The 110,748-nt window shown below is 43.3% G+C and overlaps 8 protein-coding genes across 12 annotated transcripts; 5 read left to right on the top strand and 3 right to left on the bottom strand.

Annotated features, from left to right (window-relative positions):
• Positions 1-9,190: 9,190 nt before the first annotated feature.
• Positions 9,191-16,263, top strand: wnt7ba (wingless-type MMTV integration site family, member 7Ba; the record flags this gene model as incomplete). Its single annotated transcript, XM_080518623.1, has 4 exons — positions 9,191-9,282; positions 10,480-10,706; positions 14,503-14,774; positions 15,784-16,263. The coding sequence occupies exons 1-4, from the start codon at positions 9,200-9,202 to the stop codon at positions 16,261-16,263; spliced, it is 1,062 nt and encodes a 353-aa protein (XP_080374749.1). The 5' UTR covers positions 9,191-9,199.
• Positions 16,264-16,354: 91 nt separating this feature from the next.
• On the bottom strand, positions 16,355-28,072 carry atxn10 (ataxin 10). 2 transcript variants are annotated; one of them, XR_013937107.1, is made up of 12 exons: positions 27,941-28,072; positions 26,883-27,074; positions 26,622-26,704; positions 26,424-26,520; positions 26,012-26,176; positions 25,834-25,914; positions 25,250-25,406; positions 25,032-25,149; positions 24,671-24,843; positions 22,638-22,701; positions 19,903-20,184; positions 16,355-16,494 (listed from the first exon to the last, which is right to left on the bottom strand). XR_013937107.1 is itself a non-coding variant. In XM_080518146.1 (11 exons), the coding sequence occupies exons 1-11, from the start codon at positions 28,069-28,071 to the stop codon at positions 20,000-20,002; spliced, it is 1,446 nt and encodes a 481-aa protein (XP_080374272.1). In that variant the 5' UTR covers position 28,072; the 3' UTR covers positions 17,225-19,999. The 2 variants fall into 2 exon arrangements, 1 of the variants encoding a protein (XP_080374272.1); XM_080518146.1 differs by lacking the exon at positions 16,355-16,494 and having other exon boundaries at positions 17,225-20,184.
• A 2,408-nt stretch (positions 28,073-30,480) lies between these two features.
• LOC308146682 (fibulin-1-like) lies at positions 30,481-40,709 on the bottom strand (the record flags this gene model as incomplete). Its single annotated transcript, XM_080518585.1, has 14 exons — positions 30,481-30,620; positions 30,705-30,842; positions 31,492-31,634; positions 33,331-33,454; positions 33,618-33,749; positions 34,485-34,604; positions 34,949-35,065; positions 35,162-35,305; positions 35,450-35,587; positions 35,768-35,902; positions 37,638-37,767; positions 37,848-37,983; positions 38,235-38,340; positions 40,697-40,709. 14 exons carry the CDS (start codon positions 40,707-40,709, stop codon positions 30,481-30,483), a joined length of 1,716 nt encoding a protein of 571 aa, XP_080374711.1.
• On the bottom strand, positions 40,305-54,106 carry trim24 (tripartite motif containing 24). The gene is made up of 19 exons (XM_080517964.1): positions 53,459-54,106; positions 51,926-52,044; positions 51,694-51,841; positions 51,358-51,490; positions 50,523-50,639; positions 50,187-50,301; positions 49,956-50,102; positions 49,754-49,868; positions 47,420-47,559; positions 45,962-46,222; positions 45,478-45,600; positions 45,225-45,372; positions 45,063-45,120; positions 44,227-44,353; positions 43,084-43,397; positions 42,771-42,882; positions 42,528-42,602; positions 42,190-42,354; positions 40,305-42,066 (listed from the first exon to the last, which is right to left on the bottom strand). The coding sequence occupies exons 1-19, from the start codon at positions 53,718-53,720 to the stop codon at positions 41,434-41,436; spliced, it is 3,312 nt and encodes a 1,103-aa protein (XP_080374090.1). The 5' UTR covers positions 53,721-54,106; the 3' UTR covers positions 40,305-41,433.
• Positions 54,107-54,874: 768 nt separating this feature from the next.
• On the top strand, positions 54,875-58,388 carry LOC308146449 (aldo-keto reductase family 1 member D1-like). The gene is made up of 9 exons (XM_080518262.1): positions 54,875-55,005; positions 55,119-55,286; positions 55,718-55,834; positions 55,972-56,049; positions 57,141-57,263; positions 57,426-57,535; positions 57,656-57,821; positions 57,919-58,001; positions 58,104-58,388. The coding sequence occupies exons 1-9, from the start codon at positions 54,913-54,915 to the stop codon at positions 58,144-58,146; spliced, it is 981 nt and encodes a 326-aa protein (XP_080374388.1). The 5' UTR covers positions 54,875-54,912; the 3' UTR covers positions 58,147-58,388.
• Positions 58,389-59,529: 1,141 nt separating this feature from the next.
• kdm5a (lysine demethylase 5A) lies at positions 59,530-74,446 on the top strand. 4 transcript variants are annotated; one of them, XM_080518433.1, is made up of 28 exons: positions 59,530-60,733; positions 61,406-61,483; positions 62,104-62,226; positions 62,438-62,608; positions 62,776-62,961; positions 63,273-63,351; positions 63,444-63,535; positions 63,643-63,801; positions 64,209-64,328; positions 64,432-64,590; positions 64,763-64,944; positions 65,045-65,207; positions 65,299-65,418; positions 65,520-65,714; positions 65,831-66,012; positions 66,108-66,232; positions 66,355-66,505; positions 66,715-66,832; positions 66,918-67,094; positions 67,444-67,622; positions 67,742-68,060; positions 68,142-68,702; positions 68,815-68,973; positions 69,801-69,929; positions 70,184-70,331; positions 70,475-70,695; positions 70,833-71,306; positions 73,534-74,446. In XM_080518433.1, the coding sequence occupies exons 1-28, from the start codon at positions 60,587-60,589 to the stop codon at positions 73,867-73,869; spliced, it is 5,253 nt and encodes a 1,750-aa protein (XP_080374559.1). In that variant the 5' UTR covers positions 59,530-60,586; the 3' UTR covers positions 73,870-74,446. The 4 variants fall into 4 exon arrangements, with proteins under 4 accessions (XP_080374559.1, XP_080374558.1, XP_080374557.1 ...); XM_080518432.1 differs by having other exon boundaries at positions 66,712-66,832; XM_080518431.1 differs by having other exon boundaries at positions 64,209-64,346.
• Positions 74,447-77,054: 2,608 nt separating this feature from the next.
• On the top strand, positions 77,055-83,885 carry LOC308146763 (sodium- and chloride-dependent GABA transporter 2-like; the record flags this gene model as incomplete). Its single annotated transcript, XM_080518680.1, has 14 exons — positions 77,055-77,184; positions 78,483-78,617; positions 78,713-78,853; positions 78,935-79,022; positions 79,103-79,235; positions 80,248-80,382; positions 81,047-81,150; positions 81,306-81,430; positions 81,548-81,660; positions 81,779-81,916; positions 83,042-83,144; positions 83,274-83,374; positions 83,460-83,630; positions 83,736-83,885. The coding sequence occupies exons 1-14, from the start codon at positions 77,067-77,069 to the stop codon at positions 83,883-83,885; spliced, it is 1,755 nt and encodes a 584-aa protein (XP_080374806.1). The 5' UTR covers positions 77,055-77,066.
• A 1,746-nt stretch (positions 83,886-85,631) lies between these two features.
• Positions 85,632-103,494, top strand: usp15 (ubiquitin specific peptidase 15; the record flags this gene model as incomplete). The annotated part of the gene is made up of 22 exons (XM_080518194.1): positions 85,632-85,720; positions 86,345-86,472; positions 86,753-86,883; positions 88,635-88,761; positions 89,564-89,709; positions 90,631-90,692; positions 91,169-91,258; positions 95,150-95,297; positions 95,739-95,912; positions 96,392-96,550; positions 96,677-96,901; positions 96,989-97,072; positions 97,391-97,485; positions 97,958-98,146; positions 98,236-98,354; positions 98,450-98,731; positions 98,895-98,965; positions 99,291-99,406; positions 99,519-99,668; positions 100,221-100,324; positions 101,245-101,333; positions 102,044-103,494. The coding sequence occupies 22 exons, from the start codon at positions 85,632-85,634 to the stop codon at positions 102,419-102,421; spliced, it is 3,156 nt and encodes a 1,051-aa protein (XP_080374320.1). The 3' UTR covers positions 102,422-103,494.
• Positions 103,495-110,748: the final 7,254 nt, after the last annotated feature.

Here is a 110,748-nt window from a genome sequence, read left to right as displayed (position 1 = left end):
GCCTGAATGGGTGCAGGTGGGAGGGAAGAAGAAGAGGCTGGGAAGCAGCGGTTGGGAAAATCGTGTCCTTGACTGGATCTCGGCCGGGGCCCAGCGGTCGCTCTGACCCCTCCGGCCTCCCACCGCCACTGAACTTGACCCCTGGCTATATCTTTAGCAGTGAACAGTACAAATTACTGGATCATATGGCTCTGCTCTCTCTCCTTCCTCAATCCGGTCCTCGTTCTCACTTTCTTTTTTCCCTGCGGATGACCACAAACAGCCATTGTCACTGCAGCCCATGAGAACAATTGGGTTCTTATGTTGTGGCCGGTCATGGGAGGGGAGGGTAAACTTCAGCAATGACTGCACTAAGTAAATTATAGCTCCAATGGCCTGTGCGGTTTGGAGAGGCTGCGCTTTGTGAGAAGTCTTGCAGCTCAAACCGCCAGTTAAGCACATTTGTTGCCTCTGCAGTGTGAAACGACATTAAACAAAAGTCGCTTTTCCCAAGCGGTCGTGTAAAACTTCCCGAGTGGGCAGAGGAAACAGAGGAGAGTTAAAAGAAGGAGGAAATGTGAGATTTTCTAAACTTTAAAACGTTACATTTTAAGAAAACGGAATAATTGCGTGACTGCGGAGCAACGGCACAGTCGGGAACCTTCTCTCCCTCCTTTCTTGCGCCCCCCCCCCCCCCCCCTTTTTCCTCCTCTCTCGGTCCCGAGACTCCGCCTGTCCACTGTCCTCCCGCGCTCCGATTGCTCCGCCCTCCCGCCCTATCCCCTTTCTACATGACATCATCTGCACATCTGTCGTCCCAACAGGGTGCTGGTGACACAGACAGGCCACAAAATTAGTCGAGCTCTTATGCTCTTGCCTTTGTCACCATCTCTTTCTTCCACTTTTGGCTCTTGGCTTCTTCGCTGTTGAAGTTCCTCCTCCTCCTCCTCCTCTTCTTAAATGCTCTAGTTTCTTTCTTTCTTTCTTTCTCGACAAACCATTTTCCCCATTGTCTTTCCCTGCAGCATTATGTCCTGTAAGTAATATGCCTTCCATTCTACATTACATCCTCCTGTTTCCTACAATGTGGCACGTACATTGGAGCAGGCAGGAAACAGCCATTAAGCTAAATGATCCATGGGCCTGACCCCAGCCTTGACCCATGTGATTGTGAGCAAACTCAATCAGCAATGTCAGCGGTAACACGGTCCGACTCTCACAAAAGATGTTTTTTTTTTCTCTCTCTCTCTCTCTTTTCCCCCTCGACTCTCTGATTTGAGCCATTAGGACCTGCTAAAACTGGTTAAGAGGTTGTGGTCGTATCAGTTTGTGTTGTGTGTGTTTCGCAGAGAGGAAGAGAAAGCGGGTGGGAGTCATCTTTAGTGGGTTTCGACAGCGAGAAAAAAAAAAAAAAAAAAGCCCCGGCCCATTAAGGGCCAAACCTTTTCAAGGGAATAGTAAACGTACAGAAGTGTAACACATGTTCGATCCCCAAAGCCTAACACCATAATTCTTCATATATGTATTGCAAACAGATCAAAATCAAGTTGTACAATATCACACCAGCTGCAGAGGAATGACAAAACTGGTATTTTAAAGGAAAAAATGTTTTATGAAATCTACAACTCACCAGTTTCCGAAGAAAATATTTTCATTTCTTAAGCTTTTTTTCTTTATACAGACAGGAAACATATGTTGTTGTTTTCCAGAATGCATAAGCACTATAAAAAAAAAAAAGTAAAGAAGAAGAAATAAAACTTTTTCAAAAATGTATATTTCCTCCCAATAGGTGTCATTAGGTTAGGAGGGGTATTCAGCATTCAGAAAAAAAATACCTTGATGTTTAAGTCGGTTCTTATCAACACCAGATCTGAATCTGACCAGTTAACCATACATTTGTTTCGAGTTGAATAAAATAAGCTTAGTTTTTTGTTTTGTTTTTTATCATTCAGACAACACAATGTTCAATTTTCTATTTGTGATACATCAGTGGTATTTTGAAAATTTTAAAATAAATTAATAAATAAAAGCTTTAGCTTTTAAAATTAAAAGCTATTGGTGGAATAATATGTACATATATTTCGTATATGTGAATTATTTATGTGTAAAAACAAAATACCACCACAGTAAACAGAACGAAAAAAACCAAAACAATTCACAGTTAATTTGATGTTTGCTGCCACGTCCCGGGATCCTTCAAAAAGTGACACGTGTCCTGCGTTCAAACAAACAAGGGCCCGACGGTTACATTTTGAAATTCCGATGGTAGGAACCAAGATGGTGGAACTAGAGAGGGCTGGTGGAGGCGTCCGGCACTCGTACAGCACTGCCTCCTGTACTTTGAAACACAGGAGTAAAGAGCCCCCTTGAGGATGTCGGAACTAAACACTCTAGGTGTTACGAGTGCCTCCAAACTGCATGTTCGGCACCGACTTGTTTACCACGCAAGAAAACTAAACCTACACGTTCAGAGAAAGGGGGGGTTTCGCATTCCCGTTACCTTCGATATGCAATTGAATAGTTGTTTCAATAATAGTACAAAAATAGTAACTCTTTAGTGGAATTTAACGTTGTGGTCTGTTTGTATGAAAGCTGCTTTTATCATGCTTACAAAGGAGCAAAGGGTTTGTGTGAAGAGGACACGCTTGACCCAAAACCAGCCGTGTGACCTGAGCTTTAGCCTTCTCTGGTGTTTTGTCTCCCCCTGCCGGTAAAACAAAGGAAAGACATGTGGGAGAGCAGGGAGCAAAGAAAGGAGCAGTTGGGTCACACGTGGAAGTGAGACTAAAAAAAAAAAGCCTTCTTTAAGTCTTTTTGGTGAAATTGGCGATGGTAGAATCTCCTAAATAACTTTACAAATATTACATAAGCTTTAAAACCTATATCGTCTTTTTGGAAGAGTTTCCTTTTGGCCGCCGTCGCTCCTCGTGGTATTGTATCCGTGTTTGTTTTATCCCCTCCACATCTGCAACATGTTTACAACTCCGAATCTGTATTTCTACACCCAATACATAAATCCCGTTCACATAAAAGCAAGTCAATTCTGGAGACATTTATGTGTCTCGTGGCATTGTTTAAAATATGGCACTGTGCTCAAAAAGGTTCAAGATGCTTCAAAAACAACAACAGTTCCAAAGCAGGATTGGTGCTTTTCTCAACATGGAAACAGTTTCCTCTTTCATCCGCTCCGTCGGGCTTTGGGGATACTTACAACTGTGAAAATTAGACTTGATTACAAAGTGGTTTCATTTAGTTTTGTCATGAATATTTTCTTTCCACTTTTGTTGTTTATATCTGTAATTTTCCCTCAGCTCATGGGGGTGATTTTCATTTCACAAGACACACTCTGTTCGTGCATTCCGGTTTGTCTTGCGGTATTAGAGTCTAAACAATGCCACTGACATTGCGGATCGGCTTAAAGCCACTCCACTTGTGCCAAATTGGCCCACATGCATTTAGTTTGACCTAAACAAATTAAACCCATCAGGGTGTCGCCGTGGATTGGGGACACACACACACGACATACTAAGCCAAGGCCTTTGATGCCTCAATGTCATCCTTAAATGATGATTCAAGCGCTATTGTATACATTCCCTATTGTGTAAGGACTGCTATAAAAACAGACCATGCTCAATGATGTGGTGGTTTGTCTTGGTGTCGGCTGTGGCATTCCAGACTGAATCACATTATATATACAAATACTTGTCTTTGAGTCATTCCAGAGCGAGTGATGATCAAACAGGATGGGAAAGGATTTAAGTTGCACAATAAAGACTGGGTCTTCTCATTATTCTTGGACAATTCAAGTCACTCATGGCACACGGAAATAAAGATGCTTTAGGGACTGATGCAAGAAACACCAAATAAACCAATAGAATCCTGTGATGCTGCTTTACCAACCAAAGGTCGATCCAGTCCAGAGGCTTCAGTGCCACTATGAAGAGACATGGCATGGTCATTTATTGGCTTTAAAAGAATGCTGTGAAAACAGTATTCCTTTTTTTAATATTAACCTAGATTTTTTATTTTATTTGTGTGTTCCATACTCCGTTTTGATTAAATGTGATCTCATATTTGATTTATAACAGCTGTGCATGACATTTGTTAGTGCAACTTTAATATCAGTCATTATGCTATTTGCTGATGATTACATCCCTGAAATAACTATTTAGATTCATTGTAAAGGTAAACAAATCTGCTCAATTTGTTTTGAAGTGAATTTACAATATATAGAACCTAAACTATGCGATATACAACAATGCATACAGTGGAAGTTCCAGCTGAGTAAAACAAAAACAAAAACAAACAAACCAAAAAGACTAAACAGAAAGTAAAATATTTTTTGTCAATATTGACATTACTCAAATATAGTTTGTGGGTTAGCTTAGCATTTAGCTTACGGGCTACGTTTAGACAACTATCACGCTTCTGCTTCTCAAAACGTCAACAGTGAAATTGTGAAAATTCAAATCTCTGAATATGAGCAAATACGGTTTTGTTTTTTTTGAAAGAGTAGTTTATTAGACATACCTGAATCCAGAATTCTGCTTATTATCGTTTCTTTTCGCTGTGCCATTTTAGGGGCGGGACACCATGGCGATGCCGACGATTATGATTGGACATTGGTTCTTGACAGCAGCCAATCAAATCCCTCCATTCAAATGATTGGCATTAGCAGTGTAGAAGGTGGACGACATGGCCTTGAAGTTACTGTCAACATCAGAAATACGTTTTGAATTTATCACATAACTTCATCAGCTACTAATGATCGTATCAAGGGCCGCTTACTAAATGTGGTTTAAATGCTGTTAATGTGGTTGAAGTAGTTATTTCCTTAAATTCATTTATGACTCTGCTCTTCCCTGTGCAGCAACGAAGCTCTGATTAACTTAAACAGGCCATAAATAGTATCATACTGCCATTTAAGTTGACCCGGACCTCATCTTTCATTGTGGTCTTGTTGGGGTTCTTTCAATTTAAACTTTCCCTGGTTTTCATTTTTGTCTTCAGGGAACATCTTAGGGGTTAGACAGTTGTTCATGTCAGTTATTTTGTCTATTTGTTCGCTTAAAGGCAAACTGAGTTGAAAGACCACAAATGTGACATGGGTTTTAATTAAACAAATGAACACTGAGCACAGGATGGCATCAGTAAAATTGAGGAATCAGCTGAAATGAGCCACTTCCAGAGAGAGAGAGAGAGAGAGAGAGAGAGGAAGGAAGGATGAGACATGAGTCGAAGCACGAAAACGCACAAGAAGAGAGAGGAGGAGAAAGGAAGAGAAAGGGGAAAACAGATGTTCAAGCGAAAACAGAAGTGGAAAATACAATTTGTGGTTAGAGGAGAGGTTGCAATGAGCAAAAAAGAAAAAAAAAGAAGAGTACATGGAGTGACTTGAAGGCAGAATGAAATCAGGGGGTGCAGTTACTCTCCAGGTCGTTAAGTCTTCCAACGGGTCATGCTACAAATGACTCTGACCCCGCTTCAGGAGGGGGCGTTATTAAAGTCTCCCTGCCTTTGCACTGTGGCTGCGCACAATGTTTTCATTGTTGATGGATTTATTGAATTTCAGGCTGATTGGATTGTTCAATAAGATATTGATCTGTTTTGCAGGTTGAGTCGCTCATTTTGGCAGATGAGTGGATGTTTCTCACAATCGCTGCAAATCTCAGTAATGTTGTCAAAGCACAACAAAAAATTACATTTACTTTAACAACAATGTCCATTATGAACATTCTTTGTTTGGCTGGTGGCAGTTCTGTCTCGTGTATTGCTTCTTTCCTATTTGTGAATATTTACCATCTCCTGTAAACAAAGCAGCAGACAATTAGTTTCTTAAAATGTCAAGTCGTTTGTTATAAAATGTTAAGTAACCCTGGATAGTCTATATAATATCCTGACCTCTCTTCTCAGTTGGTATCCTGAACTGAGAAATTCTGTGGTTTTGATTATTACACTGCTCGTGTATTCCAAACGTTCTTCAATCACTGCAAAATGGATAATAAAATCAGTCCACAGAAGACTTCTGTAATTACATTTCAGTGTTTGGAGCTGTCCCTGATTGTTTATTGGTCAAAAAAGATCATGCTGTCCAGAACAATTATTCAACAAGAAACATATATATAGTATGCAGGTATGCCAGCAAACTATCATGTCAAATGTCAAATGTTATATATAACAGATTTTAACAAAAAAGAAATGTTTTGGGGTTTTTTTACAATTTCAAAAACTCAAGACAACATAGTTTTACAATCTTGTTTACATGAGCTGAGCAGCAATTTGAAATTAAGTTACGTTCGCATCAAACACATTGTACCGACAGGTGATTTAAACGTTGTTTATTTTTGGAGTGGTTTTTGTGTTTTGAGTCATACAGCATTTAAATGCCACAACTCATGGAGGAATTTATAGGAGAGAGACTTACCAGGACTGCAGACTCAGACTCAGGCCACCAAATGGAGCCACAAGATATGAATTCAGTTTGGTTTGCATGCTTTATTACTCATAATTCACTGTCAATCTTGGGAAAAGGACGCAGAGCTAGAGTCTTGACAGGTTGCTAATCCAATTACAGGCTGATTACACAACTAAGCACGTTATCCAAGGTACTGAAGAGGATTTAATGTGATTGTTAATTTGATACAAGTGGTTTTAGGGCAAAGTGTGTTCCTGATTCGAGCTCATTGGATGAGATCATTTAAGGAGTAGAAGATTTTGATATCTTAAGGTGAAAAACAAACCTTATTGTTCAATTGGGTTACGTGGAGGTGAGGTCCCATTGGGTTTGGCGGCATCGACCATTTATTTCAGTGAGCCTCAGGGTATCATTTAAGTTGATGTTGAGCATAGAGTGTGAATGTGACCAACAATGAAATACACTTTGAGAGAAGCAGTGGAAAAAAAAGCCAAAAATGTATTGTCCATAATTGCTCATACTGTACTCAGTTACAAGTAAGAACACTACAAGTTGGACATGAAAAAGCATCAGTAAAACTCCATGTAGTAGATTTCTTCTGCATGTGATTTCATCTAGTCTTACTGCATGTATGTCACACATGATGCTTTTTCAGGTGTTGACAAATATGTCCAACTTTGACAGTAAAAAATTCTGGGCCCGCGGACAAGATGTCCCGCAGAGCTGTGAGGAAAACCACCATGAATCTGCCTCCAGCTTTATCCCTCGATTCCTCACCGCTTCGGATTCCCTCCGCCCGCCGCCACACCCGTCACTCGTCGTCGTAATGAGGCTGATAAAAAACCAAAAACAAATCCATTTGTATGAACTCTGACGGCCGTCAAACAAACGAGGAAAAAAAAGAACCTGAGATTGCTGTTTTACACCCACTGACATCACTGATTTGACATCCTCTGGTGCTTCCCCCTGTCTGCCCATTCACCTTGTCTGCACACACAAAATAAATATGAGGAGAAACAGATATCATAGTGTGAGAGCCAGGACAGTGAGTGCACGCTGCTTAAGTGCTATCTTGGCTTTGGAAATTGTGGTTTAGGAGGATTATTTGGACGAGAGGGAAAGGGAGTGTGCTCGAGGGGCAGAGAGTTAAAGGCAATTAAAAAGAAGAAGAAAAAAAAGACATACACGCAAATGTATACACAATAGGTTCTTCCCTGAAACATGATCTGTGAGTTGTTTACTGACAGGCCTGCAGGAAAGCAGAAAAGCTAAAGTTTCCACTGCCGCTTTATCCTCGTCTATTCCAAATCTCTGCCATCTCTCATTTTAAAGCAAATGGTGTTATGATCATCTTCTTATGGTTATTTGTTTCATGCAAGTAAGGATTGCAGCTTCCTGGTATCTGCCTCCAGAACGGAAACCAGCACTTTGGCATATAGGAACAGTCCCATCCTTTAAAACATCACAATTCCTCAAAATGCTTAAAAAAAAGAGACATATTTTTTATTTTCTGAATTCTGTTATACTTCACTACAAATATAACTTCAGCACTCTGGCTTCAGTAGTTTCATTTTCTTCATGCTGCCACATGAGGGCGTATTGTTGGGAAAGCACATGCAGAGAAAATCCTGCATTTAAATCACAAGACTTGTTAAACTGGAGGAAATTAAAAAAAAATCGGCAGAAGTACAACAGTGATCTTTACAACGACATGCAATGATTATTATTATTAAGTTTGTGAGCACGTACTCAGTCATGCAACAAAAATAGAATTAGTTTACAAAGCTTTACACATATACTTTGGTGTTTTTTTGCTTACAAAATGACAGATTTTTCAATTATTTATTGTTATTTGTGGTTAATAATCACTGTCTTTTGGGGACTTCCCTGTATCTTAAAGATTTAGCAAGCTTTATCGATTTTGACACTGGGCTTACGAGTATTTTCCTGAGGAAAATCTGTCAGAGACTTGATTCATCATCGCTTAGCAAATCCATCAGTTCATGCAGGATCTTTTTGCTTCTTCTGCACCCATCATTTCTGCCTGCTTTGACTATTGTAGTGCACAATGCGTTTAATCCTGGAGTAATTTGCAGTGTCCATGCATAGTGTCCCATAGAGGAGTGTGGTTTAGCTCGTTGTCCTCTTTTTGACCATGTTGGGAGGTTATAACTAACTGCAAGGTGTGCCATTCTGCCTAATGGAACTTTTATTTACCTTTTCTGGAGGTCTGCAACCTGCGGCTCAGGAGCTCTGGCTCTTCAGACCCCTCTGTAGTGGCCCCCTGAAGCTTTCACAAAATGATAAGTGAATATACATTTAACTTGGTGCAGCAGCCAGATGCGGGGTGTGTGTGGACTCATCCCGGGGTCCGGTGCGCCAGGAGAGGCCACTGTCTCTCTCGCTTCCAATGCCACTCTCGGCGTTTATCGGAACATCCGGAGCGCCATCTGCCCCCACCCTCTCTCTCTCTCTCTCTCTCCCTCTCCCTCTTTCTCTCTTCACTCCCTCTCCTCTTCCCTCTCTGTCCTTCCCACATGGTCCTCTTTCAGACCAGGTGGCAGAGCGCACATCGGCCGAGGGATGCAGCGTCTCATCTCCAACACATGGACAGCGGAGCTTGGAGCTGCCGCAGAGCGCTTAAAATAAAAATACAAATCTGGCCACCATCAAGAAAGGGACACGCCTGCTTTTAACTCCTGGATTGCAAGAGAAAGAGGATCTATTTGTTCATACATTATTTTATCTTTTTTTTTTTTTTTTTCAACCCAAGAGACCAAATCAAGTTGTGTTCAATGCGCAACCATGCTTATCATCTCGTCTCGCAGTGCGCTGCTGTCCGTCTACTACCCGCAGATCTTCCTCATCCTCACCAGCGGTAGCTACCTGTAGGTTTCTCTTAAAAAAGAAAAAAAAGAAAAAAAAGAAATGCACGTGCTCGTTTTTTGTTTTTTTTTTCATTTCAGTGGGCTTTATTTTCCATCAGCAGTGCGCAAAGTTACCCAATTACGCACGGGGGAAAATTGGATGGGCACATTAGGAGCGCATGGAGAAATTATACAGGTTTGGTGCCGATGATTGCTCCAAAGAAAACACATACTTAGCATTTAATTTGAAGGCCAGACTTTTTGAATTTGCTTGAATAAAGAACTGATGTTTCTGTGGTTTATATTTTATCCAGTGTGGTCGTGAGATTATTTTTGAAATGGAGAAAAATGCGACTTGTAATAAGTTCTCAGACAGAATTTGAGACACATGGGATAGGAAATGATTTAGTGACTTAAGTCATTTAATCAGTGTCGTTTTATTCCACAATGAAATCAGACCCAGCGTGGAACAAGTGCTGCAGCTTTTTCCGCCCATTTCTCAGTTTCATTCAAATAATGAGTCATAAATCGGCCAGTTATAAGGAGTGAATGACGACTTGAGTGAATGAAGCCAGTGTTTAATCTACATTTTTCTTCCCCCTTGCATGTTCTTTGTGCGCAGCTGATGAGATAACCTGCTCTTTTGGATTTACACATTACACCAGAACCACTTTGTCATAGGAGCACCTCCTCAAACAAGGCCCATAACCGGATGGCAGCATATGGAAAAGAGTCATATTGGAAGACTTGCTCTGCGTGTAGGCGCGGGCCGCTGTAATGACTTCTTTCTTATGGCTTTAAAAGACCCAGGCGCTCATGAAGAGAATGATTGCTGCACCATACATGCCGCTCTCATTCATAACAAGATCCTGAGACCTAAAATAGCTGCAGGCGGTTCATGTTTTCTGGGAGACAGGAATGAAGTTAATCTGAGGCCGATTGCACAATTAAGCGCGGGATTAAACAAACCCATCTCATGAAAATGTAATCCCAGACAATAATCTCTTTCTATTGTCACCCTGCACAATCTTTTCACGTACTCAATTTGAGATTTTCAGATGTGCAACTTTCATGCCACAAAGTGGAAAATTGGATAAATTAAGATAAAATCTAGTTTAAACACAGCATCTTCGTCTTGATCGCCGTTCCTCTTGATCCATCTTAGTTCATCACTCCTATTTATCCCCGTTTTTGTTTTGGGTTTTTGTCTTTTCCCAGGGCTTTGTCCTCCGTCGTGGCTCTTGGCGCGAACATCATCTGCAACAAGATCCCGGGACTGGCGCCCCGTCAGAGAGCGCTCTGTCAGAGTCGTCCCGACGCCATCATTGTCATCGGCGAGGGCGCCCAGCTCGGCATCAATGAGTGTCAGTATCAGTTCCGTTACGGCCGGTGGAACTGCTCAGCCCTGGGAGAGAGGACCGTCTTTGGACAAGAGCTGAGAGTAGGTCAGTCTGTTTGAAACTCGGCTTCTTCTGTTTTATTGGAGGAATTTTAACTGCTTTTATTTAAAAAAAAAAAAAAAAAAAAAAAGATGGAAGTGAATCAGAGACTTAGGCTTTTTCTTTTTTTACTCTTACTTGGAGGGGAGAAATGAGAGTATCGGAGAAAAATGAAAGTGCAACAAATGTTCATGATCAGCCCTTTAAAAACCCAGAGGTCACATAAGACCAGACCTGTTTTTTACCTTTAATAAGAACATTCTTGGACAACAGATGCTGAGACGAGAGTCCCATCAAACTTAATTAAAGCAAACAATTGGAAACTCTATCCCCGACATTTAAGCGTAGACTGATGCATGTCAACAGGTGGATGGTCCAAACCAAACTGAGCCGTGGCTCCATTTCTCTCTCCATACCGACGAGGAAACCAAGTGCCATTGAGCATCTTTCATCTTTCCTCGAGTTTTGGAAGGACGGCCGTCGGAGGAGCGGGAAAAAAAGGCTTTTCCTCACACTTTGCCCTGAAAAGCAGGGACTTTGGGAACAATAGAACAACTTTGATGAAAGATTCTGTTACAGCCTCAATGAATGGCTAGAATCTAGGACAAAAGTATTTCTTAACGGCCCCCCCCTATTTGATTTGCAGATATGACTTCACTTCCTCTAACTATCATACCTGTGCCATCTGCAGATGCAGACACGAGCACATCCTCCTGGCTTCACTACACATTCCCGGCCGTTTTATTTCCCTCGAAAGCCTGTGAGCTCCTAACGTGAACCTCTTATATAAATTGTGTTTCGGTCCGAAATGTTTTGTTGCGGTCTTGCTGTGGGTTTGGATCCATGTTTAATCTAGCAGCCCTGGGAGCAATCACTTGCTTTTACACGGGAGACGGGCAGACAAGATGTCTGGATCCCTTTATTTCTTTTGTCAGAGGAAATGTATCGTTTCTCTTGCGGTGCGTAAACGAGCACAGAGAAACACCGCGGATCCAACTTCGCTCCTCATATCCGCTCCGCGAAGGAACTTTCTGTCAGATTATTCTCATCAGATCTGTGTATAAAAAAATAAAAAAAAATTCAAAACAAATTTTCAATCGAGGAGAGGGATTTAAAGTAATTATGTAAAACGTGTCAAATTTCCTTTCAATCCGAGCAAATTCCTCATAAAGTGGTTCGCCTTTCTCCAATTCCTTTTGATTCAGCTGTATGTGAAAAATGCTAATCCAAGCCAGAAGAATAGCCCCCTCTTGCGTGGAGAATGTACCGTCCGCCCATTTCATTTGATTGACCTGCTGGGCTTGTGAACTCATTAAAGCGTTGAGAAAGACCAGAGAGATTCATGCAAACCACTAATTGAAGTCAGCTCCAGCAGCTGGATGGCAACAATGGAACGCTGCATGCGCTGCTGTACAATCAAAACAAATCACAGCGCGAAGAGATGGCTGTTTGGCTATTGCCTGCGTCTGATGCCTTGAGAAAGCGCTCGGCGGACAACATATCCGAGCGGAGTCGCGGATTCAGCCTTGATGAGAGAAGACTTCAGAGTTTGTTTTGAGTTATGGGCCCGGGGAACCGCAGGCCTGATGGCTTCTGCGAGCGAGTTTGTCAGGTTGGAGGGGCGCCATTAACATCGCCTTCGGCGGAGACGCCATGCATTAATACTTTGGGTTGTTTGAGATGAGCGAAGGCTCGACATTATCCTGATTGGGGAGGGAGCGTATCGGATTACCAGCTGTGGCGCCAATAGATTCATTTCCAAACCCCCCCCCCCCCCCATTTCCTCCGCCCCATAAATATAAATGTGTTTATTCTGAAGATGAAATGGTGGCACACCAGAGCTTGGAAATAGGGCACATCTCATTCAAGTCTGGCCACAGATAAGTGAAATGTGCAACGCATTTGCCATAATAACGCGGAGCGCCTAAAAACAGACGCGGAATGACACTTAAGCTGCGTGGGAAATCCCATCGGGGAAGAACATAAAGACACAGCGGCCCGGCGAGTGTTGATCCAGAAAATAGCTCCTTTAGTCAGCCAGTAGATGTCACTTGAGTTTTCTTCATTATGGCGAATATTGCTTTACCAGCCACAGACGAAGACGAGCGACTCTGAACGAAGAAGTCTTTAAACTGACGGAAGACTTTGATGAAGAGGAGGCCGAGTACTTTCCCTCGGAAAACAGAGAGGATTCTGGACTATAAAGCTGCATTTGCAACAAAAAATAATTCCCCACCAGATCCCTCCAAAACTTAATGAAGCACTCTCAAGTCGTGGTTTTGTGTTGTGTTTTTTTTGTGTTGTTTTTTTTTTCTTAAAATCAAAAGTCCCACAATTTGAAGCGAGGCATTGTAATAACATTAGAGACTCGCACAGGGCAGCGAAGGCATTCGGCCTCTTGCTGAAAACGAAGGAAAAGAGGAAATGCCATGAACCCAAACAAAGGTCGGTAACCATTAACCATTTGGCTTTTGGTTCTGCATTTTAAACGCACTGCACATCTACTGTCCACCCACGCGGATACTTTCACTTGTTTTTGCCTCATTGTGAGTCTGAGAACTGCGCGGGCGTGTCCAGACTTTGGTTGATTGACAATCTCTGACTTTTTTTTTTTTTTTTTTTTCACGCATGCATTAATTTGAGAAATGAAAGCTTCCAGGCTCACTTTGTTCACCTCATGTGATTAAAGCACAAAATCCACCTGAACAAATGACACACATCACGCGAGTTGTGAGCGTTTAGGTGGAGGGGAATAAAAAGACGATCCAAATCAGTGCAGAAGAAGCTTAACGTTCAATATTTTACTTAAATTGGATCCTACACTCCCTCTAATGCAACATTCGACCCCTCCGACCTCGCAAATGCCCATTTAATGCCCATCCCACACAACATTTTTCACAAGCTGCCTGTTCAAACTCAGGCTTTCTGCAGAAGCGGCAATAAATTGACGGTTTCAACACAAAGCTATTAAAAAACTTGCTGCTCTTATAGAAATCCCATTAGATTTCATGGTTTTTAATAATTAAATCAGAATCCTGATGTATATTGTGACATGCAACAGGCCTGCTGATGTAATAATTTGTTGTTGAGGGTTGTTGAGTCACACATTCTACATAATAACCTATAAATAACAATTACAAACGTTTCTCTTTGTTGTAATGCAATGAGGACAGAGTGAAAGTCAATGAATGACATATCTTTTTTTTACAAAACATGAACCAGTTGTTTTAAATTTAAAGCAAAATATGTTTAAAAAACATTTGTCAACCGATCTTTATGATGGATAATGCAGTGAAATGTCCAAAACCATGTCAGCTGTTTGTATTTTCTCAACAAATGGCCGTGTTTTATTTGACAAATCTACTGGAAGTGTGGTTCATGAGGCTAAAAGCGCATCACTTTTCAGGCTGTACAATATTTCCAACCTTTGTTTTCCACCAATTTTCCTTCCAGTAATCATTTGTAGGTTTTTGCTACTCGCTATCAATACGGTACGGTAGCGACCACTGCAACCTCACTGATCTTGGTGGCCTGAGTTTGGACCCTGGACGCCATGTTTGATAACATTGGTTTGGAAACTGTAAAATCCATGATTTCATTCACAGTTCGTTGGGTTTGGCAGAACAATGAATTTCAATGTGCATAACACGCTCCTTTAATGTAAGATGCCCACGAAGTTATGCTGGTCATATTGTGAATGACGCAATTTAACACACACCTGCAAGGTATTCCCTGAATGAACTTCACTCTGGGATGTTTCGATTCCAATTTGGACTAATTGTTTTTTTTCCCCCTCATCCAGGGAGCAGGGAGGCAGCGTTCACCTACGCCATCACCGCAGCCGGGGTTGCCCACGCAGTGACCGCCGCCTGCAGCCAAGGTAACTTGAGCCAGTGTGGCTGCGACCGGGAGAAGCAGGGCTACCACGACCAGGAGGAGGGCTGGAAGTGGGGGGGCTGCTCGGCTGACGTCAAGTACGGAGTGGAGTTTTCGCGACGCTTCGTAGACGCCCGCGAGATCAAGAAAAATGCCCGGAGGCTCATGAACCTGCACAACAACGAGGCGGGGCGAAAGGTAACGCGTTGAATATCCAATCCCTTAAAGTCGGACTGTACGTTTGATGATTACTTCCAAAGTAATACCAACTCAGGTAATCCGACACGAGCTGGAGCAAAGTGAGTGCCTGATATCCGAGCGCCGCTTTTTTTTTTTTTCAGTGCAAGTGTGCCAACACGCATGGAGACACAGAGATGCGCGTGAATGTGTGACATTTAACGCAAGCCCCGGCGGCTGTGGCTGCCAAGTGGGAGTCGTGCCACGGCCGCACAGTCCATTCACTGAAGCACGAAGCATTAAGTCAGAACAGAGGATATCATTGCAAGTCTCTCTCACTCTTGCGTTCTCAGCAGCGCCACCAAAGACCACACTTCTGCACCACTGCACACATTCAGCCGACCAGAGACGAGCCTAAACGGCCCGGATCCTGAAAACCCGCGAGGGGAGACGTAGGGTTGATGATCTGAAAAGCACCGTGGACACAAGTTACAAATATTCTGCAATCCGGAGGCAAATCGGTCAAGAATCTTAAATTTTTTTTTAAAAAGGGCTTTGGCAACAAAAGGGTCATTACTCTCTGATCGATATCAAGCTTGGTCACAAAAGCAAACAGTCACCTGTCAATTCAGAACATGTGAAAACATTTAGATGACATTATAATGTAAATCTGGCTCACGCTGCGATGAAATCCGAGACGTGTGTGGCTGCACTACGGCTCTGGTCAGTTTTCTCGGGCTGTCACGCCACTCTGTGGTCTGAAGAAAGGTGAAGTTAATTAGAGACTACAGTTTGGGGGTATGAGTTACTTTCCCCATGTTCTTGACATAAAGTTGGCATCCTGGTAGTTTGTGCTGAAAGTCGAAGTGCCCACAGAAAGCCCAGCTTACCGAAGGAGACAGACTTGAAGGCCAATGCAGTAGCTCTTAAGTGTTTCGAGCGTGAGCTTAAGGGGGCTCGTGAATTTAAAATGATTCGCGCACGAAATCCACCGTCTTAATTTGCAATCTCGTTTTTTGTGTGCGCACAGATCCTGGAGGAGAGGATGAAGCTGGAGTGCAAGTGTCACGGCGTGTCCGGCTCCTGCACCACCAAGACCTGCTGGATCACCCTGCCCAAGTTCAGAGAGATCGGCTATCTGCTGAAGGAGCGCTACAGCGAGGCGGTGCAGGTGGAGCCCGTGAGGGCCTCGCGCCTCCGCCAGCCCTCCTTCCTGCGTCTCAAAGAGGCCCGGGGCTACCAGAAGCCCACGGACACGGACCTGGTGTACCTGGAGCGCTCGCCCAACTACTGCGAGGAGGACACGGCCACGGGGAGCACGGGGACGAGGGGCCGCCTGTGCAACGGCACGTCGGCGCACACGGACGGTTGCAACGTGATGTGCTGCGGCCGGGGCCACAACACGCACCACTACACCCGCGTGTGGCAGTGCAACTGCAAGTTCCACTGGTGCTGCGTGGTCAAGTGCAACACGTGCAGCGAGAAGTCGGAGGTTTTCACTTGCAAGTAGGAGCGGGGGGCAGAGGGATGATGGTGGAGGATGGGTAAAACGGACGGGGGAGGGGGGGGGGGGATAAGAGAGGGGACGCGACAAAGTGGAATCCGAAGCGAAGGACTCGGGACGTATTTATTACATTTTGCACATTTTGACATCTTATTTGGAACTCTTTAAAGACAAGGTGAATTAAACGGAATATGAGGTTTGGAGAAGACAAGAACGTTTCCCACGTTGGCTCGCATACTGGCGAAAAAAAGAAGAAAAAAAAAAGTGACAAGACGCAAAAGGAAGGATTTTTGATGTTCTCATTTTTTTTTTTGTCGTCGTCGTCGTTGCTGCCAACGAGACAGTACTGCAAAGACCCAGATCTTGCAGGTATTCTGCACAAGAGGAAAAAGCCAAGGGTTGGATCTTGAGAAACGCGTTCTGCAATACCACAACTGGAAATGGGGGTTGCGGTATTTACTTTGGAGCAGAGCACTCGAGACTGCCGCGAAGGAGGACGGGCTCCCAATGAGGCCTGAAAGATGGCAGCAGAATAACTGTATGCTCACACTGTATTCTGTTTGAACACTGAAAATTAAACTTATTTATGTAAAAAAAAAAAAAGAAGAAGATATATATATATATATATATATATATCTTTTACACATCAGAAGACTTACAGGTTGGATAGCAAAATCAACTGCTCTAACATATTCCCTCTTTTATAATGTTCAGTTGCTACTGATTCATTTAAAGCAGGCGCCTTTTTTTTTGTTTGTTTTTCACAGTCAAAGCAACAACAAAAAAAGAAATCGCATTTTATCAGTTCCACATCTTGATTATTAATTTCCTTTTGCACTCTCACAAATTTGCTTTTTTAAAATTTAATTTCAGTTATTTAGTCAGTGCTGTAGGGTGCTGCGCCGCCGAACTCCCCCCCCCCCCCCCCCACCACCACCACTACTACTACTCGAGGCCAGACCTCTTTGTTAAGCCAAGAACCCAAAGAGGCAGAAAACACACACACACACACACGCAGTATTTTAAGCATCCAGCTTGTCGGCTTGAGCGGCACTTCATCCAGACTGCCGCTCGCTGTTTTGTTTGTGGAGGGCTCTTGGCTTCTGAGAAAAACCGTGTCGGCCTCGTTGGAACTCTATAGAGGCGCAATCAGGTTCAGATACATCCAGCGTTCCCATGAGCGGCGGAGACGTGGAATTCCACGGCGCGGCCTCTTGCTTACACAAGGCCTTCCAGCGCGGTTTTTAGGCCTGCTTGGGTGGATGGCATGCGCCCTAACCACATAGAGGGGGTACCGGAGGATCAAAGGCCCCCCCCCCCCCCCTCCGAGAGCTATTTTTGGACAGCACCCTTAATGTATTCAGAATTGTTTATTTAGGCGTTATATAACTTACAAAACAATTTGAAGAGTATATTTTTATATGAGGAACGTGGCACTTTATGTCATTTATAGCTGGAAAGAGAGTCACTATTTACAAGTGTTTTCTGTTGTCATCGTATTCAGATTTGAAAGCTATAAATTATTTGGAACTTGTGTCTTTGATCAGAAAATGTAAATATTCCACGTTTTATCGAATATAGCTCCGACTGTCCACCTTGGTACGATTCTTCACTATTAGCAGTAGCGCGGACTAGTTGAGTCATTGAGCAGAGTAATGGAAAGTCTAGAAAAGTCAATGGAAACCACTATTATATACAAACGACTAAATGTGCAGATTTCGATTGAAGGTTCTATGTTTCTGTTTTCTTAATAGTGCTTTTAGCCAAGGAGGGGGCAACACATTTGTTTCTTGCATAGCTATAGCCTAATATACAGTTTGTATGTGTTCTGTGGCAAGATCAAAGTCTGCATCACTTACAAACATAGACAGCTGTATTTTCTTTCCTTTTTTTTTTTTTTTTTTTTTACCAATAAAAATTGAGTATCTTTTTAATGCTTCTTGAGTTTTCTGTCACTTCCTCGGCCTCGCGGGTCGAAATCAAACGAATACAAAAAAAAGCTGTTAGTCACACACAAAACTTTATTAGGCGTTGAATAAGCTCATCGACGGATCCACACATTAAGTCTCGGAACCCTGACGAGGTGGCGTTTTTACGTATCAAACCAGAAAGGCACAAGTACGTACTCGTCGAGGCCTGGGGTCGGGGGGAAAAAAAAAAAAATGCTGATATGGGAAACGAGAAATTTTGGCCTCGACTGATGTGGCGCTGATGCGTTAGGAGGTGAACGCGCGGCCGCGGGCCGTGCCACCTCATTCAGCGCCGGCTGACTTGCACAGCCTCTTTCCTGTGGGGCTGAAAAGCATTGCAGCCAGCCAGTCGAGCGCGAGTAAACTGCCTGTTTTGTTAGCCGTCTGAAATCCTGGCGACCGGAACCGCATAAGCTCCCTCCACTATGCCGGCGGATTGAGGGGAGAGTCCAGCCAATTGTTTCAATACATTTTGTCATTAAAAATCAGATGGCAGAGCAAACAGGGTGGAGCAGGGTGTGGGCCGGCCCGCAAAGCGCTGCATTGTTGAGTTGTCAGGACTGTTCAGCTTATCCAGCAGCGGGAGGAGCAGAGAAGGGGATGTCACTCTGCAAACTAATTCTCTCGCTACCGGGGTCGCGCGGATGCGAGCCCTCGGGACCGCTCTCATCCGCTGTCTGCCCATTCCAAACACCGTCCGTCCCCCCCCCCCCCCCCCGCAAAACCGAAGTAAAAAGGGGTTTCATAAACGAGCAGCTCCGGTGGAAACGGGGAGCAAAAAGAAGCTGCGCAAAGCGTGAAACATGAGTCCGATGCTGGGCGCTTTCATAGCAGATTTAGCAACACCACGGTGCAGCAGGTTAGAAGAAGAAAAAAGAGATGGAGGATAGCATGAATTCACAAAGCTATGCCGACTCTAATAGTCCTTATTGTTAAATACTTAACGCATATCGTACAGTGAGCCTTAATGCTTAAAACATGCATAGTATCAGATTTCTTTCGTTTATTATTGCTTTTTTTTTTTTTTTTCTTTTTCTGAGCTTGACAAGCAGGTATTCGAAGCATTTCAATAAGGAAGCCTTCTTAGCGGAGCCGGGATGCCACTGTTTAATTAGGTGACGCGGCGAGGGGGTCGACTACATCATGTTTTGGTCATTCTCCGTTTCATGGTTACTGCCGAAGCCACTATGAGCCTGGGATTAAACTCCCCAACCCCTGCTGGTAACATCACTGTCCCTGAAAGGCGAAAAGCCCCAACGCCGCGGCGCTCTTTGTCTTTGGATTACACCGACAAAGCATCGGCCTGGTAAAAAGGTACCAGCATGTGCTCGCCGCTCCCCAACTCTTCATTTCCCAGACTCGGGTCAAGACAAAGCAAGAGCTCCTGACATCCTGACCTCTGCTTCTATACCCCCCGCGGGGCTTTTTGTGTGTCAATAATACCTTGTGCCTCATGTGGACATGAGTGCTGAGGTAGAAAAACAAGTTATATACGCGCCTCTGATGGAGGATCATATTCGAAAGCTGACGGCAGTCGGGTTTTTTATTTTCTGGACAGGCACGTGACTGGAGCGAAGGGAACATTAATCAGGCTCGCAAAACACAAAAAAGCAAAACGTGTTGGCGCAGGAATATATGTGTAAATGTGCGTGTGTGTGCCCATGTACTGCATTACCTTCTAAAACAACGCTCCGCATGAAAGCCTGCCTGCGGGACGGGAGCCTTCCTCTCTCTCCCTTCACTGCCTCTCTCACACCTTTTGTTGTTTTTTTTTACGAGTCTTTGCTCACAGGTTTGAGCACCAGGTTCCCGTCGCGCTCCTCCACCAGGAAGCCCAGCTCCCTGAGCGCCGAGTAGTCAGCTTTGCCGCGGCGCTCCAAGGAGGCGACCAGCTCCTGGTTCGCCATGTTGTTTTCCAAGAGGTTCCTGATGGCGAAGATCGCCCACTGGCTTATAACTGGCGGCGTCTGGTTAAGGAGAGTCACTTCAACAAGTTTTTTTTTTTTTTGAAAAGACACTTAATGGAAACCATCAGGAGAAAATCATAGTGTATAATAGATTAGCGGTGGCAACCATTTAAATTAAGCAATATTATTAAAAACAGTAATGTCGCTTAAATTGAAGTTAGGAATATAAAACTGAGCAAAGTTTTTTTTTTTATTATTTGTAAACAACATGGAATAGTAGAATTCAAAAAATTAGGTATGTAATCCTCAAGGAAGAGCAGTTTAACACCAACTCCACTGGTATCTTTATAATGTCCTTCAGCTCTTGAATTGGCGTTAAAAACACACATTTGATTAATACATCTTGGCATGCTACTGCTAGAGCACGCCGTTTCTGCTTGTTGGCTGAAATTGCGCCGCCTCACTAACAAAACCAACAATCCCACAGTCAGCCTGTCGTTAAAAAATAAGAACTAATGCTGAGCGTAGTTTTTCGCGAGATATGAGCCTCCACATAACCGCTTCCTGAAGCCAAAGGGTAAAACTGTGTCCTTAATTTGTGGAACAAACAAATTGCTGTGTTGAAAGATGACAATTTGAACCGGAGTGTTGCAGACAGAGCAAGAACATTAACGTGCTGCTTTTCAATGGAAAATATGTGATGCAGTACAAATTGTGGTTCAGCCCTCCAAAGAAGTCCCAATTTTTATAAAAAAAATTTTGTGGCCCCATGCTAGGAAAAGATATTTGCCTATTCCCATTATAACGCAAAATGCACTATTAATCTGACTCCATTTATCTTATTTTTCGCATAATTATACTAAACATGCTTTGAAATGCAACATGAATGTCAAAACTACTGCTTACTTGATCAAAGTCCGAATTTTCCCTTTTTTTTTTTTTTTTAAATGAAAATTATTATTTACTTGTTTCATAACAGTAAATTACCGGTAGATAGTATTTATAAATTAGTTGAAAAACTGATAAAATAATGGTTATTATAGAGTTCTAGCTCTTTCATTTGAAATCATCTTCCCACTATTTTCAACTTATCTGAAAAACAAAATAGGAAAAACAAAAATCAAACAAATCGAAAATCTGACTTTGAAAGATACTTAAAATCTCTAATTAATAAGAACCAGACAAAACCATCGACTTCAAATAAACGTCCACGGCACTTCCCCCACAAAAACTAATATTAACTTGATATTGATTCAAACATGTTTGTATGAAAGCAGTTCAAGCCCGTGATTTGGTTACAAAATCCATTTTAGTTGGCGACGATTGAAAGTAATATTATTACCGAGGCTAAACGAGGGGCCGAGGCCAAATGCTCTCCGGGTCCAACTCGGGATGTCAAGCCGGCGAGTGGCTGCGTCTGCCTCGGGTCAGCGGGTGTGCAGCCAGCTGCGCAACAAACAGATGAGTTTTGCAGGCAGGTCACGTTTGGCCTCCGACACAAAACATTTCGCCGCTCTCAAGTTTCCCGCACGAATCTGTGAACTTCACGTTCTATTTTATGGTCATTTTTCAGTCGCAGTTACGCGAAAAAGGTCGATGAAGGTTAATACAATTTTCCCACGTTTAATTACAGGTCTTTATTAATAATCGGCAGCCTTCATAGTTTTTCCACGCAATTTGATTCTATAACTCTAATTCTATGCTCCTCACGATTACAACAAATGCGGTAAAAGGTCCCATATGAGGTATTTTATTTTTCCTAAAAATTTCACATGTGTCAGAGGTCAGAGAAAAAAATGGCAGGGGGAGAAAAATGGTGCCCACTCTGAATCGCCTGTGTGAGCACACGTTCGCCAAAACGGTGGCGGAAGCAAGCGAGGGAGGGAGACGACAGACTTTCGTCACTGGCGGGACCTCATTACTGTTAGAAAAGCATGATAAAGTGAATTTTGTATATTTGATGTTCACTATGAATGTGTATATTAAAATATAGCGTGTTACCCACCAAATGATGTATATATCTCCTGTTGGGGAGAAGACATCCCCGTGAAGCTGACATTTTTCATGCAGCTGTGCCCTTTGCTGCCCCCCCCCCCCCCCCCTCCCCGGAGGAAGATTTGAAGATAAGTGTGGGAGGGGTGCACCAGGACAAAAGCTCAGCTCAGACTAGTGACCTTGTGAAAAGGCAGCCTGGCACGATGCCCCCGACTCAGCCAATATGTACTGGTGGCAGGAAGCCCCAGCTGGGTGTGGAGATGAGAGTGACTCAGGAGTTACAGCTCAGTGACCTGCGGTGAGCAAGAAAACAGCCTGGCCTGGGAAGCGGGAAATAAAAGCAAATTGCAGAGCATCTGCACTCCGACGCGTCGAAAGAAGGCGAGCGAGTGAACGTTTGTTCTGCAGTGGCCAAAAAACAAAACTACAACATCAAGCTGAAGAGGACAACATGAACATAATTCAGCTCTCGAGATGATCGTCTGTGTAAAAAGAAAAAAAAGGATACAGGGATTGTTGCTGTCTATGTTGCAGTTATCCAGGATGAGGGGGATTCCTTCCAGTTCTCTCACCTGTGGAAACAAGAGAGCAGATATCAAACATGTATACGTGTATCTAGTTTCAGCACCAATGGGACACATTATTTTAATCGTAGTGATATATGCATCGCTTTTTTTTATCCACCAAATCAACCCCAACAGTGAAAACAGTGGGCAAAGCACTCAAACATAGTCGTTCAATCCTAATGAGATGCTTCAGTTATAAGGCTCTTAACATTGGTAAAGGTTTTTTTTTTTTTTTTTACCACATGAAGAAGAATATAAAAGGCACTGTTTCATGCTATGAATTTTCCACATTTGCCTACAATCTCGTGTGACTTGGATCCTGCCATGTTTGGTCCACGGCAGTGTTCCGAAGCTAATTTGTTCAGGAAAAGAAAATGTCAAAGTGAAAAGAGATAAAAGTAAAGTGCTGCCAGCAGTACTTTGGTTTACGCCGTGTGGGATTTCTGGGATTCCTAATAAATAACATCTCAATACAGGCGTTTCTGTGGAGCGTTTGCATGATCTCCCTGTGCATGTTTGGGTTTTTTGTTGAGGCTCTGGTGCGTTAGAGTCTCCGTGGAGACGCTAAAAGGATCTACGGTTGAATGGAAACCAACGACACTAACAAAATTCATCCATCCGTCACCAATTGTGGAATCAAGGTTAAAAAATTAAATGGTAGCGTGAAGTCAAAGGAGGTTGACGCATCACACTTTGAAAGTTGCATTGAGTCTGATTGCTTCAAGCCGTTATCCAGGTACTATGAAGGTCAAGGAACGCGCGAAAGAGAAACAATGTTAACTGTTCCCAGCAGAGCCTGGCGGTGTGGTCGCGTGTTGGTCTGACACCACCACAGCACGGTGATCTGCTCTTCATCATCTGTCTGATTCTATAGGCTCAATTACCGTCTTCGCTTCACGTTTTCTTTCTTTCTTTCTTTTTTTCACTTCTTGGTTTCACTCCAAAAGAAACTGATAGAAGCACCAGAAAGGACAAATGGCTGAGTTCCAGAAAATAGAGATGTCGTCTAAACTTGTAAGCGACACGGATCAGAATGAAAACCCGGGCCCGCTTGTTTTTTGCGTTTTTTTTTGGGTTCCGCTTCAACTGTGATTGTCTGAAGTTGCTTACGATACGTCCAAACCCCATAAAGAAGTGAATAACAAGTGACCGGACGCCGAATTCAGCAAGATACGAGCGGCTCGGCGCTTCGCGTGCACATCTTAAATTACAATTTCTCCCCAAAGGTGAACCAAATGACATTTGGCTTACTGGAAGGGATCTTGGTGAAAACAGATACGGGGTGATTTCTGACCACCGGCAGACCACAGATCAGCATCCATAAATATTATAGAGAGGCCAACTGAGGGTGGCCATCCCACAAGCATTCCACAAATCTGTTTCTATTAGGAATAACTGCGTCTGTACCGTGCAATAGATACGGCCCCCGGACTGGCTCCTCCTACAATTGCTTTACTACCCATCTGTGTTTTCTGTTGATAGCGAGATGCCGACAGACGGCGATGGAGGGAAGAAAAAGAAGAAAAAAAACACCCGATAAGATCGCTTGACCAAGTGAGGGAGGGGAGTGGCTCGCTTTTAAGTGGAAAAGCATGTTGCGTTGAAAGCACATAAAGCAACTTATGCAATTTAGCGTCGAGGTCTACGGGGCCTCGCAGTCCACTGAATCGCCTCTCGACCTTTGACCCCCCCCCATTGTGTTTGACTGCCTAAAAAGTATTCAGAAAATGCAGGGCGATCGCCAGATCTCGTGGGTAAAAACATGAAGAATATCTAACCCGTAGAAGTGAGAAAGCGACAACAAGGTGAGTTTCCCAGTTCTACATCATCTTTGTAAAATTATAGGGGAGTGCTTTTCCAGATGATAACGGCGTCTAAATCTGTACACCACTGCAATGGATCAACGAATAGAATAGAATAGAAATACGTGAATGAAACCACAGGGACATGCTGTGCAAACCGGGGTCGTACGGACCTTGTTCTGGTTGTTTGTATTGCCGTGGCAGAGGTTTCCTATAAACCTGATGAGGTGAGCCTTAAAGCTGATGACAGGAGATTCTCCATCGGCACTCAGGGAGGAGAAATTCTGCGCGGCACTGAAGATATTCTTACTGGCCTTCCCGATGGCGTGCACCTGCTGCAGGAGCCCTGCGGAGGGAGAAGAGAAGAAAGACGTTTTTTTGTTAAATAGAAAAAAGAAAAACCTCAACACAGACCGGTAAATCCAATTAAAGATATTTTGGTTATTAACTCTCTTATCGGCAATGTCGTCAGTAGATTCAAATAGAGTGGGGATCTTTGGATGGGTCAGTGTGGAAGTCTGTTCGTTCATTTACCAACAGTGGTCATGAGAAGGTCGGGATGGTCCTGCAGAAACATGAACTGCTTGACATCCGAGGTCATCTCGCACAGCACGTCCAGGAGACTGATCACAGTCAGCGCCTCCTGCAGGACCTGCAGGGCATTGCAACCAGTCACTCGCCAACAAACTTTACATGATTGTTAAACTTTTTTTTTTTTGGGGGGACAGTAAAACAAAGTTGATCATTTCTACCTCGTCGCTGGAGGCAGAACCGGTCGCGAGCGTGAGCACGGCTCCGCAGCTCTTCTGGAAGGAACTGGCCAGGAAGCGAGCCACGTCGGGAGGGACGCCGCACTCGTCCGACTCCTCCTCCCTCAGCTGGGCGAAGAGTAACTCTAATAAAGTACCTCTGAAAAACACGGACACGGCTGTTGAAGATTCGCCTGCTTTGGTCGCTTTTAATACACGCTCCCGTTCTGGACTCACTTTGCAAGAAAGAACATATTTATACATATATACTGACATATAATGTCAGTATATAAAAAAGATTTAAAGCACAGGTGTCAAGTGTTGTCAGTTTTTATCCCAGAAATTCACACATTTTTGACACAAGGATTAATAATAATGTGTCACGGAACATTTTATGTTGTCTATAATAATCCTGATTATGGATGCTGCTAAACGCTTGTGTGAAAAACTACAGTGAATCTTTGGAAGAAGAGGGAAAACAACAGTGAGTAGACGCAATTAACTTCATGAGTTACTTATGTACTTATGCTTTACCCAACCTTTTTTTTTTTTATTACTGGAGTGGTGGTGAAGCAGACTGATGTTACCTTTCGTGGTGGGACATGCCGGAGTACATGCTCTCCACGAGAGCTGCAGACCCGAGGAAGTGCTGTGTTGCAATGAGCACCCTGAAAGTCAACGAACACCAGAGGAAAACATTATGCAGAGACGCAGACCTCGTGGCTCAGGTCGCGGGATGGCTACTTATGAAGAACCCAGGCTTACGTCCAGTCCAGCTCAGGCTGGGTCCTGCAGAGTTCCATCACTCTGAGTGCCAGCTGGATGTTCTCCGGGTCGGACAAAGCTCCCACTTTGCTCTCGTCCAGACACGTGTGGAGAACCATGGAGGTGTAGTTCACCACCTTCTCGTCGTCGACGCTGATCAGCTTCCTGTGCACGAACACACATTTGCTTAATTAGGAGATCTCCGTACCATGTTCTTGACTTTACATTGAACCTTTAGAATAACAATAGGGAACCAAATACAGGCATGCTCTGGATCATGTGCTCTCAATTGTTAAACTATTATTTATAAAGCTGTTAACAGCGACTGAGGTACTGTACAAGACAAATCCAATTGTGTTTTCAGTGTGAAAGTGTTGAGAGAAACGGGGAGGACAAGCTCCGGTCCACTTACAAGAGTAGATCCGGGAAGCTCAGCTGCCAAATGTCATCTTTACACGTCTGGTTTCCAACGGCTAAGTTACCAAGGAACTGGACCCCACAGCGAAGAGCTGAGCCCCAAGGGGAGATGTAAAATACATCAGTTATAATAACAACACCAACAACAACAACAACAGCCTTCTGAATATTTGCATCAGTAGTCAAGACTTACGTTCAAACAGTGCATCTGAGCTTCCCAAAGCAGTCTGAAGGAATTTCAGGAGTTTAACAGACACATCAATAAATCCAAGTTCCCTAAAAGGGAAAAAAAAAAAAAAAAAAGATCATAAAGTCAACATACTAAATATCAAGCAATTGGAATAAACAGCTCCCACAAAAAGTAGACGTTCTGTTAAATAATGTTTTTTTGCCAAATTTCAAGGTTGATTTTTTTTTTTTTTTATCTTCTCCAAACCATTAGAACTGCAGAAACCTGAGCAGACTTTGGTTGCGTGTACTCTGGACACAGGCGTTCCTCTGGGCCCTGAAGCACTCAGCAATCAACTGAAGCTGCAGGGAAAAGGAGTGCAGATCCTCGCCGTCTGCGCTGGCAGTTTGTAGTTCCTCGCAAAGGTTGGTCAGCACCTTCAGAAGACTGGAAAACACCTCCTCGTCCACAGTGTCTCTGAAAACATTTTGAGAAAAAGAAAATAAAAAGGATCTAATATAAAGTATATTGCTGTCATTTTGGAATGTCTTGTTTTTGCCCATTAGCAAGAGTCTGCTAATCCATTAGTGTTAGGCTTCAGTCTGGATTTGAAAGTTTAGAGTCCACAAGAGGATTCACAGAAACACTGATCTAGATGATAATTAAAAAATATTTATCTTGCTTATTTTACGCAAATATAAAACTGATGATTTAATTTATCTTTAGCCCTCATCAGAGTCTGCTGCCCACATTCAATTGAAATATAGTAAATAACATGATGCAGTCAGACTTCTGAAATCTAACTTTGAAAAACAATCTAATCTAGAAACAATGGCTCTATGTCAACGTTGATCTTGATTGGAAAAATGTGCTTTTAAGCAATTTCCAAATTATGGCAACACTAAGATCAGACTGGGTCTTTCAATCGTTTGGATTGTGAAGTAGCTCCAAAACTGCCGATGACGCATTTACCTGTAAAACAATTTATCTGAAGGTTTTGCAGAAAACCGTGGGACGATTACATGCGCAGTTCATCACAGTTAGCATTAGCTGTCTAAATATCTGAAAACCAGTCAAAGCTTCTTAGTGCTTGTTATCTCTGTTTTTAACAGGAGACAACACCGAATGAATACAGATCACTACAATTTAAGTCAAACTGAAGTTAGGCAGCTGAGTAGTCTTGAAAACGTACAGTCTGTGGATAGTTTATGAGAACAATTGGGCCTGAATTACAACAAAGCAGTGTAACGGAGCTGACAGCAGGATGACTTCGCTTAGCTTAGCCACATGAGCTAATCCCCTCCGTTTCCTGTTCTAAAAGTATCAACTGACTTTTGCCATACCTGCACTCCTCTTCCCGCAAGGCACTCGTAAATGTTTTGATAGCCTGCAAGTGTTGAGGGTTGTGTGTTTCATTCATAATTGCAGTGATAGACGCTGAGATGTCCAAAGTGCTGTCAGTGGAAGCTGCCATGTTTGTCTGTTGATCGCGTATAAGGCGGGACTTCCGGGGGAGTTCCTGACCTGCCATTGGTTCAATCCAGGAGGGGGGCGGAGTCTAAACATGTGCTGCTGTTTTCATACAAACAGCTGGAGAGCCAAACAAGGCTCCAGTCACAAAACCATTATACGTACGTGAATGAATCAGGAAGGCATCAGCCAGAAAACAGGGGACATTTTTAATTTTAAATAACTATAGTTGAGAATATAAGTAGACAATAAAATATCCATCCTTTTAAAAAGAGCTACAGCCATAGCAAGAAAAGACGATTTTATAGTGTTTCCCACACCTGTGTGTGTGTGTGTGTGTGTGTGTGTGTGTGTGTGTGTGTGTGTAAAGAGAAAGGGCCACAAAACCCAGATTCCACATGACAAATTAAAACTTAGACATGCTTTAAAAAAAAAACACTATCATTTTCACTATTGCCAAATATTTAATATCTCATATAGAATTATATACATCTTTTTTATTTAGAGCAGCCAAATATCACTGACTTTCCCATGTTCAAACAAGGATTATGTGTTGATGACACATGAAGCATGCAAGATAGAGTCTAGAAAATACATTGTTAATCAACTGAAATCATCCACCTCTGTCATTAGTGAGATGGATCACGATAAACCTTCTCATAAGTACATTTTCCTTCCCTTTGTTGGACATTTAACCTCATTCCAACCTTCATTTTAGAAAAACTTTTCTATAATTAATGGGGCAAGCGGGCAGCTTCCATCATATTCTGTATATTTTATCAACTCAAATCCAACATATAGCTATTTGTACAATAAAATCCCAAAATTGCTGCTCTGAACCGCAGCCGCATTCACATATGTAATCCAGTTATTTAAAGCAAGAGGTCCGAAGATCAATTATGCCAGTCCTAATGAGCTGCGGGACGACCGTTGCAGCTGCACCAACAAAGTTGCATAACAAGCTGTTGTGATATCCATTTTTTGTACGGCAAATTTGAGATCACAGATCTGCTCGGTGCGTTTTCACCGGACTGGAACAGCACAGCGGCCATGTGTTGCGGGAAGTTGATTATGGATGGTAAGAAGGGTCCACCTCAAGCAATTTGTCAACCTGGAGTTGTTAAAAGAGGCAAGCATTCCCATTATAGAATCTCATTATTCATTCCTCAAGTTGGATGACTGGAAATATCCTCACCAACAGAAAGTGGTTGGGTACCATGAGGGAATCTGAAGAGTAGAGTTACAGGATAAACAGGACATTTTTATTAGACTTTAATTACTTTGGAAACCTGAGATATGATAACTAGAAAACAGCTGGTTTAGTGTGTTGAAGTGGACTATCATGCTCCTTTCACGACAAAAAAAAAAAGAACAAGCCAGAAGAAAACATAATTGACCACAGAAATGTTTAATATTCATATTCACACAGACTGTCAGAATAATACACAGTCAACACTGTGAATGAAGTGTTTCACTATTAAATGAGGTGTGCTGCATTTAGCTCGCCACAATACTGGCAATAAATACAGGATCAAGCTTTAACACAACCAAGTCATAATGATGCAAAATTGACCATTTTCACCCTGGAAATCTATAACATATTTAAATTTCACTGTTCAAGAGATAGATCAGATGAGACAAATACTCAGATATTTCATGACAGTTCTTTTAAGCAATTAAATCCAATTATCATTTAGTTTGAATGACAACTATTAAGTGGCTGATCATTTAATTCAGTCTGCATATTATTGTATCTTTATCATGGATTTCATGATATCATATTAACAATAATCATATTTAAATCTATGCAGTAGTTCAGTATTAAAAATTATGAAATCTCAAATTGAAAAACTACATGTTCAAATTCAGTTTATAGAGACAGATAGACATCAACCTAACATTTATCTTCATTGAGTTGAAACTAGCGAGTAAACACAACATCATACTGAACGTTGATTTTGTCAGCGTCGTCACAGATAATAACATTTCCTGACAGTGTCACAGATGCTGCAGGTTCTTTTAAAATTTTTTCTGCATATTATTTTTAGAATCTCAAAAAACTATTGTGAATGAATGACCTTGGTGTATTGCAACTGGAGCGAGATTCAATCAAACAGTGTGCTAATTAACATGTCAAAATATAAAACAATCAAAGACATATATTTCATTCAATGGGGTTAAAAATGTTACTTGCTTCCCTTGATCCAATCTTGTGAGACTCATTTGTAGCAGTAGCCTCTGTTGTTAGTAATTCTAAACCCAAGTCTACCTTTTAGTCCTGAAAGTGGAAGATTGAAGAATAAATATAATGGCTAAAAATAGTTCCTAATGTGTTATGAATAGATATTCCAAACTACATTTGTTTGGGGACTTGTACTGTTAGTGCACATTCTCCTTCCCTTTTTATTAAGAGTTAGAACCAGAATTCGCATATGAAGATGTGGATCACGACAATATTGCGATGAGTGATGACCCCGGAGCTGATGTAGTTGATAGCCACCTCCAGCACAATGTTCCTGGGACCAATGATCGGCTTCACCTGCCGGACCACACCTGAGAGAGGACACGGACCAGGGTCAGTTGAGATTGGGAACCACCATGAGTGGCGGCTACAAACTCAAGTCTTTTCTGGCTCACCTATTATCCTGCCAAATTTGGAGCGTTTCACAACGTCAAAGGAGAAGTGGTCGTCCATCGTGAGGAGAGCAAAGAACACGTCGGTGCTCTTGGGGTCATCAGGTTTCACCACGGTAGTGGTCCGCAGCAAAGCTATTTCTGTTGGAAGAGTTGGCGAGAGCTTTCAGACAGTTGTATGAACACAGAGTGCACGCATGGATCTTGTTCTGTCGGTTAAAGTATGTTGAGGGATGGAGCTGCAGCAGATTTGAATGTGCAGAATACAATCAAAGAGGATATATAGATTTCAATTTTTTTTTTAACATAACAGGTGTAAGAAAACACAACATGCTTATTCTAGTAACAAGTGACTCCTCCAGCAAAAGGCTATAGTATTTAAATTGTACCAAGAAAGCCTGTAATCCGTTCAATTAAGCCAGCTTTGAGTGAGATATGGCGCGACAGTGTGTAAAATATAGCTCAAGGTGTGAAAACTACAATAAAAATATCTACTCGTTTTCTGACTCTTCCTGTTCCACTGTGCTCACTGGGGATTGATCACAACAACAGACCAAAGCTGAACTTTAGTTAAGCTGCAGTAAAAGTCAGATTTATTATCAAACATATTGTATGCACTATGGAACAGACTTTTTCCAACATCAGTCTGTAGTTAAAGTGTGTCTCTCAGATGGCATCTGACAATCAGGTCAGTTCAAGAGAATTAGTGTTTTCGCTGGCTCTGGACTAAAACTAGACATTGAAAGGTTCTGTGGCTCCTCGAAGTGGGTTCCCCGCCACGTCACCTTACCCTCTGGCTTTGAGCAATCTTTGAAGGTTGGCAGAGAAAGAACGCTGTGGGTGATGAGGTGGATGGGGTTGAGGAGGCAATCGGCGTCTTGTGGCAGGCAGTCCTTAATGCATCGCATCGTGGGAGAAGTGTCTGGTCGGGGTCTACAAACGACGGCAAAAAAAAACCAGGGAAGACGGAAGGAGAAAAGTAGATTGATCAACGTCCGAAGGGAAGCAGCGCTTAACGGTAATCTCGAAAATGCCCTTTGCCCAAAGCGCCGCTGGTGAATTGAATAAAAACCTGGCAACACCTGAATAGTCCCATTGATCTGTACGGTTAGCCGAGCAATCGGTAGCTGGAAAAGAGGCCAAACCCTGGATCCAATCCCCCGGATTGTGTGCGAGGGATCCTCCACAGTGAAGACAGTGGAGCTTTCAGCGCAACCTCAAAATCTGAAAGAGGGAGCTGAGCCGTGTAATCTGTAGCGAGCAGGTGAGTCCAAGATGTTCGGCGAGCTCGAGGCCAAGCCACAGAGATGATTATGTGGTATTCCTCAACAGTGCAATGCCACCAAAGAAAAACAGGCTGGTTTAAAAAAAAAAAAAAAAAAAAACACAGCAGTGGAACTGAAAGAATGTTTTTTGGATTCAACCCCAACCCCCAAAAGAAACATCAGGATTGGGGTTTATTTAATACATGCAAAAAATGTATGTATTATCATTGCCATTATCCCTGTGTTACCAACTTACGGTGAACAAATGGACTATTTAGAAATGAGAGGGTCGTATAGTTCATGGACCTGCAGGAATCACATCAATGTATATATCATGTAGCTTTATGTGGTACAAAACCATCAAAACCACCAGGAGTGGTGGAAAATGTGTCTGTTTACATTAATCCGGTGAATCAACACAGTCGCTTGCCTTTCGGTATCATTTACAGCAAATTGACTGATAACCACCCAATACCAACACTATAAACACCATCCATCACATGAGCAAATGCACTGCTGCACCACTAATTGAGCCCCCATCTCGGCCCGGGTCCCAGGTGCCCGTAAAGCAGGAGCCACACTTGTTTTTCTTGCGATCCGCCTGGAGGAAAAGGCCTGCTTGATCCTTTTGGTATGGCTGCTTGGAACGGATCGTAGGAAAAATTGGTTTCTGCATTAGAAATGACCACAGTAAAGGAAGCATGGGAAGTGCCCGTGGAAACCATCACTGGTGTGTGTGCGTGTGCGTGCGTGTGAGTCAGCATTGCAGAGAAAATGAATGTGAGTTCTATCTGATTTGTTTTTAATTCAGCAAAATGAAAAGTACCTATAAAGGGAAGCTTCCCACATGGAGACGAGGAAGATTAATCTGCCATCGTTAATGTCTACAAACAACACAGAGTTGAAGTGAATCTCGGCGACTCACTAGCACCATCTAGTGGTACACAAGGTCATCTTTTCACAACAGTCCTTAGAATCATTAACAACAACGTTTTTTACATCACTCGCTTAAAATCTTGACCTTATATTTTTATATTTATTGTATTTTGTTTATACAAACAGATTCGTTATGAGGTGAAATCTCGCATTAAGACGATTTGTTGAATTACCATCCTCCCAGTGTCTCGGATATTCACCTCATAGCAAGAAAGAAGACCGTGAGTTCAAGTCTGGGGCTTGGCCTTTCTGCCCAACAAATATATCCACAAACACACTCTTTTTTTATGCTAAGTTTTGCACAGACCACAAATTAATACAAGAAAATCCAACCTGTGAAGAAATTAAATACTAGACAAAGACAATCTGTGAAAGAAGATTCCCAATGGTAGAGGGAAACATGGGCCATGAGCCTCGTCACGTCTTACCCTTTCAATGCTTGCCGGAAGCTTCCGGGACATGTGAAGGTCAGACAGCGAAATCCTCCCTGCACATTGAAGCAGTACTCAGACAGAGAACAGGTATGCGTTCCAGTCGCACATTCGTCAATGTCTAAACACACAACAGGAAGCAAAAAATTAGACTTTGAATTGAAACAAAGTACCACATCACAAAGAACTATTCTGGCAGACGACATCAGATCCCAAATATGCTCCTTTAGCGTCACTGTTATAGTCGTCTTGACATGTTCTTGGAACCTTCATTGAGCCCTGACCTTGACACGTGTGTCCGTTTGCAGATGGTATGAAGCCCTTTGATGGACAGGTGCAGTTGAAACCCCCTGGAGAGTTGATGCATCGGTAGGGACAAACCTTTCTTTGTCCAGAAAGGGCACACTCATCAATATCTGAGGGGGAAATGATTGAGATCAATCAAGTGTACAGGTTGACCTGATCAAATATTGTATTGACTTAATAAAACACACAAACAAAATGCATTTCCTGTTTTTTTTGGTTGGTTTTTTTGTGTTTGACACTTTCATCCTAATAATAAAAAAAAAAAATTCCTCTCTTCTTGTAAAATGGTATCAACTATTTTAATTCGCTCTATAGTATTTCTAAGTTCCGATTCAAACGGTAATGTGTAATGTAATGTAGTAATGTAGTAATGTCCGGGACGTGTGTGGAGCTCTATGTGACTGACCACCAAACTTTCAAGCACATTTTAAACTGTGTCTAATAATATTTAACAGGGTCTGTAGAGATACAGTATGTATTGTTTTAATGTAAAAAACAAAACAAAAACAACCCCAACAACAACATCAAATCGTTGCAGAGGAATCTCCACAGTGAAAAAGAACCAGTCATAATCAGTCTTGCAATACCACTCCGTACCACAAGATGGTGCAATGAGTCACTCTATCTCTCTTCCTGCACTCAATCCAAGAACAAAAGAAGCATCCAATACAGTATGAAGGGCAAACACATCAAGCTATCGGCAAAAACGAATAGAAAAAAGATGGAACTCTGAGGAGCACCGACTCACTGCTGCCATCTAAGTGACATTAATTTACAAACTGTAATCTTCCCAGTTTTGTAGCATTGCATAGGACCAGGATCACGCATCACAGCCACGAGAATACCTTCACATGTTAACCCATCAGCGCCACTGAGCCGGAAGCCCTGTCGACACTGGCACTGGAACGAGCCAAAAACATTGGTGCACTCCTGGCTGCAGGGTTTGGCTTCACACTCATCAATGTCTGGGCAGAAACAAACAGAGTCAAGCAGTGTTTATGGGCACTTCAGATCAAATATCACAAAACTTTTTCTTCAATACGAGTTTACCTTCACAGTTTCTGCTATCATTGGCCAGTTTGAAGCCGACATTGCAGCTGCACTTGTACGTCCCCAGTACGTTCTCACACTTTTGGGTGCATGGTGCATTAGTATAATACCCACACTCATTAATATCTAAAAAAGTAAAAAAAAAAAAAAAAAAAACAACAACAACACACAAGGAATGATCATTAGTTAGAATTATCATCCGTTCACGAGATGTGGAACCTATCCTGCCAACGAGAAAGAATAAACACTGGACCTTCACAAAGGTGGGTGATGCTGTTCAAGGTGAATCCAGGAAGGCACTCGCACCTGTACGAACCCAACTGGTTGACGCAGTGGTGGATCCCACACACGTCGCCTTTCTGACACTCGTCCACGTCTGTGGGACGACGAAACAAGGAGTCGGGAGAAGGCGGCGATTAGTAAAGGGAAAGGAAAGACTGGAGGAGGAGCAGATCTCGGGGTGGAATCGGACCTTCACAGTGTGTGCCGTCGCCGACCAGGTTGTAGCCGGGTCCGCAAACCACTGCGTCACTGCGACAGATGCAGGAACCGATGGTGTTGATGCAGGTCTGTCCCTTCTGGCAGGGATTGGATCCTTCCACACACTCATTCACATCTATTGAGAAAGAAGAATAAGTAAAAACAAAGTACAGGAGAAAAGTATTTGGTTTTAACTTCTAGTACACGTTTACTACTTCAGTAAAGAACGTGAGTACATGTGCCACCTCCGTAAGACATGAAACGGGGGGTGAAATTGTACCGATGCAGGTGCCGATATCGTCCACAGTGTAACCGGGTGCACACTTGTCCTTGAGGAGGCAGCTGAAGGACCCTTCGATGTTGACACAAACAAAGCTCGGTCCACAGTGGTGGGTCCCCAACTTACACTCATCAATGTCTGGAACGGGACAGAATTAAACAATAGTTACAATAAGTAATATAGTAGGAGTTGTTGTTATCAGACACTACTATTGGGAGGACTGAACTCGTAATAAATAGAACATTTTCGTACTCTTTAATGGTAATTGCACCCACTGATATTACGATTTAGGCTGTGTTGGACATGTGGAACTTTTACCTTTGCAGATGTTTTCAATGAGTGCAAATCCTGGGCGACAGTCAGGTTTCTTCTGACAGCGGAAGGAGCCTTCGGTATTAATGCAAGTGTAGCCAGAGTTGCAAATATGACTGTCAATCTGACACTCATCGATATCTGTTGACAAAGGGATTCATTAAAGGGGTCATATTATCCAACTTTTCAACACTTTCACATGGATCTCATAGATTGATAGGAGCTGCATTCAGAATCTGCTGTATCTATGTAAGCTGGACTGGCTCCGCCCACACATGCCCATCTTGGGAAGAGAGGAGGAAGTAGTTCCTCTCGTGGTGCCATGTGCCAGAGCAGAGCTGTGGGAGGGCCTACCTTGACTGTGATTGGCTGAACTCCCATGACACTATATTGGGTTTGATTTCTGATTGGCTCGTTGGAGCAACACACTTTTTAAAAATGTAAACCCTTGGAAAACCATTAGAAAGGGAACTTTGCATAATATGACTTGCTTTAAAAACGACAAATACAGCCTATCCAGAAAACTTAAGATACATACATATATATTAGGAAATATAATTTTAAAGTATCACAACAGGGGTACAAATAGAATTCACCCCTCAGCTGCTGAAAGAGTCAAAGCTGAATCAATTCTCCATCTTAAATGGAGGCAAACCTCCAGTATTACTTGGCATCACTCACCCTCACAAGTTAGGCCATCATCTTGCAGTGCAAAGCCATCATAGCAGGTACACACACCATCGTCTACACACAGTTGGGAGCAAAGAGATTCTGAAGACGGCACACAAACAACAGAAACAAACACAGTACATTATCAATTCTTCACCTCAGGGGACAAAGATTGCAGGATAGAATTGCGGTCACTACTAATTTGAAAGAATTTAGAAAAGCTCCTTGGGAACGCATTGGATCAGTTTGTTTATAAGCAATGAAATGAAGCGTATAATCACAAAAAGCTCATTACAAAAAAAGAAAAAGAAAAGAAAAATCCAAAACAAACATGCCAAACCTGTACAGCGATGGACGTCCACTGGGCTTACGGTGGACACTGTACCAGGCAATTCTGTTGTGGGAGAAGTAAAAGGAAAAGTCTCATGACAAGACATCGGACCATTTGTTTTATCGGTGCAAATTTGTTGTTAATAATCGTAAAAGGTCACCAATTGGTCTGCAGTCAACACTTTAACTTTAACCTGAATAATAGCAGCACGTCTGTTCCACAGCTGTCACACCAAGGCCATCTATTGCACTTTGCTTAAGGACTACTTACTACAAAATGACACTTGCTTAGATGCAATGCCCCTTTTTTGTGTGTAAACTGCTGTTACATTCCTCAACTTGTACTAAACTACAAGAAAAAAGTATCGTTTTTCAAAGAAAAACTGAAAGAAAGTGAGATAAAAAGGACCTCTTTTTTGCAGCATTTGATTTAATTTACAGGTATGAAATATATTATTAATAATAATAAATCATAAGAAATAATGCAGGAAAGTTTTTAATATAATTTCCAATTGTGTGTACCTATGTTGTAGTTAGTTGTGGTTTTAAAAGCGAAGATTACATGTTGCAAAGTGTATTTAGGTGTGAGGAAAATGACATTTAAAAAAAACAAAACTATTTATTCACATGTCCTGGAAATCTGAATGAAATCTCTGTATTTCTCAGATTTTAACAATAAAACTAGAGATTCGACTCGGCAACTCGTGCATTTCATTATCTTTAAATATATTACTGGAATATAGGGGAACGTTGTTGCGATTGCTGTAATATGCATAATATTGTAGGATTTTGTATATCAGCATCATCATCGTCTATTTCCAATAAGGTAATGCATATTTAATTATTAAATTTTTTTAAATTTGCTTAACTCTTTTACCTTTACTAGAGTTTTTGCAGCAGCTTTGAGCTACGAACATGCAAACTCTTCCCAGGTACAGTTCGCTGAAATGACATCCGAGGCCCTTGCTCGACGACGTCATGCCGAGTGAGCAGCAGTCGCAGCACATCTAAACAGGAGAGACGCATTGACACGGGCCTCGTGAAATGAGAGTGTGCGACGCCGACGTCAGGGGAGGAGAAGAACAACCTTTGAGGTGAGCGTTTCGTGGCCGCCCTCTTCAAAGAACGGCCTCTCGCAGGCCCCTTGACGACGGGCCATGGTGACGCCTTTCTCGCAGAGGAGGCTTCTTTCGGTGCTGAGGCAGCACTGCTCGAAAACAATGCTGCAAGTTGCAATTTTTTGGTTAAATGAGGGACTTTATGATTTTCACATTATAAGATATGGAGAGAGAAAGAACGACTCTCGAAATAGTATTGATCTGGTAATATCTGGAAAGTCTTTAAATATAACAACTCTCATAATACGTGTGGTTTTGGCAGTAAATGTTATTGCTTTGTTTATTTTAACTGTGATTTCTTCTGAATTGAAGGGACGAAGACACACAAAGCAAATCCTTCTAAGGTGTTTTCTTACGTGCACATGTGGGAGGAGATCAGTGGGTGGATGGTGCAGTCCTGCTCATCCTCGCCTCTGTGCTTCCCAAGCTCACAGCACTCCAGCAAGGTGGGAGGTTCGGTCCCTGCAGGTGGGATGAAGACAGATTTAAATGAAATCGTCTGAAATAAAAGTGTGTGAAATAAGGCAACATTATGGGCTTTATCACTTGGAAAAGGGTAAATATGATGGCATTATTAGCAGGTTTTACATTATTGATTGGTACCTTTATAAGGTGAGAGGCAAAAAGTTTGAAAAAATATAAATATTGATTTATTTCTTGATTTTCATGTGAAGAAAATCAAATTAAAGACAATCCCAGGTTTAAAATGATCAAATCACATGTTAAGATCAACAAACATGCAAACTCCACACTGCAGTGCTAATGATGTGTTTGATTTAATGATTAATTGTACTTGATCACTGTTAAGTGTTGTGGGTCAAGAGATTAAAAAAAAAAAAGGTTTCCCTGGAGCCTTGCAGGTGACGAGAAGTATTTTCAAATTCAATTAAAATGTCTAGATTTTTTTTTATTATGGTGACAAACATATACTTTTAAGTGTCATAAAATGATTTGACACTGCTAATGAAAGGAAAATAATCACAATTTAGTCTTAACAGTGCACTTTAACACTAATAAAGAGTTAAAACCTTTAACTCAAAATCTGGACAAATTATATAATTTCATGAAAAATTTAGATTTTTTTAACAGAACACACAACGATTTTGCTGTGCATGCAGTGGTAAACTAATAAACAATAGTAGTGCAGTCTATATTCCCAAATGAAACAAGAAAACCAATTTTAAAGCATAAACTGTTGCTGTGTTCTTACCGTATCCATGGAGAGCTGTGTATAAGGAGCAGAGGAGAGTTATCCACAGTGCTGATTGCTCCATCCTGAGCTGGAAAGTGAGGAGGAGGCGACGGCGTGAGGAGAGCTTCATCCAGCGAGAGCTCCTCCTGTCACCGCCGAGGCGTGTGGCTCCGCCCGGGAGGATGGAGGCTGGCTCTGCGAGATTACTTCACATGTAGTGTTAAAAACATATGAATAAAAACAAAAACAAAACAAAAAAAAAGTCACTAAATCTAATTGAATCTTGTGCATGTGGCTTCAACTTTTTAAAATTTTTTTTATTTAATTGAACTTTAAAAGAACTTTATTGGTGCAGGTTTGACTGTGTATTCAAACTGTTTACTCAGTCTGGTTAAGTGATGTAGTGGTTTAACATCCTAACCTCACAGTGAGAAGGTCTTGGGTTCAAATCCCGGTTGGAGCTTTTCTGTGGGAGTTTGCATGTTTTCCCTGTGTGTGAATGGGTTTCCTCCCACAGTCCCCCAACAAATGGTGACCCTATTGCCCATATAGTTCAGGGGTCTGCAGCACGTGACTCATTACCCCCCCCCCTTCAGAAAATGTGTCCAAAATATACATTTAATCTTGTTTTTAGCTTATTTACACACCAGTCATATTAAAACAGGCTCATAACTCTTTGCTAAAAAAGGCTTTTTTAAGAAGTTTGCCTCACTTTAGAGGTAAACGTGTTTTGCGGCTCCAGTTGCTAAAACGTGACAAATGTCTCTTTTGGTCTTGGAGGCTGCAGACCCCTGCCCTCGGTGTAAATGTGATCGTTTATTTGCCCTGCTTTTCTGCAGGTTCCCTCAAGAAAATCGAGACATAATGCATTTTTACTGGTTTCTCTGCGTAGCGGGTTAATACTCATAGCAAGACTGTTGGAGGTTCAAATCGGTGTGGAGTTTGTACGTTACCTGCATGTGTGGGTTTTCTCCAGGTACTCTGTCAACAAAACCTGTGTTTGAGGTCAAGCGGTGACCCTAATTTACCCCCAAATTCATTTTAGACGACAGTAAATCTAAGATTGACGTCGTACATTGCCACAATCTTGATCTATTTCATACATCTTTGAGCATCACAATTTGTTTTATTGATAATCCTTTATTATTCTCGACGGGTGATGGGTGAAAATCAAGTGTCACATCCAGCCTTTATTAAAGTTCAACTTGAAAGGGTTCAATCCTAAATTGCATAATCAATATAAAATGGTATTTTAAAAAAAAAAATCAACTTCATGAGGTATAATAGTATGGACAAATTAAAAGAAACAACTCTTTATATTGCAGGTAAAGGACTATAGCGACAGCAAAGCACAAGTCGGACATATTTAAATTTATTAGAAACATTGGAAACTCGGGCATTTTCAAGTTCAGCAACATTTCTGGAGTTTATTTACACTCACCGATTGGTTAAAAGGTGACGGTAGTACTGCTTTTAAATCTTACTTTTCATCCAAAGTAAACTTGTGAGTTCATTCAAGACTTTCAAATTAATAACAACAACAAAAAAAAAGGTTCTGGAAACTTTTCAAAATGTGTGTGTAATCTGCGGAGTCATTCTCATGTGAAAATCAGACTGCCGCATTACGGAAGAAAGTCATCACGATGTTGAAGGACACGCGTCGATTATAGTGTCTCTGAATTATCAAGGCCAGATTGCAGTAAAGTCAATAAATTATGAAGGTTGCTCGGTGATAAAACACTGTCGGGATTAGGGGGAGGAGTACTGAAAACGGTCAATAAATAAAAACAACCGTTGCGCCGATTATATGCGGCGCTTCCTTCTGTACAGACTACAGCACATAGCCATACAGGGTGCATACAAAGCATTAACAGCATACTAAAATAATGAAAAATATACTATTGGAACAAAACATCCTCTGCATATGAGCAAAAAGGCTCATAAAATTGAATTAAAGTCTAGAACCACAAACTGGAGCCATTATCGCTGTTTATGTAAAGACATGCACTACTAATCCAAAGTCCCTTTCCACTGGTTTTCGACTGCAGCATGTTTGTTCTCAGTTCATGACAGGAGAGGTGAGGAGAACTGAAGCAGGGACAACCAATATAGTTTGTGTGCTTTTCGAGGAAGTCACGGGAAATAACCGTCGGTGTAGGGCGTCTGTCCAGAAAAGAGAGCGGATTCTCTGCCTTTCTTGTGCATCTACAGCATAACTGCCACTAACATCTATTTAGTTACAGCAGCAAGCTTCATTTCCTATTGCGAATAACGGTACAAAATTCATCTGATTGCAGCGAATCCAGGTCCGGAAGACTCATTAAGACTAATTCTCGTCTCCAGTTTTTCTCCCTCTGGTCTATCTATGCCTCCTGCTCCTCTTTGGCTGTCTCTCCTGCAGGCGACTTGTCCTTCTCGGTTTCGGGTGGACTTTCGGTCTCGTCTTGAGGCGGCTGAGGATTCTCCTCTTTCGGAGACTTGGGCGCTTCGGCGTCGTTCGTCTCGCTGGCATCGGGATCGGCGGGATTTTCCACCGGCTTCGCAGCAGCGGCCTCCTCCTCTTCCTTTGCCTCTCCTGCAGGAGGACCGTCTCCACACACAGCTGGTGATACATTATCCGTGTCCTTCTCACTCGACTCAATCTCTTTCTTCTCCGTTTCTAAATTTTCCTCCATTGCTGGTTCCGTTGCTTCCTCCGTCGCTTCCTCTGTCGCTTCCTTTGCTGCTTCCTCTGTCGTTTCCTCACCCGCTTCCTTCACCGAAGGCAAATCGTCTTCCATCGGAGGGATTCCTTTCTCCGCGGGGCTTTCCGGCTTCTCGACAGCAGGAGCTGTGCCTTCCTCCATCATCTCTTCTTCGTCGATCTCGTCTTCCAAAGGAGGGATCATCTGTTCCTGCCTTCCTCCGGGGAAGAAGCGCTGTGGGTAGATGAGCACTAGCTGCTCCTCAAAATAGTCCTCCAGGTACAATCCGGCACTCCCCACTTCTGAGGTTGACTGGGAAAAAGAGAAAAAGAAACTTTAAATTTCAAACCCTAAATTTAAGTCTATTTTAATTCAATTCATCAATAGATGCAGAGCAGACTACTTAACATGAGACAAAGTAAATGTCATCCCCACCTTGTAGTACTTTGCACAGTTGGAAAATATCAGCCGGACGTCTGCAACAAATTCCTCAGTGTTGCTGAAAAAATCACCAGCTGACTCCATCTTTGACTCCAGCTTCTTCTTCACCATCGATAAATCCATCGGCGTCCTGATCAGCTCTTTGTACCTTTTGGTCTCCTATATTTGGAAAAACAGAAGATATCACATCACATGTGTCAAAACAATAAACATTGATGACTAATAGTTGAAAACAAATACAAAACTCAACATGGCACTATAGATATAAATTCACAGAACCACAACATCTACAGGTCATCTACGTCAACTTGAAATTCTATCCTTTGCCTTACCAGTGGAGCAGGAGCCTGCTGGAATTCCGTGCTGAAGTCATTACAGAAGAGACGCAACAGCAGCCTCTCGCACTTCTATAGAAAAAGAAAAATGGAAAGGACTTATCTGATGAGTCGGAGTAGTATTTTCGGAATGATTTAAAGTGTTGGTGAAGAAAACAAGCCAATCTACTCAGTGAACAAACAGCAGAGGCGGGTGACTGAGAGGACTTTGTGAACGTAAACGATGCTCAGAGACGATACCCTTTGATCGGCAGCGGAGAACGTCTCCGAGACTTGGGCGTCCCTGTTGTTGCAGTTGTACTCCATCTCTGGAGATTCCAGGTCGCGGCAGAAGGAACAGAACCACTCGCCGCTGCAGAAAAACAGGAACGTCGGATCATGAGCTGCAATAAACTTTCTGGACGGTTCACTACTGCATTATTTTTCCGTCACTATTTTATATATAAATTGCACCTCAGCCAATCATTGCAACTTTTCCCTCGACTATCTCGACACTCAATAAGTGTCTCTACATTACGTCATTAGTGGAAGTGTGAGGGAGACGGATGCTGACCTGGGGGACTCGTTGAGGGTGGGAATGTGACAGGCCAGGTGGAACACTTTGGGACACTTGTCGCAGCAGAGCAGCTCTCCTCCGTTCTGGCACACGGCGCACCAGTCCTCGTTGGGATCCTCCTCTGGCTCCACTCTCTTCTCGGCCTCCGGCTGCGACGGGGGCTCAGGCTGCGCCGGGTCTTTGGGCTCGGGCGCGGGCGCGGGCGCGGGCTCGGGGGCCGGGTCGGGGGCGGGACTCTTGTGCTGCTGCCGGGGTTTTGACTGTGTGCCGGTGCTGCTGTCTGGCAAGCTGGACCCGACGCTGGACTGCACCTGTGGGCCACGGACGAGGGACAAGTGGGAAATTAGGTACAAAAATTCCCCAAATGGGTGAAGTGTATTCATTCGAACATCACTAAACTTTTTTTTATTTGAAATGTACATATTACAGATGCTATCCAAGAGGTTTCTGTGCGAGTCAAGCTTCACAATTTATGGCTCAAAATGACATAGCATTGGTATATTAGAGATTTCAGGACTCGTTACAAGTGTTCCTGACTTTAGTGCCCTTGGCGCTGCAACATTTGACAGGGCAACAACGAAAAAAAAAAAAAAATGTTGAGAATTGGCAAAAATGTGTGTCCTTGGCTGTCTGGCGAGCTTTTTAACTCAGTATTTATCAAACATATTCACACGCAGGCGTGAATGAAAGCCAAGAGGATTCCCTTTTATTTTCCCCACCTTTATCCGCTTTGGGTGTATTAACGAGGGGCTCAAGTTTTAGAGTGAGTGTGGCCTCGCACACCGACCAGAGCTCAATTGAATGAAGCGTTAACGCCATTGTTTGAATATGAAACTGTGTGAGATGAAACATTTCAAATGTCCCATTGACAAAATGCCGCCGGTGTCGTAAAATCCAGAGACCACGTTGGCAGGTTAAACAGACATTAGTCATGAAGGGCTTATCGGCTCGACCCACTTTGTTGTGGAATTTCTACGTCAAAAAGAAAAACGAAACAAACTTCTACATGTCTGGGAATTCAGTGAACAACTCAGAAATGTGATAGCATTTATCAAACAACTTGGTGCGGTACATGCTATCACCACAACACACGAGCGCCACATGAAACGCGGACCGATATCATCTGAATGTCTCGCTTACAAAGCGAACTTCGTCTTCGTCCTCCGGCTCGTCTTTGATAACGATAATGGGGCCTGGCGATGCCCTTCGTCGTCGCTTGGCAGCGGGGGCTGGTGACGGCTCTGTGATCTGCTTCCAGGAAGTCGTCCTTCAACACAAAGATGAGAGCAGATGACTGAGAATTATTGAACATACGAGTCTGGCTGAGTGGGTTTGGGCTCAACCGCAGATCAAGTTCTTCACCCATCGACTTTAGATTTGAGGTGAAATGTTGAAAACGCAGCACTGAAATAACCTTCAATATACAACAGACTATGAAGAGAAACAATTACTGTACTGACTTCATAGGCTTCTTTGTCTTGAAATGTGAATACATTCACAGTTGAAATGGACTGGTTAACTTCTCAGAGGTGGATTTATGGCAAATGTTTTTATTACAAGACGGTGTTGTGATTGTATTTATTCAGTGACAGTAAAGGCAGGGCCTTGTGCATAGATTAGGATTAGAATGTGAATTATATTTAAGCAGACGTAACGTGTAGAAAAATATATAAACTTGATACAGATCAGCTGCTTTAATGCACTACACAGCTTTTAATGAGGAACTATAAATACTGAGCAGAAATCCAGAAATCCACTCCTGCTTGAGCATCAAGTCCAACAAGAAGTAGTAACAGCTGCCAACTTTGGCACATGGGATGGATTCTGGACAATAAGTTACAGGTAATCTGAAGACACACTGGATGCTAGAGTAACTGTGCCCCAACACGCAAAGGGGACGTTACTTATACCGATCACATTGCACCTTGACGTTATACTCTCACAACAGCAGCATTTACAATGTGGTCCTTTCTCACCCTGTGCTCCGGTCTGTGGAAGACGGTTTGGCCATCGGCGAGTTCTGCCTTCCTTGGACTTGAGAAGAGAGAAGAGGAGACAAAAAAAGAAAAAAGAACAGTAAAAGTCAATTGAACAACTCCCTTCTGAAGTGAATATTCACACAGATTTGGAGCACAGACCCGTCACGTGATTGAGCGAGCTGGTTTTGTTTGCGGTCATGGCGGCGGAGCTGGAGGCGAAGCTGGGTTTGGGGATGGAGATGGTGATGGAAGGGACGGACGTACCAGCTTCACTCCTCTTCAGGAACGACGGCTCCGGCATGCATCTCTGTGTGGAACGAGAACAAAGCAGAACATGATGAAGTGTATGTGTGTGCGTGTGTGTGCAGCGGACACGCATCCACCTGCTGGACTGACCTCCGCTCCCACTCACCTGCTGTAGCGACGCTTGAGCAGCGGCGCTGGCGCTCAGCGGCTGGGGGAAGCGGGAGGCACCTTGGGACACGTCGATGGGTTTGAGGGGGAAGCTGGCCGTATTGATCAAATCCCTCAAAGTCTAGATGGAGGAGAAGTAAGACGACCAATTAATTAAGTTACAACACAGAAGTAAATCCAAGTCAAGAGTAATTTGACACTTTTGCTGCGAGTCAGTGAAACACAATAAACCCACTGTTCTTCGTTTGATGTTGTTGTACTGAATGTGGTTCGTTTACGTGTGAAATGGTTTCGCTGAATGTTGGACACAACATAAAACAAAAGCGTGACGTCGTGGGTGCGAACCAGATTCTCCTCATTCTCTCTTCTTTTATCAAACCTCCAAGTACTATCTCAAGCAAGTGACGCCACCGCGGAATGATTTGCCATTCTATGCAGCGACGGTGATAAAAACATTCCAACTGGAATCTGCATCAGCTTACGTGATTGGATGGGAGGCCGCTGCTGTGGAGCATGGACGAGGGACTGCGGGGGTTATGGTGGGAACTCCCGAACCGTCTTCCGGGCTGGCCCAGGCCATGGGGGCCTTGCGACGGGGAAGATCCTCCGTGGATGGGTCTGGTTGGGGGCGGAGGTCCGGGTGGTACGGGTGGGCCGGGAGGTCCGGGAAGCCTGACGTTCTGGTACCAGGACCAGTGGTTGGGGTGCGGCTGCCTGTGGGGATGCTGAGAAATCTTGTCAACCTTAAACAGAGAAGTGGATGCATTAAATATTTATTGAACTGTTGTCTGTCTATGGGATTATTGTTTTTAAGGAAACTTTAACTATTTCTATTTTTTTTTATTTTATTTTGTTTCTATACATCCACTTCTGTAATGAAACTGAAATAACTTTTGACCTAAAATAATGTTTGGGATAAATAAAAAAGGGGTATCATATAAAATTCTATGCGTGTATCTGCATCCTCTCTCAGCTTTACCGTCTCTCCGGCCTGCATGACCACCGTGGGGTCCCGAGCCTTCAGCCGCTCGGCCCCCCACCTCTGGAACGCCCTCCCACGCAACATGAGAAACATTTAATTCCTGGAGTCCATTAAATCTCACCTTTTTCAGCCAAGCATATTCATCTTAAAACTATGACAGTTCAATGCAAATTGAAGTTGAATTTTTACTGCTACTAAGCTGTTGTAATTCGTTTTTAAATGCATTTTTAACAAGTAATGTAAAATGACTCGGGTGTTTGAAAGGCGCTGATGAATAAAATGCATTATTATTATTATTATTATAGTTATTTACCATATAGATTACACTACTGTTCATCATGCAGTATAGCGTGAAATCTGTGGTGCTGCAAGTCATTTGAGGGGCTGCAAGTCAATAATGTGATCACCAACTACATTGCGGCAAGAAAATTTAATTAAAAAACTACCTGAGGAGATGGGCTGTGACCAAAGTTGTTCTATTTAGATTTTTGTTTTTTCAAACCTTTTCTTTCATTAAGAGCACTGCTTGTGTGTTTTAAAAACCCTTTTTGCGCAAAGGGAGAATTTTTAGAGTATATCTTGAAAGCGGTGAGTGTTAAATATCACATTGCAACAATTAAAAGTCATGCTGCCTTTTCAATCATTTAACTATTGTTTTGTTTTTAATTTACTTAATTTGATCCAATACAATTATTATTACTTTAGCAGTTTGTATTTCGATCATGTATTTAAAGAGAATGTAAAAATGAGTGTGTGTATGTCTGGATGATGACCGTGGTAATGTTGGTATTTAAAAGAGATATAATTAGTGTGAACCACTCTTCATCTCAGTGCGACTGAAAACACCGTCTTGTGGTGCAAATGTGTATTCTTTTTGTACTCAACAGGCCAATTTGGAGGATCATTTATGCCAGACTAAACAATTTCATATTGTGTTTTTAAAAAATAGTCTATTTACCTGCATCTGCAGCTGAGCCAGAGTGCTCTGTCGTTGCTGAGCAGACATGGAGAGACCCCCAGAGGACAAATCTGCTCTGGGACCGGGCTGATGGTTGGTGATGGGGGGCCTTCCTGGTCCTCGTTCCACAACCAGAGACCCTGCGGGGAACAAACCGCCAATCAAAGAGAAACGAACAGCTCCAGGCAAAACAAAAAACAACAAAAAAGAACAAATATTACATTTTTGCATTTTGTGCAAAGTGGATTTGTGGGTGACTGAAGCACATCAGCTACTATGCCTTTTAAATATTTGCAATCAGTTTGTTTTTGATGACCGCCTCTGGAAATGATACAGTGTCAAGAGAGCTGATGTATTTATACTTCAATGTGACGACATATTAGGGAAAATAAACCAAAAAAAATTGTATAAATGGGCAATCAGATGTGTGTATTCCTCGCATTTCTTCTTCCCACCACAATAAAATTTTCATATTTGTATATGAATATTTTATATATTACATATACATTTGTGCATGTCTTTTTAAAGAGATACTGTTTCATCTTCTAAAAATACTCTTTAACCAAGTATATGAAAATCCTCCAACGAAATTATTACAGTTTACAAAAAATTGATGAATTTAAAATATTGAATCTATGATGTTTTAATGGCTCCATATGCTTTATACACTGCGAAGGTTCTAAACAAGGAATTTTATGAAACTACAGATACATTATTATATAAAGACAATTAGTGCTGTCAAAAATTAAACGGATGTCTAAATGTATTAAACTTGAAATAGTCAAGAGCATAGGGAAGAAAGGGAGGTTAAAAAATAAAAAAAATAATAATAAAGTGCTGTACATCACACATGAATCACAGTGGGAATCAAAGATGAAAGGTACATTTCTTTAAAAGCATTCAACCATATATAAAGAAACAAAACAAAGCAAGCGCAAGGGCTTTAGTTAAAACGTCTTCAAAAGTGATTACGTAGAAACAAGATAATTGTAATATCCTCATCGTGATGATCGGACAAGGAGAAATTTCTGCGATAGAGTGACTCCTGATTCTTTATAGAGAACAGGATGTCAAACCTGTCAGACCTGTGAGACGAGACAGTGAGCGCAGCTCGGGGCAAAGATACACAGCGATTAAGTTAAATGTAAGCGGCGCCGTATTCCAAACCAAGTCTGGTCTACTTGGATAAGCTAAAGGGAGTGAAACTCCTCCTTTAAATTCCCGTGGTTCTGCTACGCCCGTCTCATGGCTCACCTGACGCGGCAGCGAGCTGAAATCAGACTGATTGCAATTATCTGCCATGAGCGCAATTAATTTGCATAATGAGTCAAATTGTTTCCATTCAACTGTGCAAAAAGTGTTTCAGGTTTTCATATGGACTCAATAACAGAACTTGGTTGCAAAATTAGTGGAGTATTAGCACCACCAACTGTTCATTTGAAGGTATTCACCTTCTACTATTTCAATGAGCACGATTTTTATAGCGATACCCCACTTGCTCTAATACGTCTTTAGACGATGGGAGAAAACCCCGCCACAATAAACAATTCATCCATCTTCTCGACCGCTTCGTGCATTGTGCTGCAGCTGATCCCAGCCAGCTGCACGTGGAGAAAGGTTACACCAGGTATCGCTTGTCCTTCCAAAGACAGACAAGGACATCTCCCGGCAGGAGAAACACGAGTCCATTGAGCAAAGCCTGGAATGCAAACTCAACACAGACGGTTCCACCACCTACAGTAGATTGTTCACACATTTACAGTGTAATCATGAATATTTATAACGCGAATCATAATTAACTCCACAAGATAAGGAAACCCCCCCCCCCCCTTACCCACAACCTTCTTTGTGATGCGAATAAGAAGCTCAGTTATATTAATATTAAGCAAATGTCCCCTGAATGTTTTAAAATTAAATGCATTTTCAGATGGAGAGGATCAAATGCAAACAGTTCGATTCAATAGGTTCAATTTACAGAAATTAATTTAACTATTTGTGACAAATTAGTAGATAACATTCTCCAACAGTGTTGATCTGATTGGGGCAGTGCTGGATTAGAGGTAAAAGAAGCGAGCAGGTTTGTTTTGCAGTCGCAGGCTCAATGTCCCCTGCCGACGGATTACCGGCGGGGGCCCGGGACTTCGCCTCGGGACCCCCGGCGACTCTCCAGGTGCTGCGCTGCGGCAGCCCACTACTCCAGGGACGTGGCATTTACGCTTAACCGGGAATAGGATGGCTTGAATGCAAAGAAATGATTTTCCACCAGAGTGTCAGGGAGGGTTTTATCCCTGGTTTGTAAGACGCACAACATGTCCGTTTGTCCTCGCCACTTACCCAGGTCGACGTTCGAGGCCCAGAAGCCCGAGCGGCACTGAAAGCGAACGGAGCTCTGCGGCACGATGGAGGGATTGCAGCTCGCTCTCATCAGGTAGTGGATCTGGTAAAGAATCTTAAAAGAGGAACACAAAGTTCACCATTTCTCTTCAAATGGCCGCCACGGAATCTGTCTGAAGGTCCGACGCTGAAAGTCACCCACCAGCCTCTTGCAGTACAGGAGAGCCGTCCCACTCTGGCTCGCCGTGGCCCACTTGGTGAAGCTGATGACGTGATCCAGGTGCCTGCTCAGAGTGTTGACGTCCTCCTGCTGCTTTTTCAAACCCAACTCGTGGTCCTTCGTCAGAGCCTGGACGTAAAATAGGTACACACTTGCAGCAAATAGACGCCGACTGTCTATTTGGCGGATGTCACCGTTTGAGAGCAGACGTACCTCCAGCTGGTTGACCAGAATCTTTCCCTTCCTGTTGATCTCCATGATCAAGTTACAGATGGATTTCTTTATCTCGTTAGTTACGCCTTTACGATTTTCTTCAACTTGCTGCAGTCTGTAAAAGGCGGTGATATCAAACAGATTCCATAAACTCCCCTCCGCGCACATATTGTGAGGCATTATGAAAATTTTAACTAAAGTTGTTGAGAGTTAAAAAACAAACAAACAAAAAAATGTAACATAAAACAGACAGATCTGCATTTTCATGCTATAAACTCTACGTTCCTGTAATTCAGACTTCTCGTCATACCGGGAGTATGAAATAAGCAGCTTTACCCGGAGTTGATACAGCCAGAAACATCCTCAATGGCTTTTCTTTTCTCCTGCAGCTGCTGCGTCATGGACTCCAGATACTGCCTGTGGTTTCTGTATGCATCCTCCAGAAACTGGTAGCTACACACACACACACACACAAAAAAAATGGATTAACATATTAACCAAGTCTCAAAGCATCTTTTTCAGCCATGTTTGGAATAATTCTCTCCTGTTCTTGACTGGCGACACCAACTTGAATTCATTTACTGTGCATATATCTTCATTTGCCTTTGACCCTCACCTCATCGATACCTGTACAAGACCCAGACCAAACCAAGAAAAGAGCATACAAATTCAGCTGAATACTGAAAGCTAATCAATGCTACAATCTACAATATCTGGCTGTAAGAAAAATAAAATGAAGTTGAAACTGAGTTTGAAAAAAAAAAAAAATGTTCAAAACAGTCATATCCAACTTGGAGTTGTTGTATTTTAAATATGCATTGTGTTTATGTTGGGATAATTACTTATACTGAGTCTAAGGTTTTGTTTTTAATCACAAAATGTATCTCCCAGATTCTCCAAATGTTGTATTTTTAACGGCACAATAAGAAACAAAAATGACATTCTGACTATTTTTAGTTATTCGTCAACATATTTCATATCTGTGACACTACAATCGAGATGGCTGAGTTGTATTTGGTGCTACATAAATATAATTGAGTCATCACACAAGTTAAATATTGACCAAATGAGCAGTTTGGTGAATTTAAGGGGGGAAAAAAAAGAGTCTTGGGTCGATCGAAGAATACCCAAATAAAATCTGCTATTTCACATTAAAAAGACCCAGACATACTTGTGATCCTTGTGCTTGAGGAGCTGACAGTCTCGACAGGTGAGCCGGTCGCACGTCTCGCAGAAGAGCTTCAGCGGCTCTTGCTTGTGGACGTCACAGAAGACGGGCTTCTGTGTGGATATGCCTAATGCCTCTGGTGTGAACGAAGCCAGGGAGTGGGGGAAACACAAAGAAGCGCATGACGGGCTTGTGTCAACTGAAGTTTTAGAGCGTGCTATTAAATATTGTGAATGTCGTATTTATTATGCAAATTGTAATTGACAAGTCAGAGACAGTTGGAGGCGCCAATGAATAAGAGCTGATGACGTCGCCAGGGTTTGGTTTTTGTGGGCCTACCTGGAGACATCTCCTCCTTCTGACGTATGGTGTGATCCCTGGTGAATTTGACTCTTTGGTGCGCCTCAATGCACGTCACGCACAGGAACTCCACGCACTCCACGCAGTAACCCGTCGCTTCTGTATTGTCCTCGCAGCTCATACACACCTACAGAACAAAGTCAGACGGGGGGGTAAGACGTGGCTGCAGGACATTTTTTGTGAGAACGTCACACGTGGAGTGTCGACCGACCTGGCTGGTTTTCTCCACAGTGCTGCTCGGCATCTCCGCCGAGTCTTTCACAAAGAAATTGTCCAACACGTCCATCTCGCAGCAATCTTGTCTGCATTCGGGACATCGAATCGTCCCCACTGCAGCGGGGAAATGAGAACGTCAAACACTGAAAGCATCACATTATCACCACTAATATAAAGAAATTAAATAAAAATACAATACAAAAACCGTCTGTACACAATTTATTGTTAGATTCATGCTAATGTAATACAAAGAATTTCTAGTGACTTCAGCAGCAAAGTAATCGATGCTATAATTCTTCAACATCTATAAGATCATACTTGCACACCGAGTGTATTTCGCTCACACACTTGTTTGAGGAGATGCAGACCTTTGAAGATGCAAAACTGAAAAGTTTTAACTACAGCAAAAACTTGTTTCTTGTAGTTGTTTTAACATTACATTCTTTTTATTGACAATAAAATGTAGTATTCACAGAAACCAGAGGTCAGTGTGTTCGTTTCTCATCTGAAAAGGTTGTAAATACATTTTTTAATTTCAGCTAGTGTTCTGCAAATATTGACAGTTTCTTCAACAATCTGACAGGCACAACAACCGTTTCAACAGACTAATCTCCAACAGTCGCTTTTGCCTCTTTTGTCATTTCCACCACATTGCTAATGACATGCAGACATTGGAACAAACTCATGACACTTGTCAAGGTACCAAAATCAAAAGCGCATTTATTCAAGCACGAACATCTGTGAGCATCTGCAGCAATCAATCGTCCAGCAGGAATACAAATACCTTCAACCCACATTCAAATTCAAGCAATTTGAATGTGCAATTCTGCAAGAGTAGTTTCGAGACTTTGCTCCCATTTCTATTAATATTGTTTGATTGCTTGCATAATGCGGTTTTCCGTTCCTATGCCTATTTATTCTAAGTTGCTTTAATTTGCCACATAAATAAATGTGAATTGACTTGACGAGTGGCATCTACTCATTATATGATCATTACGTTTGACAATTTGTGCCTTGATTATCAATTTCATCATTCAACACATTTCATTGAGGAAATTAAGAAGTAGCTTGACCAGCCAGGTGCTTTAATTGAGGAGGATATAGTTTATTTTCATTTTGACAATAAATATAAACAAAACAATGAAAACAAGCAGGAAAGAAATGACTCAGAAGAAGCATATGCTTATTAAATCTCTTCTTGAGTCCACCTGTTTGCATTCTGTGGATTTATTTCCTCAATCACATACCCATGGCTTAAACAACCACAAAATAATGCAACCAAGTAAATAAATGATGTGAAAACAAAAACACCCAGTGCATGTTCCACTCTTCTTCTTCCTTGTACAGAGTTCCCACTATGTGATTGTATCTCTGAACTCGCTTCATGCTTTTGTGGTATGGGGAAGAAGAAAACCTCAATAACAACATTTTATTCTATTTCCAGTCTTTCAATCTGACACCGACACTTCAGCCCGGGGTGTGTTTCATTGGCGAGGCTCCTTCTAAGCTCGTGTAAAGCTTTACTCACGGAGCTTGTTGTCCCCTGGGACTTGGGGATCACGTCTGGGATCGCCACTTCTGAAGGGGGCAGGGAGACATCTCTTGCAAAAGGAGTGCAGACACGGCAGCAGCTTGGGCTCTCTGTTGTGGAAGCTCAATTTGCAGATCGGACAGGTGTCCATGAGGCCAAAGGTGCCTTGCTGCTTCAGTCTCTCGTCTCCTGCGGGCAAACTTTCTGCCTCATTCTCCACGATGATGACGACGTCGTCCTTCTCTGCACTTTCATCCATTTCTCCCCAAGCTGCTCCCACTCAAGCAATCAATACAGGCAGCGTCCCGGCGGCCAACAAAGGACAGGATGGATGCGACCTACCTTATGGTAGATGAGGACGGTTGTTATGCATCACCGCATTAAAAACACCCGTCCCGCAATGTGTTTGAAGTGGCTGAACAACAACGTTTACAGAAGCCCTTTCTTTCCGTTCGTGAAGCTAAGTTAGCATCGTAGCCTATTCGGATTGCACAACCCGAAAAGACAATAAATCACACTTTTTCCTCGTCGTGGTGGGTTTTATCAACACAAGCGAAGCAATAACCGCACACAGACACGTATGGGTTAGAAGTAGGCGGCGCACTTAGTGTCTTTACGCCCTTTTTTCCAGGAGAAAAGCGACTGTCTGAGCCCAAAACACCGACCATGTATCGCCCACAATGCAGTGCGATTTTTCACAGCTACGAATGCAGGCGAGGGACAAAATGCATGCTGTCGGTGAGAACCATACAGACACAAGTTTAGAATAAAATAGAATAGAATAGAGATACGTTATTAATCCTAGTGAAATTATTTCAAAGCGGTTTCCCACACAGAATTAATAGAAAATAAAGTCAAATATCAAATAAGACAGAAAAGTAAATAAATAAATATATATATATATATATATATATATATATATATATATATATATATATATATATATATATATATATATATATATATATATATATATATATATATGGTGTGTATATATGGTGTGGTGTGTATATATATATATACACACCACTTGGTATTGGCAATACCAAGAGATGGTAACATCAGAAAGAAGGAACATGAGAAACTTGAGAAATACCAAGGGCTCAGAGAGGAGCTGGAGAGGACTTGGAAGGTAAAGGTGACAGAAGTGCCCGTGGTAATCGGAGCACTCGGGGCAGTAACCCCCAAACTGGAGGAGTGGCTACAGCAGATCCCTGGAACAACCCCGGACATCTCAGTCCAGGAAAGTGCAGTACTTGGAACAGCAAAGATATTGCGCAGGACCCTCAAGCTCCCAGGCCTCTGGTAGAAGACCCGAGGGAGGGGCCAGCCTCCGTTATCCGTGATCAAAGGGCGTCGTGATTTACCTGGACTGTGACGAGCCGCTGCTCCGCACACTCTTTAACTGCTGTGGAAAGGAACTCCAGTATAAAGTGGACACCTTTGTGAGCATGGAGCTGACGGTAGATAAACACTCTGTGGGTCTGAGTGATGGCAACAGCATACCTCTGATAGGACTGGGCACTTATTCTAACCCCCGTGAGGTAAGACGCACCTGACTGGAAAAAAAAAAAGACTTTAATTCAGGGTGTAAATTCAAAGCAGGCTGAGATGTCCTTGTTTTCTTTCGCTGTCATGGAAATAATTGCGTTGACAGACTCCCAAAGGAACTGCATATGAGTCCGTCAGATTGGCCATCGAAACAGGATACAGGCACATTGACGGAGCGTTGGTCTACTTCAACGAGCATGAGGTGGGAAACGCCATCAGAGATAAAATCGCAGACGGAACTGTGAAGAGAGAAGACCTCTTCTACTGTGGAAAGGTAATCGAATCATATTAGAAGGCGAGTGTGCTCTGCAGTGACAACAAAAAGGAGTAGATGTAATATACAGCAGCATGTCAAAATGCATGTACAACAAATACTTTATACCAAATAAGTAAAGGAAAAGCTAAAGAATGCAATTAAAAGTATGTGGAATAAATAAATGTGAGGAGTGCATGGTTTAATCCACTTCAGGAGGTAAATAATTAAGAAAAGCAGGCAACATTAATGGTTTGAAAAGCTCTCATTTGTATGGCTGAAGTTGTTTTTGCGAAAGATATTGATTTTTTTTTTTTCCTTTCACGTTTTTTAGTACCAGGATAAGACCAAAGTGCAGTTTGAGTCTCTTTGTATAGTTAAACTTTGAGCTTATTAACTGACACACCTTTCAATGAAAGATCACCATATTCATTTTGTGTTCATTTTGGCAGTTGTGGAACACCTTTCACCCCCCAGAGTTAGTACGACCTGCTTTGGAGAAAACCCTGGAGACACTACAGCTGGATTATGTCGACCTCTATATTGTAGAGATGCCCACAGCTTTCCAGGTATACTATTCTTAACTGTGATCATGTATAAAGAAGCATTTAAACCTGTGCAACAAATGTAATTGTAAAAAAAAAAAAAAGCCTGAAATGTCACTTATTTCGCCCACTAAATATTCTGAAAATGTTCTATTTTAAAGCCAGGAGACACTTTCTACCCCAAGGATGCGAGTGGGAAATCAATTTATTATAAAACGGACCTCTGTGCTACTTGGGAGGTGAGATTTGATGACTTTCTTACATAAGAAGTAAAGTTTCTAGTAATTTAATTGCTGGTGAGACATGTAAAGACACATTGTAAATGTATGAACACTTCCATTCAGAGCCATTGAAAATTAATTTAAGACATGGTAGAGCCCATAAATCAAGGTCAATGCCATTTTTCATTGATTTTGAGGAAAGGCTTTTGACGTGTTGGGGAAGGAGAGCTCCTCGCAGAGCTTGAACCATTTTAAATCCCACAGTCGCTACGAGTTTGACTTTAAGGAGGAATTTTTGGTTGAATGCTTGACTTTGTGCAATTTTTCTCTATTTAGGATCATGAAAAACTTTATTCTTCGTGTTTTGGTCAGAAATTAAGAAGAAAAAAAAACCTAGGAGTTTTGCATGAAAGTTTTTTTTTTTTTTTAAACTTTACTTTGATTATCTCAATTACATTCCAATAAATTCAGTTCTGAAAATGTGCACTTTAGTGAAAACGGTAGAGCGTTCTATCAACTGAGGGAGTTTACAGCCGTTTATGTCACTCTGAGCTTCAACAACACGAGTGCGAGTATCAACACATCAGTGACCAACGACATTTTAAGGATGCTTTTCTTTTGTTTGCTGGAGATTGCAACCATGTAGACCCTAGATGAGTGTTTCCAGAGCATTTCTGCCCTCACCACCTAAATGCCCCGGGACTGTGCTAATGGAATGTTTATGCCACAATCTAATCACCGGGTAAAGCCACCAAACCAGTTCAGAATGCGGGTGTGAGTGAGATCCTCAGATAGATCAGAAACGGAATTATTGCCAGGTATGGTTTTCACAATACAAGCGGGGGGGGTTCTTTTCCCGGCAGGATTGGTGCAAAAATAGTTACAATAATCGATCATGGCGGTGTGGAAGTGCAGCATCATCTTCACTGGTGGGCTGAACTTCAAGTGTGGCCTTTTAATCAGTTCCTCTGGTGTCACCATGCTGTCAGTGGTGGCTGGTATTTTCTCCTGTGTCAGAGCCTCTGGAAGAGGGTAGAAAATCTTGCTGTTCAAATCGGCTACCTCCAAACCAGATTTAGAGTCACTAAACATATACATTTGTTTCACAGGCATTGGAAGCCTGCAAAGATGCTGGACTTGTGAAGTCTCTTGGAGTTTCCAACTTCAACAAGCGACAACTGGAGTTGATACTGAACAAACCAGGGCTCAAACATAAACCTGTGTCCAATCAGGTACAGACACATTGCTGATTCTTTTTCACACATTAAAGAAATGGGAAGAAACAAATTGCAGAATAATACAGAGGTGAAATTGTTTTCATTTGTCGCTAGAATTGTGTGGATGTATTTGGCTATCATAGTATCCATCTGTTAATCAAATACATTTCAACACAGGTGGAGTGCCACCCTTATTTCACCCAGCCAAAGTTGCTTGATTACTGCAAGCAGCAGGACATCGTCATTGTTGGTTACAGCCCCCTGGGAACATCGAGAGATCCATCCTGGTAATGATTTGTAAAAGTTTTCTCACTTATCACAGTGTTGTGCTTTGAGGGAAAAAACAAAACAAAAAAAGGGATGTCGTGCCTTGCTGTGCCAGAGGTAAACCTCTATCATTCAAACAGGGTTAATTTAAAATCCCCACCACTGTTGGAGGATGAGATGCTGACATCAATTGCAAAAAAGCACAAGAAGACGGCAGCCCAGGTGTCCTTGAGATTTAATGTCCAGAAAGGAGTGGTGGTCATCCCAAAGAGCTTCAACCCGCAACGCATAAAGGAGAACTTTGATGTATGTTTACAGTGACTTCAATAAGGGAGCCACTTTTAATGTGCACAAATATGTCTTTACAACTACACAGACAAATTGTGTTGCCACTGATTCGCAGATATTTGACTTCTCCCTGTCTGAGGCTGAAATGAAGGACATTGAAGGGCTGAACAAGAATATTCGTTTTGTGGAGCTCCTCATGTGAGTAAAGTATTGTCTGTGAGTCTGTGAGTACAGACAGCTGTCTGTTGCAATGTCTGACTTTCCCCATGAAGCAAATGACAATTTCCCTTAATTCAACAGGTGGTCCGATCATCCTGAGTATCCGTTCCATGATGAGTATTAGACGAAGACACTTGGACCTAGTGTGAATCACCCCCCCCCCCAAAAAAAAATAATAATAATAATAATTTCTTGAGATTTTTATTAGATTTTATTACAGATACTTAAATTGACTCTTTGAGAATTTTTAACAACTATTTCTTTGGATGCACTGTAAATGGATTCATATGTAATCAAAGTGTGCTGTTATTATCCACAATATGAATGCTCCATATACTTGTCACTTTTTAAAAACATGTTTTTGATTTCAATGAGTACTTATTATTTTCCTGGCATTCATTCTTATACTATTGAAAAGTGTTTATTTCTCTAGACAAATTTCTGTACTTTTATGTGTAGTTTACCAGCATCCTCAATTTACTACAATGTTCCTCTTTTATCGCAAATTGTATGAATTGTTGCATACACAAGATCTTTTAATGAAACTGCATTTAAATAAAATGAGATTTAAAGACAAATGGTGAATAAAGTTGTCATTTATTTCTTATTTTTACAAGCAGCCAGTTAAGTGACTGCCTAATTTAAATTTTACATAAATGCATACATAAACCATTTTTGTTTTAAATCTGGGGTCTGCAACCTTTAGGACTAAGAGTAATTTTTGCAATTTTCTTCCAAATAAAATGGGCCTGGTGGCACAAAACGTCTATCTTTCAAAACCACAATGTAGCGTGCATTTAGAAAGTGTCTTCGGTGCACTTTAGATGCATTTTATTACTCGTTTAGCTCCTGTAGCCAACTTTAGATATTTATTTCTCTTTTTGTGTGGACTTTCTCGCTTTAGCCATTTAATGCACCTAGGCTATTGAAACACTTAGTCACTATGCATTTCCTCAGTGGTTTGAGCAGTTTTAGCTTGTCTAACAATTTTGTTTTCATTTTTCTGTTTCTCCTTGACCGATCTTTGCTTATTTTATTTTTTGGGGGGGAAAAAACACTAAGCAATTTTAATAATTTTAGTTTAACTATTTTCACTGTATTTCAGTGTTTTGAGCTTTTTCTTATATTTTTTAAAGGCGATTCTAGCTATTAATTGACCTGTTTTACATTATATTTTGTGGAGATATTTGAACTTATTGGGTATTTTTAGTTGAGATTAGTCCTATTAAAAAAATCAGTGTGAAATGCAAATACATAAGAAGCAAGATGTTTATTTACAAATCATTTTCTGAAGATGGCAGGAAGCCGCTGCAGAGGAGCTGAAGAGCCACAAGTGGCTCGAGAGCCTCAGGTTGCAAACCGCTGCAACCCAAAATGTCTGAAAATCAGGAAGCGCTTATTTATGCAAAATCAATTTTTAAAAAATCTGAGTTTTCCTGAACGCATCATTCCTGCTACCTCCGCCTTGCTAGTCGCAGCTAACGCGTCGGCTAATGTGGCTACAACGTCGACAGACGACGCTAAATAAGACGGGAAGTCGCCTGCGGGGGAAACAAAAAGACCAGGCCGCTGCTACGTTCTTAAATGGATTCATTAAAGCTATTTTATCAAAGGCGGACCGTCTTGTTCTCCCGACTTCATCGGCTATCGTAAATGTTAGCTGCGCAACGAGCCGCAGTGGCTAAGCTGTTTGTCGCCCAACGAATTAGCCGTGTGCTCGTAGCTTCCCGTTGCCCGGAGTGCTTCAATGAATGGAGGCCGACGTGCAAAGTGAAGACACCAGTCAACGACGTACGCCCGCTGCGAGCCCTCCCGTTGTTGTGGTCCAGCTCGGAGGAGGCACTGGCAAGAAGTGGAACGCGGACGTCACGCGTTATTTTGGTGGGGGAAGCCCGAGGAGCGAGCACGATTATGTTAGCTAATAAGCGACGGGGCCAACGGAGACGACGACAAGTGTAAATAACTTTTAGTTAGAAATGCATCATCATGGAGACTTCGTGCGCTGCACAGGTAAGGAGGCGAAGCGGCGGAGGGGTTAGCGGAAACACGCCGCGGACGGAGTCGTGAAGCCGGCGTGGATTTTGTTTTTGTTTTGTTTTGTTTTTTGCTCGTGGAAACTTCTTTTGTTGCTCTTCTCCTCGCCCGAAGTTTCGGCAGCGGGGCTGTGTTCATTGTGCTGCCGTCGTGGAGAGGGAGAAATGGTGGCGTTCCGGACCGACCCTGGCCTCCGTCCCAGGTAGGGGCAGTGTTGGTGAGGACTACCCCGGCCTGGCCCGCTGTTTTACGGATGATGGACACACAATAATCAGGGACACCTTGCTCGTTGTGTTTTCAAATACCCCATCATGGTACGACGGTTCATCGGGATGCTCTTTCACTGAAGTGATATATTTCCTGGGGGAGATTTTGACGGATCACGATGGACACGGAGGAAGTTCTCCCAAGAAGATCATCATTGCTGAAAAAAAAATAATCATGGACTGCTGAGATCAACTCTCTTTTTTTTTTATTAATCTCGCATTATTTTGATATTAAAAAGACACTTTGACTGGAAACACCCCGACATGTCTGCGTTCGCCGAGTTCGTCCCACCTCCCGAATGCCCGGTGTTTGAACCGAGTTGGGAGGATTTCTCGGATCCTTTAGGATTCATCAACAAAATCCGACCCATTGCAGAGAAAACGGGGATCTGCAAGATCCGACCACCCGAGGTAAACTCTCATATTCGGGAACATGGGATTAAAGTCTAATAGGGAGGGTTATTTTGTTTTTCCGGCGCTGGCTTACTTTGGGCCTGGCTGAATTTGGCGTAAGGCAAAGACGTTACTAGTTGCCATCAGGCCACTCTAATAGAGGTCAAATAAGGCTTAATGTCTCTGCACCCAGCTGGAAATGTTTTGGAGCTGTGTGACACCGGCTGGTGTGCTTCAGAAAAGTTTCATGCATTGCGATTTGCATTCGGCAGGACTGATCACTCATCGTTTGTTTACGTTTGACTTGTGGCTAGCTCAATTACCTTGCGTAAGGTTCAACGTTAGCGGCCAATATGCGCCACTGGCCCATAAGCAGGCCTGTTGCTCATGTCACACACACGTGAATAGATTATTTGTTGTATACAGTTAATTAATGTATACATTAATATCAAGGCCTATTGTGTCTTGCATTGTCTTTGTAAAAAAAAAAAAAGATCTTCAGGGCTGGAATAAATGTAAAAAAAAAGCTTAAAACAGGAAACTTTTGATTAAGACAGTGTACTGTGGACTGTGTTTTTTCCTTATAGACAAGCAATTATTTATATTTGTAATGTATAGTTGCTACTGTCACTTCCTCGTTTTTGTAATTGTTGGACTGAGACCTGGTATGTTTATTTCCCTGTCTATCAGGACTGGCAGCCTCCCTTTGCTTGTGAAGTACGCAACTTCCGCTTCACTCCCAGAGTGCAACGGCTGAATGAACTTGAGGTGAGTTTGCCAAAGAAAAAGATGCTTTCAAGGGATTAAAAATAGCATTGCTGCATCAAGATGTTCTCCATTTAAACTTTTAGGAATAACAATCAAATCCCTCCATCCAAATATTTTTTAGAAGTTCAACCTCAAGGTTGTGGGTGTCTGGATCCAATCCCGGGGGGGGGGAAACAAGTGGATAACTCGAGTCTGTCATAGGGCAAATATAGAGAGACAAACAGTCACAAATACTCATATTCACACTTATTCTAGATCCCAATTAACCTCAAATGCCTTCTTGTGCATATTGAGAGGAAACGAATGAGAACCTGCACACTCACAGAAAGGAGGATATACAAATTCAATGCAGAAAGAAGGACTCAAACATGGGATATTCACATATACAGCTTCTCCTGGAGGTATGTCTGTCTTTTATCAGTTTGGGACAGCGAGACGGCTCCAGTGTGACGGTTATCTGATTTTCTCATGACCAAGCAGTGAGCTACGATTTTGTAGCAAAGTCAGTCATTCATATTGTTGCTTGGGGTGCCTGAATGAGCGTATCTGCCCAACATTGAGTTCCTGTATTCATAATTTTCTAATCTCTCTCTCTCTCTCTCTCTCTCTCTCTTGTCAAGGCCCTCACTCGGGTTAAGCTTAACTTTTTGGATCAAATCGCAAAGTTCTGGGAATTACAGGGATCCAAGATTCGATTCCCTCACGTGGAGAGAAAAATCTTGGACCTTTATCAACTCAGCAAGGTAAAACCAGATCAGTTTGGAGAGCTTTTTATTGTGCCATTTGATGAATAGATATGGAAAAAAAAATTTTTTTCATTAGGTAGGTGGTGAGTTTTGATAGGTGCTTTCATTTTAATAACATTGCAACATTTGACTAGAGTTTTGTGACTGTTAAGTTTTTGTTGTATTATCATTGTTTATGACTGCAGTCGAACTCCTGCTTGCATTACAGATCGTTTCTTCTGAGGGCGGCTTTGAGACGGTGTGTAAAGACAAGATATGGTCCAAAGTGTCAAGTCGAATGGGGTTTCCACCTGGGAAAGGTGTCGGTTCACTTCTACGCTCGCATTACGAGAGAATACTTTACCCCTATGAGCTCTTCCAGTCAGGGGCAACGCTTACTGTGAGTACTGCTGGCTTTAGTTTGCCTTCAGTGTGTGCATTTGCTGCACAACATTTATCCATAACTAGGAATAGAGGAGTAGGAGAGCGTCCATGTCTATTCAAACACCCTGAACAGACACGTTTTTCTCAAACCACATTTGCTCTCATCTTTCCTATTCAAATCAGGGCCGCCACCGACTCTATGACGAGGGGAACGACGGAGAGGAAATGGATGAGGGGGTTGGCGAGGAAGCGGCGGAGGACTACGAGCAAGAGGATGAAGAGGAGAAGGAGAAGAACCGGGACAGCGATGCAGCGGAGACCAAAGACCAGCTTCACCCCGAGAGGCGGTCCAGACGCCTGAAGTCAGAGGTACAAAGTGAAACGAATAAAAAGCTGCTTGGAGGAACAAAAAAAAAACCCAAGCTGACTTTACCAATGTCATCAGCTAGTTATTGAAATGGTCCTTTGTTTCAGTGACTGTAATCCTTCATTCCTGTGCACAAGTGACACGTTTATCAAAGTTCAGTCGTTGCAACATTGACATCTTTCGCTTGCCTTGTCCCTCCTCTGTCTCTCTGTACTGTCAGCTGCAGCAGGCATTCTCACCAGAGGCCCTCATAAAATCTTGACCTTTTAGCAGGATGACTTTGTTTCACAGTTTGCTGTTGTTGTTTCTCCAGAGGGAAAACAAGGAGCCGAAAGGCCTCAAAATCTTCTCGACGAGTCCCAAGATGGTCGGCCTCGAGATTGTCTCAGCTGGTAAATGTCACTTTTTAAGCGACACGGGCTGTATCCAAGCCTTTTTCTTTTTTCTCTATTCTTCTTCATCAATCCTCCCCTCTTTTATTTAGATGATGGATTCAATAAGAAGCAGCGTCACCTCAAAGCTCAGGCTTTTGCCATCAAAATGAGACCACGCAAGGAGACTCTGGAGGTGAACTTTGTAAGTGGCATCCAAATATCTTCAGACTCTGCATCATTGTTGATGTTTATCTCCTTTTGCGCCACTCATTGATCTACAATTTCCATTACGCATCCCCCCCCCCCCAGATTGACCTTTATCTCTGCCTGGTGTGTGGACGAGGCGATGAGGAGGACCGGCTGCTGCTGTGTGACGGCTGCGATGACAGCTACCACACCTTCTGCCTGATCCCACCGCTGCAGGATATACCCAAAGGGGATTGGCGGTGCCCAAAGTGTGTTGCTGAGGTAATAATGACATAACGTCATAAAGGATTTTCACATATTCCCTTTTAGTTTCGTGAGACTTAAATTTGCGTCTTGAGTGATTATTGCATTTGGTGTCTGGATTCAGTTGCAGTTTGTTTGACAGAGACATGTGTATTGGACAGACTTCACTATTTGTACACAAAATCTATAATCATCAACATTGACTCATGACGCTTGATTGGCTCAATGAGGTGTCTCATGCTTATGATGCCCCCGAATGAAAGACCACCCCACTTTTTCCAGACCTATTTTCAGGGCGGGGAGAAAATCCCATATTTAGACCAATACAGTGACGTTCTCTTTTGTAGAAATTGATATGCGTTGTGTGGAGAGTGCATGATGTGTTTGCAGACTACAATAAAGTTGGTGTGTCTGGTCCCTCACAGGAGTGCAGTAAGCCCAGGGAGGCGTTTGGCTTCGAGCAGGCTGTGAGGGAGTACACTCTGCAAAGCTTTGGGGAGATGGCCGACCACTTCAAGTCCGACTATTTCAACATGCCCGTACATGTATGTAAAATCTGCCCAGTGAGTTAGAGTAATTCAGCAGCTCACATGCCTTTCAGTGATTGGGGAAAGCAAATGATTTTATTGGTCTTCTTGATGCCCTCAGATGGTCCCCACTGAGTTAGTAGAGAAGGAGTTCTGGCGTCTGGTCAGCAGCATCGAGGAGGATGTGATCGTGGAGTACGGCGCCGACATCAGCTCCAAGGACGTCGGCAGTGGTTTCCCTGTCAAGGACGGCAAGAGGAGGCTGCTGGGAGATGAGGAGGTGAGATGAGTATTTCCACAAGCCTTTCATAAGCTGTTGTTTCTTGTTCTGTCTTCGTATAACAAGTAATCTGCTTTGTACTGGAAACGCTAAACACCGAGTTCCATTAAGTATAAACACGGTATTTGCTCTGACACAACTAAAAAAAAAAATTTCTGACATCGTCTGCCAGGAGTATGCCAACTCAGGCTGGAACTTGAACAACATGCCTGTGCTCGAGCAGTCCGTGCTCACTCACATCAACGTAGACATCTCGGGCATGAAGGTACCGTGGCTATACGTGGGCATGTGTTTCTCCTCATTCTGCTGGCACATTGAGGACCACTGGAGTTACTCCATCAATTTCCTGCACTGGTGAGGGTCCACAAACTTGGAAACATTTCAGATGTGCTCCTGTGGCTGATCTCATTTCCTGTTGAATGTGGTGATTAATTCCCGTTTACCTGATTTGTAGGGGCGAGCCCAAGACTTGGTATGGTGTGCCAGCCTCTGCAGCGGAGAAACTCGAGGCTGTGATGAAAAAGCTGGCTCCAGAGCTGTTTGACTCCCAGCCTGACCTCCTCCATCAACTGGTCACCATCATGAATCCCAACATCCTCATGGAACACGGTGTCCCTGTATGTCGCCCTTGACCTGGGTTATTGTTGGATCTGCTTATATGTCTGTTATCAGCATTAATTATCAGTCTGATGTATATTTTCCCTCCAGGTGTACCGAACAAATCAATGTGCAGGGGAGTTTGTGGTTACTTTTCCCAGAGCTTACCACAGCGGCTTCAACCAGGGCTACAACTTTGCTGAGGCTGTCAACTTCTGCACAGCGGACTGGGTGAGGCTCAGAAGAAATGATCAATTCAGCCTTAAAAAGAAAATTCAATCAGAAAGGGTTTTAACTGTGTGTTTTCTTAATTTTTACCCCGTGTGCCTCAGTTACCAATGGGTCGCCAGTGTGTTGCTCATTACCGACGGCTCCGCCGGTACTGTGTGTTCTCCCACGAGGAGCTGCTGTGCAAGATGGCCGCTGATCCAGAGAGCCTAGATGTGGAGCTCGCTGCAGCCGTCTTCAAAGAAATTGGAGAGATGATGGAAGAAGAGACCAAACTCCGACAGGCTGTCCAGGAAATGGTAAAAAAAAATCTCCGTCGTCTCACAAGCCAATACTTTACAGAGACGTTGGCACCCTTAAGGCTTTTTCTTCTTTGTGTATTATTGGTGCAATAACGTTTCTGTCTCGCCTACAGGGGGTACTTTCATCAGATCAGGAGGTTTTTGAGCTTGTTCCAGATGATGAGCGCCAGTGCCACAAATGTAAGACGACCTGTTTCCTGTCAGCACTGACGTGTTCCTGCAGCCCTGACCGGCTGGTGTGTCTCCACCATGCGTCAGACCTCTGTGACTGTCCCCTTGGCAACAAGTGTCTTCGGTGAGTGGAAAACGACTGGAATTACAGTTTATGGTTAAGAAATATGACACTCTGTTGAGATCTTTTCATGTTGATACCGTCACTGTGTATTTTAGATATCGCTATGATCTAGAGGAGTTTCCTTCTATGCTGTATGGAGTAAAGATGCGGGCTCAGTCCTACGACACATGGGCAAAGAGGGTCAATGAGGCTTTGGCTGCTGACCAGAAAAACAAGAAAGGTGTTTATTTTTCTGTATTTAACAGGACATGAAACTGAATTTGAATAGAATGATTGTCAATTGTCGTCAGTTAATTGTTTGTCCGAAGTTATTTATGCCTTTCCGTTGTCTGACTTTGCCAGATCTCATTGAGCTCAAGGTTCTGCTGGAGGACGCAGAGGATAGAAAATATCCTGAAAACACTTTGTTCCGCCGCCTGCGGGAGATGGTGAAAGAGGCCGAGACGTGCTCCTCTGTAGCCCAGCTGCTGCTCAGCCGCAAGCAAAGGCACAGGTCTGCAGATAAAAATACTCGTAACTCCTGAATTTGGTCCACCTGAAAGGCAATCTAATGAATACTCTCAAACCAGCTGGGGACATGTCATCGATAGGCTGCACATACACACAACAGTATATACATGGGTTGTTTTTTTTCCAAATGAAAATGTATATCTTGGTGGAATTAAATTTCAATGTTTTTTTTCCCTTGTGCGTCTCCAGCAGTCGTTTACGTTCTGAAAGCAGCCGCAATCGTACTAAATTGACAGTGGATGAGCTGAAGGCCTTTGTAGACCAGCTCTACAGGCTGCCCTGCATCATCAGTCAGGCTCGACAAGTCAAAGTGAGTCCTCGTTTGTAAATACATTGAGCCGCACTCATACTTCCCTTTTCCTCTAAATGTGTCTCATCACCTCTTTTGTAATCAGGAGTTGCTGGAGAACGTGGAAGACTTCCACGAACGTTCCCAGGTGGCGCTGTCGGACGAGATGCCCGATTCCTCCAAGCTGCAGGCGCTGCTGGACCTGGGCAGCGGGCTGGACGTGGAGCTGCCAGAGCTGCCAAGACTCAAACAGGAGCTCCAGCAGGCCCGCTGGCTTGACGAGGTGAGTTTTCATCAGAGCTGCAGACTGTTTCCCTGCTTTTAATGAGTTGTTGTGATTGTGGTGTAATTTAACAGAGCTGCTGTGTTCTTGCTCGGCACAGCAGGGCATTCATGCTGCAATAATGAGAATAACCAGCATGTTTTTTTTGGTTGGTTAAAATCTGTGATATTGTTGTTTATATTTTCTTTTTTAGATTTCTGAAAGGACCTTTAAAAAAAAAAAAAAAAAAAAGCTACAACTATTATGAACCATCTGTATGAAACAGTTGTGATTAAAAAAAAAACTGAGGATTTTTTCTGTCTTGGTGTGAAATTAAACATTTATTCTGGATTTCCTTCTCAAACCCCAGGTACGCATCACCCTTGCTGAGCCCCACCGTGTCACTCTGGAACTAATGAAGAGGCTTATCGACTCTGGCGTGGGTCTGGCGCCCCACCATGCAGTCGAGAAGGCCATGGCTGAACTCCAGGAAATCCTCACCGTCTCAGAGAGATGGGAGGATAAAGCTCGTGCCTGCCTGCAGGCCAGGTAAGGGTTGACATGTGCAAAGATGGAAAACATAGTTCATATCCACACTCTTCTTTCTTTTTTTTTTTTTTTTTTTAAATAGGGTTACTTCCTAATAAATAGTCTAATTTTGTCCTCAGGCCTCGTCATAGCATGGTAACCCTGGAGAGCATAGTCCTGGAAGCAAGGAATATCCCAGCGTATCTGCCTAATATTTTGGCTCTGCGAGAGGCCTTGCAGAAAGCCAAGGACTGGACTGCCAAGGTGGAAGCCATCCAGAGTGGCAGTAGCTTCGCGTACTTGGAGCAGCTGGAGAGTTTGCTGGCGAGGGGTCGATCGATCCCCGTTCGGCTTGATCCGCTGGCTCAGGTGGAGTCTCAGGTGGCCGCAGCCCGAGCTTGGAGAGAGAGAACAGCTCGCACCTTTCTTAAGAAAAACTCTACCTACACGCTCCTGCAGGTGGGCCATCAGGAGATGAAGTGGCTTCTAAGGTCTGTCCATCTGGAATTCCAGTCAAACTTAAGTTGTGTGTATTTCCAGGTTCTCAGTCCTCGCGTGGACATCGGCGTGTATGGCAACAGCAAGAGCAAGAGAAAACGTGTCAAGGAGCTGATGGAGAAGGAGAGAGGCGGCTTTGATCCCGATGCGCTCAGCGACCTTGACGAAAGCCTCGAGGAGGCGCGAGAGCCCTCAACTGTGGTCGCAGCCTTTAAAGCCAAGGAGCAAAAGGAGGTGGACGCCATTCACTCGCTCCGAGCCGCCAACTTAGCCAAGATGGCCATGGCGGATCGCATCGAGGAGGTCAAGTTCTGCCTCTGTCGAAAGACTGCAAGCGGCTTCATGTTGCAGTGTGAACTTTGCAAGGACTGGTTTCACGGCGCGTGTGTGCCACTGCCCAAGACGGGAACTCAGAAGAAAGTGGGCGTGGGCTGGCAGAGCAATAGCAAAGAATCCAAATTCCTGTGTCCACTGTGCCAGCGGTCGAGGCGGCCGAGGCTCGAGACGATTCTGTCGCTGCTGGTTTCACTGCAGAAGTTGCCGGTGCGTCTGCCGGAGGGAGAAGCTCTCCAGTGTTTGACCGAGAGAGCGATGAGCTGGCAGGTTTGTAGGAGCATCTCGCTGTTTTTTTTTTTTTTTTTTTCCTTTTACATTTACATTACATCCTATCTTTTTGAAAATCTTGTTTTGAATCGCACTCAATCTGATCTACCAGGACCGAGCACGGCAGTCTCTCGCCACAGAGGAGCTGTCCTCGGCGCTGGCAAAGCTGTCTGTACTCAGTCAGCGTATGGTGGAGCAGGCAGCGCGGGAGAAAACCGAGAAGATCATCAATGCCGAACTGCAGAAAGCTGCAGCCAACCCTGATTTACAGGTACTTCAGGCTCCAACATTTTTAAGATTCCAGTACACTTGTCTTGATGTTGATATTGTATCCACGGTGCAAAAATGGAGTGCTCCAGAAGAGGGCATCAACATCCCTCTATCCATCCATAAAACCAGCTCCATCCCTTTGGATTGTTGGGGCTGGAGGCTCGCCAAGCTAAAGGCAAAAGGCTCACTATGCTTTGGATGACCCTCCAGCCTATCACAGAGCCGGCACAGGGAAACAGCGAATCACTCATGCACACATTTACACCTAAAGTCACTTTGCAGTCACCAATTAACAAGCTTGTGTTTGGTTGTGAGAAGAAACTGGAGTACCTTTCTTGCTATGAGGCAACAAAGGTTGTGACTGAACTCACTGCCCCCCTTGCGCACAAACATGAATGTCCACAAGACAACCAGATCGGACTGACCATGCATTTCAGGTGTAAAACCTCCAGCCATTTCTTTTGGTAGCTCTGCCCCAAATTCTGTCTTTGTATTTTCATTTAGTTTTGATTGCGATCATTTTTTCTTCTGTTTCTGTTGAATTCAGTTTCATTCATATTGTGACAAATGAATACAATTTGAAGAGAAATACCCAACTGTTCCTCTTGAGCAAGTATAGGCACCGGGACAAAGGTGGAGACTCCTGATGTAGGTACACAGAATAGTGGCCACACTATCTAGTTTTTGAAAAGGGAAGATTTAATCTAGTTTTATCTCATAGCATAATACAAAATACTTTTTTTTTTTTTTTTTAATTCTCATGTTTCTATTTCAGAGAAGTTTTGCTTGTTGTGAAACTGCTGCGGCGTTTGTGTTTGTTTCTCACAGGGCCACATCCAAACGTTTCAGCAGTCTGGGTTCAGCAGGGCTGCGTCGCCACGCCAATCTGTGGACTACGACGACGAGGAGACGGATTCGGATGAAGACATCAGGGAGACTTATGGTTATGACATGAAGGTTTGTACTGCAGCAGGAGTCCGTTTGGTTTGATTAAAAAAGGAATTCCGACACAATTCATTCGTATTGGCAAGAAAGAAACTGCAGCAATCCTAAAAATGCATTTCTCCCACATCTATCATAATAAGGGAATACAAGTTGGTTTATGTACATAGGAGTGTTTTTATGTTGTGTCGGCTTAACATGATGTTAATGAGGTTGGCAAGCTGGATTTGTGTACCAACGTTTCCTTGTCGTGTATCGTCTGCGTTCAGGACCCCGGCGAGGTGAAGCCCTACCTGTTCTGCGATGAGGAGATTCCGGTCAAGTCTGAGGAGGTGGTCAGTCACATGTGGCCCGCTGCCACGCCGTCCTTCTGCGCCGAGCACGCCTACTCCTCAGCCTCCAAGTCCTGCGTTCAAAGTAAGGACGACTTTTACCCGCGAGGATTGTCTCAAATACTCAAACCATTAAAGGCAGATTTCTTTTAGATTTTGCTGAATGAATTTCATAACCTTTTTTTTTTTTTCCCCTTACTCATTTCTTCAACTCCGTCGTGTTTGTAGACGTGAGCACGCCCAGGAAGCAGCCCAGGAAGACGCCTCTGGTTCCCCGTACTCTTGAGCCGCCAGTGCTGGAGCTGTCCCCGCAGGCTAAGGCCCAGCTGGAGGATCTGATGATGCTGGGAGACCTGCTGGAGGTGTCCCTGGATGAGACCCAGCACATCTGGAGGATCCTGCAGGCCACGCACCCTCCCTCCGAAGAGCGGTTCCTGCAGGTCATGGAGGTAAGGAGGCCATCTGTTGCACAACTCGAATGATCAGTTTGTACGAGGTCGAATGAATTATGGAAAAATGTGCCAGCAATACGCACAGACTTGGTATTTGGAATTAGTCATTTATTTTTTTGTTTCTCTTTCTTAAGCCTGATGACTCTCTGATGGAGAAACCTCTGAAGATCAAGCTTAAAGATTCAGAGAAGAAGAGGAAGCGGAAGTTGGAAAGAGCAGAGCACCACCACATGCTGATGGCCGCCGCCGCAGCCAGCGGAGCTTCCACGATGGGAGAAATCCGGCCGGCCAAATCTAAGGAGCTAAAAAGAGTCGGCCTGGAGCTGGGCCTCGGCGGCAAACCCAAGAAAAAGAAACTCAAACTCAACCTGGACAAGAACCGGGAGATGAAGCTGCTGGCCAAGCGATTAGCCAAGGAGGAGAAGGAGAGGAAGCGGAAAGAGAAGGCTGCCGCGAAGGCGGAAGCCATCAGGGAAGGGCTGGAGAAGAGGAAGGAGAAGAAGATTCTCGACATTCCTTCAAAGTACGATTGGTCAGGGGCCGAGGACTCCAATGACGAGAATGCAGTGTGTGCAGCAAAGAACTGCCAGAGACCGTGTAAAGATAAGGTGAGACACAACACCCCCCCCCCCCCTCAAAAAAAAAGATTTGAATTAATTTGGGTAGTGACTGTTTTCCATGGAGTTTATGCCCAAGTGTCTGTACCTCCGATCTGAGCTGCAGTGAAAGAGCCACAGGGGGTGAATCATAGATGATTGATGGACGCATCAACAGATTAGCGATTAACAGAAGTCATGTGACTGCACATCTTCCAAAACCGCAGTCCCGTGTTCAGTTGCTGTTTTACCACTTTATTTCATAGACATACAGACACGTCTCGCGTGATAATTACTGATGTATAATCTTGTGGCGACATTTCTTTGCTCATTTCAATTCACAAGGCAAGAAGTTGCATCGTACTTTCAGAACGACACTGAAAGTATTATAGGGCGAAACACAGCAGCAGGAACCTGCAGTCAAGCCTCCATTTCTTTTTTCTTTTTTTTTTGAGAAAGATTACCCTCGCATCAAACCCAAAGAGTGAAGGTGAACTGAAGGCTGAAGAAATCTGCAGATTACAGTGTTTGTCCAAGACACAATAATCTTTATTTATTTTAGATTGCCTTTTGTTGAAGTGCAGAAAATGTGAATGGTTTCAGAGTGTGCTCATACATATCGGATAGAAATATTTTTATCTTAAATATTTACAAAAACCTTTTGATTAAATTTAGGCTGTACGTAGCTCCTCGACTAAAGTTGGCTTTGACCACCCTGATATAAATTTTTTTATTACTGGCTGGATTAAGATGAGCTTTCTAATGAATGGTGTGAACATTTCCCTTGCGTACCCTCATGATCATTAATGAAATGTCCTTTTTTTTTTTTCCATCTTCTTCTTCACTGTGTGAACATGTCCGGTGGCTGTTACCGGTTCTTCTTGCCGACACTCCTGAGTCGTTTCCTGTGTCTACCTGGAGGTGACACAGCTTTTGTTTGCTTACGACAAGAGTTAATGACAAACATTTCTTCAAATGCACATCGTGTAACTTTATTGAATATCAACAGTTGATAACCGGACTGGAACACCTTAAAGAGAGTTACACATAACGCATTAACCAGACGCCCTGGAAGTGGTCCGTTCTGGACAACGCGCTGCAGACGGTCCACCAAGTTAACCAGTGGCTCGTTTCCATCTGCTGTGTGTGCGCGGGGGCAGCCAATCAGCGCAGCGCTATTGACCAACCTTCAACTGTGTCACTTATGTAGGAATGACGAAACTGTGAAAGTGCTGCCTTGAACCAGATTGGATGTGTGTCAGTGTTTCCTCAGCTATTTCCTTCTCAAAAAGAAAATGTCAACTGCATTTTCCTAGAATGTTGTTCTGTCTAAATGCTAATAGTTTTTCTTTTTTTTTTCCTCCTGATTTGTACCAAATAATTATGACGATCTGATGTGTCCTGTGTCGCTGTGGGTGTTCTGGGCTCTCGCGTCCAGTTTGAAGTGGGTTTGTTGCTGTGTCTTCTCTGGTATACACACCCGCTGCATTTAATTCAGAAAACGCCGCCTGAAACTGAATCGGCTTGCTGTGTGCTTTCAGTTGTGTTTGCACTTCACTGTGTTTACTTGATTCCAACCATGTGCAAGTCTTCAATACTGGTTTGCAGTTGCGGTTGCAGTCAGCGTGATCGTCTGTCCAGAGTCGGTGGCAAAGCAGAGAGGGCAACGAAACCAACTGGGCCTTTGTTTTGTGACACATTACATTCGGAAATTTTCTTCTTCTTATGGTGGAGAAGGATTGGAGACAACTGTAGAGGCTCTGAATGTTAAAGCAGTTCTGAATCTGTCTGTACACTGAGCATTGTGGTGGAATGAGGCGCCGTACAGCCCGGGTCCCGTCCACGTGCTGCTGTCGACCTGTTTATTCACCTCGTGCGTCACAACCTTCACTTCCTCTTCCTCATTGGACTGTTATAATTTAGCTGTACTTGAGAAAACTGAACTAAAGAGAAATGGAGATATGTATATATAAATATGTATACAGAGAGCGACACAGACCCCCGAAAAGTCTTATTTCGATTTTTTTCTTATTTGCACAATGTGCACAACAGTGTTTATATTGTTTGGTAGATCATCTGCAATCCAGAAGCGCCTCGCCAAATTCAAATTTTCGGTATCTCGCCATCATTAACCAAACAATGGCGAACTGGCCTGTTTTCATGCGTGCTGGTAAACAATACGAAGAAATTTAGCCTTCTTTCCAAAAGCACTGCCACTTTGTTTGTTTGGTTTTTCCAGGTCGACTGGGTCCAGTGCGACGGCGGCTGCGACGAGTGGTTCCACCAGGTCTGCGTGGGCGTGTCCTGCGAGATGGCCGAGAACGAAGACTACATCTGCATGGACTGCTCCCGGAAGGCCACGGGCGCCGGCGGCGGGATGACGGTGGAGGAGGTGCCGGAGGAGAGCGTGGTGGTGCTCACGACGTCGATGTGCGGCGTCGGTGGCGGCGGCGTCGGCGTCATGCAGAGCGTCCCCTCTTCCTCGGTGATGGCGTCGTGGTCCGCCGCCGCCACCGCCCACTTACATCCGGCGACTTCACACCAGCAACAGCAGGAGCCCCAGCAGGGCAGTTAGCGCTTATAAAAACTGTCCCAGTGACTTTGAGTACCTCAATCAAAAGCCAGTTTCCGGGGCTGGAGATCCAACCCGTGGGGTGGGGGGGGGAGTGACCTGTTATGAATCAAGCAATCGGAGGAGAGAGTCATGTTCTGTCTGAAGTACGAAGCACAAGAGGAAAGTTTCCATGTGGGTTCGGCTGGGCCACGTTCTCTTTACCGTGTTTATTCAGTCCTTCTGCAACAGTTTTAGGTGTAGAACCACTCGGGACAGCTTCCTACCAGTCCTCCCCTGAACAGTAACAAGGTGTTGGTATATTTACTTGCAGTCCAACAAACACTCACCTACTGTAATTCAGCTGTTGTATTCACCGCAAGCGGTGAGGCCGTCAGCCCCCCCCCTCCCGCCGGGACGACCTGACGCGCTCCCCGTCTGTCCTCCGCCAGGTCCCTCAAATTGTAACTTCTCAACACGTGAGTCTCAAACGATTAGCAGAAACAAGTGGTTGTACTGTAGTGGAATTATTTATAATGTACATAGCTTTCAAGCAATTAAACAAATGGTTTGTGGCTTTTGTTTTGTTTTCTCACCTTTAATAAACTATTCCTAGTCAAATGACTTTGAAATGGGACTTTTTTTTTGGGATACTTTATTTACTCAAAATCCAAAAAGATCTGAGCTAAATTGATGAGTCTAAGCTGCCTTCGGGTGTAAATGGATCAGAACTGATGAATTTACTGGAGGTAAACTCAAATCCCAAGATTTGTAGGGTTAAGTATAAACAACATCTCCCATGATGAACACAACATCCCTCATTGGTTCATGTTCTTCAGTTAAAGCGCCAAAACCAATGCGGTCTTTCAGTTGTCAGTATTACTTTACACTCAAAATTATGAGCAAAACGAATGACGGTTGACCTAAATGAAGGCGAATGTCTTTTATCTCTGGAGATTTTTGTTAAGCTTTAGAAATACTAAAAGCATAGAATAGAAAAACTTTATTGCAGAGGGAGGTTATTACAGTGTTACTCCAAGCACAATAGAAAGTGAAAATATCACATAAGAGCATATATAATTAGATGAGTCATTAAATATGTTTTTGGTTTAATTGAGTAACACTCTCACCTGCAGCAAAGTTCGGAGTCACGGATTAACCTCGTGTCTTTGAATTGAGAGAGAAACGATTTAGAGCATCAGACAAAGACGGGGAACATGGAGACTCTGCATAAAGAGGACGAGGTTTAGTTTTAAACACTTCCACATATAGTGGGCAAAATAAATGTAAAACCATTTTTCCCTGTAAATGTATTAAGTTTCTATTGATGTGAAAATGTTGGCAGATGTACTTATGAGGTACAATGTGTTCATCAAGGAAGGTGCACGTAACGCCCCCCCCCCCAGAACAATATATAATATATATATACTACAACAAATTTTACTTGTCAGAAAAAGTCAGAACTTGATTCTTAGATTTGACTCGACAATAATTTCACCTGCTGGCAGAGCAATGTTGTAAAGTATAAAGTGTCTATTATTGTGTGAGCGTTTGCCCTGTGATAGATCGGCGACCTGTTCCGGCTGTACCGCGTCTTTATTTCCAGTCATCATGACTCAGTTCCCTTGAAGGAGCCTTCAGATTGAAAGAGGTCGATGACCCGTGCTTTAAGATATGTTATGCAGAGGAAACAGCTTTTCATGTTGTACAGTAAGCGTCCCTTTGTTACTCATTATACCCATTAGAACGGAGATGTGCTGTGAAGACTGGTATGTTGTGTTTGTTTATGTCCTTTCTGTCCTCATTAGTCACCGGCACCTCCAGTCCCCGTTTTCTTAAAATCCCAGGGAATTTGATTATTGCGTCTTGATATTAAAAGTGGAATTTTGACAATCCTACACACGCACACACACACTCTTTAAATACAGGCTTGGAGTAGAAATGAATGGAAATGCAGAGGGGGGGGGGGGGGCAGGGGGCTGGCGTGAGTGCTGATGTCCACTCTTAACATGGTCAGGTCAAATCCGGCGTGAACTGACCGAGGCTTGCTTTAGCCTCCGTCTGAGAGACGCCCCTGGGTGCTGACATGAAGAGAAAACGAGAAATGCACAATCGCACTGAACCAAGAGGCCCCAATAGGAAAAAAAAAAAACTACTTTTAATTGCTTACATATCTTGGAAAAAATATTTGCATTTTCACCACAATGCATTTGATTTTAATGTTGATGTATAAAATTAAAACACATTATTACTCCGACGTGGGATATGTAGTAGTTTAAAAGACACCACTGCTATTATTTGGCATGGTACTATTGAAAAAGTGTTTTTTTTGTTTTCCAGCATTCAATCTTGCTCTTTAACACCATGAAATCTTTGCTACTTTTCAACTTACAAGCTACCTCCACAATTTGTAATATTGATACCAATAAGTTTATTCCTGTAACCGAATATTCCTGTTTTAATTCTACATTAGTTACAATGTAAATTCACTTTGTGTTACTTATGTTTGGTTTGTTGCTATTATGAGAAATCTGTTTTAAATTGAGTTAAATTGAATACCTGCTGTTGATAATGCAACTGCAAGCAATTGTTTTTAACAAAAAAATACTCAATGAAACAATGTGAGTATTCATTAACTTATTATTTACAGCCCTGATAACATGGTGCTGTTTTTTTTTAAATGGCATTTATTTGCATAGTTTATTCAGCAGAGATGAAATGGGCTCACAGGTGCAGTGCTCTTCGTCTCTCGGGCTGCATCTTATTTTTCCAGTGAAGAAAGGTGATGTACTTTGCTCGCGGACGGGGGTCAGGCGCGAAGAGGGAAACTGGGGGCTGTCCCCTGGTTTAGCATTACAACCCTCCGCCCCTCTCTGCGGTCATGTTAAATACTAAAACCTGAGCATCAAGAGACAAAAATCCCCAGATACAGTCAGAGCCTGCGGAACCTGCGCTGCATCGGAGAGAGCAAGTGACATGAAAGGTAAGCAGCAGGGTTTCCTTTGCAAATAGTTCATCGATTTCTTGAAGGTTCGTATTCTGACATTGTACAACTTTAGTAAAGGTTTTTTTTTAAATGTTGAATACGTCTCTACAACGGCTGGAAATGCTCCGTCCCTGATCTGCGAACCGCTTTGTCTTCCATAGGAAACCCTACTAAGTCGGAGATCTCCAATGGCATCGGCACCACCATGGACATGGCGCCGCACTCGGAGGTGAAGATGGAGGAGCGGGGCCAGTGGAGCAACAAGACGGAGTTCCTCCTGTCGGTGGCGGGGTCCATCATCGGCCTGGGCAACATGTGGCGGTTCCCTTACCTTTGCTACAAGAACGGAGGAGGTGAGCGGGAAACTTAACGTGGAGCCGAACCTCCCTTCTCCTCTCTGTTAATATGACCACTAAATACACACAGCCGGAACAAGATTTGCACTTAATGAATAAAGATTATTCTTTCTTACATACTAGTAAGGAGAACAAGAAAGAAATGCAAGGCATTTTGGGATAGCAGAACACTTTTGTTGGCAAAATTCATGAAAAAAAAGAAAAGATCAGTGAGAGGATATCATAATTAACAAAAAAACGCAGCAAAAATAAGAGGTCCCCTTATTTGCTTTCGGACATGCTTGTGTAGCTGCTAAATTGGATGCCCCTCGTCCTCCCTCCGCGGGGCGGCCTGGTCAGAGTTCAGGGCCAAGCGGGGTCAGACAGCTGTTGTTGCTCCTCGCTCGCTGCAGCTGTTCCCGTCGAGAGGCGGAAATCTGAGCAGGCCGCACGTCCGACGGGGCATCCACACGAACGTGGAGGTGGCGACGTCTCGGGAAATCCAATGGCCTAAAACACAGCTTTTATCAAATGAAGTCTCCTTTACCAGAGTGGATGGGTCTCGGCAAAACTTTAAATTAAGTAAAGCTCAGGCAGGTGTTGACATGCTTAACTCACATAGTTGGAGTCTTTATTTATCCTATTTTCAATAAAGATCAGTTGAAGTACATTTGAGTTCATTTTTTTTTGAAAGTGGAAAAATGACAACGAAAATAGGAACTTGATTTTTTAAATTATTTTTCAAATAAATGACTGATTTATAATTGATCCACTTTGACATGAGCTGAGAAATGAGTAGCTCTGCTTTAATCTCAATGAGGCAGCGTCAGAGTCGGAGACAGTCTGTGCGGGTGAACCTGTGAAAATGTGATCTCTGTAGGCAACAGGCAGCGAATCAGCTTGAAATGAAACATGCAGCTTTTTTGATTGTATGTTCTGCAGAAAGATCCGATACACTTTTTTTCCACATTGTCATAAAGTCACAATTGACTTGGTGCCTTTTTGTCCACAAGGTCAATGTCATTCGTTGTATTTTTCACATTTCAGTGGTAATGTGAAAAGATGGCATGATATTGAAATTGCACTTATATCCTTTCAGAAATGTATATTTCTTCAGGTGGTTTAAAAGATAGTTTCGTGATGTACTTGCATCTACGAAGGTCTCCATTTAATGCAGAGCAATAAAAGTATATAAGCGAATGATGAATCAGGAACAAACCTATTTCGCCGCTGGAATTTCACAACAAAAAAGAATGGGAAGAACGCAACGGAGCCGATGCAACAATATGTAACTAATTCACTCGTTCTCAACATAGGCGCATTCCTCATTCCGTACCTGATCTTCCTGTTCACGTGTGGCGTCCCCGTCTTCTTCCTGGAGGCCGCTTTGGGCCAGTACACCAGCGAGGGCGGAATCACTGCCTGGAGAAAGATCAGTCCGCTGTTTGAAGGTAAAACTGGCGTCTCGCCTCGGCGTGAACCCAGTATGTGACGCCGGAAATGCACCACATCAGCTGGAATTGATTGAATATCGGTGTTTGCTCAGGTATTGGCTATGGCACCCAGGTGATAATGACTCTGCTGAACTTCTACTACATCGTCGTTCTGGCCTGGGGGATTTTCTACCTGTACTTCTCCTTTTCGTGGGACCTGCCTTGGTCCTCCTGCAACAACACATGGAACACGGGTAAAGAAATGGCAATCCTAATTGTTTTCTCTTCGCTGGTTTAGGAGGAACAAATGTCTCAATTCCGTTGTTTTCCAACAGCAAACTGTGTGGAGTTTGAGAGGAGAAACACTTCACTCAACCTGACGGTCAACCCAAACATCACCTCTCCTGTCATCGAGTTCTGGGAGTGAGTATTCAGGCTTAACCTCATCACGCTGACTGCGACAGGATTGTGTTAACTCCACCTGCCCCCCGCCCCCCCAACAGGAGAAGAGCTCTAAGGATTTCACCAGGCATTGATCACATGGGCTCCTTGAACTGGGACCTGGCTGTGTGTCTGCTCATCGCCTGGGCCATGTGCTACTTTTGCATCTGGAAGGGGGTGAAATCAACAGGAAAGGTGGGTGAGACGCAGGCGCAGGCGCCAATCTGCGTATGCATAGTTTGCATCCTCCTCCAAGTCCATATGTGGAAGTGTCCTTGAACAAGACACTGAACCCTAATTGCTCCCAATAGATTGAGGAACCTTGCATGGCACCTGTTAACGTAAAGAGTTGAATATGACTAATAATGCAAAGTGCTTTGTTGGCTGCAAAAGCAATCCATTTAGATGTTGTTGGGGTTTTTTTTCTGGTCTTATATTGAAGCGGCTTTGTTTTCTATGCAGGGAAGATACATTTAATCCTTTCACGCAGTAATTCAGCAATTTACAGGAGAGAAAATAGCACCGTGTCCTCTCCCGTCTCGTGTGAGACTGGAGGCTCCAGGTACAGGGCATTAAGGAGGGCCGTCGGCTTCTGAGACAAACCCTGCCAAACGACCACTCAAATCCAGTCCAGAAACCGTCTGCAATGCATTGAGAGCTACACTGACTTTACAAAGTGTGTGATGATATTCATAAAATGGCACCATAATTGGTAGCAGTGATAGGATTTCTCCCCCAAAACACCACGCTCCTCCATAACGGCCTTCAGTAGTTACATTATCTAAATTACTGGGGTTGTCCTTGAGTCAGAACCGTATCAGTCAAATGAGATTTGGCTGTTTAATATAATTCTAATTACGTTGTCACATTTATCAACTCTCAAACAGTTTGTGATTGTTTCAGACTTTTTAATGGGCCTCGGTGAGAGAGATATTCATGGATACAAGCCAGGTTGAGATCTTTATCTATAGATGTTATTAATGGCATCACCATAAAAGTAGTACTTTAGTCTCTGAATAAAAGCCACACTACATATTTAATGTCATCCATTCTGTTGAATATCTGGGTTGTCACATCCCTGCTTGTTTGTTTAGACCTAAGACAGTTCTGGTGCACATGAAGATGACATCTGTTGTTTATTTATTCTTTTTTTTTTCTTTTTCTCACTTGTTCACATCCCCGTATGTGTGCGTGTGTGTCAATATAGGTGGTCTACTTCACTGCGACCTTCCCCTATGTGATGCTGATTGTGCTGTTGATCAGAGGACTCACCCTGCCTGGTGCTGGGATCGGCATACAGTTCTACCTCTACCCTGACCTGGGGCGACTGGCTGACCCGCAGGTATCGTAGTCACAAGCAGGGTCATCTACTGCGTGGGTGCGGTGTGCGATCACAGTGACCGTGAGTTACAAAGTCAGTCACGCACTCCCCATTGAGGGACTTTTCACTGGTGCGCTGTCCACGGGCGACCAAGTGCAGGTGTCCCATGGCTCGCTGCTGGGAAGCCTAGTTTCTGCTGGGTCCATCTGCTCTCCATGAAAGAGGCAGGGACCGCGGGGGTCAACGACAGGGCCAGGACACCATTGAGACTGTAAACATGAGCTCTACCCACACCGAGATGCTCACAGTCAAATAACCAGGGTTACCCTAGTAGGACAACAAAAACGCTCGGCTCAGACCAGCAGCACTTACATCAGTGAGGCTTCATGAGATGAATGTCGGATCAGTCTGCACTCTCTGTGTATCCACGAACATAGAGTTTCTTAATGAATGTACAGAAGCAACAAGAAAAGTACAGGACCTCCATGTTTCCACTACGAAGCATTTACGTCAGTCAGTGATTATGTACACAAAAGCCTGCCACGTGAAAATCTGTACTCCTGTACATAAATTAGCGATTAAGAATGTGGATGAGTGTGACGTCACAGTTCAAAGACCTGTTTTTCAATTAATGTTTAAATATTGTGTGTGTGTGTGTGTGTGTGTGTGTGTGTGTGTGTGTTAGGTGTGGATGGATGCTGGCACACAGATCTTCTTCTCCTATGCCATCTGTTTGGGGTCGTTGACTGCTCTGGGAAGCTACAACCGATATAACAATAACTGCTACAAGTATGTGAACACTGAACTAAGAACTAAGAACTGCAGTTTTTTTTTTTTTTATATATATAAAGACATTTCTAAATACAACGTTTTTTGAGTTGTTTACATATCTGTCTAACTGACACAAGCGTCTTTGTGTTAATCCGAGTTCTGTTCTCCTGTAGAGACTGTCTGGCACTTTGCTGTCTGAACAGCGGCACCAGTTTTGTGGCGGGCTTTGCCATTTTCTCCATCCTGGGCTTCATGGCGTACGAACAAAATGTCCCCATTTCTGAGGTGGCAGAATCTGGTGAGGCAACAACAGCAGAACCGAACATGTCGTTAAATAAAATGTCCTCATTAATCTTTAACCCATTGTTTGTTATTATTTCATGCTTCCTCATGTTTGCGCCTCATTTCTGCACAGGTCCCGGGTTGGCCTTCATAGCTTACCCCCGAGCTGTGAACATGATGCCTTTCTCTCCCCTGTGGGCCGCACTTTTCTTTATCATGATTGTTTTTCTCGGGCTGGACAGCCAGGTACACATCTCACTATTGTTGTAAAATTTCATCGCTGTTACTGTGGCTCCCATCAGATGCGTGTATGCAACTCACCCGTATCCTCTATTTTCCCTCTCTGTGCAACGCTTCTCGCCAGTTTGTGTGTGTTGAGAGCATGGTGACGGCGATTGTTGATATGTTTCCCACTGTGCTCCGACGCAAGAACCGCAGGGAGCTCTTCCTGTTAGCGCTGGCTATTGTCTCCTACCTTTTTGGCCTCATCATGCTGACAGAGGTAGGGAGTCATCCTCTGAGACCACACACACACACACACACACACACACACACACACACACACACACACACACACACACACACACACACACACACACACACACACACACACACACACACACACACACATACACACACACACACACACACACACACTGTTTCGTGGCAAGCTCTCAACTGTATTCCGACAATAGAAATGGCAACATTTTGTGCAGTCAAAAAGCAAAATGGGACATTTTGATATCCGCGCGTCCTTCATTTTCTATCAGGATCATACGCCGAAAGAAGCTTTCAATTGACACGCGATACCGTGGACGTAATACTCATATACATACTTGGCTAATCAGGCTTGGGGGTGGTGGTGGGGTGGTGGTGGTGGTTGGATGCTTTGTTCTGCTGAAATAAACTCTGATCAGAGTCCAACGTAGTTGACATGGTTTCACCTCTGCACAGTTGGAAACATGAGTGCTCTGCAGAGGTGGCAACAAGTCATCATTTTGTAAGTACAAGCATGTCAAAGGTTGTGAGCAACTTTTTTTCAGGTAAGTCTCAAGCATTGTTATCCAATGCTCCCAATTCAGATCTAAATTTCAAGTGCTCAATATTTAGGCCTAAACATTTCACATATGCAAACTACATATTATAAATTAAATAATACATTACTTCTATATATAGGGAATAGATGCATAATTTTCTTTCAGTAAAAACACATTTTCACTTAGTGTTGAAGCCTTACAGGGTAACTTGTCATGTTCAGTTTGCTCGCTTAACACAGAAATCTTGTGTTCCATTCATGCTTTGCGTCATGAAATGTATTGTTCCCACTTGCACTACAGGACAGCTGTAAAGTCTGACTACAAGCTACAACTTCTAAAGGATAAATATTGTTTAACAAGTGACTTTCAAGCCTGTGAAGCCAGACTCTTGTGTGTTTTTAGGTTTTCTTGCAAATCACTTGACCTGAGATAAGTCAAGTTTTTATGACGTCTCTTTACATGTCATACAAAGAGGTGTACAGGAATCATCGATAAACTTCTACTTATATGTAATATGTGTGTTATAAGTAAAAACAAAAAAAGGAAGTATAATTGTGCGATGACTACTCTTGTGTTTTCCGTCCCTCTAGGGAGGCATGTATGTCTTCCAGCTCTTTGATTACTATGCAGCCAGCGGGATGTGTCTGCTCTTCATGGCGATCTTTGAAACAGTGTGCATCGGATGGGTGTATGGTGAGTAAACCACACCACATGGGGAATTCTTCCGTGTTTTGTAAGCATTTGTCCTCATTACTCGCCGCCATTCAGCCGCGAGTTAGAAAACACAGCGTGGTGAGGCACATCTTTATCGTGTTTTTCCAGGTGCAGACCGATTTTACGATAACATTGAGGACATGATTGGCTACCGCCCAGGACCTTACATCAAGATCTGTTGGTTGTTCCTCACCCCCGCCACGTGCATTGTGAGTTTCAGTCACCTCAGTGATGACACGGATTTCCAAAAAAAAAAAAAAAGTTTTTTTATTTAATACCATCTTGTCTTTGCAGGGTACTTTTGCCTTCTCCCTCATTAAATACACACCCCTAAAGTACAACAATGAATATGTGTACCCATGGTGGGGCTATGCTATTGGTTGGCTGCTTGCTCTCTCTTCGATGGTCTGCATCCCTCTTTGGATAATATACAAAGTCAGCATCACCAAGGGAAATCTCAGAGAGGTACGTTAATCCGTACAACACAGGAAATAAACCACACGTAAACATTATTTATATGAAAGAAGAATGGCCTTTTTCAACTTTTTTTTTCTTCTTTTTTCTAAACAGCGTATCCAGCTGCTCATCACACCGTCTGATGATTTGCCCAAAACCAAGAGGGAGCAGGAGCGACTGCTGGCCATCTTTGCCCCCGAGGGAGACGCAACCAAGACAACAAACTGCTATTTCCCCGTACCAGAGACTGATGAAAACTTATGAGGCCCTATAGCAGACGCACCCATGGGGCCTGTTAGGTGCAGTCACATTGTGGACTTTACTGCACCCTTGCAAGAAAGAGTCAAATAGTCCACTTCAACACAGACATACATGACTCAGGAGATCATGCCTTAACGATGGAATGGATTTGGCATTTTTGTACATAGAGGAGATACAAGGGAGCCTTGAAAACTAGTCATCATGAGATCATTTTTTTTCAGGGAATTCAATAATCGAATCGACCAAAATTGATTCTGACATTGATGAATAAATTGGCATATACATAGAACAATGTTTGTATGTCAGAAAATATATCAATAATAAATTAATACTGTTGGTTAACCATTGCATGTCACTCAAAGTTAGGATACCAACAAATATAGAAGCTACTTGATGTTTCTTTGCAGCATTGCTACCTGTTTCTGAAGTTGTACTTGTATTATATTTTTGTATTATATTCAATGATTAAATCAGTTTTATTTTAATGTTTTGGGGGGAAAAAAAGATGCTTTATTGATGATTATGAATAAATGAAATTATATAAAAAGTGATGAAAATTGTAATACAGAGTTGGAACACTAACAAGACAATCGTGACATATAGACTTAAGTTAAATTTTTGTACTGTAACATAAAATGAGTGTACAAAGAAATATTACTCTTGTAAAAATTGTTTTGAATAAAGCTTGTATGTTATATTGAATCAGTGTACAGCGGCTTGTATTGACACAACTTGAACTTTGCCACATTTTGTCACAGCAGTTGGCCACGTTTTCTGTTTTTACACAACTGAACAATTGAAGATGTATTTTGCCATTAACAAGTAAATATGCTTATTTTAATTTCATGTTGTTTTTTTAAACATATCTTGAAGTATGCTCTGCTATCGGGACAACCTATTCATATGCTGTGCATCAGCAAAGGCAAGGCACATTTGTTTATATAACACAATTTAGACACAGCCCTCTGCAAGGACACCGGGGAAATACATTAAAATGAAGCACATAAAAGGGGAAGAAATATAGTAGAAGCTTTATAAAGATAAAGATAATAAACTATGTAAAATCTATTGTGTATAGGGTATATAGGGCCCCGTGTTTCCCAGAGAAAGGGTCCACAATCCCCTGCCACTTCATTATTTGCTGAATAAAGGATTTGGGGGAGGCTGTTGCTCAGTTGGTTGAGTGATTGTCTCTCAACTGAAAGGTTGCTGGTTTGACTTTCAATCTCCCCACGTCCACATCAAGTGTCCTTGAGCAAGACCTCCAAATTGCTCCCGATGGATGGAGTGAGTAACTTTCATGGCGGCTGCCTCCATTGGTGTGTGAATAGGTGAACATGAATAACACAGCAAAGTGCTTTGGGGACTGGACTTTAGGGAAATCCATTAAATCCATTCATGCACATGATGTTTGCACAGAAATATACAGATTTCTCAGGGGGTGACACCTCTCTCCATTATTTGCTGAACCTGTGGTCCAATAAGTGGTTTTGTTGTATCTACTGTTCAACGCTCAGTGCTATTGTAAGATCATCCAACATGTTTGACAGGGACAGTGATTTGGTGAGTGGCAGCCACAATGATGGAGCAGTTTTCAGCATTTTCTGGAAGTTTTTCCACCACTGGGTGTCACGCTTGTCTTGGTCCGCGAGCGTACCGCTGATTGGCCACGGCGGCGGCGTCACGCAGTACGTAGCTCGGTAACGCCCCGCGCTTTCCCAGCATGCAGCGGGTGATGTCTGAGGAAAGATGGCGGAAGGAGGAGCGGCGGATCTGGATACCCAGAGAGGAGAGGTCGCGGCGCTGCAGAAAACACAGCTGAGAAAGGGAGACACATGGTGAGGGGCGAGCTGAATTCCGCCTAAAGATGCCGCGCGGCTGTCGGCCGGCTCTGCCGAGGCTGTCAGTGGGAAAGGCCGGCGGACGGGCCGTGTTGACAGTCCGGTCTGAGCTAGCAATATGTAGCCTGCCAGCTTCATGTGTGACAGCTCGGCAGGCTAGCGGCGCTGAAGCTAACACTAACTGGTAGACTTTAGTGATAAACCTTGAGCCCCCCATATATACTCTGTGAGTTCTACCCTGATGGATATACCCGCTGCTGTCTCAATAGTTACTCACTTTTTGTCCGATGACACGCTATCGAGGCTCCACTGGTTCTGGCTTGTTAGCATGCTAACGGCTAAGTGGCTAGTTCACCGCCGCTCCGAGTGGTCCGCCAGTCAGCGGGTTCATCCGTCGACTTCAGCAGGGCGGAGTCGGAAAAGAACCACCTGTCAAAATCGTAGAGCCAGCTGGCTATGCTTGCAGCAACCTGAACTCAACTCGGTGTCAGGAAATCTAAAGTTACATATGTCAGTGTGTAAACGTTTGCCTCCCCGAGTCCCATTTGATGACTGCACAGTAGATTGTTTTTCTACCTGCAAACTTCTCGGCTGACATGATTCCGGGTTCCTTCTTCACAGGTACCTTGTGGATAGTCACTGGTTCAAGCAGTGGAAGAAATATGTGGGGTTTGACAGTTGGGACAAATACCAGATGGGTGATCAGAATGTCTACCCAGGTCCAGTTGATAACTCTGGTCTTCTCAGAGGTAAGATTACTACTGGTTCATTCTGTTTAACTTGAAATAATATAATAACGTGGGTTTATTATTCTGGAAGGAGCAAGAGGGGTGAAGAGAAAGAAAAACAACCGAGCATTGTTTGTTTACTCTATTGAGCTGTCCTTTTGGGAGTGGGGATTCATAGAAAACGCTCCAGCATTTTCTTTGTGTGTTTTGTGTCGTTTGAGACAGTCAGAGCAGAGACAGTGGTGTAAGTGGTAACCTATTGAATGCACTTTGTATCTCCCTACTTTTTCTCTTCATTTAGATGGGGACGTGTTGGCAATCAAGGAGCACCTCATCGATGAGCTGGACTACATCCTTGTTCCAACAGAAGGCTGGAATAAACTTGTCAGCTGGTATGGGCTGACAGAGGGGCAGGAACCAATCGCTCGGAAGGTCAGTGTTCAGATATTACCTGAAGGGATTGAATGTTTTTTTGTGACAATATTTGTGGCTATGGTGTGCATTGTATCATGTGCAGAACATGTCCTCACTGTTAGTGTTATTTTATAATGTGCAAGATGTAGAAGACAGTTTTAAAAAGGGAGCTGAGCCTGTGGTGATTATTTTAAATGTGATAAGAAGAAAGTCTTTGTTGCGACAGTTTGTAACACTTTGTCATGTTTGTCAAGTTGCGAAGTTTGGATTGAAGAGTTGAACTCTGGGAAACTACACAACATAGGTCTTATGAATGGGATATGTATATGGCATCGAAAATAAGTGACAGTGATGGTGGACTGTCATCCGAGACTTTACAATCTTAAACTGCAGTTATTTATTTTAGGATTGTTCACTTTGAAGTCATGGACTCACATCTGTGAAAGTTTTTCATGTTACCAGGGTCTGCCATATCAAGCCGCCCATTTCAAATCTTGCCAGTCATTGCATTATGGCTGCTGGAAGAGGTTCCGCTTCCCCTTCCGTTTCAATCATTCTCTCTCTCTCGTTCGTTCTCCCCCTTTTATTGACCCTCCCCTTTCGCCATGTATGTCATGGGACGTATCGGGTGGCGGCAGGGTTTCTATTTTCAGGCAACGTTCTAGATGACTGAAAAGCTACATGGAGCGATCTGCGAGACACAACATGCAGGAGGTTCATTATTAGTTTTTCTCTTACTTCATGTCTTTGCTTCTGTTTGACAGCCTGGGGAGTGTGGGATGGGGGTACGACCACGATAAAAAGGATTTCGGATTGTAGCGACTCGCCGCTACAGTTCCTTATGCAGTCCTCTTTTGGTCTGCCTGCCAACAGCGGCGGAGTGCGCCTACGTCCTTGTTTTTTGAAGTGGAGGAATGCCGGCTGAGGTCACTCTGAGAGAAGTCGGCGTGAAAGCTTGTGAGAGCATAGCCAGTATGGGAGGAGGGGGTGTGGGTGGGGTAAGCGGTTCTGACTCGGCTTTGATTCGAGAAATTCCGCCATCGGGTTTGCCGACGAGTTGGACTTTTGCTCTGAGCGCAGAGACCCATGAATGTGGTACCGAGGGGCATCACTGGCCCACCGGTAGATTTGTTCTTTTGGGTGGGGGGGGTGGGGAGGGGTGTGCGGCATGACGGTCACGGTTCTCTGGGACATTTGTGAAGTTGTTACTGCTTGTGTAAATGAGTGTTTGAGGGGCTCAGCGGTGAAATAAATAGGCCGAGACCCCTCAGCTGTTTCCACGAGGCGCTGCTAATTTAGGCACTTCACTCTGACTCTGTTCCTATCGGGACACTGGACGAGTGGCAAGCGGGGCAGCGGTCGCTACTTTTGTTTTCCCACAGAAAGAGAAAGTAGCTCAACCCACAACTTGATGTTACAGTTTTGTTTTTGTCTTAAATCTGGGAAATGGAAACTTAAAGGTGTTTGTTTGGCTGACTGAGTTAAAGAGGTTGTATTTTTAATTTTTTTTTTGTGCTGTCATCTCGCATGGAGGCTTGTACAAGTAAAACAGGGGGCAGCAGAGGCTTATCTTTGACTTTGTCCAGACCACATCTTGTACTTTCATGGAATTGCTACCTTTTATTGTTTATAAAGTAATAAAAAACGGTTTTGTTGGATTTGCTTTTGCTTTTCAGTTACTCATGTGTGTTTTGTAAAGGTGAACGAAAAAAATACTTGGTTCGGTGAAATTGAAATGAACAGTTTTCAATGGGGTGGTGTTGTTGCAGGTGGTGGAACAGGGTATGTTTGTGAAGCACTGCAAGGTGGAGGTGTACCTGACAGAGCTGAAGCTCTGTGAAGACAGCAACATGGACAATGTCATCACCAGACGCTTCAGTAAAGCTGACACAATAGGTACGTACGAGGGAATCGCCTTAACTGAGCCGGAAGCAATTCAATTTAGTTCCCAATGTAGGGTTTCAATTTTCAAATTGTACTTTTAAGTGTTTTTGTTCTGTAAACTACTCCATATATTTTTTGTGTAGCTGCTATTCTATACAGCAAAGCTGTTTGGAAGATGGACCCCCCCCATTTACAAATTCTGAATTATCGATACTGCTTTTATGATTAAAGTGTCGTCTGAACAACTTTTTACACAACTTTTTTAGAGAGATTTATTGGCACTATTTGACCCTCTAATTAAGGGGTTTTGGACACATGACACATGAGCTAAACCTGGCCAACCAAATGCTCAATTCCGGCCCCCACGCTGAAATTCTAAAGTGTGACAAATTACATAGAAAGCATTAACTACAATAACTATTCCTCACTTTCCAAACTTGCTAACATTACTTTCCCCCAGAAAGTTAATTAATCGTCCATAAACTTACTTCTTTGCACCAGACTAACCAAACAATTTACAGTTATCCATATTTAATGGTTGCTTTATCTTTTTTCCTCCAACTGGCTCAACTGATATGAAACACGGCTGAATGTGTGCCCTCTGAATTAAAGTGGCTTAAAGTAACAGGACTCGCCATATACTTCTCGTGAAACTTGATTTCCGTATACAGGTTGTCATTCAAAGTGACTAATTCTGTTCTCAATGATAAGCTCCTCCTTTGTGGTCAAAATGTGGCTTATCTTTTCGTACCATAGCTTAATGGTTCCACTGTGCTGTGGACAAGACACTGATATGTCTGTTGATAATCTGCAGACCTGATTGAGAAGGAAATGAGGAAGCTGTTCAGCATCCCCGACGAGAAGGAGACGCGGCTGTGGAACAGGTACATGAGCAACACGTTTGAGCCTCTCAACAAACCTGACAGCACCATCCAGGACGCCGGCCTCTACCAAGGGCAGGTAGGACCTTTACTACTCTCACCTGACACAATCTTTTCGCTTTGTGGATGACTATAAAGAGCTCATAGCGAGTGAAGGCAAAATGCAGCGTTTACTCCAAAGCTCAACACTGAAAATGTGACTGGCAAAGAATGAAAATGTATGTGAGTGGAAGTCAAGAAAAACCTTCCCCTATCTGCTCTGTCTCCATCTGCAATCGGTGACCATCTTTCCCAGGCAACAAAAACTCAATGTTCTAGGCATTTGTGATGATTTCCTCCTTTGCTTTACTTTTAAAGCCTATATTTTGTTGTTATTACGGTCTACCAGGTTTCTCCTTTGATGAATATAAATATAGAAATACCCTGATATGAGCAGGTTAAAATAGAAAAACTCGGGGAAAAGTAAAGAATAAAACCTGGGATATTTAAATCACGTTTTTCCGAGACTGGGTGCAGTCGCTGACTGTCAAGCAGCCACCAGTAGTCTTCCAAGTCTTCCACTCAGCTGCACTTTGTAAGCTGCTTAGAATGTCCTTGTACGTCCGGGAATCCACCTGGCTCTGTGCGGATTAATTGAGTCGCCTGGCTGTGTGGAGATCACAGAATCAACCTATCGTCTCACCAGATCGACGAGCATCGGACAAAATCTCCATGTCACAGCAGATAACATCGTTCAGCTCCCTGTCCTTCCTTTTTAGAAACAACCGCAGTATGATTGACATGTCGATGGAAGGTTCAGGTTGAATGTGTTTTCTGTAAATGTGTCATTCATTAAACTTGAGATATAATTACATATGTATATAAACTAAATGGAACTCTTTCTATAAAAACAAAACAAATACCTGTTCAGTTTCTGTACATCAGAAAATGGGATACGAACAGTTTTTTTTTCGTGAAAGAAGCAGATGCAGTCCGCTTGTCTCTCTGCCGTCTCCCGCAGGTTCTTGTTATCGAGCAGAAGAATGAGGATGGCTCATGGCCTCGAGGCTCCACGGCACCCAAGTGAGTGAAAAGCACATCCTCTGGCCTGTATTTCTCTTGAGTCGCAGGAGTTAATGTCACAAACCTGGAATTCGATTTCCACACTGCTCAAGCACCACTGTTTTGCTACCAGCTTTCCACAAGATCACACGCATGCGATGTAATGCTTAAATGCTTAGGACTGCATGTAGTATGTTTAGGGGGGGGGGGGGGGGGGGTAAAGTAACATGGAATGTTGCGCCACTTTCCCTTCATGCCATTGGAAATGGCAGCAATGAATGTGTAGCCATTAGAGTTTTTCTGCTATGTCACTGCAGCATCTTGGAAAGTCTCCTCCCGCGACCACTTCTCCTCAGTCTTTTTGCTCGACCTTTTGTTGCTGACATGCCACTCCGTTTATTTGATCTCATTCCAGTTTGATTTGACACTCGCACACCCTCTGGAACAGCTCTTTTATTTTCTATTCTAACTCATGATCTATTCTTTATCTTTTGAAGGTCATCTGGTGCTTCCAATCTCTCTGCTTTGCCAAAGATCTCGCCTTCATCTCTCACAAACAATCATAACAGCAGCTTCAACAGCAGGAAGTAAGGAGTAGTTGTGGGTTGAATAGCCGAGGGGTGGGTTTGAATGCCAACAGCCAGAGATGGAGCCTGAGGTTTAACACAGCAGGCCTCCCCGTAAACCTGGCTGAAAAAAATTGAAGTTGTATTGAGATGTTTCGGCGAAATGATGCAATTTCAGTTTGTAGATTTAGCCTGAGCTCCGTTTCAGCACCATTTGCATTCATTCCATATTTCAGTCATACTTGATGAAATGGTTTACAGCATGGCGCCATAAAGTTAATCAAACATAGATGAAGGCCTATCTCTGGCTGTGAATTTAAACGATCTCCCGATGATGCGGATTCAGCTGCAGGAGCTGACGGCATGGAGGGGGTAGGAGTTTACGTGGGATCGATCTTTTTGAATTGCCTTTATTGACAGCAGTGCTCTCTAGAAGTGGTTCCTTACATCTGTGACGCTGAGCAAGAGTTGCATGATGAGTGTTGATGTGTTGCCAAATGACTACAAAATCCAGGTCCGTTACAAAGTCGATTATCTATTTTATTAGTAAGAACTAATGTTTGTCTTTTTCCGTTATGTTTAGCTGTATTCAGAATCACTTAAAGTCTCTACACAGATGGCAAGAAAGTATTTACTGCAGCTTGTATTAACTTTGTAAAACTGGGGGGGGGGGGGGGGGAATCTATTTTCTTGCAATTTGCAACCTTCAGTTAATTTATTGATCCAAATGAATCTCAACTAAATAAAAGATAATTAATCAGAAATACCTCCTTGGTCCAACTTTTGGATGATGAAATGCAGCTGTGTATTTGCAACATAAATATATTTTCAAGATTTTGACCTCAGAAAAACAATCATGTTCAAGAGTTTCAGAAACATTGCAGGTAAGCATAAAGTCTTTCAATGACCTTCAGCTTTATGCTTAAGTTACACAGTCATGTGTCTGGTGCCAATAAAAGGAACTTATCCATTAATTTAAATATTACATTCTTATTCATTTTTCTTGTTTGATGACCAGATTCATCATTCTCGTCTATCAAAGTGTCCTTATGTGTCACAAAATGTTAAACCAGCAGATACATCTGTTAACAACTAAATCTCGGCGTACGCTCAGTCATGCAGCTCTTGTGCAGTAATATATTTAGATTTTATCTTTCGTCATTCGGTTTTTGAAGTGTTTGACAACCTTTTGAATTAACTGCAATTTGGGACAGTTGCTGTCAGCCATGTTGTAAGAGAGCACTGCTCAGCTGTGGGGTGGAGCTGTACTCCCTCTGCTGTCCTCGAACACTTCACTCTTCCCTGCTTCCATCTAATGTGTGTGATTTACTGCATGCAGGAGTGTGTCTGTCTCTGTGAGTGCGTGTGTGTGTGTGTGTGTGTGTGTGTGTTTTCTTGGCTATAGACACTGTCGCATTTGTTAATACTATTGGAATGCAGAAGTGGCCCCAAGCTTGGGCCACCCAAGAATCGATATTGAGGGAAATCAGCTTTTTTTTCCTCCCCTCCCCTGATGATCAGTGGCTCTACAGAAGAAGGCAGATTCACTAAGTATCTTTGAAGGCAGAATATTTAAAGCTCGTCTTGAACTTAAGTTCCATATTTCCATCCGACAGCTCGGTGTTACAGCAGTTACATCTTTCTCTGCATAGTATTGGTCGATGGTGGAATGAATACAGTGGGTGAGTTGGGGGGAAATTGGAGCCTCGGTCCCAGCAGCGCCCCTGTCCCTGATTCACTCTAGTGCTGGTGCTGTCGTTTTCTTTGAATTATGCATGCAGCTGCATCCCCCCGCCCCCCTCCCCCTCCTCGTATGAAGTGTTCCCATATTACATAACACTTGTCTTTTTGATTTTGCGGTTTCGGTGCCGTCTGTTGAGCTGCGGTAGCGACGCTTTGTAATGGCAGTTAAGTGTCACAGACTTGGAGGTGGCGTCTCCTGATTCTGTCCCCCCCCCCCCCCCCCCACTCTTCATATCTGATGCTCCATCTACCTCTCTCCCCCGAGCTCATTGCCATGCACAGGTTGCGCAGTTGTGAGTGACCTTCAGAATGCATTTCATCTGCTCCCGCTCCTCATCGCCCGCTTCTACGCACACTGCCCTCTGTGATCAGACCAGCCCCTTCCCTGGGTTCTACTTTATTTATTTAGAGCCTCCCCCTTTTTAAAGCGCACATGCAGACCGTCATGGCATATTAAAGAAGGAGGAGGGCGGGACTGTCAAAAGTGTGATTTACTCGGGACGCTGGCTTCGCGTGTCACCGGGTGCATTTTTAACGGCAACGGAGCGAAATGAATTTGTGTGTTAGTGTGTCGTGGTGTGGGGCAAACACAGTTGAGTGTGTGTGTGGCATCTACAAGAAAAGGGGCCTAAATGATGTGTCGGCATAACGTGTTAATGTATATACGCGCGAGATACTGAGAGAGCCGGGTCTGTGAATACTGCAGCCTCAGCTGGATGCAGTGGATCAGCTGCTCCCTCCATCCCCATCTCATTCCTCTTCTGTCAGCCCCCCCCCCCCCACCCCTCGTACTGTCCGCCCCTCCCCCCAATTCTCTCTGCTTCTACCTCCCTCCCTCCCTCGTTCTCTCTCTGTGCACCTCTAGCTTCGGTAGCAGTAGTCTTGAGCATCCTTGCTGCTGCCGCTGCTATAAATATCTGCCGGTAGCCGTAGAGCGGCAGAGAGCAGCAGGCAGGCCAGAGGGAGGAGCAGAGGACAGGACGGGACAGCATAGGACAGGGGGAAGGGATCCGAGGCGGAGAGGATAACAAGATGACCAGCGGTCGAGCTCGAAAAAGAAGAAGGGGAGAGAAGAGAAGAGGCGAGCCGCTGACTTGGCTTTAAGAAAGATCATACACGTGTGTTTTTGTGAATTCCTCGGGATGTGTGTTGGCCTGAGCTGGACTTGCGAAAAGTCAAATTTAGGCCTGAACTTCATTGGGACTAAATTGAAACTCCTGCTGGATTGGGCTGGGATAACTCACCTGGACTCAGCCGTGGAGACTTTGGACTTTGCTTACAACCGCTGTTAAAACTGAACTTTACATGCAACCCGACTGACCCCCACCCAGGCTGCCAGTCGCGTAGTTTCGCGCGGACATGTGGGCCGGGGTGGAGCTGAGATGTCATGCTCCTGTGTTGCTGGTGGTGCCTGAGGCCTGAGGCGGTGGAGTTGGATAGCAGGAGGGTGGACCACCGTGTGCTGAACTGCGAGGCCACTACCCCCAACACCATTACTGCGGTTTCTCTTGACCAGTGGGAGCCAGAAACGACCAACTCTGCTCTGCCTGTCCCCCAGAGGTCTGCTGATAAGTGCAGTTTGGGAAGACCTACCTTAAAGCTTCTATTGATTATATGCGGTACCTTTTTTCTAATCCTGGTGCTGAGGTACAACTGCCCTTCATCTGTTCGATCAGAAGTTTCAAATCCTGGCGACGACAGACCTGCATGTTTTTAACGTGCCTCTGCTCCAGCACACCTGAGTCTGACTGCTGTGCCATCACAATCTAAAAAACACGCCACTCATTACAATCAGGTGTGTTGGTGGCGGGAGATGTTAAAAACTTGCATCAGGATTATTCACATCTGTATCGGATGTTTCAGTGCTAAAGCACTGCCCTGGATCAGGTCTATAGGGTTACAAATGGATTAAATATATGTTGGGGAGCTGCACCAAAATGACCAGGACTTAAAAACACTCCTTAACAGCAGCAGTACTATTTTTGTTCTGTGGGGTGGATCAGAGTATCGGTAAAATCTGCAGCTGTCTTCTTGTTTTAGTCTTTTTACTGTTTTGAAAGTAAATGGTTAACTTTCTATTCATGTCATAGTGCTGTTTACTAGATCCATTTATTTTACTTCCTTGTGAAACCTGTCCTTGTGTTCGTTTTCTTTTGTTTGACTCCGCAGTGTGAAGAACTCGAGCTATAGTTTACCGTCCTACCACCCCTACAGCAACAGCTATGACTACTCCGACCAGAGTCGGCCGAGCGAGCGGTCAGGCCTCTGCGGACTCTCCAATCTGGGCAACACCTGTTTCATGAACTCTGCTGTGCAGGTAACAAGCGATTAGGCAGCATCAGAATCTTTGAAAAGCCATATCGACTCTTTTAAATCTCAAGCTTTATGTAATGAGCTAGTAAGATTTGGACATTTGGATTTTGGACAAGCGACATGGGAACATACAAATTAACTTTGCACAAAGTTTACATGTGTTTATAATGGTGCAGTTTGCACATGGAGATACTGAGATAGTACTGAGAAAAAAAAGAAAACTAACATTAACTTTCATGCCATGGAGTATTAGTATTTTTTTTCTGTAATCTGTTTATCCTATTGCATCACTAAACCATCTTTTTTAATCTGGTTACCAAATTGTATTCATACTTAAATGTCCAGGCAGCGGTGGCATAAATGTCTGAAATGTATGATTTGTGAGTGACCTGAATCCAAGCTGATCTTCTTCTCTCTCTTTTTTTTTATACCTCTTTTGTCTCAGTGTTTAAGCAATATCCCTCCACTCACGGAGTTCTTCCTGAAAGACAAGTACACAGACGAGCTGAACGAGGACAACCCGCTGGGCATGAAGGGGGAGATTGCCAGAGCCTACGCCGAGCTTATTAAGCAGCTGTGGTCGGGCAAATACAGCTACGTCACACCAAGGCCTTTCAAGGTGATTGATTGCATGGGAAATAATGCAGAAATGTGAAAACCTGCATGTACCCTGCAGACTTGTATTTGTTGGAAGGACTGTTTGCCGTCGTTATTCTCAGTTCCGACAATTTGACCTGCGCGGTCTGACTGCATAGCACCGAGTTGTTTATGTAGCAGCCACATTGTGCAAATCTGCAACGTGTCGTAAGCTGGTGATAAATCATCCTCAATGAATGTAAAGAACCTTATTGGATCTAAAGGTTAATAGCTAACTATTGTGTAGACTGCATTAATAGGAAATGTTTTTTTTTTTCTGGAAGCACACACAAACAAATATATTTAGAAGAGAACAAAAATGGATTTGGTCCTCTTCACTTTTTTAGGGGGTAAATTGCACATCTCCGTTTTTCTATTTTGCCTTCTGCTTTTCTTTTCCATTGGAATTTAAAAGTAAAAAACTGATTTTTTTTTGTTGTTGTTGTTGTTTTTACCAAAAAGACCCAGGTGGGCCGATTCGCACCCCAGTTCTCAGGCTACCAGCAGCAGGACTCGCATGAGCTTCTTGCTTTCCTTCTCGACGGCCTTCACGAGGATTTGAACCGCATCAGGAAGAAGCCCTACATCCAGCTTAAGGATGCTAATGGGCGACCTGATAAGGTGAGAACTGAACAGCTGATGCGTTTGGGTATAAAACAGAGTTTTAGGAAAGGCAATGATTATTGAACAGTTCACACTTCAAGACTCATTTTTAACAAGTAGTTTTTGTTCTGCTGTCACTTCCAGGTTGTTGCAGAAGAAGCGTGGGAGAACCACATTAAGAGAAATGACTCCATCATCGTGGACATCTTCCACGGCCTGTTCAAGTCCACTTTAGTGTGTCCTGTGTGCGCCAAGGTCTCGGTGACCTTCGATCCGTTCTGCTACTTGACCCTGCCACTTCCCATGAAGAAGGAGCGGACGTTGGAGGTTTACTTAGTCAGACTGGATCCTCTGGCCAAACCCACACAGGTAATAACGGACCGCTCCAGTAACGGTGACACGATGGTTTCGTGGGAACACAAGTGAGCAGTAGTCGTCTTTTATTTTGAATTGCAGTACAAGCTGACCGTTCCAAAGGTGGGCTACATCTCTGATCTGTGCACCTCCCTCTCCGCCCTGTCTGAAGTCCCTGCTGAAAAGGTATAAACCTCACAGTCAGCGCCGCTCTGTGCAATAACCCGGCCTGTTGTGAGCCATCACACTATAATGCTGACAACTCCTTGGACAGTACAACCCAAAATAGTCCAGTCCCTTTTCAACTGTCTGCAGCTGCGAGTTGGGTTGCGTCTTTTTCATGTGGATTATGTGAGGATGACAAAAGGCAGAAAGAGACTCTAAATCAGGGCCGCATCCGAGCAAACATTTACATTTAATCCTGCATGGAAATCATTGCATCGAGCGATTTGTTTTATTCGTGTCTGTTAACCTTTTCTGATCTGATCGTCTTTTGGCTCCCAGATGATTGTGACCGACATCTACAACCACCGCTTCCACCGAATCTTTGCCACCAACGAAAACCTCAGCAGCATAATGGAACGAGACGACATCTATGTGTGAGTGTCGTCAGTCGTTTCTTCTCTGATCGTCGCGTGACTGAAATCACGATCACCAAACTGTAGGCAAATTGTCGGCTCGCAAGGTTTTTCCACAATATTAGAAAGTTTTAGTCATTAATCATAAAGTGATTAAATAAAATTCAGCCTTACTGAGGATAAGACGGCTTCCGTTCTTGAAGAAGGGTCACCTCCTATTTTTGCATTATTCATACAAAATAGCATTTGTTCAGTGATTTAAGGTTTGTAGGTTGAAATCACAAGGTTTCCTCCAGCTCTTTGGTCACCAGGTTCCTCAGTTATCTGTTGTTGGTTCTCCTCAAACGTCGAGAGCCGTAATGACACTGGACTGCTTGGTCATTTTCACCAAGTTCTGACTTGATACGACGGTTGCTTTTTTTTTTTCTTCTTAATGTTGCAATGACATCCCATTTCATTAACGTACTTGTGTTCTCCACATTTCAATCTGCAGCTTCGAGGTGGCAGTCAACCGAGTGGAGGACACGGACCACGTAGTAATCCCAGTGCACTTGAGGGAAAAGTACAAACAGTCGGGTTATAACCACACCAGCACGCCACTGTTCGGACAGCCTTTCCTCATCGCCGTCCCCAGAACCCTGAGTGAAGACAAACTCTACAACATGCTGCTGCTGCGCCTCTGGTGGGTTTCGCCGTCAGACGCTGAGGGGAACTCCGCGAAGGTTGACCTGGTGCCACGTGTGATCAACTGAACGAGTTTTGTGCTTGCAGTCGGTTTGTGAGATCTTCGGTTGAGGAAGATGAGGAGGACTGTGAAGAGACGCAGCCATCCAAACAACACACGGTCAATGGTAATGCCACTAATGGAGTCCTGGAGGAGGGGTCGCCAAGTGAGTGCACCGTCGCAGCATTTTCCCCGGCATTATCACCATTCAGCGTTATGTTTTTTTTCTTTCTTACTCGGATCGTTTCTGCCTCCTTCCAGGTGAGATGGAGACCGACGAGCAGGACGACGAGTCGAGCCAGGATCAGGAGCTTCCCTCAGAGAACGACAACAGCCAATCGGAGGACTCTGTGGGCGGGGACAACGAGCTGGAGAACGGCGTGGTCGGCCCCACCAACTCCACCAAAGGCCAGCAGACAGCCGGGCACAACCGAAAGAGACTATTTACATTCCAGTTCAACAACATGGGCAAAACGGACTTCTCGCTCATCAAGGAAGACACGAGGCAGATCCGCTTTGACGAGGGACACCTCCGACTTAGCGGTAGGTAATCTGAGTACAATGCATAAGCACAGTGTCGTTTATTTTGGCGCATAGAACAAGACAGAAATGGTTTAGTTTTCTGAGGTAAAACATGTACTGGATAGGAGGATGGAATAGTGGAAAGCACATTTTAAAAAAGGACATGATTTTGTGTGTTTAACAGACCGCTCGTATCTCTCTTTGGACTGGGAGCTGGAGATCAAGAAGAAATACTTTGATGAGACTGCTGTAGAGGTAAAACGGCTTGTTTTAGTTTTTTTTTAATGAACACACTGTCTCTACTACAGTTCATATGTGGCAAGGTAGCTCTTTTAGCAGCTATCATTGTGGGGCAAAGGCAGTTTTATGTCTTAAATTCACTGCTGCTACCCAAGTAAGAGTGATACGTTCAATTCTATGAATAAATCTTTGGTCAATATTGAAGCACCCAAACTGGTTGTCTGAAGTCGAAAATCTCCGAATCAAAGATGTTGTGAAAGGAGTGTTTTGATAAATTAGGTCATCTGTGTGTAGTTCAACGTGGCAAAGTTGTGAAAAGAGTGTCCGACTTGGATTTCAGGACTTCAACAAGCATGAGAGCATGGAGTACAAACCTCAGAAAAAGGCTTTTTTCAAGCTCAAGGACTGCATCGAGCTGTTTACCACCATGGAGAAACTGGGAGCCGAGGACCCCTGGTGAGAAAACCCTCCGTCGCAACCGCCAAACGAGTTACGAGCGAGCGGCGGGGGCCAGCCGCCGGAGCACGCACAGCCCTGTGGGAACGTGACCGTGTGTCTGCTCTCGCAGGTACTGTCCAAACTGTAAGCAGCATCAACAGGCGACGAAAAAGCTGGACCTGTGGTCGCTGCCGCCGGTGCTGGTGGTCCACCTTAAACGCTTCTCTTACAGCCGCTACATGAGGGACAAGCTGGACTCGCTCGTTGACTTCCCGCTCAGGTACGCATCCAGGGGGGGGGGGGGGGGGCCTGTTTTGTCACCATCGTAGATTTTCCATGCTTTCATCCCCCCCCTGCAAATCCACAATACGTCATTCACGCACGGCGCCGAAGGTGCAGATTCACAACACAACAACGGATGCAGTTTATTGGGACATTCTGTGATATGTGGATTGAGAATAATGGTCAATTTTGGGATTGAATTCTCTGTTATACTGAAAGATCAGTGTTTTAAATTGAAACGGTCCACTCTTAAAGTATTGAGTTTGTTGAAGTAGCGAGCGGATTGAAAACGATATGTTCTAATTAAATTTCTGAAGTATGTGTTACATATGCCATCTTTCAGTTTCCGTTTTTTGCACTGACAATTCTTTTTCTGAGTGTTTAAACTAAAATGATTTTATTCAATGAGAAAGTGATTTAAAACCTGCCGTTTTTCAGTTTTTAGTGCCGTTTCGTTCCATGGCTTTCAGTGTGACACTCTGCTCTGTTGTTTCCCACTCGTGCTGATGTGCAGATGACCAGTTTATTCTTTTTTCCTTTTTCCCTGCAGAGATCTGGACATGTCTGAATTCTTGATTAACCCCAACGCCGGACCCTGTCGCTACGACCTCATCGCCGTATCAAACCACTACGGCGGGATGGGCGGCGGCCACTGTAAGTCACGAAAAACAAACAAACAAACTCGATAACCTCTTTAGTTGCCAAAGTATTTATAGTCCTCTCACTTCCCAATACAGAACCGTCACTGCCTTTTAGCTGCTTCTTCAGAGGCGGTGTACACATTTCTCACTAACAAGCTTGAGGTTTGCATCACTGTCGGCCTTTGAGGCTCTTTTTTTAAAAGCAGCGGATCACAGGCAGGTTCCAGTCGGGGTCTGGCCGCGTTTAAAGAGGAATCCGTGTGCTTCAAGCTCTTTAATTAAAAAAAAAAAACAATTTAATTACATTTAGTTTGGACTGTTGTTGCAAGAATTGTTTACAACATGCTGGCGTTTTTGTTCTGGGCCTTTCGGTGATGTACCAAATTTAGCTTTCAGGGATTGCCTTTGTATTTCAGACGGTATGATTGTGTTTTATTCTCACAAAATGCAGTCAAACATCAAAAACTACCCGAGTGCAAATCCATGTCCATAATGCAACTTTTGAAAAATGATTTTTTTTTTTTTTTTTTTAGGACATTTCATTGTATATTGCACAAGGAATTGTCATTAAATTTGACTTTATGTTGAGATTGTTGTCAGTTTTGGTTGTAATTGTTTGGCTTTTGTGAAAATATAGAGGTTTTCATCACAACAAAGAAATTTGAAGCCTTTCAGAGTTTAAATTGAGCTGCATGCGGCTCCTGAACTAAAATGTGCTTGACGGCTGAACATGATTTAACACAGAGATGCCGCTGATGTTGTGTTTTATCGAAAAGAAAAGAAAATGGGCCTGAACTTAAGCAGCATGTTTCTACAAGCAATAATTATTCTCGGTCGTTTCTCTGCAATCGTTTTCTTTGCCGACTCGGCGGTTGATTGATGAATAATTTTTCACCTCCATCGACGGCATTTAATCCGGTTAAATCTCCTCAGACACCGCTTATGCCAAGAACAAAGACGATGACAAGTGGTACAACTACGACGACAGCAGCGTGTCGCCTGCCAACGAAGATCAGATCGTGGTGAGTGTCCTCGTTTGCGAACCCCACTGGCTTTGCTCCTACTGCGTGTTCATCAAAAGGCACTTTGAGCTGGACACAGAACTGCACTGTTTGACAGAGCGATGTGCATTTCATCCTCACACTCGCTGGAATTAATGACGACGCTGCCAAACTATTTGATTCAATAGAGACGTGCGACTGTGCCGAGACAGAGACGCTATATAATATTAAACTGCTGTTTGAAGTGACAGAAGCCAGACGAGGGATGAAAAGGAGACTTCAAAGGAAGGAAGGGAAACCTCTATATCTGCCTTATATAACCTCCCGAAATTAATCTCGCTCCATGTGATTTCTCTGGTTATAAGCCCCTCGTGACATTGCTTTGTTTACTTTCGTGTTTCCACTGTAAAGTCGGCACACGAAATGTCTTTAGACACGATTTACAGAGAACGTAAATAGAAGTTCTATTGATAAAAAGACTGTAAGAGTTATGAGACGGGTCAAAAATCCAAGAAGGTTGGATTCATTCACTGTTAATTTTTGACAAGTTGTCGCCACATTTATCCCAAAACTTTCCCCGAATGAGAAGACGAGCCGTTACATATAGGTCCTGTGGGGAATTATAATTTATAGCTTGTGACTCATCCGACACAAACAAACATTCCAGAGGTTTTCTTTGAAAAGGTAAAACGCAGTTTGGTGTTTTGTCTGACATTTGTTCGTCTCTGCAGTCCAAAGCTGGATACGTCCTGTTCTACCAGCGCCAGGACACCATGAAAGGCACCGGCTACTTCGCCCTGGACCGCGAGGAGGAGGAGGAGGAGGAGGAAGACGAGGAGGAGGAGGAGGAGGGAGAGGAGGGAGAGGATGAGGAGGAGAACGGAGGTGAGGAGAGACGGGAGCGAAAAAGCACCTCGTCCACTCAGGGGGCGTCGGCGTCGGCCGCCGCCGCCGCGGCTCAGAGCGACGAGGAGGACCCCAACGAGAACCGGCGCCGGAAAAACGACAACGAGCAGGAGGACGAAGAGGAGGAGGAGGAGGAGGAGGAGGAGGACGAAGAGGAGGAGGAACAGGCACCTAATCGAGACGTCACCATGAAAACCAACTGATGTAAACGGCGGGAATACACGGAGCGCGCGAGAGAGAGAATTGGATCTTTCCATCCAAAGCCATATGGACACACAGCATGACGGCGGGCGCCGCCGGTCCCACCCAGCGGCTCGGACTCAGCCACCCGAGGGGCGGAGCCACTGCGGGGACCACGAGCTGCCGGGTTACACAACTCTCAGAAATCAGGGCCCTCCTCTGTGGCGGATCACTGCGTGCGAGTGTGTGTGTGTGAGACTGACTGTGTGTGTGTGTGTGTGTCGCCACGTCCATTTGTTGTACGTCCGCTCGCCTGAACGCCACCGCCGGATCGATTTCGGAGCGAATCTCCCACCGCTTCATCTTTCTGTTGCTGTTTTTTTTTTTTTTTTTTTTTTAATATATAAATATATATACATATTATATTTTTTGAGAGCAATTGCATTGTTAGCATATCGTTTTAAAGTATCACCTCGATTTTTGTGTAAATATTTTAAAAACACTGAATTAAACTGAGTTTTCCTGACGCGCTGAAACCTTTTGAACTTGCACAATCGCCAACCATCCACCCTTTGTTTCTTTTTCTTTTTTTTTTCTTTTGTATTAACGCCAGACATACTGCAACTTCGTCTCTCAGAGGGTTTTTTTTCACACATAAAAAGCTTGAGAAGCTGCCTTTCGTGAGCCCGTCGTGAACCGTGTCTACAATCGAGGCTTCTAATAGAGAAGTGGTTTTATAAAGTGTCAAACAGCCAAAACTGTCCGAGCTTCGTGCCGCTGCTGCTACTGCTGATGCTCTGATTTAGCTCTTTTTTTTTTTTTTTTTTTTTTTTTAGACGATTACGCTCCTGCTTTTATTTTTTTTTTTTCTCCTTCTTCCGTGAGCCAGATAAGATCTTAGATCATGTGTGTTTTTAACTTTGAAAAAAACAAAACACAAAAAACAGCCCAGCGGATTGTATTTTAGCAGCAAAAGTGCTTTAGGAAACACGGTTGTTAGAAACACTCTGTCTTAAGTTTAGCCGAGATCGTCTGCGTCGCTTCCGCTCTTCCTCCTCCTCCTCCTCCTCCTCTTCGCCCGAGGCGCTCTGGGATTAGGGACATCGGTGGTTCTCGACTGACATCGGACGCGTCGTCTCATGTCGGGTGTGGAGGGGAAGAGGGGGTGGGGGGGTCACCTCGGCCTTAACTCCTGATCTCGGACCGGTCGCCTTCCTCTTTGCACGTTCGCCTCTCGTCTCCTGTCGGCGCGCGGACGTCTTTTGTTTCACCTCACAACCACGTCACGGAACCCACAAGAGGGCCAGAATGTACGCTGAATGGAACGAACACTGACCACATGTTTGTGATCGATGCCTTTTCATTCATTTCTTTCCCTTTTAAAAATGAATTTTTTTTATTTTTTTTTGTTGCTTGGTTTGGTTGAATGTGATGGGATTTGGGGTCTTTTGCCTTCAACATTGGCTCTATAAGATTAGCGTTTGACTTCCTCCCTTACGGGGGGGGGGGGGGGGGGGGGGGGGTTCTTTGTGGACCTGAGTTGAGAGGGAGGGGAGGCTGGGGGACAAAACTGAAATCCATGGGGTGAGTCTGCCTAAAAGGCCTTTCAGCTTTCAGGATCGTGAAACGGAGAGAATATTTCATGGCAGGTCGTTGCAAGAGTGCTTTTTTTTTTTTTTTACCTATCCTCCCCCCCATTGTAAACAGCATTAAGCTTAACCTGTTGCTGCCTCAGAGGACTGGATGTGTAACATGCCTTTCCAAGCATCTCTGTGCTTCGACCCCCCCCCCCCCTGCTTTTCGGGCGACTCACCCCACCCTGACTGAGTGAAATGTGATTGCTACTACAGGCTTCTACAATACTGTACATAAGAGTTCACTCTGTGAGTGCACATTTGATAAAAGTTTATTTATTTATATGTAAGCATTTAATAATAAACAGACGATATATTTAAAAGCGTGGCAAGACGGGGAGGGGGGGTCTGGGAGGTCTGGGAGGTATGTGGCGTGAGCTCACATCTACACACTAGTTCGCGAAAAGTCTTGCCTGTGCTCTCGTCAGGGAGGGGATATTTTTTAAAGAAATCAAAAGGATGACTGTTTTGGGACTTTTTTTTTTTAATGTAAGACAAAAAAAAAAAAAAAAAAGAGAGAGAGAGAAATCATCCAGACATCCTTGCATGACGACATATTGGGGGTTTCCAGGTTTGGCTGCACTTGAGTTCACTTGGGTTTACATTTGAAATGTGCATGTGTATTTATACACAATCTTCAATAAAGTTGTGTAAAGCTTCCGGACGGTTCTGACCTGGTTTTTCTTCTCTGACCCTTTTTGTTTCAAGTCATAGAAATTAAAATGTTAATACGTCTTTTTTGGCAAATCTACTTAATAGCAATAGCCTTTTAATTTGAAATGCATGGTAAGTCTTCTCATATGGCGTGTGAACTGACCTCTGATTGGAATAAATCACAGGGCACAGTGTTCTCTCCGGTTCTGAGGGTTCTCAATGGCTGGGAGGTTCCCCGGGAACAGGGCTGGTCCCCCCCTACCACCCACTCCCCCCCCCCCCGACCAATGGGAGGGAGGAGCTGGAAGACCCCGCTGTGGGCAGAGAGCGCATCACTCCCCAAGAAAAACCAGAACCCAGCCGAGTTACATAACCCCGCACAGGAAACAAAGGCAAAAGTCTTTATTACATATGTCACATTCAGATTATTTATTGACTTTAATTATTAGTTTTTATAAACGAAAGGAGAAAGAATTGGATTTTTGAATAGGAGCTCAGGGAAAACTGGGATGAATGCATTTGAATTATGTACAAATTAATTGGTTTTAATTATTGCTTGTATGGACGTGCAGAAATAATGAAGCTCCCTCTCAACACGTCATTGATTTGCGACAAACTTATTAAAACCTTTCATAGCAACAGTTCTGATAGTCGTGAGGTATTTTCACACAAAGTGAATCAAGGATGTAAACTGGGAAGAAAAAAAAAAGACTTTCCCAACTGGTAAATTTACCAATTAAAAGCTTCATGATCATAAAGTTAAAATTTGAGTTGGTAATTCTGAATAAACAGCAAAAAATAATTGATCAGTGTGTTTCACGTTGATTCGAATATTGTAGCAAATATTTTGATTGAATTTACAGCCTAAGCAGGCGTAGCGGTGACCCATAGGGGGCAGCAGAGGGCTTCAGGAGGGCGTGGCAACTGGGAAATTGAGGGGCGGGGTCATGGGGATGTCCCCCCCCCCAATATCATGTATCAATAATATTTTTTTGTATTGATTTATACAAAAAAAAAATCTATTTGATTAAAATACATTTTTCATAACAGGATTTACTTTAAATCGTAGTATGTAAAGGTGAATTTGAATGCGTCCACCCCCGTTGACCCTGGACACGATGGACGGATGAAGCAGAACATGTGCACGTGAGACTTGCTTTCACGCTCCGCGCGCCTCTAAACCGCAACCGGAGAAACATCACAAACGTCAACAACGCGATTGTTATTCCGACGGGATTACAGAGGTTGTATAAAGGGATCACGCGCCAGTGATCTCTTAATCCATCACGAGAATTCACTCAATGTGACCAGCAGGGGGCGCGCTCTGTCAATTTCTCCCTTCCCCTGGTTCGTTGAGAGGGAAAGAAAGGAAGAAAAGGGAAAAAAAAAAAAGCAGTGAGAGTGAGACCTCCTGTATTTTCTCCATCTCTGCGCCCGTCCTGACGTTCCCCGCGAATTTTATCCACGCCGCGCGCTCCGCCACATCCACTCGTTTCCCACCACGAGCCCGACACGCAGCCCGCGTGTGCCGAGGCAGGGGGAAAGGCGGGATGGAGGGAGAGCAATGAGAAGAAGAAGAAGAAGAAGAAAGAGGGACAGAAGACGAGATCTCGTGGAGTCCGCGTGGATTTGTGCGCCTTTCTGCGGATCTTTGACACGCGGGCAACTTTTTTAGGTTTTAGTGAGCGCGCGGCGGAGAGACTGGAGCAGACAACAATAGATTATAAAACAGGCTGCTGCGGTTCGGCTGCAAGGTGAACACCCACCCGTCTCCTTTTTTTTTTTTTTTAATTTAACCCCCGCGTCTTTCTCCAGTCCAACAGAATCCTGCTCGTCTGGATTTTTTTTGTTTTGACTTTGTTACTTTATTTTGGACTTTTATGTTTAAAGGCTGCGTCCATTCTCGTGTGGCGCAAGCAAAAAAAAAAAAAAAAAATGCGATTTTGGACATTTTTCTTTAAAGTTTATTCAATCCTACTTGTGATTTGCTTCGAAATGTCAAATATTACGATGTTTGTGGTTTTTTTCCCCCACGTGCGTAACAATTTTTTTTTTTTTCTTGTCTGCGCACTCGTGTGGTATCTCTGCCAATTTGTTCCAAATGTAGTTCTTATACTTGAACTAATTGATGTTATTTTGATGTTTGTTGTGTTTGCCACAGTGTCCATAATGGCTGGTTGTGGTCTGGCAGACGGACGAATGTTGCGTCCTCACCTGCCATATGTCATTTTTCACTGAGGTCATCTGAGGAGATCGAGTGTGCAGGAAATAAAAGGAGGGTGGGGGGGGGGGAGAAAAGGTACATGAGGTGGTGTTCCTCCCTCCTTTCGGTGCTTTGGGTGGGGTTTCTGTCTCGCCTCGCCGCGGCACGGTGCCTTCTGAGGGCGCACGCCACGTTTTTTTTTTTTTCCCCCAAACCCCCTCCCTGTGCGCCTTTTTACGCACGGCAGGCAGAAGACCAGAGGGATCAACGCCGCAGAACAAAAGAAAGGTGCCAAGCGCTGGTTGAGGTAGTAGTTTGTGCTGTTGGTCGGGTTGATATATTGCCCCTTGTGGAGATGACTGCGCAATCTACTGCCTTGCTGGCGCTGGTGACTTGCAACAGGAGAACCAGAGATCCTGGAAACCCCCCCTCACGCCCCCCCATCACCACCACCGGACCTCACTGTGTTTGTAAACAATCACGCGCTGATGGGATCATTGATACCTGTGATAATTGCAAGAATCTGTACAAAGAAATCTTATCACCCTCACAACTTTTTTTTTATTTTTTTAAATGCTTAAATAAAGTGATTTATATCAACATGTCCCAAGTGATTTTTCTGCAAGTTGTGTGTTAATTGATTCTCCATCTTTCATTTCAGGGTTTCTGTCAGTCAGGAGAATTGTTTATATTCTTTTATTACAGCCGGATTTCTCTTCTTAATCAAAAAATTAAATAATCAGATAGTATTACAGGTATCCAGGAAAGTAGTAATTTGTCGAGTTTGAATATAATTCAATTAAAACCTATTAGAACTGAATGTAATGTAAAGGTGATAAAACCACATATGACAGTTGCAGGCTGATATTAACACCCAGGCAACTTAATGTTCCAGTTACTAAGTAGTGAACTGAAATAGCCACCAATAATAAGTTGGGTTTTTAAAAAAATGTGAAATAGGTGTGTGTGTGACACTTCAGATTCTAAGTTTAAAGCTTTACAAGATAGGAGAATTATTATAACCCACTTTTAATCGCAGTTATTCCCTAAATGTTAAATTAAAGCTGTTTTAAGTAGAATTTCCATGCATTTTAATTGAATAAGTTTAATTCTGGGTCCAAGTCTTCTTCTTTATGGCACCAAACAGATTCTTCTGGTTGTAATTTGTTAGCTGTAATATTAGTCTTCATGTATAAATATATTCTAGCTTATCCTAAATGAATTGGAGATTTTGTTGAACTTGGTATACCGTCGACACAATATTTAATCGATAGGATGCAACATGTTCAACCTCACACCAGAATTTTCTGGTAAATTCAATTTACTAAATGTTCCCCCCCCAAAAAAAAATAAAAATCACTAATTAGGTCGTTCATTCATTCATTTTGCTGCACATTTCCTGTGTGACTGATGCAGCCACAATACAGGAAATCAATTTAGGATAATGGCTCCTGCTGATGACCTCAGCATCATTAGGAATCCTGAATGATGTGTCTGCGCCCACAGTTTTCAGAGAGAAGCCACCGTTTCCCCTGCAAAATGGTTTCTTTTTTTTCTTTTTGGGAGATTCATGGAGCACTCTGCTCCTCCGCTAATGAATCCCTCCGCTGCCCGCTCACTCTCTCCAACTAGTCTCTTGGAGGCCAGTTGACCGTGTTTGTTAGTTCCTGCTTCCCCCGCAGAAGAGGAAGACAAGCAGCAGCGATATTGATCAGCGCCTTTGCTCTCCGCTTTGCTCAGCTTGTCCACGTCGATTTGGACCGAGAGCGGAAATATTTGGGGAGGGATTGATTTTTCGGGGCACTTAAATGTCGAGTAAAAACTTCTCATTCCTTTCACACACACAAAAAAAAAATCAGACAAACCATCTTTTTTTTTTTTACATTAATCCGTCACATTTATTGTCTTTTTGTTTTTTAAAGTTCTGGATAAGAAACACTGAAGGTAAACATTGCCGCTCTGCCCCTCAAAGTCAGAGTCGCACGAAGGAAACATTAAAAATGTTTTTGTTGTTTTTTTTTTTTTTGTTGACTCGGTATATAAAATGTACAGTTCACATTCACAAACGGAGAGATCGAAGGGCTGCACAATGGTCACTTAAAAATGCTTTCCCACTGAGCTTCAAACTTCCACCTTTTGCTACAGAAAAAAAAACAAACAACAAAAAAAAAAAACAACTCTCCATGGTAAAGTAGAAAAAAAAAAACCCCAACAGCAATGACGACATTCACAATACGGCAACTTCAAAAAGATCTACAGTCGGACTGAAGGGACAAAGTAAAAGTTTGAGAGCTTCCTGTACACTCCAGTCCTTTCTTGTATATCTACTCGCGTAGCGAAGACAACAAACCATCATGATGGTTGAACCTGAGTCGATGTGCAGCAGTTGGGTGGCACGAGAGGATGAGAAAAATTATATGTTACGTTTCACATTCATCTAAGAGAAAAAGGCGTATTAATTGACGTAACGAGTCCAAAGGATGCACATTCAACACGTACCGACAACCCGTTCAAAACAATCTCGAGAAACGCGCTCAGACAAAGGTATGGGTGGCAAGTTTTGAAACTATAAAGTATAAGCATAAAAATAAATCATCTAATAATAAATTATTAAATAGAGCTTGACAAATGGTCTGCTACATTGCATCTGACACGAGGACAGAAATAAATGTTTTCAATGACTTCCACTTCCACATGTTTAAAAAAAAACAAAAAACAATGAAACAGATGTTTCATGGAATGTACAAGAGGAAAAATGCACCATATGAACTTTAAATAAATGTAATGATGCTGCAAGGACGAGGAATTTAGAGAATAATTGTCAACTGCAAAGAAGTCCGAGCTGAGGCCCCGCTTTCACGGCAAACGTTCTTGAGTGAACATCGTTTTCAAAACGCAGTCGCGTAAACAGGGCCGAAGGCGATTGTTAGCGGAGCCGTGAGACACAGCGACACATTCCGGGACGTGAAGTTAAAAGTTGTACAATTCCGACGCTAAACTGTCGGGCGGAGAGTTGAAATAAATCCTTTTGGAATAAAATGATGGAGACACTGGTTCAGCGGTGTCGAACTCCGGCTGAATGAACACGAAGCTCCCGTCGGTTGCTAGCTAGCTTAGCTTACGACGGCCGGGTAAAGTCCCGTACTTTACTTTGTATAACAGCTAATTGTTGATTTTCTTCCTTCTTTTCTCTCAATAAAATGAATAAAACGCGTCTTGTTAGTGAGCTTTACAAACATTAGTCAGTGGACAGAATTATAATAATCTCAAGGCTATGCTAAGCTAAGTAGCTAATCGCTAGAGCTTGATATTTAATGTAGAAACATGGCTGCTGTGGGAAACCAGTGAACTGAATTTTATGGTAACTCATACAACCATGGGCACCAAAATATCCTCATCAAACCAATGAATCAAAAAAAAAAAGTTTTTCTTTGAATCATGCACTTTGAAGTCGTTGCGTCTCTCTTCGTGCAAACTCCAGAAGACGACTTGTTTTTTTGTTTTTTTTAAACGCTGGCTACTTTTTCATCTCCTGCTCAAAGCGAGTAACCAAACTCTTTAAAAGTTCTCTTTCACCCAGAAAGAGACCGATAACGTGCAAAGACGGTTTTGGTTTCACATATGGCCATTAGCATTAGCGACACACTATTCCGTTCCTTTATCTTGTCCTTTAGCTCCGATGCTAAACGTCAGGGATACTAATAACGCATAAAGGGGAAGAACAACCTCTTAAATATATGCATGGGTGTTGTTGTTTTTTTTGCACTTTTACAAACAAATAACATTGTCACTTGGTACATTACATAAATACAAATCCAGTCCATGTAAAACAGCAGTCACTGTCTGCATGCATCCACAC

The sequence above is a fragment of the Blennius ocellaris genome (genome assembly GCF_963422515.1).
Source record: "Blennius ocellaris genome assembly, chromosome: 22".
Lineage (NCBI taxonomy): Eukaryota > Metazoa > Chordata > Actinopteri > Blenniiformes > Blenniidae > Blennius > Blennius ocellaris.
The sequence above is the reverse complement of the archived record's forward strand: the minus strand, read 5'-3'. Positions and strand labels throughout refer to the sequence as shown.

Bases quoted from the DNA above. Each gene is read 5' to 3' on its own strand.
- atxn10 (XM_080518146.1), bottom strand. From the start codon at position 28,071: ATGGCAGCTTCCACTGACAGCACTTTGGACATCTCAGCGTCTATCACT. The intron at 25,407-25,833 runs GTAACATCAGTC...CGTGTTTTTCAG, and splicing joins GGCATGTCCCACCACGAAAG to AGGTACTTTATTAGAGTTAC. The intron at 24,844-25,031 runs GTAAATGAACGA...CTCCCTCCGCAG, and splicing joins CCTTCTCATGACCACTGTTG to GGCTCCTGCAGCAGGTGCAC.
- trim24 (XM_080517964.1), bottom strand. From the start codon at position 53,720: ATGGATGAAAGTGCAGAGAAGGACGACGTCGTCATCATCGTGGAGAAT. The intron at 47,560-49,753 runs GTAAGTGGCGAG...TGTTCCCCGCAG, and splicing joins GGCCTCGAACGTCGACCTGG to GGTCTCTGGTTGTGGAACGA. The intron at 45,601-45,961 runs GTAAGCTGATGC...TCCTCCATCTAG, and splicing joins GCGGCCTCCCATCCAATCAC to ACTTTGAGGGATTTGATCAA.
- LOC308146449 (XM_080518262.1), top strand. From the start codon at position 54,913: ATGGAGCTGACGGTAGATAAACACTCTGTGGGTCTGAGTGATGGCAAC. The intron at 56,050-57,140 runs GTGAGATTTGAT...TTTGTTTCACAG, and splicing joins ACCTCTGTGCTACTTGGGAG to GCATTGGAAGCCTGCAAAGA. The intron at 57,264-57,425 runs GTACAGACACAT...ATTTCAACACAG, and splicing joins ATAAACCTGTGTCCAATCAG to GTGGAGTGCCACCCTTATTT.
- kdm5a (XM_080518430.1), top strand. From the start codon at position 60,587: ATGTCTGCGTTCGCCGAGTTCGTCCCACCTCCCGAATGCCCGGTGTTT. The intron at 64,945-65,044 runs GTGAGGGTCCAC...CCTGATTTGTAG, and splicing joins TCCATCAATTTCCTGCACTG to GGGCGAGCCCAAGACTTGGT. The intron at 71,307-73,533 runs GTGAGACACAAC...TGGTTTTTCCAG, and splicing joins AGAGACCGTGTAAAGATAAG to GTCGACTGGGTCCAGTGCGA.